General features: G+C 37.5%; 1 protein-coding gene across 3 annotated transcripts; it reads right to left on the bottom strand.

Moving 5' to 3' along the window:
* Window positions 1-45,399: 45,399 nt before the first annotated feature.
* Window positions 45,400-134,512, bottom strand: MDFIC (MyoD family inhibitor domain containing). Of its 3 annotated transcripts, none has more exons than XM_044763951.2 (5): window positions 134,491-134,512; window positions 133,269-133,455; window positions 114,217-114,339; window positions 80,693-80,968; window positions 45,400-47,962 (listed from the first exon to the last, which is right to left on the bottom strand). In XM_044763951.2, exons 2-5 carry the CDS (start codon window positions 133,360-133,362, stop codon window positions 47,715-47,717), a joined length of 741 nt encoding a protein of 246 aa, XP_044619886.2. In that variant the 5' UTR covers window positions 133,363-133,455; window positions 134,491-134,512; the 3' UTR covers window positions 45,400-47,714. The 3 variants fall into 3 exon arrangements, with proteins under 3 accessions (XP_044619886.2, XP_044619935.1, XP_044619971.1); XM_044764000.2 differs by lacking the exon at window positions 134,491-134,512 and adding an exon at window positions 133,733-134,049; XM_044764036.2 differs by lacking the exon at window positions 134,491-134,512 and adding an exon at window positions 133,733-134,011 and having other exon boundaries at window positions 133,269-133,452.
* Window positions 134,513-144,179: the final 9,667 nt, after the last annotated feature.

The raw sequence follows: 144,179 nt of genomic DNA, 5'->3' as shown, positions 1-144,179 counted from the left end.
TACCCACAACATTCACCAAAATCATTCAAGACGCCAGGGGACTCTAAAGTTAATTTTGCCTATTTCATGTAATTACTATTATGTCGTATGCATCACAGTGCATAGCACAAGCAAGAACTGGAAAGAATTCTTAGACTTTTAGGGATATGAATAAAAAAATTTTTTTTCTGGGAGCCAGCCCAGTGGAGTAGTGGTTGAGTTCATGCGTTCCACTTCAGCAGCCTGGGGTTCACAGGTTCGGATCCCAGGTGGACCCAGCACTGCTCATCAAACCACATTGTGGCAGCATCTCGCAAAAAATAGAGGAAGGTTGGGACAGGTGTTAGCTCAGGGCCAATCTTCCTTACCCCTCCAAAAAAAAAATTCTGGGAAAGCCCAAAATTGTTCTTTACTTTTAAGTAAGAATACTTTCATTGCAAATCAAGAAATATCAAATGATATCACATATGTATATTTCTGTCTCTGTTCATCTACTTTTGTATTTCTGGTAATAGCACACCCTATGGCCATGTCCCATTTTACATACGTATTTAACAAACAAAATCACACATTGACTACCGGACAAATAAATACATGGGTTATGCTGGAAAATAGAATTACAGAATACTGAAATGGAATACAGAAATACAATAGAATACTGAACTGGGTTATTCAGTATTGAGGAAAAAAGATAACTTTAAAATTCCTAAGATTTTTCTCTAATACTGTACTGTCCATACCAATTTTGAAAAATTTGGACTAGACGTGAATAGACAGACTTTACCCCGGTGTACCTAATTTAGTGTCCCTAAAGTAGGGAAATCAACAAAGGCAGCGGAAAAGGGCATACCAAGCAAAACAATGAAGAACTGAACAATCTATACTAAGAAAAGGCTTGATGAGGTTTGAAACTTTGGAGGTAAAGAAAGAATTGTTCAATCAAAAACTGTGTGTGTGTGTGCACGTATATGTGTGTATAAATAATAAGAAGTGAAATGTCAGACTGGTCCCAGACTTCTGCTAAACCTAATCCAATGCCAGAAGACAGCAGAAGACCAGGGAACAAATGTTAACAACGTTCAAGGGGGAAAAAAGTGTAACTAAAGATTACACATACCACCAGGTTGTTAAACAACTTGGGCAACAGAAACGCATTTTATAAATAAAAAACAGCAACAACCAAAAAAGACTCAGAGAATATATAATTCATGAGCCCTTCCTGAAAAAAACAGGCAAGAAATTACTTGCTGTTAAAAAGCCAACCCACTAAAGATGCTTGATTGGAGATGCTGGGGTAAAAGAAGAATGGCACCTGTCAACGCCCAAAGACAGTAGAGCAATAACTACAAGGTGGTGAGGTAAAGAAAGCGCGTCCAAATGTATACTCAACCAAGTTATCACCCCACTATAAAGGAAACAGAAATTCTCATTCACTGAGGAAGTGCAGCAGACATGAACTTTCCAGAGAAAAGCAAAAACAAAGTCGAGCAAGCAAAATAAAAGCCACTTAATGAAATCCTATTCCAAGAGAAGACTTTTTTTTTTTTTTGAGGAAGATTAGCCCTGAGCTAACATCTGCTGCCAATCCTCCTCTTTTTGCCGAGGAAGACCAGCCCTGAACTAACATCTGTGCCCATCTTCCTCCACTTTATATGTGGGATGCCTACCACAGCATGGCTTACCAAGCAGTGCCATGTCCGCATCCGGGAGCCAAACCAGCAAACCCCGGGCCGCCAAAGCAGAATGTGTGCACTTAACCGCTGCACCACCAGGCTGTCCCCAGAGATGATTTTTTAAAAAGTTCAGAACTGAGAAATGATGAAACTAACCATGAGAAAAGAATTGACAGCAAGTTTTAAATCAACTTAAATATAAAACAGAGTTAAAATGTAGAAATCATGTTATTAACTTGGATGATGTATATATGTATATAACAATGTGGCTTACAAAATTTGGGAGAAATTGATGCTCTAGAAAATAGCTCTTTCGCTAACCTGAGAATTACTTTAGTTTATGTAGCGGGAAGTTTCACTTCCCACTGTTATTCAAGATAGGTAGCTCCCAGTTCTTTAGCAATTTAGATGAGGAGAAGAAAATGTGGGAGCATGTTTGAATGCTTATTTTTCATCCTTCAGCAGAACACATTCTATAAGAGAAAAAAATTGAAACATAGTTTAAAATTGTATATCATACTCAATGTTTTTCATCATATTTGCCTTAATCTCAGACAGATCATTTGAGAAATATATCACTGGTGATGATAAAGTTTTATCCAGAGTTCAGAAATTCCATCAGTTCCACTTCAGCTTTTAAATTCTGTTAAATGCAATAAAAATTGAAATTGATATTTCTATTTTAAAAATAGCATAGTATTGTTATAAAATTATCTACCTATCCATCCTTCTACATATAAATATACAACACATTGAATAGCATTCAATTTTATTAACAATGATTACTTCAGATGGTTAGATTTTGATTGTTAAATTTTACTTTATTCTTCTCTATTTGAATAAGTAATTTATAAGTAAAATATGTCATATTTTATTAATACTTTGATTTTTTTTTTTCTCGTGAGGAAGATTGGCCCTGAGCTAACATCTGTTGCCCATCTTCCTCTTTTTGCTTGAGGAAGATTGGCCCTGAGCTAACATCTGTGCCACTCTTCCTCTATTTTGTATGTGGGATGCCTCCACAGCATGACTTGATGAGTGATGTGTAGGTCTGCACCTGGGATCTGAACCCACAAACCCTAGGCTGCCAAAGTGGTGTGTGTGAACTTAACCACTATGCCACCAGGCCAGCCCCCAAACTTTGACTTTTTAGAGAAGTTTTAGGTTGGCAGAGAAATTGAGGGGAAAGTATAAAGATTTCCTATATACCCTCTGTCCCCACACATGCATAGCCATCATTGATATCTCTCACCAGAGTGGTACATTTGTTACAACCGATGAGCCTATGTCAACACATCATAATCACCCCAAGTCCATAGTTTGCATTATAACTCATTCTTTGTGTGGTACATTCTACACTAAGAAGACCCCAGAGACCCCAGAGTCTCCAAGTGCTGTCATCTGAAGTTCAAAGACAATTCCCATTCCTAGAAGAATTGACTCTTCCATTCCAGATTCTTAGGTGTCCAGGCAGTCTGATATCCTTCATTAATTAGGTCACTTTAATGCTTGACTTATTAGAAAGGAGAGAAATGAGGGAACAGGGTTTCTCCACTGGCCTATAGACCCAAACTACATATTCAGCCTTGCTCCTTTGCCCAGCATCTCTCTCTCTGGGTGATGGAAGAATCAAGTGTACCCTGCCTTCTCTCTTGATGATGTGGACCTTGAATCTTTTGTATTTGAGGCTAAAAGTAATGAGAAATCATTGAAATCTTAAAGCCATGGAATAACATGATCTGGTTTGATTTAAGAAGATTATTCTGATGGCTGTGTAGATAATGGATTGGAAAGGAACAGGAATGAATGCAGGAAGGTCAGTTAGGAAGCTACTGCCACTGTCTAAAAGACATGGTGTGGCTTGGACAAGGACGACGGAGGCAGAAACTGGAAGAAACAGAACTATTTGAAATATATTTTGTAAGACATCTAAATAAATGATATGTCAGAGGTGGAAAGATGAGAAGAGTCAAAAATAACTTCTGTGTGTTTTGTTTTTGCTTGGAGACACTGGATGGTGGTTTGGGAGCCTAGTTCCCTTCCAGAGAGCTCTTAGTGGTACATATGCAGGTCTGGGAGGGGAATACTGACATAGAGTGGTCACAGTAATTTACTCTACTTCACCATTCAGCAGTAGTAATTAACCCCTAAAAACATATGTGGAAAGCTTTCTTTGTAGTATTAGCATCAAGAAAATTGATTGATTTTATTAATGAGAATTTGAATATGGATGGTGGGAGTTTTCAAACCTGGTCCCTCAGATCAGGATCACACAGTGCCACTAGGTCACTAGGATTCACCTTTTCAAGAAGGACTGTGAGAGGACTGCCAAGGAAGGGGCTCAGGTGACGGTTTCTATGTATTTCCATATTCCTTTGTCTTCACTTATTTAATTCTAGCTTTTCTAGTTTAATTTCCACAACACTAAACCTAAATTTTGAATGATCTTTTGGTATTTAAGTTCTTAGCTATTTAGCCTACACTTTTCTCTTCTTCCTAGGCAATCTGAAGTGACTCCGCTATGGAGTAAGATTGGCTCTGAATGGGAGAGACAGTTGGTTCTCAACTTTTTGAATGTTTGCTTCATTTAAAGCAAATATTTGTATATATATATTTATATATGTATTTATATATTTATATTTACGTATTTACATATGTAAACTTTTCACATCTTTCCTAAATATAATTTAGCATGACAATTATTTGAATTTAAGATCATACTGTTAAAAATATAGAGTTACTAGTAAGCAAAATAATTTTACAACTTTCAAATATGACGTAATACTGGCAAAACATATTGAAGTACTTAAAGAGGAAAAGAGGGAAATAACATGATTAATGGAAGTCTATCGATATTTTTTTCCCCAACCGTCTCTCTACATTGCACCAAATTTGGTATTATTAAAAGTGACATTTCACCTATCGTGGCTTAAGTTGCTTCAGGGAAAAGAAAAAATACAGCAATTTTACTCCTTAGGAGTAGAAGATGAATGTTACGTTTTTACAGCAACCAAAGTTGCAAACATTTAAGAGAAGGATGGTTCTTCAAAAGTTGCTATAACTTGGTAATCATGCATGAACAATGCCATTTGTTTGAAATGCACTCACTGTTACATGATTATAATTGTCCCCAGAAGGTTCCAAAGGACTTCTAGAAAAATTACTTCCTAAAAGCCTTTTAAAAAATTAACAGGTCAAGTGGCCAGCCCAGTGGTGTTCTGGTTAAGTTTGTGCGTTCTGCTTTGGTGGCCTGGGGTTCACCGGTTTGTATCCTGGCCGCAAACCTACACGCCACTCATCAAGCCATGCTGTGGTGGTGTCCCATATACAAAGTAGAGGAAGATTGGCATGGATGTTACCTGGGGGCCATCTTCCTCAAGCAAAAAGAAGATTGGCAACTGATGTTAACTCAGGTCCAATTCCTCACAAAAAAAAAAATTAACAGGTCAAATATTTATTCCTTTATTAAGAAAATTATTTTCAGCATTCCACTGGGTCTAGTATATTTAAATTTATTTTCCAGTAATTTACGCATATCTAGAAATTTTTATATTGACAAAAACTGTGTATCACTTATTGCTTGGCTTGAGTCTATAAATTATTTATCAGCTATACTTACACCTATTAAGTGGGTTCGAGTGGAGAGGGATATCAATATTTTAGGTGATTCTTACTGCTTCTCTACTGACTACTTAAACACAAATATATAATTTTCTTTTTATTCTTTTTGAGGAAGATTAGACCTGAGCTAACTGCTGCCAATCCTCCTCTTTTCACTGAGCAAGACTGGCCCTGAGCTAACATCCATGGCCACCTTCCTCTACTTTCTATGTGGGATGCCTACCACAGCATGGCTTGCTGAACGGTGCCATGTCCGCACCTGGGATCCGAACCAGCGAACCCCTGGCTGCCAAAGCGGAACGTGTGCACTTAACCGCTGTGCCACTGGGCCAGCCTCTAGTACAATTTTCATGTATAAAATTTAATGATTGTGTAACACATTGTATATACATATATAGTGTGTGTGTTAATATTTGTCAGTAAGTGGTTCTATTTCTAAAAGGAATATTCAAGTCTTATAATCCTTATTTTTATATTATTATTTCTTTAATATATGTGAGGATTTACTAACCACAAAATAGAGACAATATCATTACATTAGTTCAAAGCTCAATAGAAATATTTACACTTATCCCTGATTTTAGTAGCAAAACGCAACTGAGGCATCTCAAAGACTAACATAGTAGTTCGCAGCTATGCATGTGGATCCTTTCTAAGCACAAATTTCAGGTCCACAGCCCTGTCTATTCTGATTTAATAAGCTTGAGGTGGTTCTCTGCTGTCTATATTTTTAAAGTGTCACAGGTGACTCTAAGTAACATCATAAGTCTTTGAGGTCCTTTGGACTAATGTGTAAGAAAGGAAGCATCTTTTTAAGTATTGTGAGCATTGCCAAGAATTCTGCAATGCAAACAGGGAAGAATATTCTAAATATTGTACTAAACCTTTATTATTTATGAACTCTAGCAATTCTTCAAAATAAACCTGAAAAGAATTTTCTTGGACAATATTCTCCATTCAGCAGAATTGGTCATTAACTTTTGTCTGGAAGAATACTCTGGATCAGAAGGGCAAACCAGAGGGGATGTGGTATGGGGCCTACAGCATTGCTATTTTGGCTTGCATAATATGTTGTAACTTGTTTGTAATTGAGTTAATTTTTTTTTTTTTTTTTTGGTGAGGAAGATTGGCCCTGAGCTGACATTGGTGGCCATCTCCCTCTATTTTGTATATGGGATGACACTGCAGCATGGCCTGATAAGTGGAACATAGGATCTGAACCTGCAAACTCCAGGCCACCATAGCAGAGCACATGAACTTAACCACTATGCCACCAGGCCAGCCCCTTGAGTCAAATACTTTTAAATTATAAGAGGTCAGCTTTAGTCATTCAGTTTCCAGTTTCTCGTGGAGAATTAGAAGTTCTGGCAGCATGGGGCCTGCTTTCCCCCTGAAACTGGACTGTGCTTTCCCTTCAGGTGTAGCTGGGCTCTCCAGGTTGCCACAGCCCCCACCTCTCACCCATCGTGTGTGTGGGAGCTTACTTGCATACACCCTTCTTTACCAGAGCCGGCTTCATGGGCTTCTGGCCTGTGCAGTTGTACTGGGATCTGCAGATTAGGTTTTTGAACTTGCCCTTGCTCAGATCCATGACCTTCCCATCTCCTGTAGGTGTGAGGTTTGCACTCCAGTGCCAGCCATTGTCTTTTTCAACGAGTGGATGCCTCTATCACTTTCAAGATTCAGCTTGCCCCTTTTCTGGGCTCCCAAAGCACCCTGTTTATTTCTGAAAGATAATACAACACTGTATTGAAAATATTTGTGTATTTCTCCCACTAAAACCAAAGATGGGGGGATTTGCACATGTGCACTATGTGTAGGCAGAGAAAAGGCTGATAACAATAGTGTGTAAGCCCCACAAGGGCAGACACAGTGTCATTCATTCAGTCAGGCATGCAGGCACAATGATTTATTGAGTTCCCACTCTGGACCATAATCATATTTTGATGAATATCACCACGATAAAGGCAAAGTGTTTCCCCTCAGGGAGCTTGCATGTTAGTGCCCAGAACATAATAGATATTAATAATTATTCAATTAAACTCTTGAAATCAAAAGTACCATTTCTGAGGGATTCTACTGCTTAACTGTTCTGTCTTGTTTTCCCTCCTGCAATGAGGATAAAGCGATCAATTTGCTTCAGGCTCAGAATAGGAAACTATATCAGCTAATAATTTCCTAACTAAAGATTAAAATTCAAAGCAAAATATTTGCCAGCAGATGGTATGTGAAACTGTCATAACCAAAGAACTAGTAGCTTAGGAATGAGGATGGGGACAGAGTGGAGAAGGAAAAAAGATGAATGAGTACGTAGGGAGGGTGGGGGGATGATACAGCAGGGAAGATTTGTGCAGAGAAATAAGGAACGAGAATGCACCTTTTCTATGTGAATTCCGCGGAGAAATAAGGAACGAGAACGTACCTTATCTATATGAATTCCCTTAATACTCTTCAACAATAAAAACAACAGCAACAAAAAAGAAAATGAGAGGAAAGCTTAATAGTCAAAGGCAGGCCAAAAGGTGAGTCAAAGAATGTTGAACGTCTTCTAAGCCTCGCCAAGAAATACTTGTTGAGTTCTTATTTAGGATCACTATGAAAAGGCAATAGCTCCATTTACTCAGAGAAATCTGGTAATGTAGAGCTTTTATTTTTTTGTATTGCAAAGAAATGGGAGGGAAAAAAGAGGAATGGGGCAAAAATGGGATAAGCAGAAGTTCACCTGAAGCAGTAAATGTCTAAATAGAGCCAATTTTCATTTTTAGAGCTATTCATCAATGTGACATCCACTAACACACCTTGAGGGATAAATTAATGCTTTGCGGTGGTCCTAATACTCAACAACGATGGTGGTTTCAGAGATCTCCCTCGCTGGATTCTGAAAGTCTAGGTGCATACAACTTGGAGTACTTCATTGTTAGATGAAATATTTTTATATATCTATCAGTTCACTTTACAAAGAGATGCTCCAGTTATATGTATCTGTTACTTTTGAACTCTGGAAAATAAAAAAAGAAGTTGAAAGTTCAAAATTTAAGTTTTAACATGTACTTTTTTAAAAAAGATAATGCATACTTAATAGAAAAAGTAAAGCAAACAGAAGGAAACATGGAAAATTAAATGTCGATTAATTCTATTACCCTTTCATTATGCATTTTGGTGTATGTTTTCCAGACTTCAATGACACAAGTTTTAGAAATGTTTTCCCTTGCCAATAGATACTCTTCTATATCAACAACTTAAGATGCACAGTGTTGCATTTTGTTTTTTTTAAGATTGGCACCTAAACTAACAACTTTTGCCTATCTTTTTTTTTTTTTCACTTTTTCTCCTCAAATCCCCTCAGTACATAATTGTATGTTTTAGTTGTGGGTCCCTCTGGTTGTGGCATGTGGGACGCCACCTCAGCGTGGCCTGACGAGCAGTGCCATGTCCATGCCCGGGATGCGAACCAGCGAAACCCTGGGCCGCAGAACGGAGCACACGAACTTAACCACTGGGCTACGGGCTGGCCCGCATGTTGCATTTTTTGAATGTAAAATGATTTGTTTAACCAGTCCTCTGCTCTTGAGCATTAGGCTACTATAAACTTATTTTTAATGTAACTAATTCTGTGATATCCATCCTGCTCTCTGTAATCTTTAATTGCAACTCCAAATGTTTGGGAGGGAGGCTAATTTCAAAGGACTATATGCTTCCTCTGGACTTGATCCAGTTTTCTCAATTGTCCTTTAGAAAAGTTGCACCAATCTATACTCCACACTAAACGAAAGGGCTTATGTCTACATACTCAAACCAGCACTGAAGAGTGTCATTCTTTTTATTTGGCACTAGACATATAAATTTTTTTGTATAAAATAATAACAATAATAACGTTCATGATTTAAATTTGTACTGTTTTAGTTATTATCGATTTCACTTCATTAATGTATTCCTTTTTGAATTTCCTATTTATACTTTTTTATCTATTTTCTATCCACACTTTTTTATTTTGTAAGACCTCTTTTAATATTAATATTAGCCCTTTGTTCTGGGGACCTTTTCCAAGTTTATGAAATTCTTTATGCTACTTTTGAATAACAGAAGTCAGTGTTTGTTTTTTTAGCATGATCTGATATAATAATAGCATTTATTGAATTTTTTTTTTTTTTGAGGAAGATTAGCCCTGAGCTAACATCTGCTGCCAATCCTCCTCTTTTTGCTGAGGATGCCTGGCCCTGAGCTAACATCTGAGCCCATCTTCCTCTACTTTATATGTGGGACGCCTGCCACAGCATGGCTTGCTGAACGGTGCCATGTCCGCACCTGGGATTCGAACCGGCGAACCCCGGGCGGCAGAAGCAGAATATGCAAACTTAACCGCTGCGCCACCGGCCGGCCCCTATTGAATGATTTTTACAAGCCAGAGCCTTTAGGGGGGAACTAGAAGCAAAGTGAGGCCTGCCATTGAGATCTAGGACCACAGACAGAGAACTGTCCACCCGCATCGGGGGCCATGAGGCAACACTGCTGCTGCTCTGCCGGAAAAGCCCTCCAAGTGGAGATGAGGACGGGGGTACGGGGATGGAGGGGAATGTCTTGGCTGCTACCTTCCTCCCACCTCCCAATCTCCTGCCTTCCCAGGGCTCACCCAGGCAGGAGCTAGTGACACAGGAACTTGAGAAACAAGAGCAGACCAGGGGAAGGGCAAGGAGAAGACATGCCGGCAAAAGACAAGTGGCCAGCACAGTACATCCCATCACATGCTAAAGACTGCTGCGTGATTGGATCCCGCCCCCGACCTCAGTGGTATTCTTGCATGGCTACAATAATCTTTAGTTAATCTAGTATTAGTTTTTAATATCTACATATTTTATTCTCTTTTTTTGTTTTTCCAATGTATTCTTGGCTATTTTCGCCTGTTTATTCTTCATGTGAAATCTAGAATCACTTTTTCCAAGGTCCTTAAAAAAAAATCAGATGTGTTTAGAGGTTAAGTTTTAGAGAATAGGCAGTGGTTAAGTTTTAGAAAATAGGTGGTAGTTTAAGGAGTGGAGGAAATTATAAATACGTTGCTGAACCTTTTTAATAACAAGTAAGTTTCCCTGTATGAGCAGATTTTAAAGATGTTAGTCCTTCTGGCCAAATTTATAAATTTAATGTAATTCCAACAAAAATAATTTTCTAGATTATTTGACAAAATGATTCTGAAGTTTGTATGGGGAAAAAGACAGTAGGAAAATACTTTGAAAGAAAAACTAAAATAAAAATGTACTTAAATTTCCATATATTAAAACATACTATAAAGCTACAACAATGAAAATGGTGTCAAAAGACCCTAATTTCTTAGCTTCTTCTTAGTGTTTTTTGTTGCTGTGGTGATACATGGTCTCTTTTTTCCCCATTTTATTTTCTAATAGATGTACCTTGTACCTATCATCATCGTAACTCTTGACTATGCTTCTTTTCATAATTATTGGTGTATTTAGTTTATTAACTCCTTCTTGAATTTACCTTGGCAAATAATGTTTTTCTAGGAAAATAATTTTACTGAGATTTTCAAACTTACCTGTGTGTTGTTCACTTTTTTTAATTTAAAATGCCTCTTCCAAGCTGTGGTTTTATTTCCCATTTCATTCCTGACTTAATGCATATGCCTAATTTAGTGTAGAATGCTTTTTGTTTCAAGTGACAGAGAACCCAACTCAAATTCGCTTAAGCAAAAGTGGCAATTCATTGCTTTGCATTGCTAAAAATTCAGTTAGATCTCACTTCAGGCATGACTGAATACAGGGACTCAAAATATGTTACCCAAAAAATCAGTTTTTGCTTTTTCATATCCTCTGCCTCTGTTTTGACTAGTCACAAAAAGGTTCTTTCTTTATGTCACAATATGGCAGCCAGTATCTCCCAAGAAGAGATATTTCCAGCTTCAGATAAAGCAAGAGCTTTTGCTCCAGCGAATATCCTGAGTGGTTCTCTTGAGACTAGCGTCCGCCATGAGGCCGTATAGTATCCAGTTACTAGAGGCAATGCTGTCTGGCTTAGGGCTAAGTTGCCTGCTCTTTTTCGAGGGTTGGGTAGCAGCTCTCGAACTGATGTGGGGGTGGGGGGCAGGTAGCTCATTAAGAGAAAATCAGGACTAATGCCAGGAGGAGATGTGAAGGAGGTAAATTACAAGCAGCCAACATAGCATAGTCCCTCTGTGTGTTTTTCTTTATTTCTGATAAAACTGGATTGACAGTTTGTCTATATTATTAGTTTTTTCAAAGAATAAGTGCTTGGATTTACTTGAAAAACTTACATTTTTCAAAAACATGGATTTCTACCTTTACCCTAATAATCTCTTTTATCTGCTTTCTTTAGTTTTAATTTGTTGGTGTCTTACTAACTTCTTGACTTGAATGACATAAGTTTCTTACTTGTTTACAGCGGGTTTTTTTTCTTTTTGAGGAAGATTAGCCCCGAGCTAACATCTGCTACCAATCTTCCTCCTTTTGCTGAGGAAGATTGGCCCTGAGCTAACATCTGTGCCCATCTTCCTCTATTTTATATGTGGGACGCCTGCCACGGCACGGCTTGATAAGCAGTGCCGTGTCCACACCAGAGATCCAAACCAGCGAACCCCAGGCCACCAAAGAGGAGTATGTGAACTTAACTGCCATGCCATCAGGCTGCCCCTATGTATTAATTTTAAGTTAAGGGAAAACCAATTGGGCAAAAACATGACAATTGGTTTAGTGTACCTTTAAAGAATGGATTCAGTTCTACATAAATCCGAGCATCTTATTTACTTTAACTCAGCTTCTTGCTGAACAATTTCTAATTATCATGTGACACAACAATACCAATGGAGTGAGATTTCATCATATTCAAGTAGAAGGATATCAGTTTCCCATGAAAGATACATAAGAAAGTGGCATCCTAAGGGAGTCATTTTGGAACCACTTTTAAGGTGATATTTGCAATCATGAATTGAGGGTCCTTTTGGCACAGCATGAGATAGGTTACAAAGTGAGACTAATTAGTGTAATAAACATATATAAAGTTTATTCCTTGAAATAAAGACAGACCACAGTTAGTCTAATGCAAATTATTTATGTAGACATACATTAAGCTCTTTAATGCCCAATTTATAAACTAGCATTCTATACCACTATATCTCCCCCTGTCTCTGTGATGGCACTGGTTTAACTTACATGTGCTAACCGCTCCCTTGCTACTCCTAAGAAAATAATAAATTGCTTAACATTAAGAGTAGCCACTCTTGGCTAGGATGAGACACAATGGAGTGAAGCAGTTCATATTTCTCTTACTTAGGCATTTAATTTAAGTAACAACAATGATGCCCTTTGTATCCAAGACAACATATTTTTTCATGGAAATCACAGCACAAAAGGCCTTATCGACATATGCTTTCTAAATAATCCTGACATATTTTTCACTGAATATTTTTGAGCATTTTCTTTAAATTACACTGCCAGACACCACCAGATCCTGTTGTATTTCTGTACCCCACAAACCGATATAAACGCATTTCAATCTCCTGAATAAAATGAAAGGAGTCTTACAGCAGTGTTTGTTAGATTATAGTCAAGAAGTAAGCCACTTGGGGCACAGCTGGCATTGCCTGTGAGTAAACAAGGAAGAGTCAAGATGAAAAACCTTTTCCTTCCCAACGCAGTCTGACTAGAGCACAACCAAGGTTAATTTACAAAACAGCGTGAGAGTTGACCCTGAGGATGCTCCAACGCATTAATCTGGTGTGTAAGTGGCAGACTGTGGAAGACCTCGCTCCGCTCCTCTTATAAAGCACTCTGCATAAACCAAACACGGGGGGAAATTTATAAATTATATTCAAATGCGACTTTCTGTGGAGCATATTGTTATGAACACAGCTGGTAGAGCCAGATTTCCTGGATTCAAATCCTGGGTCTGCCCGAAGTGGCTCTGTGACCTGGGGTGGTTGTTTCATCTCTCTATGCCTCAGTTTCCACGTTTGTAAGACTAAAATAACAATAGAACCTACTTCATAAGTTTATTAAGAAGATTGAACGAGTTAGTATATCTAAAGTCCTTGGAACAGGGTCTGCTTTAGAGTAAGTGCTACTGTTTTGCCTTTTATTTCTTTTTTTTAGTGAGGCTGCACACACGTGTCTTCCACCTTTGTCTAATGTTTTGGGACCCTGTACAGTTATAATATATAATGCCTGGATCTTTTAAGCATTGAAGCCTATGAACTTGGAAGGACATTCACATGCTGAATCAAAAAAACAGACAGATGTTAGGGTTTCTGTGACTTGGGCCACTCCCCAGCCTGTGGAGGAAAGTGACAGAGAGGAGAGCATCAGGGATTTGGTGGCTGAGGCCCCCAGTGGTTCAGATCTGCTCGGCCTTCTCTAGCCAGGAAAGCTGACCCCAAAAACACAGTAGTCGAAAGCACTGAGAATGCAGTAAGTCCTGAGGCACTTCTTGTTCCAAGTCAGAAGGCTCCAGTCGCTCTGCGGGACTCTCAGAACAATTACTATGAAACGCGGTCCTCTCCTGATTTCTCAGACCTCAGATCTCAGAACTCTGCTCCCTGATCCTCTCAGTACCTGTCCCTAACCCTGCTCTCTGGCTTCAGGGTAGCAGAACCAATCAGCCTAAGCCTGCTGTTTTCTTGCCCATAAAGTTTGACAATGTTTAGACCGGGCAACCCTCATAAGGCATGCAGCATAATCACAGACATGGAATTCTTCAGGCGAAATCCTGAGAGCAGGGAGGCTGTTAGTCTTCCGAAAACATACAGACAGAATGCATCAGAGAATGCACCTGCTCTCTCTAGACACTATTTCTCTGCCAAAAGCGATTGGCTATAAAGAGCCTTTTAAAAATCATAGTTCAGGCTTAGCTTTCAGATTAGAGAGAGGCAAAGCAGAGGCCGAAGGGTTAAGATCTTAGCACAGTGCCCAACAAGTGACAAGTCTTCTATAAATGCTAGTTGTATTACTTGCTAGTTTGTCATCATTAAATGTTAGTTTATTGTCATCATTATTATTACTATGTCTGAAGAGATACAGTAGCCATTTATAAGGACAGAAAAACCTAACCAGAGAGAATTTTTCAAAAGCATCAGAGAAATCAAATCTCTTTAAGACTAGTATCAAAAAAAAAAGTTGGTACTTAAAGTGAATGGGACAACTACAGCAAGGTTGGACCACTTTGGATAAAAAGTAAAAATGTTCACTGCCCAGGCATTTCCTTAGACTCTCAGATGCGTCTCCACTTTCAGCCTCAATAATCGGCTTGCTCCTTGACTTGTGGGATTCATCCAGATGGCAGTCAACTCATGGTTCCAGACTCACTTGGCTTGGAATCTTGGCTCACACTTCCTGTCTTATTCCATTTGGACTTGTTAACAAGGATCCAGATTGTGTACTTCATGAATAGCTTTAAAGCACAAGACATCCTACCACTAGGAATTGTCCCCATCATTGCTTGTCTCAGCCCTAAGTGGGGTCCTTAGAATTCCCACCTTAAGAGATCAGACAAAGACGGCCCCAGGAAAAAAAGTGGCATCTTGGTACTGCTAGTGCCAGCAACCAACCAAGGATTACCAATATCTGGACAACTTATAAGGTTGAAAAATCTATATTTTCTCAACCAGAGACTGTGCTTTAGGAACAAAGGACTCGGTTTTCATTAATCCTCAGTAAAGAAGAATTAGATACTTGAATTAGAACCCCATTGTACAGTACCTACAATTGTTTATTTTGAGTTCAATCATCCTAAACCAATCTTTTTGTTTCTTTCAAAGGGTCCAAAAGAGTGAAGTCCATCAAACATGGATGCATAAGGTAGAGGAAAAGAGTGACACAGAATCCGTTACATGATGCTGCTGAGCAAGAATTTTCAGTTGATGAGAATTACATATTAAATATGAAGCCCTTCAGGAATCTGTTTCTTTCTATCAGTGCGGTCTACCTTGTTGATTTTTTAACAAAATTGAGACCAGGATCATCTAAAAAGTAAAAATCATGACTTCTGACTATTCTCTTTACTGTAGTACTCATCCCCACCCCAATTTTTTTTTCTCATAATATCAATTATTTTCTTCATAGTTTTTAGGGTAGTTTGCAATTATTTTGTTTATTTGTTCTTAGTCATTGTTTCTTATACTTTGTAAAGTTGATTAGAGCAGAGAATTTGTTTTTCTTGTTCAGTGCTAAATTTTAGCTGCAAATACAGAGCCAAACACATAGGCGCTATGTTAATATTACTTAAATAAATTAACATGGCCCAATTTCTTCATGTTGCATTTACAGATGAGGAAATGAGATTTAGTGGAATTATGTGATATGTTGGAGGTCTTTTGTTCAATGGAAAAATCCAGAAGTGAGTCTGAGTCTGCTCACTCTTAGAAGGTGTTATTTTTCCTTTTACAAGTTTCCTCTTTTAATATGCTAAAAAAAAAAATGGATTTTCAGCCTGAAGTGCAGGTTCGAATCACCTGGGGAGCTTTATAAAATCCCAATGCCTGGACCACGCTCCTCATCAATTACTCAGAATCAGTATGTTTGAAGGTCTCTAGGAGATTTCGAAGCACCCTAAGGTTGAGAACTTGTGTGTGTGTGTGTGCGCGCGTGTGTACGCTCATGACCATTCTGTGTATGAGCACATGTGTGCACATGCAAGAATGCAAGCGCAAGCCCATAGTTTAAATTTCATTCAGGAGCCAATAAAGAAGCAAAGCCACATTTCGAGAAGGCTGATCTGGCAGCTGTATAGAATAGTTTGGGATAGTAGTCAGAAGACAGCAGAGTGACCTATTATTAATGCAGTTCTCTAGACAAGAGTAAAGAAAGACGTGAACTCAGGTGGTAACAGTGGGAATGTAACAGAGGCAATAGGGAATGTATATGAGACACGTTGCGGAAATAGCTCTACAGGATTTGGCAACTGATGAAACGTGAGTGCTACAGGGGAGAAAAACTTCAAAGAGCCTTGACAATTGTGCCTAGCCTGATTCCAGAAGTAATTTGTTACCCACATGTGGTAAATTAATACTTTGAGTGACAGTGTACCAATTTGCAAATTACTTCTTTCAGGGCATTAATGACTGAAGAACATAATCACCATGGCATTATTTTTATTGGCATTAGCATTAATAAATATTTCATGAGCAACCAAAAATTACAGTGCCTATACTTTAAAGAATAGGTATTACTCCAAAATATGAAATACAAACCTCAGGCTATCACCAGTGCCAAAAATTCTGTAAATATTTATAAATAAAATAATAATTCATTTGAGTAGAAGATTAATTGAGATGAGTTGCAATTATGCTTAATGTTAAGTAGTTTTGTTTATGTCGTTATAAATTGGAGGGCTTGAAGAAGTGAGCAGCGTGAATTCCCGCAATAATTTAACTGTAACATTGGGAGAATTTCATAACCTCTCTAGATCTCAGTTGCCTTATCTGTAAACTGAAGAAAATATTACTTTATCCACCTGACAGCAACAGTCTGAACCAGACTTTTTTCCCCTTACTATAGGTCTTCAAGTTTAAAAAAATATGGAAGACTATAGAGTATGGAAAGAGCACTGGAGGAGGAGTCCAATGTTTTGTGATCTAGTATTTTTATTTAAGATGATGCAAGAATTAGACAATCTCTAATTTTCTTTTGAGCTATAAAGTTCAAAATTCGATATCGTGGAATTTGATACGTTCAGGAGGATGAGTGTAGCACGATATCAAGGAAAACTAGCATACGGGATTTCTAGAAAGATGAGAAGACAGTGGCCTGGATCTGAGAAGAAAAGAGGAGTCACAGAATTGTTCTTGAGCCTTTCTTCACCCACTGATTGTGTGAAAGTGCCTGAGACAGATGATGACAATACTAGGCTTGCTATAATATTTAGTAAAAAATTTTTGATAGAAGTTATTTTGCTGCCATTTTCAAATTTAGGAAGACAGCCTTTTGTTTTACAGGAAAACTTAAGAGAATTTGCTAGAGAAGTCTTCTGCCCTATACAAATGCCAGGGATGCAATAAAGAAGGCACTTTATTTTGTGGCATTTTTGCAGATTCTTTTTCACCATGCCTATTTAGCCACGTAAGTAAAATAAATTAATGATTTAGTAGGATCAAGTTGATGAAGTGCAGCAATAAAGGCTGCCAGGTATAGGAATAATTCAGTCTTTTATTTTAAGCCACTCGAAAGCTATAACACCAGAGGGAAATAGTCACACCATCAGTAAGCCCACAGAAAATGCTTTCACACCATTGGGAAAGGCTCTGCCAGATTTCTCAAGAAATTATGAAGTGAACCAGAGAAAATAAGCCAAGCCATCAAATATCAACAAGACAGGTGTGAAGGGCTGATAAGCACCATTTCCCCGACACGTGACATTTAGACAAGAGGGCCAGAGGATTATATAAAATGCAAATATAAAATGATAAAATCTAGCATCCAGGACCACTGCTCTAATCAAGTTACTCTGAAGAAACAAAAAGTTAAAAATAGAATTCTTGAGATCATGATGATGAGTTCTGGTAAAAATTGCCAAAGTTACTTAACAGGAAAAGTAGAAAGAAGTGAAGTTACTCAGTTTGGAGGAAAGAAATAATTTAACAAATATTTACTGAACACCTACTATGTGTCAGACTTTGGGCTTGGGCATTTCAGCTACCTGGGGCTTACATTCTGGAAAAAGAAAAACAGACAGTTTAAAAATGTAGTAAGTTAGATGGTATGTTAGATGGGATATGAAATGGATAAAAAGAAGAAATAGATAAAGGTCTGAAGTTTTGGTTTTACTTAAAGGGGATGTAGACAGAATAGTCATTGTAAGAGTCACCGAGAAAGTAAAATACAAGCAAAGACTTAAAATCTGAGAGCATTAGCCAAGTGATAAGGAGGAAGATGCCTTCCAGGAGGAAGGAACAGCTAGAGCCAAAATCCTGAGATGTGAGCATGCGTGGCATATTGAGGAACAGCAAGGAACCTAGTGTGGCTATAGAAGCAAAAATAAGTGGGGAAGTTGTAGGCAACCAACAAGGTGAGAGAGCCAGTGGGTGTGAGTAGACCATGGAGTCAAGTGCAGCCTGGGGGACATCTTGGAAAGAACTTTGGCCTTTATTCAGGGTTTTAGGCAGAGAAGTGGCATTATTGGCACAGAGGAGTTAGAACTTCTGTGTTGAGAATAGACTGGGCATGTGGCAAGGTAGCCTATTAAGAGGCTATGGCAGTACAGAAAAAAGAACAGTATAGTGTTCATGAAGGTGAGCTCTGAGCTGATTACCTATAAAGGGAAAGAAAGAACTGTGTGGTATGTTACTACCTGCTTCCCCAGGTTGATTCATTAATTGTCTAAGTACAAAGAAAACATGGGTTTTGGAAGGGAGGAAAAGAATTCCCCAACCCTTGAGATTTTGCGCATTTCTCTTTAAATATCTCCCTCAGAAAGTCCATCCATTTTCTTAGTTTAAGTACATTTTTCTCCTCTGAATCCAAAGCCATACTGCTGGTTTCTTCCTCTGGCCTGAGCTCTAATCGCTTGCCTCCAGCCCTTCTGGTTCCCACTTGGTCATGTGCCCATTTCCCCAAATCAGTGTTTCCAAAAATTTATTTTGTCACAACCCAATTTAATTGTCTTAATCACAAGTCCATAAGTCTGTCTGTCGTTCTGAGTTGAAACCAGAAGCCTCTCTGATTCACAGCTCTTTATCCTATAGGTTTAGGAAGTCTTTGAAAGATGTTCAAGATTCCTTCAAAATAAGTGTGTTCAAGATTCCTTCAAAATACCTCTTGTATAAATTGTTGCTTCTCTGTCCTACATCCATCACCTAAAACAAGTACACCTCATCCCTGAATTACTGTAATAGTTTCCCAAGAGTTACCGCATCCATCCTGTTTGACCCTACCTAAGATTCTCATAAGCACTACTTTAATTGATATGCAGAACACTTCACAGGTCTGCAACGTATAGAAGGATCATTATATGTACAGATATTGCTAGAAAGAGCAAAAGAAAAAGTCAATAGTTCTGTATGAAAATTATTATTATGGTATATCAAAAATACAGTGACTGGAAAGACACACCAGGAAAAGTTAAGGTTTTTAAAATGAGATTTCATGTTGCCATAATCAAGTTGCAAAAGTTGTTTTCAGTGATATTAGTTGTCAATAGGGTGTTGGTAGGAGGACAAATGGGTACAACCTTTCTGTAAAACACCCTGAAAATATCTATTAAGAGCTTTTAAAAACTACCACTGGCAATATAATTAAAGTTCTATTCATTTTCTTAAAAAAGGGGAATTTAAAAAAAGGTTTATAAATATATTTTCAAAGAATTAGTTACAAAAACAAAGACGTCTTTCTTATATATCCCACCTTCTCTATCTTTATTGATCCTATTTCATAGAGGCCTTTGTCAAGACTCCTAAAATGTTCTTATAACTGGACTCTAGTCTTTTTCCCTTCTAATGCTTTCTCTGTGCTTGCCACTAAAATGAGCTTTCTAAAACATTGTTCTCGACGGTACTCTCTGCAATGATGGGAGGGTCTTATATCTGGACCATCCAATACAGTAGCAACTAGACACATGTGACTATGGGGCAGGTAAAATGTGACTGGTGCAACAGGAAATGAATTTTTAATCATATTTAATTTTTAATTGTTATGAGGTAGACATATCACCCATTTTATAGAGGAAGAAATTTAGGCTTAATTTAAGTAATTTACCCATTATTGTGTAACCGATAATTACTGTGATGGCAAGAAGCATATGCAGGAGCAATGGATGAGATATGTATAAGGCAGCATGGATGGATACAAAAAACTTGATCTGAGTGGAAAAAAAGGATAATCCAATGTGGAATATCATTTACTAAAATTGAAAGCTATATGCAAAAAAACACTCGATGAGACACATTTAACAGAATATATGAACACACAAACACTACATTATGTATCTGTATATACATTGGTATTTATACATATATATTGAGAAGGTTGGGGCACGTGGAAGTGGGGAATGTAGCTGAAAGAAACTGAATGAATGAATGAACAAATCTAAAGAAGGCTCTTGTTTAAGCCAATTATAATATACCAGGACGCAGAGATAGGGATAGAAATAAAAACAGAGAAGAAAAAGAGAGAGAGGAACACAGAGAGAGAATAAAATGTGTTAGTTACGGCAAAAGTTTCCCTTTATATGGAGAAGCGCTGGAATTGGAATATGTTGATAAGAGCAATTGTGAATTGCCCTTTGAAGTTTTGAAATATAAATCTATCACACTTTGTACATTATTGAATGAAAACATTAGGTGCCAAAAGTTGAGATTTTAGCAACATCCCTATTATTACTCACAAATGCACTTATGATTTGCTAGGGAACTGAGAGACCATTAATTTTGTCAGTTTATGGCTTGCTCACTGTTTATTTCCCAGTTGTCTTAGTTGTCCACTACATGTTTACTTTTAAGCATTGCTTCTCTTACAGTGAACGTTTCTGAAAAGAAGAGTTGTTTAATTTGCTTGATGTATTCCTTCAACAAAATTATATCTACATCTATATCTATCTCCTACCATGTGCCAGAAACTATGCTAAGTTCTGTAATAAATGTAAAATACTCCTGATGATTATGAAGTACTCCCAAAGCCTGATTTTTTTTTACCATCAAAGCTTATCATGATCAGTATTAAATTTTGTCCTAATGTCTAGAACAATCAAATATATGCTAGCACACGCAGATTGTTTTAATTATATAATCCCAGCCAATCATTCCAGGAAATAATATCAAAGAAAGATTAAACTGCAGCCCTGAATAGCAGAAAATGATTCTAGAAAGATCCTATGTGCAAGAAATTTGATCCCTATTAAATTATTCTTCAAGATGTTTGTCAACATTTTACCTTTGTGTTCATCTGTGTATATCTTTCTCGGCAAAATGGCTAGCATAAGGAAAATATTTAAAAAGCGATATCTAGTCCAAAAGAACTCTACATTCTTTTTCTTTGTTGTTGTTGTTGACTGACTAAATATGGTTCTAATACTGAGTGGAATTTCCAAACATGACCCTGGGGCAAGACAGAAAGCCAAAGTCAACATATTTCCCAAGGTATTAAAACTATCAGAAGAAAGTTCTAGTATTTCCTTAAACACACACAATGCAAAATGAATCAAGATATGATGTCATGCTTTATTGAAGTATTTATTTTCATTACAATTTGCACAGTTCTTCAAGGTCAAAATGACATTGGTCTTGCTAGAAAATATGGGATTTGAGTTGCATAAATCATTCTCTACTGTTTAGAAAACAAACCATGAATTTTCATGAATTTGGGACACAACTCTAGGAACTAGATGGTATCAAAATTCAAAGATAAGTGACAGTATTTCTTTTTGAAAGCCTTCATTGGAAAAAAGTTTAACTTTTGTGGTTATGTTGGAAAAAAAATGCAAAGACCCGTACAGCCTATCCTTTCTTCTTTTAGAAGTTGTAGAGGCCTTTTTTTCAGCGGTGTGATTCCCTGACATCCCCCTACTCTGCCATTCTACTAAATTTCCTCTCACATCTTCTGTACAGCCCCCTCCCACATACACAGGACAGAAGTGGAACAAGTGGAGAAGAAAATGATGAGAGTAATGCCGAGGGAAGACAGCAGTGTGTTTAACATCACAAGATCAGAGAGATCCCAGAAGCAGAACCTAGAAAAATCCTTTCACAGCATGCAATATAGAACAAAAATCCCCAGAAAACTCAAATACTACTATTATCATGTTTCAAAACAAGAAAGCTAAGAAAGGTGACAAAAGGACCCAAGAAAGGATAACACATACTTTCAGCCACCTATGTGTCAGGTGGAAAGTTTTCATCAGAACCCTTTAATTCTTCCCTTTGATGTATAAGCCCAATCAAGACAATATTATGGCCTTGAACCAAAATGAATTCTCTCCGATAGACTCTCACTCTGGGGGATAAACAAGGCTGTTACAGACATAAACTAGCTCCCTAGGTGGCCTTCTCTCACTCCAAGAAAGCTTTTGATTAAAATAAAAATGTATGTAGGAGCAAAGTTGAATAAAGGCATACAAAAAGTTTTATTCCATTTGGGAGAAATAAACATGAAAATGAGACCTCTTCAATACCTCTACAAGGGTAGACAGATGAATCAAACCAGACAGTAAGATAAAAACAGAAAGAACAACTTCCCTTCAACTGCCTCAAGATTTTTACTTTTAGGAGAAGAAACCATCAAGGGTTGAACTACCTCTATAATAATTCTTTTCTACAGTGTTGTCTAATTTGCTCAACAACAAGTATAAACATCTGCTCAATAGGCTTCGCTTAAAAAACTAAAAAGCAAACTAAAGTTAAAGGAAGCTTGTGACTTCTGACCTTATGGCTATCTATCTTGAGGCCAACTTAATAGAAGGAGAGATGAAGACTGATAGAAACAAGTGAAAGAAACCAAAAAGCAAGTGAGAAATGGAAGAACAATGGGGGGAAAAAGGGAGGAAGTTAAGACTGGATTTCAGCATTAAGGGAAAAGTTCTAATGGAGAGGAATTTCTTCTGGCTCATAAGCATGGAAAGCTACAATAAAAGTGGAATCTCTTCTGCCTAGCACAAATGGAAATATGGAAGCTCTAGTTATTGGGTAACACAAGAAAAAGCAATTATAATTATTGTAAATTTAATCACCTAAGAGAGTATTCTGTTGGATGTCGAACATAACAAAACTTTCTAAAGACAACACTCACAAGGTGGTTTCATAGGCACAACCACTAGAAGCACAACTCTTTCTCAGTCTTTGGAGCAGGTAAGAGAAATTTAGAATTGAGATTATTACTAGTGAACTCTCCGATTTATTTTCTCAAAGAGTTCGAGTATCTAAAGATGTCAGAGAATAGTGCCACGTCGTTAACTTCAAGTTCTCCACAAGCATATTTCTTTAAACACTCACAAACTCTTCAGGGATGAGAGAGGGTGAATCTGGTTAAGTTTGGCTGAATTTGGGTAGTTATTGTTTTCCTAGGAGAAAGAAAAGAAATGAAAACTGTACATGAACAAACATTTTTAAGCTACTACACAGAAGTTCCACCGGCAGATTTGATGCTTTGTAGAGCAAAAATCTTGTGATCTGACTTCACTGCAGAGAAGACATACAATAGGATGTTTGATTTTTTTCATTTTTAACTTATATTTCAAAATTTTCATTGCTAAAAATTATGACAATGTTGAAATGCTAAAATATAAATGAGGAAATTTTAAAATTAATTCATCTTTATCATCTTGTATTAAAATAAAAGTGAATATCAAGAAAACACAACAAACTGAACTCAAATTCTTCTACATTTGAAATTATTGGGCCAATTCCTCAAATCATGTCTAATCAGTTAGTATGAATTCTTAACTTGTCTTAATAATAGGGGACTGGTAAGACAAGAACAATTTACATCAATATTCATTATCCAAACCTGTTGAAACCAATGTGTTTCATTTTTCTTTTATCAAATATACTTATTTTTAAATCAGAACTGGTAATGATTAAAGACATTTATAAATTCACTAACAATTGGACTCTGTGTTTTTAAAAGTTATATATAACATATTTCATTGTTAAGAAAGTACAGAATATTTGAAGGAAGCATCAAAAACATGTATAATTATTGTGTTCATAAGTAAAGTATGTCTTAATGCATTTAAGCAATCTGAATGGTTTTAGTCATATAATCTTAAAGATTCAGAATGAATGATTTGGGTTTTACATAGTAAAGAATATCAACATAAATGAATCAGCAGTTTTAACACAATTTTTAAAACATCTGCCCTTTAAACATTGTTAACATTTTTTTCTGGCATAATAAGTAGAGATTTGGGGAAATACAGATTACAAAAAGAACAAAATCATTAAAAATATCCTAACCGCCCCAATTAGAAACAACAACTGTTAGTACCAGTATATTTTCCTGAGAGGGAGAGAGAAAATGAGAGTGAGTGAGAGAGAGAGAATAGCATTTTATAAAATTGAGGATTGGCTGTAAAATTTTTAAAAAGTATTATTCTATGGAAGATATTAAAACTTTCGCAGTTAGGCATTTAGTCTCGTAGTTATGTTTTTGTGTTTTTTAAGTCACTGTCATTTAATTTTTTGTGAATTCACATCAGTTACTCTTTTTCTTACTGATTTCTTCCGTTCCTTTTAAACCTAAAGCCACTAAAGATTTATATAAAAGATCTGACCTAATGAGCACCGTGCTTTGGAGCAACAATTCTGAAACATTTAGTTTCAGGATCACTTTTCTCTCTTAAAAAATACTGAGAACTCCAAAGAGCTTTTATTTATGTTGGTTATCTCTGTCAATAGTTCCTATATTAGAAATTAAAACCATGAAATTTCTAAAATCTATATTCATTCAAAAATAACAATAATAAACTCATCATATTCACACAAATAGCATGCTCTTGTGAAAAAGTACAATGTTTTCCAAGACAAAAATATTCAGGGAGAAAAGTTTCATCCCTTTATAGTTTTGCAAATCTCTTTCATGTCTGGTTTCATAGAGGAGAACTAGAGTCTAATATCCGTGTCTATGTTCAATTTGTTGCAATATGGTGCTTTGGATGAAATACAGGAAGAAAATCTAGCCTCACGTGGCTATGTTGATGGAAAAAGAAAGAATATTATAATAGCCTTTTCAAGTAATTATAGATATTCTTTTTTGATGACACAAAAAAATACAAGTAGTAGTTTCTTAAAGGTTAGTTGCAATGAGAAATCTGAAACATATAAATAAACTTTTTGTACTGTTACATTAAAATCCATTGGCCTACCTTGCACTTCGAATGGTCTTTTACTCATATATGGTTTTTTAACATCATTCATTGGTATTTGAAAAACTTGGTTCCCTGAGCTATACAGGTCTTCCCAATGTTGACACATTTCGTTATAAAATATTTTTAAAACCACATTCATTGCTATCTTGGCTGATTTCATAAAAAAAAAAGATTTTGAATATTGGATACAAGTTTTCAAAAACTCTAATTTTTACTTTAAATCTCACTCTTATTGGCAACAAATATTGACAGTTGTATTCCTTGAAGTGACGCATGTACTTCATCCATTTTCAAGATAATGTCTGCCAGATACTCCAGTCTGGATAACCCTTGTTTGTCTATTAGTAATTCCTTCATGTAACAAACCGTGTACTGTGGAAGAACGTGGCCTGTTCAGCTCACAACTCAATCATACACAAGTGTTTTTCCTCAAGACAATCATTTTATGGCAGCATGCAGACGTGTTCTTCCAATTTTGTCAAACAGCATATTTAAAAGTCTTGTGCTTAATTGTTTAGATTAAACACTATTATTACTGCTTCATCCAAGATATTCTCGAGTGGCAACCTCACCTACTTTTCATTTATATGGGGGTTCATTCCAGACAAGCGCACTGCAGGCGGTGTCACCTCCTTGTTTACAGCATCAGCCTCCCAACTGTCTCCTTGCATCTACTCTGTTCTCAAAATGTAATCAGAATGATCCTTTTAAAATGTAAGTCATTCTTCCAAAGCATAGAGTATGGAAAAGGAGAAATAGTAAGTTTAAGTGGGGAAATGTGGCACATACTACCATAACCAGTGATCAAGGTTAATACCATCAATGAGGTCATGTGGACATCATATACCCTCTGATGTGACATGTCAGGATGGGCACTTGACCTCTGTGGTATTCTTTCCAAAAACCCATAACTTCAGTTGAAGTCGTGAACAAAACATCAGACAAACCCAGAATGGGGGACATCGTACAGGCTAACCTGGCTATTACTCCCCAAGACCATCAAGGTCATGAAAAATAAGGAAGGATGGAGAAACCGTCATAGACCAGGAGAGACTGGGGAGCCATGCCAACTCAAAGCAACGTGGTACGTTGGACTGGATCATAGACCAGACCAAGGATATTAATGGAGAAACTCATGAAATCCAAGTAAGTCTGGAATGTGGTTAACAGTAATAAACCAGTGCTAGTTATTCACTTTTGGACAAAGATTCCATGTAAGATGTTAACAATAGGGGAACCTGGGTGAGAAGTAAATGGGAATTCTCATTACTATCTCTGCAAACTTTTCAGGAAATCTAAAATTATTCCAAAATAAGAAGTTTGTTGGGGGGAAAAAACTTATGGCAGATCATTTTATTCATCTGATTAAAATTCTCCATTTACTACCCATCTCACTCAGAGTTAAAGCCAAAGTGCTTAACAGTCACTACATAATCTAACCACCCATGAACTTTCTAATGTCTTTTTCTGAATAGTTTTTCCCTAGCTTGCTTTGCTTCAGCCATGCAGGACTCTATGCTGTTTTTCTAATACATTAATCATGTGTCTGCCTCAGGGCCTTTGCACTGGCTTTTCCCTCTGCCAGGAACAGAATTCTCCCAAATAGCAGCAAGATTTATTCTCTGACTTCCTTCAGGTTTCTGCACAAATTTCACCCTAGTAAAGAGGTCATCTTTGACCATTCCATGTAAAATAATAACCACTTGTCCCACTCTGGTGCTCCTGATTTCATTTACTCTGCTTTATTTTTCTCCACATGCTATAACAGCACCAGCTGATATATATTTGTCAATGTGTTTCTTATATCTTCACCTGGAATGTCATCGTTTTGAAAGTAGGGACTTTGTTTTGTTCACTGCTGTTCCTTAGTGTTTAGAACAGAACCCAGTACATAATCAGGTCTCAATAAATATTTTTGAATAATAAGTCAACAATGAAATGTTGATTGCCCTACTTCAAAACAAAAAATGTGATAATATATGTTTTTGTTTTGCCATATAGCTGCCAACAATTCTTTCTTGGGAAAATCTGTAACTTATTCTGACATTATGTCTTTGATTAATTTTATGTGTTAAAAGTCTTTTGGTGATATTAACCAGCAGAGTTTTTTCAAATGTCTTTTTTTAGCAAAACGAAATAGTCAAAAATCTTACGTTTGTTTTCAAAACTGTTTCTGGAAATTTTACTGGTCTAAGAAATCCAAAATAATTTTTAGACTTCTATAGACTACAAGGTTCTAGAGATTCAGGAAAAAATATACTAAATATCAGTATGGGACTACATTTCCATGGACATCATCATTAGTTTAAATATTGCTAGCGTGAAATAGCAAAAAGAATTTTATATCTTATAATTCTCTCAAGAATGGTAAAAAAAAACTGTCAATAAATCTTATCTTCTCAAGGGCATTATTTTTATCTATCTGTAGAACAGAAAAACAGGCTGAGAATAGATTCTAGGTCTTATTTCTAAAATTAAGATTCAGTTAAAGGATGTACTTTTGATGTTTAGCTCATTTTTTCCTCATATGAATATGTAGGTCTGCTGTTTTTAAATATATATTCTTTATTTTAATTCACATTGTCACTAGATAAGTGACAATCTAAGTAGAAAGTATACAATATTAGGGAAAAAAATGTCCTTCAAGTTCTGATTGCATTCTCCTTCACTAATTGTGCCTAACAATTTATTCAAACTTTGAAACCTTTTTTGAAAAAATTATGTTTTATACCATTTATAAATAACAATAGAAAATTAAAGGCTATGATACTGTATTTTGAATTACCGTATTTCTTAAAAGACAAATTATATTCTTTATATGTTTTTCAGAATTTTAAATGATAAAGAGCTTTCACTGGATTCTGGGGTGTATTCAAATATTACTTATTTTTTCACTTTTATTTGAGATCCACAGATGCTTATGATTGACGTGAAAAAAAATAATGCTCAATTTTTGATATTGATAGAACTGAAACACTTAAAAACTAAGCATACTGACTCCCTTTCCCTCCTGCCCCCACTGTCCCCATCTCCCAGAAGGTTGGGTCTAGATTCTGGGTAATTGTGACTTGGTAGACCTGACAGTAATATTTTATACATGTCAAGTATGTAAGTGTTTAAAGTCATCAAATTATTAGGACACAGAAGAAAGTTCTGAGGTTGGAAATACAATTAAGAGAAGTTCTCCTCATAGAAGTGAAGAACTCCGTTGGTTTAAACCTAGCTCAAAACTAATCCTAGACTTTAGGTTTTAATGTATAACCTTGTGAAAGACTTACATCATATGCATTTCCACAGTTCTGTGTAAATTAGTTTTTTTTTTAAAGATTGGCACCTGAGCTAACAACTGTTGCCAATCTTCTTTCTTTCTTTTTTTTTTTTTCTTTCTGCTTTTTCTCCCCCAATCCCCCCAGTACATAGTCATACATTTTAGTTGTGGGTCCTTCTAGTTGTGGCATGTGGGACGCCGCCTCAATGTGGCCTGATGAGCGGTGCCACGTCCACGCCCAGCGAAACCCTGGGCCGCTGCAGCAGAGCGCGCGAACTTAACCACTCGGCCATGGGGCCTGCCTCTAGCTTTTTTTTTAAATTGCAAGTTTGTACCATTTGACCACCTTCATCTATTTCGCCCACCCCCACTCCCTGCCTCTGGCAACCACCAATCTGTTCTCTGTATCTACGTGTTCAGGGTTTTGTTTTTGTTTCAGATTCCACATATAAATGATATCCTACAGTATTTATCTTTTTCTGTCTGACTTCTTTCACTTAGCATAATGCTCTCAAGGTCTATCTAGTTTGTTGCAAATGGCAGGATTTCTTTATTATGGCTGAATAACATTCCCCTGTGTGTGTATATATATATGTATATATATATATATATATATATCCCACATTTTCTTTATCTGTTCATCTGTCAACAGACACTTTGGTTGTTTCCATGTCTTGGCTATGGTGAGTAGTGCTACAGTGAACATGGGAGTGAAGATAATCATTTCAAATTAGAATTTGCGTTTCCTTTGGATAAATACTCAGAAGTGGAACTGTTGGATCATATGGTAGTTCTAATTTTAATTTTCTAAGGAACCTCCACACTGTTTTCCATAGTGGCTGCACCAATTTACATTCCCACTAACACTTCACAAGGGTTCCCTTTTCTTCAAATCCTTGCCAACTCTTATAGCTTATCTTTTTGTTGAGAGCCATTTTAACAGATGTGAGGTGATATCTCATTGTGGTTTTGATTTGCGTTCCCCTGATGATTTGTGATGTTGAGCAATTTTCATGTACCTGTTGGCCATTTGTATGAACTCACTGGGAAAAGGTCTATTCAGATCCTCTGCCATTTTTTAATTGAATTATTTATTTTTTGCTATTGAGTTGTATAAATTAGCTTTTATTATGTTATGTTAACTTCCTGTCAAGGTAGCATGTTCAGTTCATCTTTTGAGGTCCTCCTTTGCTCCACATCACTATGTGTTTGGAGCAAAGACCTGATTGGACCTAAGACCTGATTCTGACAACGTGGGCCTAGGGGAGCCAGATGGAACAACTGAAAAATTCCTACACAGTAGAGAGGGAGGCCTGGGATTCAGAGAGAGAGAGAAAAAAGATGCATTCAAGAGGAAGATGCAGAATAAGCATTTAAAACACATCAGAAAAAATAGCATTAAGAAAGACAACCAACAAAATCAAAATTTAGAAAATGAATTCAACACCAAATAAAATAAAAATAATTGAACAACTTGACAATGACTTTAAAAGTTTGGTTCATTCAATAAATGACCCTGGGGAAATAATTAATTATTTGAAAAGGACTTTGTTCTACCTTAACTGTTAGTGATCGTTAATGGGAGAATGGTTAAATAATGTCAATACCTTGAAATTGTATGAACTCATTTGTTGGGAGACAATCTTCCATGGCTCCTCTCACCTTTCTGGATGTCTTACAAGAACTTCTAATGAAAATCTTGGAAAATAGAGATAATATCTCTTTCTGGAGCACAGGCTATGTTTGTTTACTCTCTAGTATAACAAACATAATATCTTCCTCCAGGGGGAAAGTAAAGCAGTTTTGCTTAGTGCCAATTAAAAAAGATTTGGGTTCTCTAAGCTTGGGTCACCCAACTTTCTGCATATGCAGGCATTGCCTCTCCTTCTTTGTGTTACTCTATGGAAATTAGAGCTCAGGGAATTGGTATAATGCTGACACTGTGAATATTGCTATTGCTGTTAGTAAAACAGTTCTAACCCAGGAGTCTCATGTCTTTTGACAGCATTCATGACATTGTAGCAGTCTAGTGCTTTTAACTTGCAAAGAGAGTGAAATCTCAGACCCTTCACAGTTGTTGACCTTGTTAAAAGGTTGAAGTCAGTTCCTATGAAATGATGTGGAAAGATCTTGAGACATACTGCTAAGAAAAAAAAAAACAAAACCAAGTCTCAAAACTATGTATGTCTGTGTGAATCTATGCATATGATTATATATGCACCCATATGTATATATGAATAAACACATACAATATACATAGGAAAAACTCATTTTTGAACCCAACATATAAGAATAAGTATGTAAATGTTTAAGGAAAGTTCTCTAAAGATGTAGAACACATAATAAAAAATGATTATTTATCTCATGGAAGAGAAGTGTGTTTGGGCATTTGGGTTGTAGGTGGGTGGGACAATGAATAGGGCACTGTAGAGGAAAGAGTTAAAAGACTTGGCTCCTGATCATTCAATCTCCTTAGGGGTGGGGAGCACCCCAGGGTGAAAGAAAATAAGGACAAGTGAATTGATCTAATCTCCTTGTCAACTGGACTTCCATGTAAATAGACTAATAATATTTGCTAGGAGAAAGAGACCTTAATCAACGAATTCTCTAAACAGGATGTCCCTGACCAAAGGATTACTATAGGAAATAAATCTAGGACCTATGGATTTATAAAGCATGACTCCTTGGAGAATGACTCATAAATTATAGAACTCTCCTGAGTATAAAATGGAGATGTTTCGTAACTTAAGTGCTCCTGACTGTGTCAAGCAACTCTGTAAAACCTTATGTGAAGGCCTCATATATTATTCTGGGCCAGAGATAGCATGTCCAAAGTAGGAGGAAGGACCTGGAGAGCTGTGTGGAAGTCCCAGACCTCTTTGTTTCCTCTGTGCCTCTTGACTGAGGGTACACTTAAAATTATTTGCAAAGCTTGATGCTGGGTGAGGCATCTGATTTGTATGAATCTGCTTTGACAATCCAATACTTTCTTCCTCAACCTACTACTCCCCTGACCTTCTCGTTCCAACCATTGTGCTTTCATTTTTCTTGACGAAACCATCAAAAATTCAATGAACTCTTTTAAATATCCTTGTATATGTTTGCCTAATGAAAACTATCATTTGCTTCTTTTTGTAATTTCTTCTTGGATTCTACTACAAGTTTCTTCCTGGCATTTTCTACTTTTCTGGTAACTCATCATTTAATGAGCATTTTTTTTTTGTAGGTACTTTGCATGCATTTCCTATTTAATATTCACAACACCCCTGTGATCTAAGTGTTATTATCTCTACTTTATTTTATAGAGGAGTATCATGAGGCTCAAAGAATGCAATAGTCTGCTGAAATTCAAATAGAGCCTCAATCAAACTCTAAGAATTTGGAATTATGATTCCAAAGATTGGACACTTAACACCTCTTTCCCCATCTTCTCCTCTCTGACCCTTAAATGTTGTTTTCCAAAATTTCTTTTCTTACTCTCGCGTTCTTGCTCCAAATTTGAGTTTCTTAAACGTTTCTGGATCAAGAAGGACTTTGGGAGTTTGATGAAAGCTTTGAGCTTATTTCTCAAAGAAGTACACTTAGAAATAAATACAAGTATATTTCATACTTTCAATGGGTTTACTCTGAAATCTGGCCATGTCAAGAGGTAGCCTGTCTACATGTTTACTCTAGTGATCTCATCAAGTTGAGTAGCTTCAACTAGCACCTATTTGTGGTTACCTTGTATAGCAAACACGTCTGGTGCCCTGACTCACATCCTCTAAGTTCCACCCCTCTTTTCAGCTGCAAATGGGGTGGATAGTTCCATGTGGCCTTCTACCTATTTCATGCTGACAAAATCTGGCATCAAGCTTTCTGCACCAGGGTTTCCAGCTCAGACCCTGTGGGAGCTCGGTTGGCCAGAGCAAGTACAGCTTGGAAGGGTGGGGTGTTAGCACCCTTGGGGCAATGTCAGCCAATGGAGTAAGAGTTTATAGATTAATGTCTCTTCCTCTTGTCCTTCAGGTGTTCGTTTCTGGGAAGCATTCTGTGCCCTTCTCAGCTGGTGCTGGCAGAATTGAGCCCCACTGCCCACAGTGACAACCTTAATGACACTTTTAAATTGGCTTTTCCTCCTCGCCTGTCTCCCTCTCCCTGATCCCTCAATCCTGCTCTCTGGATCACCTCCCAAATAAACTAAATACAAGCTCTTGCTTCAAACTGTGCTTTCAGGGCAACCCTATCCAAAGTAAAACAACTCTCAAATTTACTTTTCTAGTCCTGACCTCTTTTTTGAGATCCCATCCTGCATGTCAAGCTGCCTGAGTATTTTAAATTCCATGTGTATGAGGCCCTCATTCTTAGCACATTCTCACGTCTTTTATCTTGGTTAGTGACATTATCATAAGGCAGTTCCTCAAGACAAAATCTTTGGTGTCATCCTGACTCTCCTTTTCTTAATTCTCATATCCTAAGTCTGCTTGTTCAACCATCAGTCTATCCCCTGGATGTCTCATTCCTCATTCTCTTAAGCCTCCCTGCCAACGCCTTGGTAGTCTTAGGTCCTAGAGAACCATTGGCCTCTCTATAACAACAGCTTCATATCTGCCTCACTTTCTCTCTACTCTCTCCCTCATTTCCGATTTCTCCACTCTATTTGCCTAAAAGACCTCTCTAAAACACAACCCTGAAATGTCCTTTTCTGCTTTCAATTACTGCACATGGAATAAAATCTGAATTACTTGGTATGGTGTAAAAAACCAATTCAGCCACAGCTCATATTCTCAGTCTCATTTTCCACCTTGTCCCTCCTGTACAAGTCACTTTTCAACTACGTTGAACATTCTCTGGTCTTGGGACACACACAGCTTCTTATATTCGTAGATGCTATTCCTTCTGCTGGAACTGTCCTCCTGCCTCTCCCTAGTCTGCCTGGAAAACCTGAAATCATCTTTCAAGAACTGGCTTAAGTGATTTTTCCATCATAATTCTTGTTCCTCCCAAGCCGCAGTCTTTTGCGATCCCATACAATTTTCACATTGCTCTAAGTCTTCTCATGATGCATTTTCATAATTTGTGCATGTCGTTATTTCCATCAGTCTACCTAGTGCTCCAGAGATGCAGGAGCCAACTCTGATTTACCCTGTCTTCCCAGTGCCTAGAAGAAAGTGGCTACTTAAAATTGTGTGCCAAACTTAACTAAATGGTACTAAATGTCAAGAGCAAATTAGATATTGAAGAAAAGCACAGGGAAAAAGAGGATGGTGGACTTAGGAGAGGATATTTATAAACAGGCAATCTGGGAGAAGAAGTGAAGAGTGAGGAATGAAAACAGAGCTCAAATATAAAAGGAAATCCGGAAGTCATAAAAAGAGGAATGTCTGCAGATAGAATGCAAAGAGAAGAGAGATACAGATGTTACTGACAGATGTTTAGGTTCAGAGATATTGCTGTAGTTAAAAAAAAATCTTATAGGTTATTAGTACTAAATTTCTTAAGTATGCTGCTATTTATACAAACTGCTATATTCTCAGGATTAATTTAGTTTGATGTTTCAAATTATTCTTTAAATATTATTGTGCACATAAAGGCAACATGTACACAATAGTGTTAAGTGATTTCGATGATAATTTCTATTTTGAAAATTTTTTACAATTGGAATTTCCCTATTAAGAATCTTGATGCTCCAGGCTTGTATCTCAGAAAGAATGTTGAGCATCAGTTTCTGAGCATCTCATATTTTACCTGATCTAAAAGCCAGAGATGGAGCCCCATGAGCAGTGGTATCAGGCTGCCAAGAAGTCTCTGAAACTTTCGCAAATAAAAAACTCGACATGCTTCATCGTACAAGTAACTTCAGAGGAAATAGATTTGATTTATGGTATTAATTCTCCTTGCTAGACTAGAGCAGGCAAGTAGAAAAGATTTGAAAGGGTTTTTTTGTTTTAATATAGAAGATATGTTGGAGAGATACCAGACCTGTTGTGATGTCCGAACTTTCTGAATTCATATGAAAAAGGATTCCCTGTAGTTCTAATAAAAAGAATTTTTCCCTATGAGTGCAATGTTCTTTTTCGCTGTCCTGCAGTGAGATGAGAGTCTATTGTGCCACAACGTGATGTGCTATGACTCCTCTTTTTGATACGCTGCCAATGGTCTCTGTTAATATTTTCTTAGTACAGTATAAGTGTATTTATCTGTTCTCTCCCTATGCATGTCTTCTGTTTATCTGGGCTGTTTTGCCATGGGTTTCTCCTCTTAGAAGGAGACAACTAGGATTCTCATGCCTAGATTTGAGTCAGTTTTTGCTAGAGAAGTGTCAGTAAACCTTCTTCAAATCAGTTATTCTGAATAATCTTCCAGGATATATAGGTGGTTATATCAAATAAAGCTGGGTATGTGTGTATATATCTGTATATCAATACACCATAAAAAGTTCATTGTTTTCTGGGATCTTCATATATTTAGATTTTATCTTTTTATACTTAGCTTACCTGAATATAATAGAAACTTGTATTTCTAGCTGAGTTGGAAGAAACCAGAAGATACAAAAGGGAAATCGGAAAATGATATCAACACAGTTTCTAGACTATGTGAATACCATTGATATGTTGCAAATATAAACTTAGAAAGAGTTTGTACGATTTTTATTATTCTCCCTTGATGAAGTTCAACATAGGTTATTAATATTTCTTCTGTCAGATTTTTTTATATATATACCAGTTTCTCCCATTACCTTGTAAGAGTTCCTCGACCATAAACCATCCCTGCGAATTGATTCCACACTCCCTCAAATATGACTTTTCATAAGCCAAGTCCTTTAAAAATACAACATTTCATATATTTCTCAGACTGCATGTCAAATCAGTATCATGCAAACATAATACTTTTACTACTTTCCTAGAGCACGGTGTTGAGAGGAAAAAATTTAATATATCTGTGCTACATCTACATAATGCAATGGTGCAAGATTGAAACTGCTTTTATCTGCCACCTTTCTCAAATGAAAGCGGCAGCTAAATTTTATGGTCGTTAAACTGTGAACCTTGCACACAATCTTGCGTGTGTGGATGTGGCCCTTTGGTGTTATTAAGGCAGTCGTCTTTATTCCGCATCTTAGACTTTAAAAGTTGCTATGGATATGAGAAGCCTATCATGTGGTCATGTCTACACCGTAAAATCTTTCCAAAGAGTGCAGCAAATTCTCGATAGAATTCATAGGCCTTTCAAGAAATCGGAGTAAAATTTTGCCTGGCATTTCCAAAGCAGGCTGTAGAGGAGGCTATGCTCTACCTTGGCTCCCAAAGACACTGGACGTGAGCTTGTCAATAGACCTTGAGAGGTTTTGGAACGATCTGCCAATTATTTGCATCTCCTACTGTCTACCTTGTAATAATCTTGTACTTCACACACGAGGAAAGTTAAATTCCACTATTTGAACCAACAATGGCTACAATTAGGTATTTTGAGGCAAATATGGCTTCTATTAGTTGAGTTTAGTTAAGTCTTTCAGAAAAGTTTACCATGAAGCAGGAAAAAGGGCTGCAGATAAACAATTTCCCATGCGAATCTGGTGAAATGGCTTAGAAAGAGATTATGTTTTAAATTTCCTTATGCTTGTATGTAAATTGAGTGTGCTGGAATCCTTGCTGTGATGCTGATAAACTTCTTGTGTCACTCACAGTCAACAATATCTTTTCGTTAGCTGTCCTGATTAAATGAGTGACATTGCCTATTGGCAAATCCCCCACAGAGTAACCTGAGCTCACATGTGCCTAGCCACAATACCAGTAATGACATGATTCTGAGGGGATTTGAAACCCTACCTCAACAAATTTATTTCTGTTTTTCAGCATATATTCAAAGCAATACTTTGGCATTGTAATGCGATTCTTGACAGGGCTAAGGTAAATTCATCATGCTAAACTGAAATGTTTCTGGCAGATGTCTACTCCGTAACAATCAAATTGTGTGTACTGTAATATATGACAACCACAGTGCTACTTCTAGTTGTAAAACTTACAAGCGTAATACTCTATTAATGCAAACTCAGAATGTAATTATGCAATGTATTATCCCACCATGTTTTTTCATTTAGAAAAGCTTTCTGAAGACCATCTGCCAACTTCCAAATAATGGGAATTTTTTAGTGACTATAGAAAGAACATAACTTTTTCACCACAAAGATATGCAGGCATTTTGATATTTTTCAAAATCATGTACTTGTTGAAATTTAAGAAAGCACAAAAGTAGCATGTTTTCTCTTATTAAATATTAACTTTGCTCCCCATGGAAATAGTCATTTGTCCCAGGCGGATGCTCTTCTTTAAGGAAGAAATGGTTAAAATGCCAACACTACGCATTGGAATAGTTGAAAAATAGATCTATTTGGGAGCTAGCCTCTGCCTAACTATCTGTACTGCCTATATACCTCAGTACAATTGATCATATTTGAGGTCAAAGAACCTAAAAAAATGTTTTGTTTAAAAGAAAATGTAATCCAAATGAATGGAAACCTGTTGACTTCATAATACGTGAAAAGCCTCAGTACGTGACTCCTTTTATTTGATGACATGCTCACTGAAAACACACTCAAGGAATCAGAAGATACAAACTTTTAAGAACCTGGCAAATTTAAGTTTACATATCATGGTTTGGATTCCTATTGGCTTGTTCCCCACACTTTCAACAATTAATATTTCCATGAACAGATAAGCAAAGCCTTCAGCTCATATTTCATGATTCGGTTGTCAGAGGCAAAGTGAACTTCTGCCTGAGGAGCTGCACTGTGACTCCTTCAGGGTACCAGGCTCTACCACTAGGGTTGAAGAGAACCCAAGTGGCTTCCTTTTGCCCCAGGGGCTCCTCTCCTCCCTTATTATTCTCACTAAGCCCTTATATTTTAAAGACCTCCTTAAAATTTCAATAGTATTTCCATGTGAATTTAAATATTTACATTTTAACGTAATTATTTTTTAAGAAAACAGAATTTAATTCCATAATCCTTTTGCAATTTTTTGTGAAGAATAAAATAGTTCAAGCAGGTTTGAGGCATTTTATTAGAACTAAGGAAACATAATATGTGATGCACAGAACTTAAGACAAATTAGGCAACCTCTTGGGGCCAGTAAACACCCTTCCAGACTAACACAAAACTTGGAGCATGCCCAATTGAAAATTTGAATCAGGTTGCGCAGAAAGACAAAGGCTGGCAAGAATATAACTTTGGAAGATTTATCCACCAATTTTAGAGCTGCTGGAGGCCAACCAGAGAGATTTGGGTTATATACAACTGAAGACTTATGATGGAACTGGACTTGCTCATTAAGACAGTTAAAGAACGATTCATTTAACCAATCCGTTAGTAACCAGTAACCGGTTAGTGATCTGTCAATTTAGGTAGAAATGATCAAACCATTGTGTGTATAACCCAGTGGAAATTTCTCCTCTCTCTCAGTTATTACGCTCATAATTGACAACTGCTGTGTTCCTTAGTACTACATATCCAATTCTGCATATTGTTATTCATGCTAGATATACATATGCATATATACTCATTCATTCATGTATTAATCCAACAAATATATAAATGAGCACCTCTTATATGCCATGCGCCCTGGAGAGTGGAGATCCTTTATCCGTGTCTCTCTGCTGCTGTCTTCCTCTCACTTCTTCCCCCACCCCCTGGCTTACATACATTAGCATCCTAGGGGACTGGAAGATTTCACTCCGGCATTTGTCTTAATAGTTCACCCACCTGGACACCATGTTTACCCCATTCCCATGATGGGATCCCTAAATGGAATTCTGATGAAGTTTCCTAATATTAGTGAAACTGCTTACAAGTACTTCCAGATTCATTATCTCACTTAATGAAAAGATGACAGTTGTGACCTGAAACATGAATGTACTTTAAAACTTCTATGAACTTGACTTTTATTTAACATTCATACAGTTGGTTTTGCATGCGAACACTGGGCACATTTAACATGTCCATTCACCTGGAACAGTCTTTCAATTCTCCTCTAGAAACGTGTTTAATTCAATTTCCCCTCCTCTATCTGTTGCTACAGCCAATGCCTTCGTTAAGGCCCTCAGCATCTTTTGTGTAAATGAATACATAATCTTTTAACTGACTACTCAAGTTTATTCTTAAGGCCCTCTAGTCCATCATTCACACTGCTGCACTAATAAAGTCATATCAAAATATAAATTTGATCTCACCATTTCCTTGATTAAATCCTCAGAAGGCTTCACATTGCCTCCAGGGCAGAGTTCAAAAGCCTTCAGCAAGGCATTCAAAATGTTGCCTTGTTGGACTCAGTTCTGCTTCTTCCCATCACCTGCTACCCTCTATCCTTTCCAACATTACTACACCTTCAGAATGCACAAATAAATATGTATTCTTTCTCCAAATCCCAGTTTGAATGTTACCTCTTCTGGGGAACCTTCCCGACTCTCCCAGGGAGCTTTAGACACTCTCACCTCTCTACTCACATAGCAATTATACCTGTCTCTATTTTAACTCTTTAATTCTGTCCAATTAATGTGCATTCTCACTCTTTCTCTAAACTGAGAACTCTCAATGGACACCTTTCTGTCACTACTTCCAGCACAGTGCCTGGCACAAACAGTAAATGCTCCTTGACTAACTGGGTGAATATTTGAGGCATCAATTAAAATGTTGTCAGTTTACTAACTTAGGATTGAACTGGATGTCTAAAGCTTCATGGATCTACTTTAGCTTGGAACTATCTGGCTCTGAAGGCATATAGATGTCATATTTAAATCGTTTTATTATTATTGGTTACATTCATATGGAGTCTGCAGATACACCATTTCTAGAGGGATTAATTTCCAGGCTAACATTTCTATTGTTGGTCTGCTTATGTTGATAATGATGTTGAGTCATTTCAGGTTGTGGAGAACAAAGGAAAAGTTCATTGTCTCTAGGGATCCTAAAGCTTTGTAAACTCAATTGTAAACTTTGGATCACTCACAGTAGTGATAACCTCTTTCCTCCCCTCTCACACCCCTAGCTTTGTTATAGTGTCAAATGTTAGCATGGGAATGTGTGATCATTGAACCCCACATTAAGTAAATTCATAGAGTGCCTAGTGTAATTCTTGTGACATTAGATTTGATTAGCTGTCTCTGTTAAAGAGACAAACATCTAAGAGACCACTAGAATTTACATTATTTTGATAAATCTTAGGGACACACGATAACAAGACTGGTTTCAGACAACATGTGCATTTGCACACACACGAATTCACTCTTCCTCACTATCTCATTAGTCAGAGTCCTGGCAGGAAACAGATGGCTCACTGAAAGGGCTTAACTGAAGAACATTTAATAAAAGGGACTGTTTACAGAGAAACGATCAGTTGTAAGGTAACCAAAAAGGGAGTTTGAAGTGCCAGGAACTAGGAACAGTGGGAAATTACTTCCCCATGCCTGAAGCAGCAAGAGGAGGGAGCCATAGCTATGGGAGAGGGATCCCTGCATATGTAAGGAACACCTCATATGGAGGAACAGAGTTGTTAAAAATCACTGCCTGGCAGCAAGGGGGCCAGTGAGTCGGATAGGAATTAATACTTTGACCTCTCTTTTCTCCCACCTTTTGACTTCCCAGCAGTGCTTGCCGTCAGTCAAAGCCAACTGGAAATCAGAAAACAAGGGAGGCTGGCACAGAGTAGGCAGAGACAGAGAACAGATCTGGAGGGACAAATGGAGAATGACTAGCAAACAACCTTATGAAAAACATCTAACTCCTGACTCCTCATCCATCTAGGAAAAAAAGCCCCATTATTGATAAACAGGCACAGGACAGTGAGATATTGTGGGCTGATTGACTTTTGAGCCAATGCGTGGAATGAGGGATAAGTAGCACAGTAGCTATGATTTTCAGCCTCCCTTGGAGCCCACACCAGGATACCAACTCAAGGTCGGAAAGACGCAAGACAAGAAACAAGGCAGGCAAGAATTCAGATCCCCATGTCCTCACTCCACCTTCAAGCAGAGCAGCTGTGACTGAATCTACTTATTATATTGACTTATATGTAAGATTTCTTAAGAAATATACCATTCTAATGGAAAGATCCATGAACATAAATCAGGCTTCCTAGGTCTATTAGGAAGTGTGTTATTTTAGGAAGTCAATGTAAGCAATCTGTCCCAGTTTTTTCATCTGTAAAATGGAAGTAAAAATGTACATCCTAGATGAATCATAGCATTTTGAAGATCAAATGAGAAAATGGATATGCTTTCCTTTTGAAAAGTTACACAAGCTCTACAAATGTCAGGCCTTATCACTTTTGGATACTATCTTATAAAGCTGGTCCCTGAGTATATGCTTGCCAATCATCACATCCTTTCTTTTTGGCTATCTTTCCTCTACACATGGAGCACTTCACTCAACTCCAACTTAAACATCACACACAAAGAAGAGATAAGCAGTAAGAAAGTCCAAATGTATTGGCAATACCACTGCATGTTAAAAAGAAAGAACTAGATTCACATTCAACTTCGTTTTCGTGGTGCATAACTCCCCTTTCCATAGGTCCTATTAACTTCAAAGGGAGCTCCGTGCATGTAAATGATTATATTTATTGGATGCGCCAACTCCTTCTTATCCTCCGGGCACAATTAGAAATATCATAGAAAAATGAATGTCAGAGACTTGGATCCATATTTGATATTCTATGGGAAATTTCCCATAGTTACAGATGTTAAAAATCCTGCCTGATGGTCCAGTTATGAATTTGTAGTATTTCTTCTATCATCCTTGGAATTATTTTTTCTCTTAATTTTAGAATATTCTTTTTTGCATTAAAAGAAAAATACTCTCTTCAGGTCCAGATAACCTAGTGATAAAATCTTGGCTTGTTGTACAACTTGGTAGGGTAATAAAAATTTAGACTTCATAGCTCTCTGTTTCAAGAAACAGTTAGTGCTTCCCAGAGATTATATCATTAATACTTACAGCAATCCTGTTCCTACTTCAAGTTCACTCTGGGAACTGCTGGTAGAGTCAATGTCTAGGAACTAAATTCTTGGATGCCCAGTTTAATATTATAGCCACTAAACCACACTGTAATTTCAGTGTGCATTCTTCAGGCCATTATCAATATTCTTGTTACAGTTGCTATAAACTCAGGTTTTTTCCAGTTATTCACCATAATCAATGAAAACAGATGGTAGGTGTATGGAGAGCTGCACTTTTCACACTGATTTATTGTTTGTTCTCTTTAAATTCAGTTGTCTCATGGTTCTTGGACCAAGTGTTTCTGGAACTAATTCTGACAAACAACTTAATGTCCTCACCCCGTCTTATCAGTGACTATAAGGACCTTGCATGTGTTAGACATGGCTCCTCAGCAATATCATATATATTATACGTCCAAGAGGGCAGGTTAACTCTTTAACTGTACATGTTTTTAAAGTCACAAAAAAGGAGAAAAATGGAAGAAGCCCCTCAAATTAAATATTTAGAACTATGATGAAAGAGAAAATGTATACTATTAAATGATGAAAATCTTTAGAGGAAATGTATTCACATGTGATGGGTGGTTTGAAAGATACAAAGATTATTTAAATAATATTTTGATAAGCAATATGACTTACAAAAGATTTCTTCTAACTATAACTAGTCTTATAGACAAACAAATAAAACCATATTCACAAAGTCATTTGGATCCACTTCAAATTATCTGTAAGAAATAAGTAAGCAAAGACAGTCTAATTTTAGTAAATATTTACAGCACAAAACAATGCAAAGTATATATAACAATCAAATTTCTAGTGAAAATGTGTGTAAGTGGGTTTATTTTGAAAGGAAAAGTCCTACTCCCAGTGTCATAACCAATTAAATTCTCCAGGTAATGACCTCATTTGCATAGTGAGCGGAACCCACAAGTGGGAATTTTAATGGGCACACCACCTGAGTACGGTAATTGAGAGTGACACAACTTGAACTAGTTTTGTGCTTACCCCACTGAAAATTCTACTCATATTATTTTTAATGTCAAGCTACAAGTCAAATTTCAAGATGATGGATTTGTTCTTTTTTAAGCACCGAGTTTGAATAAAAGAAATGCTTTAATTCTGTTATGCATTGCATATCTTTGCTTTAACTAATCTGTAGTTCTGATTCTCATCATTGCTTCATTTTCTTCAGTGATTGGAATTTAATTTTATTCATTAATTTGTGAATAATTAGATAAAAAAAATAATGTCCTCAGCAGCCAAATTGCTTTTGGATTGCTATTTAATGTACTTTTACCAGAATATGTAATAGTTAAGCTGGCATAATAGTTTACTAAAAGGTAATTGTGTAAATATGCCCAATTATTCTTTCTGATGATCTAACAAAATCTAATATAAAATATATTCATGGGTATTTCCCTCCTCCTTCTCCTCAATACCAATAAAACGCAGTTCCTGCAGAGCTGATCAGAGATGCCTTGTCATCTGAAGGTGTTACTTTTAAAAGATATCCTCCTTATCTCCCAGGCACTATTCATGTCCTTGAAAGAATTGTGCATTCTGATTGAGGGGTCATATGACGTCCACGTTAAATTATATAATAAAGGTGCTTTAAGACTCTAAGAGTCAGACGCACATGACGAACCGTGCTTTCTACGTTTTGAGATGACATTTTAAAACTTCTTTTGTTTCACCCTAAGATTGCTTGAGATCCTAACTATTTGTAGGTGTTTGACACCACTCCGCCACGTCTGTAATTGGCATAGCATCCAGCAGACAGGCTCTGTACATCTTTACACTGCAACCTACCAAGTTAAGAAATGTATTGGTTCAATATAAAACAGCAGGCTGTTTTTAGACATAGTTACTAGTGCACAAGCTTTAATATGGCTTGGCTTCATCCTATAATGAGATCTTTTGGTTCCCTGCTCAACAGGCTTTTATTCCTTTGCAAAAGGCTATGAACTATGTCAAGTGGATCAGCTGCTTTTGTACACCCTCTTTCTTGGCTTTGGAACGTAATTCCTTTGCTTCTACCGCTTTATGCATCAGACGGAATTTAAGAACCTTTTCAATTTTTCAAGCTAAACTTAGAATTTGTTTGAATTTGCTTTTTACTATTTTCCTAATAATTACATTCGCAACTGAACCTCACACAAAGGCTTGTCTGGAAGGGAACACTTAATTGCAGGGCTCTGCTTTGTCTTTAACACATCTAGCTATACCCCATGTTGGTAATGTGTCAAAGGATGGTTCTCTGAAGTGATTTCTTCACAGTCACCTCACAACTAAATTCAAGATTCTCGGTTAGCGAGCACGAAGGTGAGGGATCGAGGACATAAATAACGAACAAACAAACAATGGGACTCGAACTAGTAGCCCCAGTTCAGATGGAAGGCAGGAAACTACTCATGTTGACGTTTGGCAGCTTAGGAGCTGTAGTTTGTAGCCTCACTGGAAAATGTCACCCTATTGTCCCAGTTTGGTGAAGAATGGGGTGGAGCAGATTTCTGCTTGCCTAGAGATCTTACTTCCAGGTAGGGCCTGGCTGTGGTTTTGCTTATAATCTTTTGCTTATAATCCTTTTCACCTCCAGATTGCCTATTGACTTCATTAAAATTTGGTCATTTATATTGATAGGATATTTTCATTCACAGTCCTTTACAGCAGAGGGAGCAGCCATTGTTCTCTGGGAATTTTGCAATGTGAAAATATATGGTGGCTATAGTCACCACTGAGAGTTTTTGCAAAAATCATGTGGGGGATACATTAGGGCTGAATCATAATGTTTCTACAACCCCTTCCACTTTAACTAAAATCTCTAAAAGTAATCTTAAATAAGCAAGTAAATATTAGTAGCCTCACTGCTGGAACTAACAGTTTTCTCATGGGAGGTGCCAAACTTCTTCCCTAGGTTGAATTACCTGAGGCTTGTAGGACTCCCTTGATGGGCCTAGAGAAAACCAATCGCTGTAAATTGATTGGTTATAAGGGGACATGGAGATGAGGGGTTAAAGGGACTCCCTTGTGGTATAAATTCTTGATTAAAAAATATAAATTAGCCCGTTTAAGACAAACATGGTATGCTTTACTACATGAGTGTAAAGGAAAAACAAAAATGGATATTGTAGCATTTCATGAAATTTTATCTTGCCCGTCAGATTAGATGTACTAAACCTACAGGCCTACAAATCACAAGGAATTGGGAAGGGCAGAAAGGTCTTGAATAATTTGAAAAATCATCTTATTAATAAACTTATTCATTAGGTGGTTGGGTCAATCTAAGCATTTAAACTGGAATTCAAGAATGCAAGCCACAGAGACTCTGGACTTGAGTCTTATTTATGTTAGGCAGTGACTTTGACGTTTATAACATTAGAATCTATGGCACTGGTAGACTAGGTATGGATGAAGAATGGAAAGTTATTACATAAGGTTGCCTTGGTTACTCCTTGAACTGTTCAGAGAAGCACTGACTACGTCAGGTGAGGAAAATGGATATAGTCGATAGACTGTAAGAGTACAAAAGTAAAATTATTATATTCCTAAATAAAAACCCTTCTCTTAAATCAAGTGATTTTTTTGTTATTGTTAAATACCAATTGTAAAACATCTCCTACTACTTAAAAACTGTGCCACTAAGAAGCTTAGACGAAAATACTTCTGATTTATTTTTGGGTGAACTTCATTAAATCTAATATCATAGGTCTTTAGTGTTTAATCTCAACATATATACTAAAAAAATTACCTTAGTTTTCACAAGTTGAGAGATAATTGCGAAGTAAATAAATAGAAACAACTTACTAAAAAAGAAGTACAAAGCTTGCATTTTGACCTATTGTGAATTTTTTAAAGAACACTATGTTTTGAAATCATATATCACCTATGATTTGCAGTATAAACTGATGTGAATCTTACATAGTTCACCTCTAGCCATGAGTGGTTTAAATAAAGCAACTAGGAAATCTTCAGAAGGGGATGTAACAAGACAAAGAAAAGCCTTAGTTTTAAATTATAGTTGAATTTGTTCAAATGACAACTAATATATCAATTAGATAGAAAATATGCTAAAGCACAACAGAGAAGTCATTTTTTTATTTCAAAATAATGTATTCAGGATAATACAGGTCCAGTTTAAAAATATTTAAGATTAAGTTTCCACATTTAAAAAGAGACCAAATCTCTAACTGTAAACTATAGCAGTCGTGATGGCCATATAATTGAACAAAACATTTTACCTATAGAAATCCTAAAATACACTAAACTATTTTCACATTTACCTACTTTTGTTTTTTTCGTTTACTTTTTAAATCATACAAGGTACTTTATGGAATGACTGTGGCGTAGACAATACAGAAAAAGTACTATGACTATAAATATGAAAACCAAATTCTGCTATCGAATAATGTTCTCTGTTACAGAGCAACATTATTTTGAAAGTGCTAATATTTTCATCGCAAATAGTAGCAGAATATATTTAAATATTAGACCAGCCATTTGGTTGAAAAATTTTTCAGGATAAAACATGACATATTTTAATGATTCCAGGTCATTAGAAGGCTTTATATGTCAATACACAGATGACACTCTTACATCCTAATATATACGCATAAGTTAACTTAGGGTATATGTAAATATTCAGATTCTGGTTACTATGAAATACTACAAAGATGTTCTTATATTTGATGTAACAAATGAAAGACACTCTTTAGACAAGGAAGAGAAAGACAGTTGTTTACTAGAATTCTATTTAACCCCGACAATTTAAAGGTGTGTGTGTATGTGTGTGTGTGTGTGTGTATAAATAGCACTAAACGGGGAGTCAAGAATTTGCTAACTTCTTTTTAAAGCCCTTTAACTAATGACATAAGTAGAAACCAGGTTTCATCTTAAAGGAAAAATCATAGGTGACATTCCCATGCTTTAAGTTTAAAACCTCTTGAAAGGCTGGGTTTGCTAAAAGCTTTCTAAAAATATGCATTTGTTTTTACTATCAATTTGATATTCAACCGAAGAACTGAAAATAACTTTTAATCCAAAAGTATACTTTCAAAATTTCTACAAGGAGTTACATTAAATCAGACCAAAGTACAATTCTGGGGAGATCAAACTTAGTAGGAGAGGACATAGAAAATTTATTCCTCCTTTCATCTGTGCCACACAGTGTCGAGGTGTCAACAACTATGTACACAGTCTTCTAATTGACTTGTTTCTTTACACTTAAGGATCTTTATAACCTCCCATATTGACTTAATTTAACGTAAAATTGCAATAGTAAAATTTGGTCACAGCAGTGGATGTCAAGATGCCCACTACTTTGGAGAGAATAATTTGCATCTAAGATTAACTGTGCTTATAAAATATAACATTGGTTAAGAAACAAACCAAAACAAACAACATCTTCTCCCCCCCCCCCCGCCCCCCGAAAAAGACTTAAAGCTCTCAAAAAAACCAGAGAAAGCATATGAATAAATCAAAATCAGAATACTGGGATTTTAACATAAAAATCTTCTAATTTAAATGCAATTTGTCAAAAGTATTCCACATTCTTTACAAAATATAGCTATTTTAATGAGGCATTATGTTTTTATCAAAGACTTTATTAGCATTTAAATTATGTGTAAGAAAATGCATACTTTTATAGTTAAAAAAAGCTGTATTCCTGCAACTAAAGAAAATACATACTTAAGGCGTTTTTCTTTTAATTGCTTAAGGGCACACACAGTTCAGGCGGTCCACCTAAAACTTGGTCCTTAATCTAATTCACTCAAGCAGCAATGAATCACTCATCCTAAGAGGACTCTTCAAATACACATTCTCCTTGAAGCCTTCTGAATATTCCAGTAGACATTAGCTATTCTTTTCTGTGCATTCCTATAGCCTTTTGAGTTTCTCGTTCTTGAACAAGTGGAGACAGTGGAGAAGGGAGCATGGAGACCAACACTGGTGCCCAACTGCTGTGTGAGTTTGTTTCTCAAAGTTTACTTCAGAGTGAAGAATGCTTACTTTGAACCATTAATAGATAAACATCAAACATAAATTGTCTGGTTTAAATACCCACTGAGAAATAATATATTTTGAGCAAGGGGCTCTTGAGAATGGTTAAAAGAAACAGAAATACATATGAAAGGGAGGAGACATTTAGCATTGTTTTTTTTGGTCAAAATGTCCCTCAGTCATTGTAACCTATTAAGAAGTTTAAAAGTAGTTAAAATTTCACATATTAAACCATGTAGATTTGGTTAGAGGAAAAAAAGCTTTCAGGGATTACTTAAAAGAATGAGTTGACAGTGCAAATACTAGGTTACTTCAGGAGAATCTTACCATGTGCTTTTCTTCCCCCTTAAAAGAAAAAGTTTTAAACACTCTCCAGTTTTAACACAAAAGATAAATATTTATGAAGGAAAACAAATTCCACAGCATTCCATACAGATTTCCAAACAGTCTGATGATTCACAACAGGCATCCATGATGCCACAGTCCATGTCACAAGGGCAGTTACAGTCATCCCCCATTTCATCTCCGCAGCAACAGCAGCAGGCTTCTGAGGTGCAGATGCCACAGGAAGCTTGTCCCAGGACAATATTGCAGAGGGTCAGGAATTCACAGAACAAGCAGGCCAGGATGCAGTGGACACAGCAGTCTTCATTTTCAGTTGGGAAGAGACCGCAGAGTGAGAAGAAGGAGGAACAGAAAATATATAAATCATCAATAGACTAATAAGAATTGATCAAAATAATTAAGTAACCCAGAACCCAATGACATGTAGTCCTAAAAGTCTTTTGTGCGCTGGAAGCTTAAAAAGAAACTTAAGTCAAATTCTAGATGAGTGATCTTCAGAAGTAGATACTGCATTTGGAAAAAAAAAAAAGATTGTAGTTGTGTATTCATGTGTGTGTGCATGTGGGTTAGATTATTACTCTCATACACTGTGTAATGGTCCCTGGTCCTAGGTTCCACTTTTCTATGCCTCTTATCCATCTTCCCTATATCCTATTTTTCTCTATTACATAGGCTAAAATAATTCCATGACATTAAAGTCCTTCAAAAACAGAAATTTGCTTCAACTGTTCCACCAACCTGTTCTAAAATTGGGGAAAAAAAATTAAATCTGATATATTCAGTATATTATTGAATAACTGATTCAATAGTTAAATCGGAATCAACATGTTTACTTTCCAATAAAATTGACTCAGTTTCATGGTCTCAGATTTTTTTTTGATTTCGCAGAATTAAAGAAAAGCAATGAGACTCTCTGGCTGGATCGAACCATTGTTTCTGGAATAGTTCTTCTGCCTATTTTTAACAGGAGATTTGTACCTTAGCAAATATGAATAATGACACAGTAATGTTGCTTTCCCACTGCCTGTGTGGCAAAGTACTTTACTTTTCTATTATTTTCTGACACATCTTTAATGATGCTTCTCTAAAAAACAATGTTCACCAAACTTCATGAACTGACATAAAACCATGAGAGATCAGACAGATTACAATCTAATAAATTTAGTAAGCCATATTCTAACCTTCTTTCCTTTAGAATTTTGGGGCAAGTGAGAGGAACAATTGAAGAAAGTTTCTATTTCTGGAGGACTTTAACACGTGTAATAAAATATTTAAGACCAATGTTATACCTGTCCAATTTCAGAAATATTTGTGGGTTTTCACCAGGATTATTTCTGGGTTGTTTTTTGTTTGTTTGTTTGTTTGTTTTGTATTTTGTACAATGCAGGTTTTAATGCGGGGTTCTACTTCCAATAACAGCAACAATATAGAACGATCCCCACCACCATCCCACTGTCACATGCCCTTTGTGTTTCTGTATTTCGCTTTAAAACTGAGTGCCTTTGATGGAGTTTCAGCAGACTGTGTGACTATCCCATCATAAACTCCCCAACTCCTTGAACATCCTCCTGTTTTTTGGTAGTCTCTAAATTTGTAGACAGTCTCTAACTTGGTAAAAGGGGAAAATGTGGAAATACAAGGTTGTACTCTACATGCCAGATGGCAAAAAGGAGGGAGGGTCAGAAAAGAACTCAAAAGGGAAACGCCAGAGTTGCTTGTAGAATTATAGACTAAAAGAACACACCAATCGTTCCCTCCATTCTTCTCAGCGCCAAGCCCACTCTCACATACAATGGTCTTTGGAGCAAATGGAAAAACATCATGGAGTTATAAGAGTCTGCAGGTTTCTCTCCATCTTCCCCTAACGTTTTTAGTAGTATCTAACCATATTAGGAGAACACTGAAATCAACTACATGAATCCAAGTCTATAGCCATCGAAAGTTCTGGGTTTCTAGAGAGTGTCTGTCTCTCTTCTACACTCTTTCTATAAATGTTTAGCCTACTATCTCTCTTATATGTCTCTGTTCAGTTGAGCTTTTCTAGCATTATATTATCATCAGGATTTGTAAAATATTTCAAATGATATAAAGAATTAGCTTTATTATTATTAAGAAAATAGTGATTTATTGGCAGAAAGCCAGTTCTATTCAATATGCCTCCAAACACAAAGTCATATTAACTGATTCTAACACTTCTGACTCTAACTTCTGCTGTGGAATGCTTACATTTCAAGACCGAGAGGGGGAATCTACAAAAATTCACTTGACACTGAAGAAACTTTAACTGGATATTCTTAAAAGCCTAAGAATAGTTACTGAAAATTAGGTTCTTTATGTACTAATCATAAGATACATCATACATAGAACTATATGTAATGGATCTATCAATTTTAAAGGGGAAAGGATGCTTGTCCCACCCAGCCTTAGAAATAGAGGGTTATAATATCTTTGAAGTCTCCTATGGTTCCTTCCTAAGTACATCTTCCTCTCCCAAGATATAATTACTGTCTTGAATGTTGAGTGGATCTTTCCCTTGCTTGTACCTTTTACAACAGTGAATGTGTAAACATTCCTACATAATCTCTCAAAAAGGAAACAAAACCACATGAATTCCTGTGAGCAGCATTTTTTGCTCAACAGTATGTGTTTCGGATTTACCATTGGTGATTCATGTAGCTATGGTTCAATTATTTTCCAGGTGTATAGTATTCCATTGATTGGATAGATATATAATTTATTTATCTATCCTATTTATGAATATTTTGGTCATTTCCAGCATTTCTGATATTCCAAACATTACTGTCTGAAACAGTTTTGTGCAGGTCTTCTACAGCACACATGTTAAATAACTAGCAGTAGAATTGTTGAGCCATAGGACATGCATGTTTAATCTTATTAGGTAATACCAAATTTGTTTCCAAAGTGACTGCTTCAAAATTTATTCCACTGAGTATGAGAATGCTCATTGCTCCACTCCTCACCAAGCTTTGAAACTGTCATGCTTTCATGTATGCTAAGTAGTTGAGTGTGAAATGGCATCTCATGGTGTTTTCACTTTGCATTTACTTGTTTACTAATAAGTTTAGACATCTTTTAAAGTTTGCTGGCCATTCACGTTTCCTCTTCTTTGAAACAGATGTTCAGGGTGTTCAGGCTTTTCCCTCACTTTTCTATTGAGTTACCTCTTTTACTCTTATTGATTTGTAGAAGTTCTTCATATATTCAAGATACCAGTCCTTCATTAAATACGATTGTCTTCTTTCAGTATGTGGCTTTTCTTAGTTAAAGTGATGAGAGAGAGATGAGTTCATTTTTAGACCTCAAGAGTTTGGAGTGATGAAGACACCTCCAAATCAAGTCTTGTAGTTAGCTGGAGATAGGGGAGTACGTGGCTGAGCAAGTGCAGAGGCAGACAGACAAGTGTGGCAAATCAGTCAGTGAAACGAAGAAGAGGAGGCATTAACAAGATTTGGTAGCAGAATGAAATAAAAAGTCTTGCATTCAAAACAAGGGAGTCTGGCCATGCGCACATATAGAAAAGAAGAAGAAACTAGCAAGTAATCAGGAGGGGGAGACTGAACGTGATTGATGTGAAATCAACAGCCTTCAGGACGAAGAGGGACACGAGTGGCATTCTAAACTAAACAACTCATTTCTGCTCATAGGATATATTCATTTGAGAATGAAAATCTCTTCCAGATCTTAGACAATAGCGACAGTTGTCCTACAGAAATTAGAAGCCCTGGGCCAGCACAGTGGCGTGGTGATTAAGTTTGCACACTCCACTTCGGTGACCTGGGGTTCACTGGTTCAGATCCCAGGCACAGACCTACGCACTGCTTATCAAGCCACACTGTGGCAGGCATCCCACATAAAAAGTAAAGGAAGATGAGCACAGATGTTAGCTCAGAGCCAATCTTCCTCAGCAAAAAGAGAAGGATAAGTGGCGGATGTTAGCTCAGGATGTTAGCTAATCTTCCCCCCACCAAAAAAAAAAAAAAGAAAGAAACTAGAAGCCCTAAGCCAGGAATAGAATCTCTCCAAACTCCTGCTTTTAGCCAACAAGATCAACAAATTAATTTGTCGTATTTTCAGTAAACAAAGAAAAAGAAAAAAAAAAAGATTCTTAGCTCTACATAGATCAAACACTCCTTTTCTATCCTGTCTTCTATAATATAACTGATTTCTATAATAGGTGTGAATGGTTGTTTTACATAGAATGGGAAGCCTAGTGTTAACACAGGAAAAATATTTATTTGCTGTTTTCAGAATTAAGAAATGTATTATCTTAGGAGAGGAGATGTTTGTATCATTCTTCTATTTTTTAAAAAACTATTTATTTGAAAAACTAATGTTGCACTAACTTCTGTTTTATGCTTTTTACAAATATTAATTCATTTAATTCTGATTATATTCCTAAGAAGTACCAGTATTATCCTCATTTTACCAATACAGAGACAGACAGAGAAAATTTAGGAAATTTGCCCAAAGTCATGGAGGCAGTAAGTAGTTGGCCTGGGGTCAGAACCCATGTGCACCCCTCCACAGTCCATGCTCTAATCCACATGCTATGCTGCCACTGCAGGAGTGGGCCACTTCTAACACTTGGTTCATCTGCCTTGGGGGAAGATCATTTATAAATCCACAGCTTTCTGCTGATTTGTCCTGCTGATCTGTTTTTAGCCTTGATTCACTTTCTTTTTCCTTTCAAAAGATGATTCTGAATTTCAGTTTTAATGAAGAGTTGATAGTAAATGTTAACCTTCAACAAGTAAGAGCAAAGTTTATGAGTTGGGGAACTGATAAACTACCAGTCACACTGTTGAAATAGACATAAGAGGGTAGGCAACCAAGAGAGTGACGATGTCTCAATCAAAGAAACAAATCTGTAAATTTACAGCATAAAAGGTAAAGTCCATAGTCACATGAAGAAGAGCAATGTAGAGATGACATGGGAACTCCAGTGGTAAAATGTACGGTAATGACAGAGGTCTCAAAAGAATAAGCTCTTTATGTAAATATTAAAACTTACAAAAAACAGACATCCTCTTAAAACATAGGTCCTACATAATTTACTACAAAAGCACTTTTGGCTACTGTGAAAAAAAAATTTATTAACAGGCACCTGAAGAAGCCATAAACCAAAATGCATTTTAGAGATTAAAGTGATATTAAACAAGATGTATTTACAGAGACATCTATCAGAAACACATTCATTTTCTATACTTTGTAAGTAGAGAAATACTCAGATATGACAACAACAAAAAAGAAACAAAAAAATGGATTTCTAAATTCTATCAAATCAACTTAATAATCTGATTTTTTTTTGGTAAGGAAGATTCACTCTGAGCTAACATCTGTTGCCAATCTTCCTCTTTTTTTTTTCCTTGAGGAAAATCAGCTCTAAGCTAACATCTGTGCCAATCTTCCTCTATTTTGCATGTGGGTCACCGCCACAACATGGCTTGACAAGTGGTGTAGGTCTGCACCCAAGATCTGAACCTGGGAACCCAGGCTACCAAAGCAGAGTGCTTTGGACTTAACCACTACACCATGAGGCCAGCCCCCAATAATCTGATTTTTATTTCTTGCCATAAACATTTTTCTTTAAGTTGTGTTCGAGAAAGAGTAGTTTCTTTGTGAGTTGCGGTAATGCAAAGGTTAAACTAAGAAGAAATAGCTGTTATAGTTTCTACCACTGCCACTCCCACCACTCCTAGGGGAATCAAGAATCATAAAAGGCAGGAATGTGTTGGTTTTATTTGAAGCAAAGAGAGGATTATAAGAATTATCAAACTAAGAGGACTTACAAGAGAAAGAAACTTTAAAAAGGAGGAGTCCTCTGCATCCATGTAGTTCACTGCCAGAAATAATTCTTTTTCCCCCTGTTCTTGAGGTTTTCAGTTTTTACGGTTTTATTCAGTCATATTTGCAGTTATTGCCAAAAGCGTTTAACCTTTGAGAAGCCAACTAGGTTCTGGGAAGGATGCCTGTCCCAAACTGGGCCAAGCAAGAATTGCACAATTCGGTATACTACTGAGAGCAGAACTCAGCACTAGACTGACAGCTACTGCAAATTTCGGAAAACAAAGGAACACACCAGCAGCCAAGTAGCTAAAAAGGCATAAAAAGAAATTTTTAGCACAATGTTTGATTTAAAAAAAAAAAGTTATGAATTACTGCAGACACAAACCCAAACAAAATCTCCGAGTCCTATAAAGGTCATCAGTGTTGAACCCCTGCAGCTGGCAGACCTGGCAAGTGTCTAGCTTCCCAATACCATGAAGGTAACAAGTGACACCTACTTCAACTGCATCTTAGATGACTGGGCAAAATATATCTGTGACTGATCAAAGGGGCTTCATTCTGTTTAAGATGAGACAAGGTTCACTTTTATAAGAACGCATTAGTTTAATAATGAAACTATCCCATATTGACGTGCCCAATCAGATGGCCAAAAACACGAGGAAAATATGAGGAAAGCAGTTTGTTAGTAAAAGAGCCATCAGAAAACTATTTGCAGAGTAAACTCAGCTCTCTTCTAAATAAGTCTCATTTTTCTTTAGCTTCCTCTTTTAAAATGTGGTATGACAGGTGCTCTGAATTTCTTGGAACAAAGACACCAAACAGCGGAGTACAGAGAAGGGCAAAGAGCGGTGAATTCTGAGAATAACCCACAACCCATTTTTGAACGAATGCGGATTTATCTGTGTTTTATCTTGACTAATCTCTAATAACATTTCCCATGACTTAAAATGCTTGAAAATACTTTCTTAATCAGGTCCCCATCACATAAACTGTATACTGTGAAACAGAGGTTCATTATTTTGAACAGGCCAACAGCATGCCAAAAAGCAACTGCAGATTAGCAGGTGAGCAGTCAGTTATGTGTAATTAGTAATTTAGGAAATTGCATTGAGATCAAACGTGACTCTATAACTTTGCAACCAAACCTACAGAGAACCCACAGGTGTCCCCAGGTGTTTAGCTGCTAAGGCATACATCTGCCCGGCAGGGGTGCAATGAACCCCTCACGCAGAGCAAGCCTCATTGGGTGGAGGCATTCCTCTTCCCAGATATTGCTTTCCTGTGACTGTTGTTTCTCAATACAAAATCAAAAGGCAGGCTAGAAGAAGTGGGTTTTGGTAATCCTGAATTGCAGCCAGAATGGCTAAGTTACTGTCTGGCCTCTGTGAAAAAGCCAGCTGTGAGGGACGAGACACAGACATCTCCAGGGAGCTGTGCTCCTCAAGTGTTTGTGGGGGCAGGAAATATCTACTAATACAGCACGGTAGCTCAGCTCCAAGTAGTTCCATGTCTCCAAGCCAGAGGACGCACAGCATTCTGGCCTACAGCCCTAGAATGACCTGCTGCCTGCATAAATTGGCCTGAAGTGCGCCTCCTACACAGAACTCTCTGGCACACTGCTGTCCCCGCGAGGCCATGCCTCTTAGCCAGAACATAGTCAACATTTTCCTAGTGGGGAAGAAAGCGAGTTAGGTCAGGAGGTAAGAGAAAGTGAAGAGCTGCATTTTCCACTGCAGCACAGAGACCACACTTACAGAAACTGAACAATAATCTTCACTATTATCGTTCCTCTCAACCAACCCCAAAGAACCCTGGAAAAAAACAGCACCGTTCTCTGACACCCCACGAAGGGACTCCTCAGTAATTTTCCCACCACGTGTCCAAATTCTGGAATCCATCCTCCTTCTATGGGAGGTACATTCAGTAAGCAGATAGCATAGATTTTTGCTTCTCTTATTCATTTATCCTGCTGCCTCATCTGTGGTTGATTCATTAAATATTCCAAACTCTCAGAGAGATTTGATCCAGTAATTGTTGGTCATGACTTAACTGGAGCACTGATCCAAGCAGTTCTTTCTAAAGAGTTGCATTTTACAGAGTCTAGGAAGATAACATATGTACCAGGACAGCTTTTGTTTCCCAGGAGCTTTACACAGGAACCTTAAGAGGAGTAAAAGCTCAGTTAGTAGAGGTGTTTATTTAAAACACTTTACATGTAAAGTTAGTATGTGGGCAGACAGGAGGTGAAAGAAAAGCTAAAAAGTACTGATGGTGTAAATATTTACATTAGTTTATGGAATCTCTACAACATATTAAGATCACAAATTTGGTCGCTGGTAATAACAGTAGTGTCTTCACAGGCTTATGGTGAAGATTAATAAAGACAATGCATACAAAGTGCTCAATAAAGGATTTATCAGCTAAGTACTTACTAAATATTATTATTGTGATAGCAACAAAGTTGATAAGCAATATTCATTCTAGAGAGGCTCACCTCTCTACCTACGGATCTTCAATTTACTCTGATCACCACAACAAAATAGGGCCATTCTATTTTAACCTAAGGAAATTTATAAAAGCCTCTGTTCATAGTTTAAATACTTGAAAAAAAGAGAACCAAGGAGGCAATTCTGAGAGACAGAGACTGCAAAAGAATGGCACATAAATCTGTCTGGAAAGAATTAGTAAATCTTGTGTTTGGCTACAGCAGAAGATTTAGAAATAATATTTTTCCATATTTAAATTATTATCCATCTATTTTCTCAGGAAGCTAGAAAGCAAAAACAGTAAGACTATACTTAATTTACATGTATTTAATGCTGACTTTATTCAGTTGACCAGTTGAAATATCTCTAATCCAAAAAGTTTAATTAACAAAGTTGAACACAACTTTTGGATAACAAAATCTACTTTACATCTTAGAAGCATTTTCCTAGAAAGAATCAATGACTAACAACCTGCTAAAGTTGGTCACAATACCATCTACGGCTAGGACAAAATATAAGACAGTAAATCCTCTAGTTTTAATGAAAACATTAAATATATAAACATATTTATTTATATATGTTTATATATGTTATATATAATATAAACATATTTATATATGTTTAACATTTTTAACAACTGTATTTATTTCACAATTCATAATTCAGCTTCACCTCTTCTTATCTGGGCTTGTTTAAATATTGTACAGGGTATATTATGAAAAGAAATCAGTTTTTTTAAAAGACATATAGTACCCAGGTATTGGGGTGATCCTGCCGAGTGTGAGGATGATGATGGTAAAATGACACCCTTGACATAGCAGATGTTTTTTATTTATTGATATTTATTGAGGTGTAATTGACATTTAACATTATATTAGTTTCAGGTGTACAACATAATGATTTGATATTTGTACATACTTGAAAGGATCACCACAATATGTCTAGTTAATATCTGTCGCTATATCTAGTTAGAAAATCTTTTTCTTATGATGAGAACTTTCAAGATCTGTTCCCTTAGAAATTTTCAAATATGTAATACAGTATTATTAACTATGGTCATCATGCTGTACATTACATCCCCATGCCTTATTTATTTTATACCTGGAAATCTGTACTTTTTGACCAATCTTGCCTCCCCCACCCCCTGCTTCTGACCACCAGCAATCTATGAGCTCATAGTTTTGTCTTTTGTTTTAGATGCTACATGTAAGTGAGATCATACAGAATTTGTCTGTCTTTGTCTGACTTATTTCACTTAGCACAATGCCCTCAAGGTACATCCGTGTTGTTACAAATGGCAAATTTCTTCCTTTTTATGGCTAAATAATATTCAATTGTATGTATGTATGTATGTATACATGTATGTGTGTGTATATATACACATATATATTTCACACCTTCTTTATCCATTCATCCATTGATGGACACTTAGGTTATTTCCATATCTTGGCTATTTAAATCATGCTGCAATGAACGTGAGGATGCATATCTTTCCAAGTTAATGTTTTTGTTTCCTTCAGATAAATACCAAGAAGTGGAATTGCTGGATCTTATGGCAGTTCTATTTTTAATTTTTTGAAGAACCTCTAAACTGTTTTCCATAGTGGCTATACCAATTTACATTTCCACCAACACTGCACAAGGGTTCTCTTTTCTCCACCTCGTCAACACTTGTTATTTCTTGTCTTTTTGATAACAGTCATTCTACTAGGTGTGAGGTGATATCTCACTGTGGTTTTGATTCACATTTCTCTGATGACTAGTGATTTTGAGAACCTTTTCATGGACCTGTTGGTAATCCATGTCTTCTTTGGAAAAATATCTACTCAGATTCTCTGCCCAATTTTTAACTGGATTATTTGGTTTTTTGCTACCGAGTTGTATGAGTTCTTTATATATTTTGGATTTTAATACCCTATCAGACACATGATTTACAAATATTTTCTCCCATTCAGTAGGTCATCTTTTGATTTTTATCTATGGTTTCCTTTGCTATGCAGAAGCTTTTTAGTTTGATGTAGGTCTACTTGTTTATTTTTGCTTTTGTTGCCTTTGAATTTGGTGTCAAATCAAAAAAGTCATCACCAAGACAGATGACAAAGAGCTTACCCCCTATACTTTCTTGTAGGCGGTTTATGGTTTTAGGTCTTACACCCAATTCCTTAATCCACTTTGAGTTAATTTTTGTGTATGGTGTAAGATACAGATCTGGTTTCATTCTTTTGCATGTAGCTGTCCAGTTTTCCTAATACCATTTATTGAAGAGACTCTCTTTTCTCAGTTGTATATTCTTGGTTCCTTTGAAGTAAATTAATTGGCCATATATAGGTGGGTTTATTTCTGGGCACAGAATTCTGTCCATTGATCAATGTGTTTTTCTGCCAGTACCATACGGTTTTGATTACTACAGCTTTGTAATGTAGTTTGAAATCAGAGTGTGTGATGCCTCCAGCTTTGTTCTTCCTTCTCACAATTACTTTGGCTATTCAGAGTCTTTTGTGGTTCCATACAAATTTTAGGATTGTATGCTCTATTTCTGTGAAAAATGCCAGTGGAATTTTCAAAGGGAGTGCATTGAATCTGTAGATTGCTTTGGGTACTGTGGAAATTTTAACAAGACTTTTCTAATCCATGAGCACAGAACATCTTCCCATTCATTTGTACCATTTTAAATTTCTTTCATCAATGACATAGTTTTCAGTGTACAGGTCTCTCACCTCCTTGGTTCAATTTATTCCTAGATCTTTTCGATGCAACTGTAAATGGGATTGTTTTCTTAATTTCTCTTTCTGATAGTTTGTTATCAGTGCATAGAAATGCAACAGATTTTTTAATATTGATTTTGGATCCTGCAACTTTACTGACTTTGTTAATTAGATCTAACAGGTTTTTGGAGGAGACTTTAGAATTTCCTATACATAATATCATGTCATCTGCAAATAGTGACAGTTTTATTTCTTCTTTTCAAATTGGATGCTTTATATTTCCTTTTCTTGCCTAACTGCTCTGACTAGGACTTCCAATACTATGTTGAATAAAAGTGGCAAGAGCAGGCATCCTTGTTTTGTTCTTGATCTTAGAGGAAAAGCTTTCAACTTTTTACCATTGAGTATGATGTTAGCTGTGGATTTGTCATATACGGCCTTTATTTTGTTGAGGTATATTCCCTCTCCACACATGTTCCTGGGAGTTTTTTCATAAATGGATGTTGAATTTTGTCAAATGCTTTTTCTGCATCTATCTATTGAGATGATCATATGATTTTTATCCTTCACTTTCTTGATGTGATGTATCACATTAATTAATTTGTGGTGGTTGAATCATCCTTGCATCCCTAGAATAAATCCCACTTGATCATGGAGTACGATCCTTTAAATGTATTGTCGAATTCGATTTGCTAATATTTTGTTAAGAATTTTTGAATCTATGTTCATCAGGGATATTGGCCTGCAAATTTCTTTTCTTGTGGCACTCTTGCTGGTTTTTGATATCACAGTAACACTGACCTCATAAAATGAGTTAGGAAGTGTTCCCTCCTCCTTGATATTTTGGAAAAGTTTGAGAAGCACTGGTGTTAACTCTTTATTAAAATTTGGTAGAATTCATCAGCAAAGCCATCTAGTCTTGCCTTTTGTTTGTTGGGAGGTTTTTGGTTACTGATTCAATCTCCTTACCACTCATTTGTCTCTTCAAATTTTCCATTTCTTCCTGATTCAATCTTGGTAGGTTGTATGTTTCCAGGACTTTATCCATTTCTTCTAGGCTTTCAAACTTGTTGGCGTATAATTGTCCATAGTACTCTCTTATGATCCTTTTGTATTTCTGTGATATCAGCTGTAGTGTCTCCTCTTTCATTTCTGATTTTGAGTCCTCTTCTCTTTTTTGGGTGAGTCTAGCTAAAGGTTTGTCAATTTTATTTATCTTTTCAAAGAACCAGCTCTTAGTTTCATTGATCTTTCTATTGTCTTTTAATCTCTATTTCATTCATTTCTGCTTAATCTTTGTTATTTCTTTCCTTCTATTATCTTCGGGCTACATTTATTCTCTTTCTAGTTCCTTGAGGTATAAAGTTAGGTTGTTTATTTGAGGGTTTTTCTTTCTTGATGTAGGCATTTATTGCCATGAACTTCCTTCAGAGAACTACTTTTGGTGTATCCCATGTTTTATCATGTTGTATTTCCATTTTCATTTGTCTCAAGGTGATTTTTGATTTCTTCTTTGCCCCATAGGCCGTTGAGTAGCATGTTGTTTAATCTTCAGATATTTGTGAATTTTCCAGTTTTCTTCTTGTAATTGATTTCTAGTTTCATACCATTGTGGTTGGAAAAGATGCTTGATAAGATTTCAATTTTCTTAAATTTATTAAGACTTGTTTTGTAGACTAACATATGATCTATCATGGAGAATGTTCTGCGTACACTTGAGAAGAATGTGTCTTTTGCTGCTTTAGGATGGAATGTTCTGTGTATATCCGTTAAGTCCATCTGTCTAACATGTTGCTTCAGGTTCATATCTCCTTCTTGATTTTCTATCTGGATGATCTAGCCATTGATAAAAGTGGGGTATTAAAGTCTCCTGCTATTATTGTATTGTTATTTATTTCTCCCTTTAGGTCTGTTAATATTTTACTTTATATATTTAGGTGCCTCTATGTTGAGTAAATAAATAATTACAAATGTTACACCCTCTTGTTGGATTGACCCCTCTATCATTATGTATTCACTTTCTTTGTCTCTTCTCACAGTCTTTGTTCTAAACTCTATTTTGTCTGATATAAGTATAGGTACTCCAACTTTCTTTTGTTTTCTATTTGCATGGGATATCTTTTTCCATCCCTTCAGTCTGGGTGTCTCTTTACATCTGAACTCTGTTGTAGGCAGCACATAGATGGGTCTTATTTTTTTAATCCATTCAAGTACTTTATGTCTTTTAATTGGAGAATTTAGTCCATTTACATTTAAAGTAATTATTAATAGGTATGTACTTATTGCTGCTTTGTTAACTGTTTTCTGGCTATTTTCTAGTTCCTCTGTTCCTTTCTTCTTCTCTTGTTCTCTTCCTTTGTGACTTGATGATTTTCAGTAATGGTATGCTTAGATTCCTCTCTCTTTAGCTTTTGTGTATTGACTATAGGTTTTTCTTTGTGGTTAGCCTGAGGCTTACTAACAACTCATTCATCATAGTCTATTTTAAGTTGATAACAACCTGAGTGGGAACTTTTTATGTTTTTGATGTCATGTCACATCTTTTTATCTTGTGTATCCCTTAACTACTTATTGTAGTTATGGTTATTTTTACTACTTTTATCTTTTAACCTCCATAACAGCTTTATAAGTGATTAATCCACCATGTTCACATTAGATCATTATGAATTTTACTGTATATTTACCTTTACCAGTGAGATTCATACTTTTCTATGTTTTCCTGTTACTAATTAGCATGCTTTTGTTTCAGCTTAAAGAAGTCCTTTAATTTTTTTGTAAGGCTGGCTTAGTGGTAATAAACTCCTTTAGCTTTTGCTTGTCTAGAAAACTCTTTCTCTCTCCTGCAAATCTGAATGACAGCTTTGCCAGATAGAGTATTCTTGATTGGACGTGTTTTTCTTTCAGCACTTTGAATATATCATGCCACTCCCTTCTAGCCTGCAAAGTTTCTGCTGAAAAATCTGCTGATAATCTTACAGCAGTTCCCTTGTACATAACAAATTGTTTTTCTCTTGCTGCTTTTAAGATTCTCTCATCTTTATAATTAAAATGTCAAAAGTAATGTGTCTTGGTCTGGGTATCTTTCGGGTCATCTTCTTTGGAATTCTCTGGGCTTCCTGCATCTAGATATCCATTTCTTTCCCCAGGTTAGGGAAGTTTTCAACCATTATTTCTTCAAATATGTTTTCTGTCCCTTTCTCTCTCTTCTTCTTCTGCAACTCTTAATTGTGACTGTTGGTCCACTTGACGTCCCATAAGTTCCTCAAGCTATATTCACTTTTTTTTTCATTCTTTTTTCTTTCTGCTGCTCTGATTGGGTGAGTTCCACTACCTTGTCTTTAAGCTCACTGATCCTTTCTTTTACTTCATGTAGTCTGCTGGTAAATCCCTGTATGGTCATGCATTGCTTAACAACAGGGATATGTTCTGAGAAATGTGTTTTTAGATGAATTCATCATTGTGCAAACATCATAGAGTGCACTTACACAAACCTAGATGGTATAGCTTACTAAACACCTAGGCTATATGGTACTAATCTCATGGGACCACCGTTGCATATGTGATCCATCATTGACTAAAATATCATTATGTGGCACATGACTGTAGTGTATTTTAAATTTCAGTTTTATTTTCTTCAGCTCTGTGACTTCAATTTGGTGCTTTCTTATATTTCTATCACTTTGTTGAAGTTCTCACTGTGTTCATCCATTCTTCTCCCAAGTTCAGTTTTTGACCATCTTTATGACCATGATTTTGAACTCTTTATCAGGTAAATCATTCATCTCTGTTTAATTAAACATTTTATCTTAGGTTTTACTTTCCTCTTTCTTTCGGAACTATTCCTGTTTCTTCATTTTCCTTGACTCTCTGTGTTGGTTTCTATGTATTAGATAAAATATCCATCTCTCCCAGTCTTGAAGGAGTGGCCTAGTGTAGGAAATGAACCTTCTTGTTCAACCCTGCCCTTACTCTTGGTTGTCTCTCAAACCACTGATTGTTCAAGCAGCCTAATTCATTTTTAGTGGCTCCCAATAGTTGAGGGTGTGCCAAGACCTGTCACCGTCCCAAAGGAGAGGATCTCAGACAGCACGTAGATTCAGACTGATTAAAATTTGCCTCTTTCACATAAAGTCTGGGTGCCTCTTAACTGGCTACCTTTGCGTTGGCCCTTGTAGTGGGTGAGTCCAAGAGAATGACTCCTTTAGGAGTCATTTCTTGGTTTGCTATAACCTGTGGGTCCTGTGGATACAAGCTCCATTGGTTTTCAAAACTAGATGTTTTGGGAGCTCATCTCTCAGATTCAGGTCCAAAATACTGTGGTGCCAGATGTGGGTTTCAAACCCTTTGCTCCTCAGGGAGAAGCCCCAGGTTTTGAGTTCCCTTCTGATTGTGGATCATTAGGCCAGGGGTGGAGTTTATAGCAAGACTGTGTCTCAGCCTCTCCTACCCACTTTGACATGGGTTTCTTCCCAATTGCCTGATATGCAGGATTTGCTCAGCTAGTTTTTACGTTTTTTTCAGAAGAAATTGTTCCATATGTAGCTGAAGATTCAGTGTGTCCATGGGAGGAAGTGAGTTCAGGATCCTCCAACATCGCCTTCTTGCACCAAAACTCCCCACATCAGATGCTTTTAGCCACTGATATTTGCCTATTATAGAACCCCACAGGGTTGGCCAGGATACCTGAGACATGAGGTCCTCATGACAGTGTGGGAGTAAACAAACACACTAAGAGGGAGTTGACAGTATTCACAGGGCTGGGATCAGACACAACTCTCCAGGCACTTGAGTGTTCTTTAGCAAGAGTCCAAAGGGCACCTCTGCACTTCACAGGGCTGAGAGGCTCCAGCAGTGACTGTTCCTGGAGGCCTCTGTAGAGGCAGGGGCAGCATCCCCAGCAGGAGGTACAGGCCTCACACAGGCAGGATAAGCTTTGCCTTGAGAAAGCCCGGAAAGCAGTCTCTAGCCATGACAGAAGAGCCAGGCCCCAACCAAAGAGGCACAGCAGTCCGACAGACACTCCAGGCAGGATGAAGAAGTACAAGCCCAGTGAAACATTACAGCAAAAGGAGACACCAAAGCACATTCCAAAACCGCACACAGGAGGTAAATCCTGTTATTTATGGAATTAATTTGTGAATCAGCGACCGCATTGTTACTCTTTCCACATCCCTCCCTCTCCACCCATGTTATCTATTAATACCATTGATTTTTTTTAAGCCTTAGATGAAAAGGACAGCATGACATTGAAATTATAAGGTAGAAGTACCTCCACTGTAATTTAGTGTACAAACAATTCCAGAGCCAAGAAAATCTAGGAACATATTGTTTGCAAGTATTCCAAAACTGACAAAAGCAGAAAAACCTGGTTTTCTCATCCAATAAACATTTTGTAGTCTCACTCTATTACTTTAAATTGTGGGAAAGAAGATAAAAATAAAAGCCCTCTTTCTTAGCTGCCTCCCAAGCCGCTGCCCTTCCTCAGGCCACCCCCCAACTGAGGTTTTCCTGAGTCACAGCTCATTCCCTACTATGGCAACTCAGGCAGGCAATAGCCAGAACTACCCAAAGAAATGCCTTCAATGTCTGTGTCGTTGGTGCTGGTTGCTATTTATGTTTGGTTTCAGTGGGGCTTCTAGCAAGAGGGAAATAAGATTCCTGGGGGCAAAAAAACCAAAATAATTTATCATCACCCTGCCATCTTCATGAATGGCACAGAATCCAAGTATTATCCTATTTATTAGGATGTGGAAAACTAAAAGCTAATTAGCTAAGTGACCTTGAACAAATCATTTCACTCAGGGTCCATATGCATATATAATGACGGAGAAAATGATCTCCAAATCCTTTTCAAGCACTAAGTTTCTATGATGATATAATCTACTGTTATCTACAAACAGCAGATTTTGAAGTCTAGCTCATGGTCTTTTCTTGGTCTTCAACAGAGTCAGTACTTGGTTTAACACAATATTCTAAGCACAATGGAAAGTTAGTTAACGCTGAATACAAGTTGACTCCAAGGGGGCTAAGCCTCAGGAGCAGATGTGTCACATGGTATGTGTTAGGTGAAGAGAAAGCAAAGGTGGTTTCAGGCAGTAGAGAGGCTATACAAAGGGACAGGGGTAATAATACAATAGTTTTAGAGATGCGAGTGGCTCAATATTGTTGGGGCAGGGAAAACCATGTGGAAAGCCCTTAATTGTTCATTTCCGATATGAAGAGGCAGGGACAGCATCAGTGATAATAATATGCTATCAGTGGGATCAGGCAGGATGACACTGAGGAACTTAAAGAAGGTAGGATTAGCAGGAGTTGATAAGACACTCGATGAGGCAGTGACAGGAAGAGAAGAGTCAAGTGTGACTCCCTGGTTTCTTTCTGGAGCCATTTACCAAGGAAGAAATACAGGAAGAGAAATAGTGTGGTTTAAAATATTTTGAATATAAGACATGGTAAGTCTGAGGGAACCCAAATGGAGATGTCCAAGAGATGGCTAAAGACACTGGTCTGGAGCTTAAGGGAGATTTAGATCCCGGCTACGGCGTTAGAGGTAGCTGAAACTCTTCGAGTGACTAAAATTATCAAGTTGCCCAGGGAGAACGTACTGAGCAAAAAGAGAAGAGATGGAGGGGGACAACAGCATCTAAGGAAACGACTGAGGAAGAGGGGTCAGCAGAGGAAGCTGAGGACTTAACAAGGGAGTAGAAACCTCCAGGAAAGGGAGGCACCATGGAAGCAAGAGAGAAAAATATTTCAAGGAGATTGTGTCAAACACTCTATTTAGCCAGAGAAATTTCAGTGATGTGATAGGGATGGAAATGAGTAGCAGTGAGATGAGAAGTGTTTGAAGGATGAAGAAGTAGAGAGGGCAAACGCAGATATCCTTTCAAGAAATCTGCGAAGGGCAAGAGAAACCGGAGGAAAAACCACAACATGATGCAAAATTGAGGAAGAGATATGCACAAACACACACACACAACAGAAACACTGTCAGATAGGAAAGACTTGCATATGTTTACTGTTCTCTGGAAGAAGTCAAAACAGAATATGGAAAGCGCTACGCAGTGGAGTGAGTGGATGCTAGGATCTGTAGTAACAGGACGCTGCTGCAACAGGAAGGGAGACATCTTTTCCTTTGAAAGGGGAGGTGAAAACAGGTTCAGAATTAGGTAAGTTTGTAGGAGGGGCCTGACGGGGAGAGACCCTGAGGAAATGCTGGGTGGCATCTTCTCCCTACAGAGAACGAGGGAAAGTTTCAGAGAGCTTCGTTTCAAAAGAGTAGCAACAAGATGAGATAGCCACTGGAAAATGGGAGAGGGCAGGTCTGCTTGTCTGCGCAGTTCACTGCTGTATCCCGGTACCCAAGAATGCCTGCCACAAGGCAAGCTCGATAATGATTTGTTGAATGAATTAGAGACACACAGAAGACTTCCTGAGGGATTCTGAGAATACACTTGAGAATCGTGACCTCAAATGGGTAGTGATAGCAATTTTTATGGACATCAAGGTTTCCTGAGTAGTGCTCAGCCCCTTGGTGTAGACAGAAGTTGAAAGGACAGACAATCTAGATTTTTGATTCTCAAAGGTAGGTATGCCAGAATTGAAGGAGATTCATCAAAAGATCCAAATCTGGATAAGGAAGAAAATGCATGGGAGGCCAGATATAGATACATAAATTTATATCTATATTGTCAGATATCATGATCAATTGGTGTTCAAGAGGCAATATGTTCACACTGTATATTTTTTAAAAGTAACAGAAAAATAATCAAAGGCATTAAATTAAAAAATAAGATGGGACTGATCTACAGAAACTGGTACACAGGCCTGGGCACATGGCAGACCCTTAATAAATATTCGTTGACTTATGAAATTCATTTTGTACAGCCTGAGGCAAAGATTACTTTTGGTTTTAAATTTTTCTGTCACTCCATAGTACACATTTTCTAGGAGATACCTACCATAGATGTTGAAAAGTTTTTTCTAAAATAACTACTCTTCTATCATTCCAAGATACAATTTCTGCATTCCTCCCTGAGTATAATTATTATTAGGAAAAAAATAAACTTCAACTTCTAGTGTCAACTTTAAATTATGCTATGTTATGGCAATATTATTCCCCATGAGGTCCAGTTCCTCCAGTTTGATTTCCCAAGAGAAGTCAGAGTAGAAAGTTAAGCAGATTTAATATGTCTTTGGAAAACTAGTATATTAATCCATTTTGCTCTTTTCTTTCAATTATCTTTACACTTCCCCCAAACTCCTGGATTTCTCAATCTTCTAAGAGACAACTGCTATTTATTTGTATGAATATTTTTCCCCTTCAAAATAGGGAATATGATTAATCTCCCTGAGCAAACTGTTTTTATAATTATTGAGTTTTATTCTTCTAATTGCCTCCCACATCTACTTGGGAGGATGTCTCCCATCATCTATTTTCCCTTCGGTTAAGTGTACAAGAAATAGGGAAGCCAGCACAGATTATCAGGGCCCTGTGCTGGGACCAGGGCCTGAGGCCACACTATGTTGCATATCAATTAAAATCCCTTTCAAAGCTTTGCCTGAGAGCCCTGAAACAAATTTTTCACCAGGTTGTTGACGCTGATTGTTTCCTCCCATACTTATTTACAGAGAGTTAAATTAAGATTACCCAAATTGTGGCATGTAAAACCACGAAGTTAATTTTCTCCGGGCCTCTGTGTCCTGTTACTGCTGAAGATGCCTTGGTAAAAGTATGTCATTAAAATGCAAACCTGAAAACAACAGTCACTTAGAAATTTACTATTTAATATAGTTCTTCTAAGGTAGAAATTTGGATGCGTCCTTTATTCTTATTTCAATTTAATATGTGCTTAAAAAAGCTATTTAAAAAAACTTGTGTTCTCTGCATTATGAAAACTGCACACAGAAATGTAAGTTTAAAAACAAGTATGTTACTAAAGAAATTCTTGTTACTACAGAGAATGCCAAGGATGCAAAGAGGGCTGGAGCAGGGATTCTTGTTTTTTTGTGTGGCGTGGACATAATATTTTTAAATGTGTAAAATAAAGTACAAATGATTTCGAAGTAAATCAATTATGTTGAAACAGTCATAATATTAAAAGTTGAGGTAGAATAAATACGTGCTTCTTCAACACATTAATAATAAGATGTAGTGGTGATCAGATAACTACTATAATTTTAAAGTTGTGATTTTAAAGTTTATAATCTTAAAGTTTAATTTCACTTAAAGTTTAAAAGGTAGTGAAACTAAATTGATTTTTTTTTTGTCGAAGTCATGGGCCCCTCCCAAAGCTGAAAGCTCTGGAGCTAGAGACTCATAAGTGAATCTTTCAAATAGGTTTCTGTGTATTCAATTTAACATTCTATATAAAAAAATTTTCACCTTGCAAGAGTTTTTCAGAAACATGGCAACTTTATAGCATGAGCTCCCCTCTATCCTATTTTATATTGTACTAGTTGAGAGTTATACAAATTAATTATAAAAGGCTCTCAAAACTATAATAGTTTAACACTGCATGTAAGAATTAAAATTTGCAAAAAAAGTTCTAAGAAAGCTAGTATTTCTACATTACTTCAACTAGGTTTAGGAGTCAGGCAGGGTCATTTGAGAATATAATTTTTAAAAAACCAAATAGGAAGAAACTATGTATTCTGAAAGAAAAGAAATCAAGTCAAATACCATGAGAATCTAATTTAATCAAGAAAAAAAAATCATTGTTAAAAAAAGTCTTAGGTCTTAGAGAATTTGGGAGCTATTTCTTTTAAGCTATGTACTCATACTCATAAATATACAAGCTAAGAAAAAACCACCTGAAAAGAGTACTAAACCATTATTATTGAAAATGTCATGAATCACTGCCATTTTCGTTCCTCTAAATTTCAATAAATTGTTACATAAAATCATGCAAAATTTCTAACTGAAGTGAGTCTTGAAATGAGGAGGGAGAGAAAGTAAGAAAAAAGAGAGAAATGAGAGGAGAGAGGAAAGAGATGAGGGAGAGAGGGGGAGAGAGAGGGAGACAGACAGATGGACAGAGATCCAGATGGGGTACTTTGGAGTAATAACCAAAATGAGACAACCAAAACTCTGGGCTTGGCAGGCCAAATCTTCAAAGATGGAAGCTTCTCTGACTACTGCAAAAACAGACATAGTCCCAGACATGAAGGGCATCCTTTTGTCCCAGTTCTTTCAGAATCTTCTTTTTTAAAAACTCCATATTCAAAGTTAATTCCTACCCTCCAATATTAAAATTCTCTATTCTCAAACATCTTAGTGTCAGTTTAGCCAGCAAAACAACAGATCTTTTGCGTATATAGTGATAGTCATAGAAGCACACAAAGGAAGGAATTGAAATAATGTAGTGATAAAACTGGGGAAAAACAGGACATTTATGAAGTTACCAAAAAAACAATAAAAAATACAAAATATAGCATTATCAAAATGGTTTTGACAAAGACTAACGAACATGAATATAATCCAGTTAGTCTTAAAATTTTGAATTTTCTCTTTCCTCCAGATTGTCAGTGGGCAGAGCACATGGCATTTGGACTTGAATTAATGTATGGATTACACATCAATATTTTCTTCAGTTTATCAACTGATTTAAATATTTTTATTCTTCTCTCTAACAAAATGGAACTAATTTTTTAAAAGGTAAAACCCTTTAGCTAAAATGGTAACATTTAGGCAAAAGTGAAATATAAAATCTAAAGAAAATGTTTTTATTTATTGTGAGCATGTGAGAAAGTTTTACTGTAAATGGTCTCTCAAATATTTGAAGAAAAAATTATATTTAATGAACAATACTGATACTGTTTTCCTTGTGTATACACTCCATAAACTGCAAGAGACTCATGAGTCATCAGCCAGTTTTTGTTAGAAGATTCAAAACATCCTGCATCTCTTCCCAAAAACTTCCTCCTTTGAGAATTGGAGTATTATGTAGTGTCTAGTGCTATTATTGTAACTCTGAAATAATTTTTTGAAATCCTTCTAAAATGAGTGGAAACTTTTAGCATATTTAACATCATTTCAAATGATAAAATATTTTCTTAAAAGAAAGGTTTCCAAAACTACCAATCTACTATATAAATCTACTATGCCAAATCTTACGAGTCATTTGAAGATCTTCAGTTAAATGTATAGAAAGTGCCCCATATGTGTAAGGCACTGTACTAAAGCAGGCACTATAAAAGATAATCTCAAAGTGTGGATGCTTTCTTCTTATGATGTAAAATCTGAGAGGGATGAGAAGATACAGACACAGATATCAATAACTATAACATAGGGCACTTTGTAATGGATCTCCTCCTCTCTTGCCTACTCAAGGACATCCTTCTCTTGCATCATCAATGTCTCCCCTCCACTAGCTCATTACCAATGACACTCAACCAATATATCCCATTTCTAAAAACATTCTCCTTTAGCTCTTTTATTATTCTCCTTTAGGAAAACTCCTTGAACAGAGCAGCCAAAACCTGCAATCTTCAGTTTTTCTCTTTTTGTTCTGTCTAGAACCCACTTCACTCAGACTTTTTTCCCCATCAGAATTCTGAATGTATGAAGGTCACCAATGACCTTTACAGGACAATGCCAATGGTCTCCTCTTTTTCATCTTATGGGACTACTCAGTTGCATTTGACACATGATCACTCCCTCCATCTTGAAAAACCTTTTTCATTTGGTTTCCAAGCTGCCCCTCTTTATTGGTTCTTTCTTCATCTCTGGTCATTCATCGTCATTTTTTTCAGGGTTCCTTTTCATTTTCTGACCTCTACATATTGGAGTGGTCCAAGGCTCAATTCTTGGAACATTTAAATTTACCTGCTTCCTGGGCAGTAGTTCTTAACCCTATATGCATAGAATCATGTGGGGAGCTTCTAAAGGATGCTGATGGCTTAGACCCACTCCATTCCAAATGAATTAGAATCTCTAGGGGCAAAGCCCAGAGTGGTAATTTACTTTCTACTCCCTTTGCTCAGATGCTCTTACTCCAAATACCCTGGTGCCAGTGTTGAGAACTCAAGTCCTAGGTGATCCCATCCACTGAACATTCTGTACCTTGATGACTCACAAACTGTTATCATCTCAGGCTTCAGACCTTTCCTCTGAACTCCAGACTCCTCTATCCAAGCACCTATCTCACATTACCACTTGGATAGATAATGGGCATGTCGAATCCAACATATCTAAAAGCGAACTCTTGATCGTCCCCCAAGAACCAAATGCTGTTCTTCCCACAGTCTTCCCATCTCCATTAATGGCAACTTCATACTTTCAACTGTTCAGGCCAAAAACTTTACAGTCATCCTTAATCCCTACCTTTCTCTCACACTGAAATCTCATCCTTCAGTAAATCTTACTCTGCCTTCAAAATACATCCATATGCAATATGTCACCACTGCCACCCTGATCCAACCCAGTCATCTCCCATCTGAATTACTCCAAGAGTTGAACAGTAGGCCTCCCTTCTTTGGCCCTGTGTACCTATAGTCTACCCTCAGCACAAAAGGCAGGTGATCCTTAAAAACGGTAAGTCAGATCATGTCAGTCATCTGCTCAAAACCTATCACTGGCTTCCCAGCTCACTCAGATCAAAATAAAAGCCCTTACAAAGGCTCTTCAGACTCCCTATCGTCTGCTACCTGCTTCACTGTTCAGTTCTTAGAGACATTTGATTTTAGAATAAAACATCTGAAGGTATCCAATATCTTTGGTTACTTCCAGGAATAACACAAGAGGTAACAGGATTTTGTTATCATCTTTCTGAAACACTTGAGGAAAATAATCATAAGTTTTATTAAATCTCAAAGAAGACTATGAACCAAAAATGATCAGAATCATTGTGTAAGAGACTATCACAATCAAAATTCCAATTTATTATAGGTTAAGTTTTAACCTTTTCAAGCCTTTGCTTGTGATAGTAACTCAGTGAAGAGTAAGCCACATTAAATTTACTCTAAATACATTTTAAAATTAACCTATTGTCTTCTAATATTCTGGATTATGCAGTGGATTATTATTATTATTATGGATTATGAGTATTATTCCTTACTCAAATTTCCTATACTTTTCTTCTAACTCTTTAAAACTGCTTGTTTACTTGATTTGTTTTATTTTCTTGCTTACCCTATACTATGTGTAAAAGCTATGATTAAATTCAATTAGGGGCCTTATTAATCTAAAGTATAAGAAGCTATCAACCATCATCAACTTGCAGTCCAAAACACAAAAGTCAGATATTTGGAACTCAGAATCAGAAACACCCAGCCTATTAATGCCTTCCATTCAAATGCAATTAATGCTCCTGGAATGAGGCAGGACTGGGGACTTGAGATAGGTTTTTAAATCATTTTAAAGGTTACATTTCCTCATAACAAGTCATTCCACAGAAGTTACTCCGAAGGCTTCTAAGATTAATCAACCATACAACCCATATAGAGTGGAGCCATCTAGGTTAACAATTCAGTAAATGTTTCTCTGGTTACTCAGTTCTCTTGCTTTGATAATGAATATGCACTCACATAATTCACTGTATTGAACTCCCTATCTAAATTCTAAAGAAACTATATGAAGGTATCATTATTACCTCCTTAGGTGTTTAATCTTTCCCTCCCTCCTGGATCCTTTCCATTCAAATGTAAACACACTCAAATCTTTCCCATCTTAAAACAAAACAACACAAAACAAATGAAACAATCTCCCTGGACCCACACTTCCACAGGGATTTTGGTCTTTCTAGAACTATTGTCATTAATGTTTTTCCTCACATTCCACAACCCACATCATTCTGGCTTCTCCACGGAAAGGGTTCTTAATTAAGTCACCAAATGACATCCACATTGTCAAATCCAACAGAACTATGTCAGCACTCATCCTACTGAAGCCGTCAACAATAGCTGGTGCAACCCTGGTGCAGTCCCTGTCCTCTTTGTAAAACATTCTTTCCCTGGCCTCTAGGACACCACCCTCTCCAGTTTGTTTCTTCTTTCACCTTTCTGTTTCCTCTCAGCCAAATAACCTTCCTCTTCTCTTTGTCCTCTGACCACTCCTGTACGCTATCTTATCAGTGCCATGGCCTCACTCTGACTTACTCTATCTGACATCACCTCTGGAGAAAAGTCTGAACTTTTCATGGCATTGTCTCTCAAGTGCACAAGCTAAACCCACACTCCCATCCCACCAAAATGGCTGGTTTCCAATGATCCCTGAGTCACTCAATTCTCAGCCATTTGAGCTTTTCTTCTAAATCGCTACTTAAAACTCATCCAGATTCATGGTTTCAAATATCCCCTCTAAGAGAACAAATATAAATTATTATGCTTGGTTCTAACTTATTCTCTCAAGCTCCAGTTGCGTATTTCCAAATGCTCTTGGATTGTGTATCATCATTTGAAATTGATCAGATCTAAAACTCAACTCATGATCAGCCTCAAACTACACTCAGCTATTCCTCATGATTTCCTAGTTGCTATGCATTTTCCCAACTAATTGAACTAGAAAATTAATGACAGTCTTGCTTAGGATCCATGTCTCACTGCTGTTCCAGTTCTATTCAGCTTTAGCCCTGGGCCAAGACCCCGCACTCAATCCTGAAACCATAAAGAAAACCTTCAGATTCTCCACTGCCCAACCTGGGCACAACTCTTGGGATGGAAAACAAATTTTCATCCTAGAGGGGCCTGGCTGCTGTAACTCCCTTTTGCTGTTTGAGCTAATAAAAAAAACCGCCTAAACTTTTTATCATTATATAAAGAAAAAATTAAAACCTTGGTGTATTAATAGGTCATGAGATTTATTCAATTCTTTCCATTTAGCCTATGATTCTGAGGCTGGATTTCTAAATGGTCTCTTCACTCCACCACCTCACACCCCAAAGCTTTCTGGCCAATCTATCTGTATCTCCATTGTTTTATTTCCTCCCCACCCAACTCCTGAGTGAGAATTTAAATTCTTAGAGCAATGGCCTAAGACAGCTTGTCTACAAAACAAAAAAACCAAAGGTGGAGTCCATACATAGCTGATAGCATCTATCACTTCTTTAACATGGCCTGCCAAGCTGTCGGCTGTTATAAAAGAAGCGCTCTGAGATTTGAGGCATATTTTGAGGTGTCTCTATGGTTCAAATGTTAAATTATACATATTTCAGAACCTTGTAAAATCTTTTCTTTGCTCCTCATCAAATGGATGGGTATGAGAATAATTTACTATAGATCATAAATTATATAGATAACCTATTTTCCTAAACTCTGTAGGAAGTGTATTTAAATATTTACTTTTGGCTCTAAAGTAATACTTACCACTTATAAATACTTCAGATAGATAATCGTTTTAATTTTTTAAGAACAGCTAATTAAATATTTCAAGTAAATAAAAAGCAATGATTTATATGTGCAGAATGATTTATACTTTGACACAGTCAGTTTGATCTTGCCTGCTCTCCTCTGCACACACATCCACACACACTCCTCTTTGTATTACTGCTGTTCCATTTAGTTTTTTGGCTGAGCAGTAAAATTTATTAAAATCCTGTTTTCCAATGGACTGGCAAATATGGCATTGGAAAGCAGAATTCTAAACCTCTCTCCCACACAATTATTCTGACATGGAATGAAAAGCACTCTGCCTGAGAAAACAGAACAAAACAAAACAAAACATTATCCAAGCAAATTAAGCATTTTGAGGAATGCAGTGACATATCTTGCCAAAGTCACAGAAAATTTGTTTCTGGAAGCTCAGATTACAGCACTGTGGTCATATCATAAAATATTATTATTACCCTTCTATTAAAATACTAATACTTCTACGATTGCAGGCAAAACTGAGGAGTTTCTCATGGGGAAAAAGTGAATAAGGTTGTACAATACTACTAAAACTAAGAATGAACTATTCAATTTCAATTTTACCTTTCTAATTTTTTTTCTGGTTTTAGGATTTCGGAATGTGTAGTTGACTGAAAACCATACGGAATAATGAGAAAACTCGATGGGGTTGGGAGGCAGGAGTTCCGAGTTCCAATTCTGCCTCAGCTAAGTTTCTTTTTGCCTTTCTCTCAGCTCAAATATTTGCACTCCCTTCTATCTCTCCACATTCTCTCCCTTGAGGATTTCAACCATTCCTGAGGTTTCAACCACAACGTTCACAAACGTGAAAGAATAAGCATCTACATTCTACAGTTCATATTCCTTACTTGCTTCAACATTCACTGAACACTTCACATGGGCTGGCACTGGGCTGTGTGCTGGAAATTAAAAGATGAATAAGACAGTCTTTGCCTTCAATGAGATTACATTTTGGTGCAGGAAGACAGACAAAATGACACAGAAACTTCAGTATCATTTTGTATGCGGAGGCTACTGTGGGGACCCAAAAGAGGGGCAATTAGCCCAAAATTGGGGCATCAGGAGATGATGCCTCAGTTAAGTTCTAAAAAAAAAAAATGTGCAGAGGTCAAAGAGGCGAAGAAAGTTATAGGAACATTCCAGGCTGAGGGGAGAGCAGAAGCAAAGGCATTCAGCTGTGTCACTTAACCACGTATTCAGGGACCTCTAAGCATTGCAGTGACGCAGTTTCAAGTGCAGAGTTAGGTGGGGGTTTGCAGATGATGAGGTGAGAAGGGAAGCGGTGAGGTCAAGAAAAGATATTTTTGCCGTTTTACAAGTGATTCTTGAGGAAGGAGGGGGCGGGACATATCCAAATCACCTAGTGGGCTTTTCAAAGTGTCCTGTTCAATTGCACTACATGCCCTTTAAGGCTGTGTGCCCCACCCAGACTGTCTCCCACGGGGTCATGGCTGTACTTCTCCTACCAATGGTATGATGCCCCGCCTCTATGGTATGTTGTGAAAAACTGCTACACTGAGAAGGCAAGGGGAAGTACACTGAAAAGGGGAGGAAGAGGAGTCTAAAAAGGGTCAGGAATGTTGACTTCCTGGAGCAGGCAGTGTGTGGATGGAGACCTGAAAGATAAGGTGAGGTTACAAAGTTGAGAGTGGAGGGAGGCATTCAAGGGGCCTTATGAATTAATCTGTTCTGTTCAGAGAACCATCAACGGTTGTTGTGCTCCTTAATAATGATGATGATAATAGTAGCTGACACTTAGCAAATGCTTCATCTGGGCAGGCTGTGCTCTAACTCAACTAAATGCAGTATCAACTCAACTGTTCTTCACAACAATCCTATGAAGTAGGTACTAATAATATCTCCATTTTATAGATAAGACACTGAGGCACAAAGAGGTTAAGTAACCTACGCCAAAGACACATCAACGATCGGTGGTAAAGCCCATTATTTGCACCCAAGCAAACTAGTTTCAGAGTCTGTGTTCTAACCACTAGGGTATACTGCCTCTGTGTGATTAAAAATGAATGATCTGGGGCTGGCCCAGTGGCATAGTGGTTAAGTTCACGCACTCCACTTCAGTGGCCCGGGGTTCACTGGTTCAGAGCCCAGGCGCAGACACAGCACCGCTTATCAAGCCATGCTGTGGCTGGCATCCCACATATAAAATAGAGGAAGATGACCACAGATGTTAGGTCAGGGCCAATCTTCCTCAGCAAAAAGAGGAGGATTGGCAGTGGATGTTAGCTCAGGGCTAACCTTCCTCAAAAAAAAAAAAAATAATGAGACTGATCCTAGGTACTCTACATACACAATGCTCCTGACTCTCTTGATCAGCATTTATGTTCAATGAGCTGCTGGCACTGGATATGCATTTCTCTATAAATACAAAATCTATAATATCAATATGAAGTACAAATTAACCATCAAATATTCCTAAAAAGTATAGAATGTCTTCTAAAAATATCTTTGTTGAAACAATTTTTACAAAAATATAAAGTAGCAACTGGCACACCTAAAATATGTTAGAATTTACCATTCCTATGATAAGTGTCTCAGAGTCTAATGAAAACCCTTGGCAATTTGAATATTATATGATACTAAATTATACTATAATTATTTCAAAGGTCAAGAATCTTAAACATTTAGTCTTAAAACTCTCCACCAGGGTAATGCAATCAGAAAATTAAAGTATGTATGAAAATATTTAATTATACAAAACAAGTAGAAATCTACTAATTTAATGCCTTTAAATAAAATGTACAATATTTTCCCACATGGGTATTTTTTTTCCTCTGATATATAAAAGGAACTTTTTAAAAGGACATTTTTTAAATGAATATGAGCACACATTTTATTTTCCAGTGCCAGCTTCAAGGAAGATAGGGTAAAGTAGTTTGGAATAAAACGTTTCATCACTTATTAACTCATGGGAAACTCTATGAAGCTATTGTACTAGGCAATGCTGTAAATTAAAAAAGGAAAAAAAATTAACTCAGACCCAGCCCAGACTCTACAGTAATTTATAGTCTAGTAGGGAAGGAAAACGAACACAGGGCATAGGCGTGAAAATTGTTTTTAAAATTTTAGTATCAAGGGCTGCAAGAAGGCAAATACATACTAATAAAAAGATCCCTGCCTGACCTACAGCTGTAACACCATCAACATCCAATGTGATGCTGGAATGGCCGGTAAATTATCTTTTTCTCAGAGGACTTTGATAAGGCAAAATATTATAGTGGTTAGGAGCATAGACTGTGGAGCCAGAATGTCTGGATTTGAATCTCAGTTCTATCATGTACCAACTGACTTTGGTGGGTTCATGCAACCTCTCTGTGCCTCAGTTTCCTCATTTATTATTAGATAAGTACATACAGTTCATAGAATTACAGAGCTGTTGGGAGGATTACATGAGTTCATGTGAGTAAAGCATGTGGAGACAGGACCTGGTACATAGAATGAATTCACGTAACTAACTACACGAATGAAAATAGCTTAAAAAGAGAATCGGAGGGAGTACGTGTATTTGTACTCAGGCCTTACATACCCCACAGTTAAAAACATATTAAAAGATGTCACCAAACCACTGACTCAATTATGTGGATGGGTCAATCCTTACCTCTGTACAAGCAATGGGCCCACATCTTAGCAGTATTTTCCAAACTTGGACAGCAAAGAAGCTCTTAGTGCTCTTAAGGAAACACGACGAAACAGTTAAATATTTAATTCCATCATGTGAACCAGAAAACTGCCCCTCTAGTTGTCATATTATTTATGCAGAATACGAAAATCATAACCATAAGCACCATCTATCCAGAAAAGACAAACATTGTCCCACTGGGTCTGGTTAGCTGTTTTTGAAGTGAAAGTTTCAGTGAATATTATTTTACTACTCATTTGCTCATTTTGCTGCAAGAAGAATAAGGATAGATAATGAAGACTTAAGAAAAATGTGAAACAAAAAGAAAAACATATAACTGAGAAAAGTCTAGCTATTAAATGCCCCCATTGTTATTGGTTTTTAAAAATAATTTCTATCCATTTTTATTAGTGTCACAAACCAAGCCTGTTCAAGACCTACTGCTCTGAAATATAGGTCTTCTGAAGTCCAGCCGCTAATCCTGTTCATCCAAACCATTTCTGCTTTTGCCCCATTCTACTCAGCAGGTTTCAGATTTCTCCTCAACCAAGGATCCCATGTTCCGTAGGACAAGAGACCTGTCCTGAGAGTGAAGCAGCTTTGCTGTAAAAAAATCATCACAGAATCTTGGAACAGAACCTAACTGTGAAAATTTCTAATCCAAACCATTTTATAGAAAAAGCAGCCCCAGAGAAACCCAAGTCCCCCAGCTAGCTAGTGGCAGAGCCGAGAAGCTTCCCCTTTTAATTTGCCATCGACCAGTTCTCTGTTTGTTTGTTTCTTTAACTACAGCACATTGACAGAGAATAAATCTAACTTCAAAATTCAAAGTCAGCAGAAATAACAAAATTTTAGGGCACAACCTTAAATAGCAGCAAAAAGCATGAAGACATCTAACCTTGAGACTACCTGAACTAGGACAATGGAACTTTCATCCAGATTCAACTAATCGCAGTAAAATGAACCTACGATTAGCTAAATTCTACAGCCTAACAGCAAAGTCATGGAGAGGACATTGGACAATATATTTAGTCATCTTCATTTGTGTTTCATACTCCTCATGCTCCCAACCCAAACTGGAACCGATTTTCTGATAAGATCAGGTTTACAGGGGACTTCCCTTATCCAGACCTTTGTGGTGGGCCATAAGTGTGAGTGTGTATGCGAGAGGGGGAGATGAAGAAGAAAGGGAAAAGGGAGGAGGAGGGGTAGAGAAAGAGGGAGAATAGAACGATATTTCATTTATACACTATTGATTTTCCTTTTTCTTCATATGTTACTCATGAAGCTGTACTCTTGCATTAGAAATAAATTTAGACATAATATTAAAAATAGGCAAATAATAAAAATTTTACAAAAATTCCATAAGCTATTTCAAGTTGGATTGATATACAAATGTTACCATTCTTTAAAATAAGTAAATATCAAACAGAAAATAAGAGGTTAGGGGCATAATAAGTAAATTCAAATGTATAAAACAAGTAGATTTCAATTGCACTCAATTATTTCACCCAATCACCTAGAAGTGAAGATCCTCTAAAGAAAATTGCATTGCCTTCCCAACTCCTTGGAGAGCCAGTTTAGTTAACAGCCTACCTATGCTTCAGAGATGACCATGCAGCTTACATGTCAAACTCATTTTAAAGTGTCAATCATGTCCCTTTCAATCTAATTAGTTTGGAAAGTAGTGTCACTGACCTGGAACTATGTAGACCATTTATTATCATATCATTTGATCAACCTAACACTCTAGCTCAGTTGAGTTGGAGACACCTGTAGCCAAAATGTAATATCCTTGCTCCCACTCATTACTGGTAACTCTCAATACAATTTCCTATTTACAACTCAATTTATCACTATGAATAAGCATGGCCAACTTCACAGAGGCGCCCACAGAATTTCCCTTATTTAAGATTTCATGGCAATTAAAATAGAAAAGTAAAGGGAATAGGAGAAAAAATATATATCGGATAGACTATTTGAGGTTTTTGATGCACTAGAACTGCTAAAGGGGGAAGGAGGAAAAGCAGAGGAATGTAGGAATGCTGGAAGAATTCTGAGGCCTTAAATATAGGGGCAGACTATTCGTTTTTTAACATAACACAGCAAACCATTTTTATAAAAGGAGTCTGTAGGTTATAAACCACTGTCATCACATGGGTTTGTAATAGAGAAAAACTTCCTCAGGTTCATAGTATTAAACCTGACTTTAACATAGTCAAGGGCAGGATGAGCCCGAATTGAAGAGGTAATAACCCATTCCTGAGAGGAGGTAAAGGCCAGACTACAGTGAGCTTGCAGCGGGCCGGGGTGGGAGAGGGGCAAGGTGGTGGCAGCAGTGGTGTCTGGAAGATGCCGATCAGTTAATCAACAACCATCTGACCCACTCCCTGGCAAGAGCATGAGAATTACCAAATCTTTCTCTGGTTTTAGTTTTGCATATTTAAGAACTAATTTGCAAGACGAAAGTACAAGCAGGTAATCTTATCACTGAATCACAGAATAACATATTGAATCAGGGACAGAAAAAACACTCAAATTCATAAGCCACTACAATGTTGTATTCATATTTTTAAATGTGGTATTAAAAAAAGTATAGGCCAGCCATGATGGCCTAGTGGTGAAAGTTCAGCATGTTCCACTTCAGTAGCCCCAGTGTGGTTCCCGGGCACAGAAGCACACTACTCGTCTGTCAGTAGCCATGCTGTGGCAGCAGCTCATATAAAAAAGAAAAAAAGAGGAAGACTCGCAATAGATGTTAGCTCAGGGTGAATCTTCCCCAGCAAAAAACAAAAGGAGTATAGCAGCTATATTTAAAATAATGACTATTCACTCTAGAAGACAATAATCTAAGAGCAGAATGTCTGCTGCCAATGCTTCTTTTCCTAGCCGGTCCTTTTCTTTGGGGAAGTTAAGTTGCATTTTACTAAAATTACTGTTTGTCTGAAGGATAAGCAAGATTCTTCATTTATTTTTGCTTGATCAAATAATTATTTGTGAATCTGATTATACATCTCGTCAAGTAAAACATATGTATATCTCGAACTTACCTTCAGGTGAAGAGCCTGTCTTTTGGGAAAAGACAGCATTTACTTTACTCTTTTTACTGATATCGCTGTTTACAGACAAGCTGGACTGAATTTTTCTATGCATTTTTTGAGAAACAGGCGCTGAAAGTCTTCGATTATCTGCAGACCCGTGTTTGGCCCCGTGGTGAATTCCATTTCCATTGCTCAGACTTGTGTGGCCGTTCTTTATCTTGCCTATTTCCTCCTCACCCAGTTCCTGTGCTGAAGTTTGAAGCTGAGGCAAGCGCTGAGGTTGGGCTAAGCATAAAAACAGGAAAAGTTTATCTGGTTAAAAAGATTAATATTTGAAAATAATCAAAATTCATTCAGTAACAGACTTTACCCAAGATCCTAAAAATGAAGAGGAAAAAAAGGGAAAATATTAATAAACATGGACATAACAATAAACATAATATACAACATAACAAACCGTCAATAACAAACAAACATAGAGAAAGCATAATTACTACAAGGGAAAGTGGGAGTGGGGTTATCAAGGGTGACTTTACACGACATATAAAAAGACCAGAAAAAAGTATTTTGTTTTAAAAAAAATTTAAGTTGGAAATCTGAGAAAGTAATTCAACAGTCACTCAACAGCAAATATTGTTTTCTGTGTATCAGGTCCTCTTTTGGACTCTAAAGACACAGCAGTATTATCTCAACATCCCTGATAATGATAGACTACTCAATTATCTTTTGAGATACAAGAAGAACAATGAATTCAGGTATCAAAGCCAGACAATAGAAATACAGTTGTTTTTCTTTTTAATTCTATCTTAAATCTTGGAGAAGAAAATCTTTTCAATATTTATACTTTAATTTGATTTTAAAGTAAACCATTCATGGAAAGAGGAATAGAAGAGAATTTCCTTAATCTAATAAAACACATCTACCAAAATGTAGTGTCAACACTTTAGAAGTGTTCCCATTTAGGTCAGGACCAAGAAAAGAAGGCCCACCTTTACCCCTCTTATGCAACATTATGCTGGAGGTCCTGGTGAAAGCAATAAACACAAAAAGGAAATAACAACTCTGAGTCCTGAGAAGGAAGAAACAAAATTTTTGAGATGTGAACATAATTTGAATGTTCTAGGGGAAATCTAAGAGACTATAAATTCTGAAAAACTAAGCATTTAGCAACATTGATACAGAATCTACCATATTAAAATCAACAAAGTTATATATGCTAACAGTAGCCAATTAGCAAATATACAAGAAAAACTCTCTCTTCACAATAAGAAAAAAAGAAAAACAAGCCAACGGACAAAAACCCTATAAGTATCTAGGAATTAAGCTAGGAAAAAATGGGCAGATTTTACAGCAAAAATTACAAAATGTTACTGAAGGACACAAAAGAAAACCCTAATAAATGGAAAGAAAATATGTTAATTTTTCCCCAATTTCTTTAATATAATTCCCATGAAATTTCCAACAGGCTTGTTTATGGAACTTGATAAGCTGATCCAAAAATTTTTAAAGAAGAGTAATCAAGAATCACTAAGTAAATTTCAAGGACTTGATTTACTAGACGTATAAAGTCTTATTAAAAAACTGCAGTAACTAAGGCAGTATGTTGTTGGTCCAGGTAGAGACATATAAACCAACGGAACAACAGAGAGTGTTCCAAATACGCATGTGCATACACAGCTAAGTGCATGTATATCTCACACAAATAAACTCCAGATGTATTAAATGTCTATATATAAAAAGCAAAACTTTTTAGTTTAAAGAAAAATACACAAGACTGTTTTAAGAGCACAACACTAAGGAAGGCCAAACTAATTTGATTTTTTGGACAACGAATTGAAACACAAGCAGAGTGACTAGTCACCATCTATGCTGCCCAGCATTTCTGATCACCCTCACAGATTCTGGGAAGTTTCTCTAGCCCATCCCTAGACTCCTCTGCGGCCAGGGGGCAAGTATGTGACCTAAGTTCTACCAAGCAGAAGTGACCAACACACGACCGCAGCCACACCAGGGTGGCGGAGCCTCTCAGCATAGACAGTGGAGAGGCATCTGTTGGTCTTGGCAGTGGGGTGCAGTGTCTGTTGTCCGCTTCCTAGCAGACCAGCGGCCAACGGTGCAGCAGTGGGACTTTCATTAGAGAAGCCCATTTCAACGAACGGGCATGATTCTTGGCCGTGTAACTCTTGGGAGAGTCTATGTGCTGCTCATAAATTTATTTCTATTTAAACTAGCCAAAATAGATTCTAATTTTTGCAGCTAAAGACTCTGATCTCCTCCAAAAAGTTATGTTTATACTGGTTAAGTAACAAGATTATCATTAAAATCACCATTTACCTTGATTGTGCAGCTCCTAAGCAAAACTATCAATCATAGCATTTCAGCAAAAACAGCAGCAACAACAAAAATCATTCATTGTCAAAATTTTACTATTTTATAATTTCCTGGTATTTCAAAATGTAAAGCTGTTATAACCAGTCTTTTCCATTTATGAACATGAACACTTATGAAATGTAAATTAAATCTAAGGACTAAGAACTCTTCAACTTAGAAAAAGTATTGCCTGCAAAGCAGTAACAGTTATCCCTGGCACTGATGACGTGTAAAAGGGGCTGATTACTTGTGATCTAGCTATGACTTGGTATATATTTTTGACAAAGATGACAGTTTATATTAAAGTCTTTAGCACACATTGTTTACTTCTGTTCTTGTTCATATATCCTACGTCTCTTGAAGAAAAACATCTTAATATATCAAAATATTCTACTCATGAATGCACACATTTCAAGAAAAAAAGACAGATTCATTTTTTTACTTAACAAACAAAAGCATTCTTTCACACCAAGTCTATTAACATTCACACCTGATTTATGAAACTAATGTACGAACTCCTCCTATAGTTTTTCAGTTCTTTAGTAATAAACAAAGGAGAATAATTGTCTAAAAATTAAATATTTGGGAATACCACAAAGTAATGATTGTAAAATGTATCAAAATATTTTTTCTTCTAACTTTTGATGAAAAGAAAAAAGAACAAAAGGTTACTTCTCTATGTAGCAGCTATATGTGCCCTTCTCATTACTAAAATCGACAATCAGGCATCTGCAAAGGAGATCTATTTCTTATGAGTGCAATCATTTGATCTAGAGATTAATTTGCTGCTCCTGAAACTTCTTCTATCAACTAGAATGACATCCTAATGACTGCTATTGAATATAAAGCTAGTTATGCATATGTATTTAAAGGGATGCCAAAGAAGACATTTAACCTAATTTTGTGTTCTTTTCAGAGCACTTTCCAGTAATCTCACCAAATAAATGGAATGTTTTAGGCCACTTTTTCTCTGAAAAGAATAATTCAAGCAATCTGAGAGCTTGGTTAAGCCAAAATGTGACTGACCAATGCTGGAGTGACTTCTTATCAATCAAAATGTGCTGTCATATTCCATAATCCAAAAGAAATTTAAAATTACTATGTAATAGCTAAACATTCTCAATAAATAAAAATAAAGGTGGTAAAAGACAACTGTGTCTTGCCACCAGATTTTAAAACTGACAGATCTGACCTTTTTCTACCATCAAAATTGACTATTTGCAAATTACTGGGTATGGCTGGAGTGATATTCAAACATATCCTTAATGATTTATCTACATTTCAATCTGCACAATAATATCTATTTCTGTTGGCAGATAAATGATAGTACATTCATTTTTGTTTCACTGTCACCTACTTATTTTTATTATAGTTTGTATTATAGTCAGTAACCAAGTATTAGTTCTTCAGTCCAGTTTTATTAACATTAAAAGTATTTCTTAGTTTTATGATTTTATCAGATGCATGCAGTATATAAGTCAAATCAAACTTGATAAACTCTAAATATATTAGTTATCTCAATAGACATTTATTTTAACTTTATCAATAATTTTTCATGGGTGTGACTTGAATCTTTCATTGTAAAATTGCAACTAAAAACAAGCTGCAACCATGACTTTTCTCAAATAAAGAACAAAAAGTCTAACCGATTAAACCATAACTACTTGGCTTTAAACAAATTTATTTTTATTTTCCTTATTGTGTAAAAGTTGTATACGGCTTTAAAAAAAAAAAAACACGCTACTATGAGAACGACACAATGCTTCCTAAAACACAAGTGATGTCTAGGGACCCTCGCTCTCTCTTTAATGATCCACTGCTCTCATTCAGCTGTCTTTCTTTTTTCAAATCTTTACATATGTGACAGCTCTCAAAAGTAGACCATAGACCATCTGGCATTTTCAGAGGTGTAACTTGTGCAAATTCAGCTCTATTGGGAGCACACTGCTATCTTCTGCCTGCGTTATAAAGGGACAATAGAATGTAGAACTTATGAGTTGTTTTGAATTATTCATTTTTTTGCCTGTATATTCAAGAAATTTTACAAACTCTGCATTTTGTACTACATAATCACATGCGTTAAAGGTACAAAGAAACTTTTTGACACCTCTTTTCTACAGAAAGCTGGCATTTTGTTTGATATGTGAACATTCAGCATCTGTTATATCATTCTAAACAGGATGGGTGCTTTTACAAAGGACCCCATTTTAAACTTACTCTATATGAGCAAAAAAATGTATTCTTGATATTCAGTAACGAATGCAATACACATCAAAATTTCAAATACCAGTTACATGAACGTTCAGCATCTTCAATCCTGGATAGCATTGGTCACCGCTTACCATATGTGTAAAGAATTTTTTTTAAATCATTGCTCACACAAAGCAGCATGATTGTAATTTTAATATCCATGATGAATAGTTACAAATGTCTTAAGAAATACTGTGCTTTCTAGGTTCAAATGTTTTCAATCAGGAAGGAAACCGATAGAATTAGATCTAGTGATTTTCAATAAGAATAATAAATATGGGAGTAATGAGTCAATAGAATGAACTTCTTTTGATAAATTTTTTTTAAAAAGCTGGGTGATATCGTAGCTAGTAATAACTACACTTCAAACTGCAGCTGCTGGAGTGGCAACATAAAGCAACATTTTGCTATAGCATATAATCTATTAGCATGTGCAAATCATCTTCAGTCCCTGGTCTCTTTACACAAGTCAGATTTAATAAAATTACAAAAGAATTCTCATGCCATTTAGTCAGTTTGTATGGTTGTATGGTTGCTGTACACAGACAAAAAATCAAATTTAAATGCTTAGGATTTAAAATTGTCAGTAACAAAATGATCGAAATAGGATACGGAAGGGGTAAAATGACTTGATGTGAATAAAACAAAATTCCTCTTTCCAGGGGTAGTTACAAAGCTTTTACTGGGCGCCCTGTGGTATGTTACTCCATGGTTACTATGAGACAAAAACACACACAAACAAAATAGATTTTATTTACATATACATATATATATAACAAAATAGTGTCTTATTATATACACATAAAACGCATCTATATACAATAACAGCTTTAAAAGTTACTTCAATCTGTACTAATATGATAAAACTATATTGCTTTATTGTTATAATGTAAATTTAGGCTAAAATCAACTAAAATAAATGTGCTAATGGCCAACTCTGTTCATCAGTTTGATGCAAACCTTTCTGAGTGTGCAGACCCTGGACAGACCATGAATCCTAACACTTACACAGTCTGGAAGCTCCTAGCATTTTCTACTTGTTTCCTTACTTCTCCTCCAAGCGTCTTCTGAAATTTTCTATTTACCTCTTGAGCTTCTGACTTCTTTCATCATATATTGTATTTTCCATCTTCATTTTATTTAATGTACATATTAACATAGTGAAATATATTTTGGAATTTTCTGGAACATTGGTCAATCTGAGAATCCTAATCAAATTCTGTGACTACATGACCAGAAACTCACAGGATGGAGGAGACTGTCTGATGATGATATCATACCTAATAGCATTTTTAACAGCAATTAAGTTTTAATTATTGTACACAAATCACCATGAGGCAGGGGTGGGAGGTACTTCTTCCCAAAACAAAAGGTTACAACTTTAGAAGTTGTTTGGAGAACCAATCATTTTTTGCATTTCATAAAGAACATTTAGAAAGTATTTAAACATATTTAAGTAGAGCCTGGAAGAGGGAGACTGCTGGCTTTTTCCCAAATCCATTCTCTCCATTATCTGTGTGCTTGGCTAACCCATTTCCCAGCTTTCCTTGCAGTTTGGTTCAGCCATGTATCCATGTTTGCTATGAAGAAATGAGAGCAGAAACTGTTTCTGCCACTTCTAGGCCTAGGCTTTAAGACTTGGTTGTGTCCTCTCTACACATTCTTTCTTGCATTGGCAGCCACTCAGCTTTGACCACAGCTAAGGGAATATCTTAAGGGATGCTAGAGAAACCAAACAGAAGGAATCTGCATGGTAGCAGGGAGGAGAGCCTCTCATTGATCTGGAATGCTCATCTCATACTGTTACATAGAAATAAACTTTTTTAATTTAGCCATGGGATTAATGCTGGGACTCGTTATAAAACATTAATAGCTTCGATCAAGGCATATTAACAACTATGTATGGTATATATACATATAATACACAGTAAACCGCCCCAACCCAAATGACCCAAAAGATACCACATTTCACTAGAAAAAAAGAAACAATATATTTGCAGCAGTAGAAAGACCACTGCCAAATCCACAGCCCGTGGTGGATCTTAGAAAGCAGCAGCCCAGCTTTACAATGTAGGAGCTGATTATTACTGAGGGATAATATTGCATCATGCAGTTTTGTAGGAAAAGTATCCCAGCCTGACTGTGCCATTTGAAGACAGTTACATAACTCCATCACATTTCGATCCTGACTGTGGCTAGGAGGAAATCAGGGTGATCAACCATCCCGGTTTGCTCAGGACTGAGGGCTGTGCTTGGACACAGAACTTTTAGTTTTAAAACCATGACAGTCCCAGACAAAGTGGGATGAGTTGGTCACCTTCTATTAGCAGCTACTTGTGCATAACTGCTTTGCTTTCCTCAAACAAGATACTGGAAACCGCAGACGGTGGGAAGCTCATAGGCTTGGAACAAGACTGACTAGGGTTTGAATTCCAGAGTCAGTATTTCCCGGTTCTATGAGCTTGAGAAAGTTGCATCATCTCCCTGGGCATTTGGACCTTCACTGGCAAAATGAGAGAAAATGACAGATCCTCAGGGGTATAGGGAGGTTTAACGTCCCAGTTCCATACCATTGTTCTTCCCTTTTCTTACTCTCCCCTACCTAATTTTCCTCCATTTCTTTCTGATTTACTATTTGGCCTTGATTTTTCATTCTGTGTTAGTGGGGTTTTTCTATAAGTCAATCCAAAACCTTTTTGTAAGTAAACAGGTTTTAAATAAACATGCAAATATTAGTTTTTGTTTTTCAGAAAAATTATGACTTGCTAGAAAAATAAATTCAAAACTAAGGATTATTGAGGAAAGCAACTGGCATTTTCTTTTAAGATTTGCATGTATTACTGAGTGCCCTCAGACAGTAAACCAGCGAATGACAAAAATCTTTATTCTAGCCCCTCCAAGTGTAGCTTTTCTCTAATGCTTGCTTTTATCCTCAAAGGAATGACAAATTTGGCCTTTCTTTACGCCAGTATTATACATCATAGTTTCTAGTTAACTTATCGGCATAATATGAGCTCACCACTCATTCATTTGAGAACAGAATGTTTTCAGTTTAAGTGAGCAGGTTTCATTATGGATTGCTGTCTACAAGCTTTATTTCTATATTAAAAGATTGTATTGTCCTCCATATCATCCCATAGCGAAGATGGGATCTTTTTTTGCTGTGGTTTCCCTTTGTTCTCTGACTCAGTAGGCATTTCCCTCATTTGATTTAACTGATAAAGTGACCTCTGCTTATAATTATTTATAACTGTATAACAAGTACATCTAAATGAATGTATATGTACTTAAATTTTACAGAAAATAAATAGCCTAGACAATCTTTTTTGTATGATAGAAAACATATTAATTCAATAAAAAGCAGGAAGGTACAATCTTCTGAAAACCTATTTTACATACGGAAATTTTTAGAATATGGTAACTTTACAGGGAATAACGGCTTCATGTTCTTTTGAAGAATCACTCCTGAGTTTTCTACTGGGCAATAACAGGCATATTCAGGACAAATACATCTGAGTTTTTTTAAAGATATAAAAGGCATTTCTCTTATTTTTTGAAGAATCAATTAGTGGGCAGGCAAATGTTTAAAAAGTCGTACTGTTATGGCATTACGTTTCAACAAATAGAAACTCTCCTCAGAATTCTCAAAACGATAGCAAGGCAGGAAGTCCCAGGGAGCTACTACTCATACGTCAATCTTCATACCATCAGTTAAACATTGCCTTGACCCTGCTGGTGTTTCATCATAAGATTTACAGAAAAAGATGAAAAATAATCATGTTTTTGTTTTATAAGTAATCATTTAAGGACCTGATTGTCTATCACAACAGGATAGGACATATTCAAGTATTATTTTTTTAAATAACACATCAGAAATACTTTACTTAACCAAGTTCGGCATCTACAGACGTTAAGCAACATATACCACAGTAAAATTAGGGTGGGTAACAGCTAAGAAAAGCATACACCGAAAACATCTGAAACTTCAGAATTCACCCAGAAACTTCACACACTCATTACAACTTTCAAGGACCACAAAGCAAATCAGAAGACCTCCCATTGAGAAGCAGCCTGTACTCTTAGGTTTCAACTTAATATACACGTTGACACACTTGGATAGATGCAGAACTGCCGTCTGATATAGGTCCCTGACCAGCCCCACCTTTCAGTCCCTTTAGCCCGCCTCCAGGTGGGGAGGGCTCTCTGGTAAGACAAAGATATGAGTCAAAAAACTTGAAACCAAGAACTCTGATCTAATATGAAAACCTGCATCAGGAGTAGGCTGTTGAAATGTGAAACTAGCCAAGCAAATGCAAGAATGGGGAAATGAGGATCACTCCATCCTAGGCTAGAAAATACAGTCAATATGAAACCGTAACGAAGTAGTTAGTTAAAATAAGCAGTCATCGGTTGATGAGAAGCAGACCGTGTGCACACTAAGGCTGCAGCTTTAGGATACTCTGCAGAAAACGACTCATATACTGGTATATTAGATTTCTTATGGCTTTCAGTAGCTGCTACAATAAAACAACAAACTCCATTCTGACTGGCCAAGGTAAAAGCAAACTGGAAAAAACAGGCAGCGTTATTAAAGAAAAGTGTTTTAACCTGCAAGCAACACAGCCATGGCAACAACATGCAGATAAATTTGCTATTGTGTAAGTCTGAAAAGGTGTTCCTCTCTGTACAGACAAATCTCAAAAACCTTCCTTGCTTGAGTGCAAGTCCTGGTGAGCACAGCAAGGGCTCAATTTCAACCCCCTCGGGCTTTTGTGCGATTCACAACCAGAAGCAACAGCCCTGGTAGTCAACGTTGTGGGACCACTAAATTTCAGATAGTCGTAGATGTTGGCTGAATTTCAGCAGCCAGATTATTTGTTACTGTCTAAATTTAGTGTGCTGATTAGGTAAATGTGGAATGCTACTAAACGGAATAGCAGATAGTAGGGAGGAGCAAGGACTGTGGAAGCCCGAAACTCCAGGCTCTCTCAAGTGCCTCTCCCACTCAGTACCCATCAGTAGTTCATTTAACTCATTCATAAGGGAGACAGCCAGGGGAAGGAGCAGCCCCAGGTCAGGCTTCACCACCCACAGAAGTAGAGCTAGGACAGGAAGCCATTAAATGGGAGACTGAAGGAGACAGGGAGCCAGACCTCAAAAACGTAAGAGGCAAGGCAAGGGTCGAGTCAAAGATTATTATTTGACACAACTTTTGGTGCCAGTTACCAGAAAATGAAGTCCTCCATCACTACCTCCAAAAGATGTTGATAAGCAACTAAAAAAGATGTTGAAGAAAGTATGTTACTTGAAAAGTCCCTAGCCTAGCAAATAAAGGTTTGTGACTATTTCACCCTAAGGCAATCTCTGAATCTAAATCCTTGTTATCAACTGCAAAGGCTCCAGCAAGAGAACCCTCCCAACCCCCAAAGCTCTTCTCAGAGATGGCCTTGAAGGACACTCAACAAGGGAAAACTTCTCAGCAGATGATCCTAGGGTAAGCACATCCACTGGCCACAGAACCCAGGCCAAGGTCAGGGAGGAAACTCAATAAAGAGATGCTTATGATAGTCCCTGGCCACATCATCTTCTGTACTAACCCTAACCAGGGAGACATGGAAAATCCCTAGACCAGTACCGCACTTGAGAGTCTCATTGCAGGTACCCTACACTTCCTTCGCCATTATAGAATCAGATATGTTTTAAGCCATAAGTTGCAAGATCATCAGGAGCTATATCCAAATTTGATCAAGATCAGATTTCTGAATCATTTCAGAGGGGGAACAAACATCTTCCCAAGGTCTGTGGAACAACGACCACATGACAATGGCTCTAGATGCATCATCTGGATGTGATTTTGATTTGTCATTAAGGAGAGGCGCAGTACATATATGTTTGTTCAAAGGATAATTGGGTCTCACTAGGTAGGGAGATTTGAAATTATACGTATGGGGAAAAAAGTATGTGTGTGTACACACATAGATAAATGTATGCTAGTCAGCCAAAGACTGAACCATAGCAGATACCTACTCTTGGTGCCTCCAATATCACTCCCTTTCTTCTGGTGTCAGTATAGATATTAATAAGAGGAGAACCTCAACTTACTAATGAGAACCCTTCAAAAAATAAAGTACTTTTAGTTACATACATTTTGTACACAAAGCTTAATGACATTGGGCACTTGACTTGCCTTCGATTATATAGCAAATGCCTTAAGGACAAGATTCCATCGTTGTCTTAGAGTTCCATCAACCTTATCAGGCACATACCTGCTGACAAAGAGCCTTGTACAATGTTCAGCACCCAGTGGACACCCAGTGAAAATTAACTGATGGTGATGAATTATACTAGCTTTTAAGCTGTCACTTGATCCCAGTACATAACAACCTTCCTGAATAAATCAAGCAACAGTTTGGTATTCAATACCACTATAAACTTCATCCTTCACCTTCATGAGTCTAGGGAATTGCTGTAAAAGCATAATATGAGGATGGTGGAGTTATAGCAAGGATTCAAGAAATTCTCTCTGTTATAACAAGGGAATTAAAGATTCAGTTATAGATATCATACCAAGTGTAGGGAAATGTATCAAAAATACTAGTTAAGTGACCTTTTTGAAAATAGCATAAGAAAAGTCAGTACCAAATTATCTATCTAAAAGTTTTTTTCCTCCTCCCTGTAATAAACATAAATTCAACTTAATGTACAAAACTGGTATCTCCTTGAGGTTAGAGCAGCGGAAATGCAAATGAAGTTAGAAGATTTGGAATTAGATAAAGGAAACTATGAATTGCTAACTGAACATTTAAAAAGTAAATTTATTTCCACTAGCTTATACAAGGTAAATCAGAAGAAAAGTAAATTTTGTTACTATGAATTCCCCAGAGCTTTAATATAGCTCATTACCTTCAAAGTTCATTTGTAAGTATTTATTATTAGGATAGCTTTTCATTATTCAATAAATTCCTAAGATATGGCCCAAGACCAAGAAACCTTTGTGCTTTAGTTCTAATAAGAGTTCCCATTATAGACAATGCTCTCTGACATAATTTGAAAATTCAAGACTTCAAGCAAAGCTCTCAGAAATGACTCTAAGACTGGGATGGTGTGAACGATCATGTCCGACTCCTATCGGAGATCCTGGAGCGTTTCCTCCATGAGAGCTAATGAACAAGCTGCTTCTGCCACATAACTAACAATAAAACTCAGAAAAATGGTGCGATAAAGTTTTCCAAACCTGTAGAGGTAAAGTCAGATACACGAATTTTAAGTTCCTTTTCATACATAAACAATAGATTTTAGCTTAAATATAATAAAAAGATTTCAAAATGTAAAAGAATAAGCAAAAAATAACCCTATTTTCTCATTATTCTCATCTTGTCTTCTCCTAAGATGAAATCTCTCCCTCTGCCCCGGGGCCGCTTCAAACTTTTGGAAGCTGATTTGGGGAATGTGAATTTTAGATTCTTGTCTTCATCAATGTATCAAGACGATTTTAACCTCTGTGGGAATAAAATGTTACCCAAACATAAGCACCAGGAAATGGCTAGACAGAGAAAACAAACTCATTAACCACATTTAAAGATTAACAAGAGTGAGACCATTTATACCAACATTTCTTCCTCTAAATTTTGTCATTAAAACCCACTAAATCCATCAAGGTACCTTTGGCTGCAAACTAACTTAAACAAGTTATTATAAAATATTTGTTGAGTATATACCAGTATAGTGCCAGCCACTGTTCTAGGCATAAGGAATATTACAGTGAACAAAATTTACAAACACCTTGCTCCCACAGATGTTTACAGATATTTATTATCATGCATAACAAGAAATCCAAAGATAGGGCAGCTGTAGTATTAATAATATCACAGGTTCTATATTTTCACTGCCATCCTCAGCATGTCAACCTTCCCATCTGACTGTTCCCCTCATAGTTATAAGACCTTCCAATACTGCTCTAGACAGTACATCCACAGATGATGACACTGCTTGAAAAGTGAGGGTGCTCTTTCTGTCTCTTTAAGAATATTAAAAAGCCCTCTCCCAGAAACCGTCCAGGAGACATCCTGCACATCTCATTGATCAGCACTGGGTCACATGCTGACCCCAAAGCTCCCTTCTCTCTGCCCCCAGAGCAAAATTTGTTTAAAGGTCTGCCCTCTCCATTAACCTATATGCTTCTCTATGGCAAGAAACACGTCATTCATTCACGCATACAGTCACTCTACGAGCATTCACTAAGTGCTGCACTCAAGTGCCCAGCACCTCTGACAACCTGCTCCAGCACCTAGAACAGTGGTTGCTTAGAAATATGAATGAGGACACAATAATTTTCACTCTACAGTCCCCAATTTCAATCATTTAAATAAAACCTTGAAAAGTACATATTGCTTACCTAGAAAAGGAGAAAAGGAAAATCAGCACAACTGCCTCCTCCTGAACCTCCTGAGCAAATCTGGTTCCATCCCTTGGCCCAGATGATCTCTGGAGCCTGTGGCAAGTATCTTCATCCTCCAAACCCCCACAACTATCCCCCAAACACCATGTTATTTATAAGGCCACTTCCTGTTTGTAATTCAAATGAATTGGAAAAAATGAGAATGTCAAGTTTATCACCACCATAGGCCTCATATTAAATTCATCAACATTTACAAAAATGTTGCTGTTTTCCAATAGTAGACAAAACCCATAAATAATAACTGAAGCTAGTAAAACAAAAAATGAGTTTATAACAGATCTTAGCACTTGAAGACAGAGTGGGAAGAAGAGCCCATTGTGAATAAAATTATGTTTTCATTATGTGCTATGCATTCTTTTAGAAATATTTATTGAACATCTACTACGTATCAGACACACTGCTAAGACTAGTTAAATAGAAATGAATAAAAAGACATTAAGTATGTAAATAAATGAGCAGAACATACAATTTGAAATTATGGGAAATGCTTAAAGGAAAAGTACTACTATCAGACAGAATAACAAGGGAAACTGTTTGAGTTTGGATAGCTATGATGGCATTTCAACAGAGACCTGAAGGGGAAGGGGCCTCACAAAGAGAAGGAGTAACAGGGGTCCAGGCCAGGCTAACAACACAGGCCGGGCCCTGAAGCAGAACAAATGTGCTGAACTAATGGAGGGCAGCGTAGCTAGAAAATACTCACACAGTCCTTTGGACCATAAAGGTATTGCCTAATTCAAATTATAAGTATTAACATATATATTTAAAAAAACACAGAATCTGCTTCCATAAACAATTCCTGGCAATATTCTTCCAGATATTGTGCTTCATGACTATATAAGCCATTACTATAATAAGTTATTCACTTATAAGACCACCCTGTGTAACGGAGCAGAAGCTGGCTTAAATACTTGCTATGAATCCAAGACACTCCCAGTAAAAGTGTTCTTAGGAAGTTACATAAAGCGGCCATCAACTGTATATAAATATAAAATACAACCACAATTGGAATATTAGGAAACATTTATAGAAATTTTATCCTTTAATTACTTCTAAGGATAAACATATATCCATTTCTCTGAAATGTAAAAATCTATTTATACTGAAATTGGGTGAAAATTGTTCTGAGGCTAGAGAACAGCATGAATTATTTGATATTCTTTCATGGTAAAATGAATGGTTGTGAGAGAATCTTTATACCATTCTTAGGAATCTGCTCAGATTTTAGAAATGAGACTATCACTCTGATTTGTATTTATCTTCATATTTTCTTGCAATTTCCTAAATCAGATTCCTTCCCTCAACTAAAACACAATTCTCTAGCAGTAGCTCTCAACCTTTTTCCAACTCCACAGGGTTTATTTAAGCAACACACACCTTTTAGTAATATTTTGTGTTGTTTCAAAAAACATATTCCTTGGGTTCAGTCTGGTGGCACAGCGGTTAAGTTTGCACATTTTGCTTTGGCGGCCGAGGGTTTGCTGGTTCAGATCCCAGGAGTGGACCTATGCACGCCTTAGCTGGCCATGCTGTGGCAGGCATCCCACACATAAAATAGAGGAAGATGGGCATGCATGTTAGCTCAGGGCCAATCTTCCTCAGCAAAAAGAGGAGGATTGGCGTCAGATGTTAGTGCAGGGGTAATCCTCCTCCCCCACCCAAAAAATACTCCTTCTGGGGTTCTTATTTCTCTTGCCTTGTGCACTCCACTGGAGAATCATAATTCTCATACTGGAACCACAGCTGGGTAGAATGCTCACCAAGAGCAATTTGTATCATGAAGGCAGACTCTTCGGGGAGAATAAAACGGGCAATTCAACAGTGAATTGAATAAGTTTATGTACCCGGGGTCTTAAAAACTCCTATTCATTTCTAGTAGTTATTTCCTATTAATATAGCCTTTCAAATCCCACATTGTGGGTTACAAATTGCAAGTGTTAACGATATATTCTTGTCGATAAAGACCATTTCCAAAAATGATAGCCCTGCTTCTGCCACTAACTACCTGGGTATCCTTGGACAAACTGTTTACCTCTTTCTGCTTCAGTTTGCAAACTGAAAAAACACACAGAGGTTGAACACACTGATCTCTAAGGCATCCTCCCTAGCTCTAATATTACAAGAGGATAGGTCCTTGATTCATTGTCAACATGTAGAAAAACAGTGTATATATGACATAATATCTAGAAAACAATCTGGAAAGAATCAATGTAAGGACCCACTTCGTTTGGGCTTTCTAATTTAGAATCTAAGCCATCTAGATAATATCTATTAACATAATTATTAAAATTTCCTTCTTTTTCTAAAGAAAGAAGTATGAGAAGGTGGAAGGTGTGACACCTTAAATAGAACATTCACTGGGAGCAAGATTAACCTGAAGGAGCGACAGTAGTGACTGAGCATTTTTGTGTCCACCTACAGCCAACAATGATTAATTTAACAAGGTTCACAGACCCTCTGCTCTTAGCCAGGTGTCAGATGCTCACGGCTGCTACTAGTGACAATGGCAAGCAACAGGAGACAAGATTAAATCTCTTCCACTTTTTTTTCAAAATTGGAAAACTAGTGAACAAAAGGCAATAGGAAAATAAATATTTTCTCTATCTGGTTTGTGATATTTGGCTCATGCCCATCAGTGCTTAAGGGGAAAGGAGGTAGGAACTGCATCTGTGTCTCGTCACAGTCAATTTTCACCGAGCACCCTGTAGTCGGCATGCCACTAGCTCCTGTGCTTCGCTATGCCTGGTGCCCAGAGTCTGACGCTTCTCTGGTTTCCATTCTCCAGAGCATCATTCTCCTGAGTCTTGAGGGTCGGAGCGGGAGAAACAGGGCTGCTCAATTTCAAGGGATGGAGGAGACCGAATGGTCTCAGTCTTCCGTCCTCAGACTTTCAACCTGCACTCTTCTTCTCCAGTCCTGGGGTCATGCCAGCTTCCAAAAGCCCTGGTGCCTCCAAATCTTGAGCCTTTTGGGGCAGTACCATAATGTGTCCTGTTCACTCAGGTTCTGGCTTGTCAGTGCTGCAAAGTCAGTTATCATTTCTCCACCTACTTTCCATCTTTCAGAAAATTCTTAACATCTCTGATTCAATGTTGTTTCCGTGTCTGTTCTCTCTCTCCTTAAATTTATGTCTTTTAAAAATTATTACTAATTTACTATCACTTAAGTAGAATTTCCAAAAAGAATGGAATATAAAAGTTCAATTTGCCATGCAAAAAAAAAGGTCTGATTTTTTTTACAAACAAACAAAAACTTGAGAAAATGTGGCAAAATGTTAACACTTGTTAAATCTGAGTGGTTGGTACATTAGTGTTTGTAATATTCTTTTGTATATTTTTCTATCTGAAATATTTCATTATATTTAAAATTAACTTTAAAATAAAGAAGAGTCTAGTTAGTACAGTGGCTCATTTCCTCACATTTTTGTAGGAAACTCTGTTGATGTGTTCTGAGGGTTTTTTTTAGGATCATATAAAAGGCCATGACATGTGTACTTGACTCCTCCCTGTAACTCCCGGATAACCAGGGAGGGAATCCAGAGGTTCACACTCCACTTTTCTCTCTCAGTTCTCTGCACAGTGTCTCCTGATCAGCTTGAATATACGATTAAGGAAGAGGTTCCAGTCTTTCCAAAGCCTAAGTCAAATTGGTCTTGTACTTCTTCCTTTAACCCAGGTCCCAGTTATTCTCAGCATTATGTATAACTAATATCCATCTAATATCCAATAATTAACAAGATTATTTCCATTTAGATTTTCATGTTTGACCCTTCACCAACCTCGTGAGGGAGTGAGGGAAGGGATTACTTCCATCTGTATGCTAAAGTTGCAGAAGTTGACGCTGAAAGACAAAAGTTTCTTGCCCAGTGCCCCACAGCTAATGAGCTGTAGGCAGATTAGAATCCAAATCATAGGACTTCACACCTTACCTTCTCTGCATACACGTAGCCTTTCTCTAAGCGCCGGTGTTACATGCTGACCCATTCCTATGTCTGACCAGGAGCCTCGCTCCTGTCAAAAATGGAGCTGGCAGACAAGTCAGTCAAGCTTTTGGCCATTATTCCATTTTCATTTTTCTTCCAAGTGCTTTATTTTTTTAATCTATTTAGAATATGAGAGTCAAGCTAATTGGCTTGCCACATATGTACCTTTCCTTGCTTTAAAAAAGCACCATGCTATGTGTGTACCTGTCGTCAGTGACATCTCCAGTTCTTCCAAAGTCTTCATACATAATCATTAAGAGTATGCAAGATTTCAGCAGTCAGTTCACAAGGCATACTAGGGCGGATTGGCTCCGGCCCGACTGACTGGGAACTCTCTAAGTTGAAGCAGCCCTTACGAAGACTTATAAAAATTAAGTTATCTGAATGAAGAAACTTCTTTATGACATTTTCCAAGGGACTGAGTTTTAATATTGTATGCCACAAAAACATCATGCGGAGACCTTGAGGGTGGACACACACATACTAATGAGCCTCTCTTACAAATAGACCATCCACAAATATTTTCACATTTGTATTAATATACAAAGAAGTGAAAACAACACTGTACCTGCAATTAAAAAGGAAAAGAAGAAAAGCATCCCAAAATGATTTAACGTCATCCTTGCCCCCCAAGAAAAGCTATTCCAGGACTATAAACTACTCATTTTTTTCAATTCCTTGTAATTTAGTGTTTCATACACTAAAATGGACACTAAAATCTGTCATTATTACTGACCAGGCTGTAATCGCACCTACTCAGCCTGCCAGAGCTGCAGATTCTGACTCTGCGAGCCTAGCTATCCAATTTTGTTGTTTGGGTCCAAGAAGTAGTGGTTAGTCTTTTGTTTGTTTGTTTTTAGTAGGAAAAAAAAATTTAAATGCAGAAAATGAGCACTCCCACACATTTGTGCTTTTTACACATTAAATATGTACTCTGAACTGTACCATTAAATATTTTTACTTTAACATTGTCAATGTCATCAGGAAAACAAACTAAATTGAAGACTTCTTCCCAGTGAGTGTTATAATAAACCCCTTATTTTACGTAGGTTTAATGGGAACAAGGAACTGATCACGAACCCAACGTTTCTCAAAATAAGCAAACATGAGAAAGATGATGAGCAAGGAGCGATGAATCCTTGGCAAAGGAGTGGGCCTCATTTCTCAGGACGAAAACTTGAACATATTTAAGATAACCGTGATAACCTGCACCAATTTCAGCATAGAAACTTCAAAGAGTTGTGCAAAAGATGAGAAAATGTAATATTTTGTTTGTGTGTCTCAAAAACTCAGGAGTAGTTGGGGACCTGTGCTTGCCTAGGGTCTTACACTGCATATACTGTGTATATTGTGGCCTAATTAGCTTCCATGATAAAACTGAAAGCTTTGAAAGAACTCTGTAAAGCTGAGAATGATTACAGACATTCTACTGTGCAAGGAACAGTTTAGTTTGGAATATTTATTCCTGGTAGCAGAACCGTTCCTTCCATAGAGGCAGTTTCTTCACTTTTACTTAATAAAATCAATTTATTCCAAACTCTGTTCCTCCCTTCCTCCCTCAGAATATATTTATTTCACAATTCTAAGTCTTCTTACTCTGCGAGCGCCGATTTTTCTGGAGTAAGTCCATTATTCAGTGTTTCGTAAAAGAGTAACTCTTAATAACTAAATGACCAAGCCCTTTTAAATGGTTGGATATTGTGACACTGATTATTCTTATACAAGAAAATGATCACTATTGGTTTATTGGCTACAAACAATGGTGCCAGAAGTTGTATACAACTAATGTTTTCCAAGCAGGCCTATAAATATTTGCTATTATTCTTCTTTTTAGCAGCTAGTCCTAAATGAGCAAACTACTGTTACACAATAAGAATGGTTTAAAACTGCCCCTAATAAATCTTCTCAGTCTTATGCTATACTTCCATACCATTCAAAGAAATAGCTGATATTGCACAAAGTTTTGAAATACACTGTTCTCCAAAGTATATGCTTCATCAGCAATTTATTTTAACATTCACATCTCCCACTCAAAGGGAATTGAAACTAATTATGTACTGTCCCAAATGCCTAGATACCACTGATACCATATGAATTCATATATTATTCAAAAAGCTGATCTTTTTTTTTTTCACTTATTAATATGACTCTTAGGTAAACTGTATCTCTATTATAAGAGACTTTGCTTTACTCCAAGAACAAACTCTAGCTATAATAGTTAGGGAGATATTCTTTCTAATATATCTACAAACACTTGATTGGAAGGCTGCTTATTCCAGAAATTTTTAACTGAAAAAGACAGCTTACTTCAATTTGGGACAGAATGTCAAAAGAAGATGAAAGAAGCAAGCATTTGTAATTCTTCAGAAAAACAGGCGAAAGGGTTTTCATCCTAAAATTTGACTCATATATAACATAAATTTTGATTTTTGATTTAATAAGTCAAGATTCCTAAGATAATTGAATAATTTCGTATAGCTACATCGTCTTATATTTTAAAACTTTTTATTGTGCAATCCAACTTCATTGTGCCATTTAACGAGGCTACGAGAACAAATTATAATAGTTCTTTTCCAATATTATAAAATTTAGATTAAAGCGCTGCCCAGTGAAACTAAAAGTAAGAAACATTTTGAATAATGTAAACATCTCTCGAGAAAACAACTTCTCAAAAAGGCTAAGGGATAAAACAAGAAGCCAGCACGCAGGCTCTCCCAAACAGGGAGTTGCATCTGTCTGTTCCTATAGTTCAACAATCACAACTAAAGAAACTACTTTTCAAAAAAAAGGGTCTTTAAATATTCGAATAAAAAACTAGTTTTCAGCTTATTTGTTCTAGTGAAATATATTCAATTGAAAACTGTATTGGTTCCAAGTCTGAGCTGTACCTCAGAATTAACTAGGGAGCTTTTAATAATTAAGCTTGCCTAGACCCCGCCCCCAAATGATTCTGAGTTCATTGATCTAGGGTGGGGCTGGACATCTGTATGTTTTTAAGCTAATGTGAAGAGTTGAGAACCCCATTGCTTTGCACAAAGGGATACGACTATACAATGATATTCCTTCCCCCGTATCTTCAGCTTCAGTTATTAAGATTTCTTCTTGCTGAAGAAAGAAAATGTATATCTTCACACCACAAAAAGAACAGCAGATGCCAAGATTCTCTGCCTATCTCTTGGAATGAGACCAAGTTCTCATGGAGGCAATGAGTGATAGTTCTGAAAACTAAAGAAGCCTTTTTTCTATGATGTCAAGTATCTATTAAGACCAGGAATTGTCTCGAATTTATCACAACAAAGATGAAATTCTAAAGGTGTATAGTTTATTGCAATTTTCCCACCTCTTTTAGGCCCAACACAAAGGCAATATGCAGTCATATCATTAATAGTGGTAGAACAGCAATAATTTTCAACTAGGGTAATGGTTTAGAATTTTGGGCTTGGAATAAGGATATAATTTGGGAAACTGCCACCTCCTCTGTGATTTTAATGCAATCTCTAGGGGACCATAAACACCACCAAGTCTCTACTCTTCCCTCTAGTCCACTCCTCATTTGAGAATAACTGCTAGATAGCCCATCATGAGATCAGTTGTGTAGCCCTAGGCAAGCCACTTGACTTTTCTGAGTTCAGTCTCATCTATAGATAAGAATACTTATCCCACCTGCCTGATAAAGTTGCAGATAGGCCAAGTTAGATCAATATGAAAAATTTCATTAACTGTAAAAAGCTCTAAGTAATAACATTGTTAATATTACTAATAAAAAGCATCCTTTGATATGCATGAACTGTAGACTGAGAAAATTAGCTCCTTAGGAGAAGCAAAGATAGTCAATCCACATTTTAAGACAAATTACTACAGCTTAACCAATTCAAAGCTGTCAGTCTCCTACAGAGAAGCTAAATGTAGTCAAAAGGTACAGATTTTCATTTATTCAACAATTAACATATAAGTATTGGGAACAAACTCTGCACATGGCCCTGGGCTATATGCTGTGAGAGGTACAAAGCTGCATGAGATGTCAATCCTGCCTTTAAGGAGCCTTCAGTTCGGTGATGGGGAAGAGGGCCATCAACACACACAATACAATTTTGAAATTAATAAGTCCTTTAGGAGAGAGGAATATACACACTGAGTCCAGATGAGGGGGAAATCACAGAAGGCTTTGCTTGTACAGCTGGAGATGTGGGGAGACAGGTAACATGAGTGAAGCTTGGGAGAAGGAAAATACTGGACATGTAGAGGGAAGATAAGGAATATATTTTGGTTATGGCAAAAGTTCACGAAAAAAAGTTGTGGAAAAAGAGCCAAATGTATTTTATTCCACAGTCAATCATCCAAAATAGTTACTGAAAGTTTACTGAGGTCCTGGAATGATGCTAATTGCTAGGGATGCAACTTAAAGCCAGCAGACATTAGACATGCGATAGCAAAAATAAATTACAAATTGTGACAATGGCTAGAAAGGAAAGGGTGCTGTGAGAAACAGAGAAACCCATTTTAGATTGAGAGCTCTGGGAACACTTCTCAGGAAGTCACAATCAAGCCTGGAGGAAGGCCTGGTATGCAAACGCCCAGAAACAGAAAGGAACTCAGGGCATCTGAGAGACTGAAGGGAAGCTGAGTAGCTACAGAGGCAGAAAGAAGGGGGAGAGTGGCAGAAGAGGGAGGGGATTTCAAGCAGGATACATGTCCTTTCAAATGCTACAGAAAGAATGAGTGCTGAGAAGAGGCCACTGGACTAATTGGGAAAAGTGACATATCAGTATCAAAAGATCACACGCTTCCAGAACATAGATCAGGAAGAGCTCAGGTATCGGCCATGTAGACCACAATTAGGTCTGAATACCAGGAGCTGGTGCTTAAATATAACCTAAAATGTGTCAGTAATGAAGGAACTAGAATATAATCTGAGTCCTGATAAAACAATGTGTCATAAAATCAAAAGGCAAGAATGAACCAAAAGTGGAAATCAACCAGAAGTTAAAGTACAGCTGAGTTGCAGAGACGTCTCAGTTAAGATTAGATAGCACCCACTGATATTAAAGCTAATCCTGCTGCTGCATAACATTTTTCGTCTATGATCCACAGCCCTTGGAACCTGAAGTAAGAAGACTGATGGTGAGGTCTGTTACCTTAGTTTCAGCATAAGCTCGGGAGATATGGCGTAAGGTTGCAGAATTTAGGAAGCTAGCGAAAGACAATTTGCAGGTCCCAGATGGCCATGAAAAAAAAGCAGGTGAAGTTAAGAAGATACGGTGGAGAAAAGAAACATAGTTAGCAGATTAGGCATAATTACTATTAAAGAGAAAGAAGAAATGAGAAAGCAAATTCCTGATTTCGAAATCTCAGAATGCAGCAGATTTCGGTGATAACAAGGTCCAAGGTGGGTCCATATTTGTAAGGTGGCTAAAGCGAAACAGGTGTAAGGTCTTTAGAGTCAAAGAAGGCAAGAATCGACGTGATTTCAAAGAAACTAAAAGAAGCTCTACATCAGTCAAACACTGGGAAGCCTTGACTTAGAGGACAGGCAAATTAAATAATAGTTAAGGATCAACTAGTTACGCTAGAAGGTGGAGCAGAAAGCATAAATAAACAGCCACAGCAATGTAACACTCAACACCAGTTCACGCAATGACACTGACCGGAGTCCTGCCACTTGATTTTCAGTGACACCAGGAAATTAGCATACCACCAACATCCCCTCAGATCAACTCACCAGGTACCAGATTGGCAACTAGGCTCAAATTTAATGTTGAAATAACAAGAAGATCTTGTAGCCTCAAATTGTTCACGCTGCCTTGAATTAATCTAAATAAAATTGGACTTCATAGCAAAAGTCAGTATTATTCAATTCTTTATAAAAAAGACTTTTATTATATATATAATATATACATTATATATTTTTCATTGGAGTATAGTCTTTGAAATTTAATGAATTAAAAAGAAATCGTTTTATTTAAAAATTAAAAGGCAAGTTATATATATTTAAATGGAAAATATTGAAATGCTTTTGTTCTGTTTCTTTCAAAATGTAAAGTCAGGCCAAAAATCGACCACCTGAATTTGGCTAAAATGAAAAATACTGAAAACCTAAATATGCGAGAATAGAGATTTAGTTTTACATTTCTAGTAATAAATATTCATATTCAGGCTTATCTGATAAGACTTTTAAAAAGTGGACATGGGAAAAGAGCAATAAGAAGAACCTAACTCAAATGAATGGTAGGCAAATGACAACATTACACACGATCACACCATTCGTTGGGTGCGTTGTCAAATTATCACTCACCTGCATGATTACGACAGCACCTTTGTAATGCTGAAGGACTATGGAAAGATAACCTGCAGAGACAGGCCCCTATATAGATGATACATTAACATCTTTTTCATAAAGAAAAGGAATGATGGGCAGCATCCAAAGATGAGACATACGGTCTTATGATCACATGGCCATGAATCAATTATTTGTGACAACTTGAGACTCTGGGAATCTTGTTTTTTCTTAAATTTCCCAATGCAAGTTCTCAAGTACCATGGAAAATGTATTTAATTAAATAATGTTCCAAAGCAGAACTAATTTCTCCACCCACTCACTTCTCTGGTTCACTTAATGCAATTTCACCCTCTAATACCAGCATCTGAAGGTTTTAAAAGAGATTTCCCGGATTCTTGTCATCTGCTGCAGAACTCAGGGACTTGGGAAGAATCCAGCTCCCAGTGAAGAAGTGTGGAGCACGGATTTACCACGAAGTCCTGAAGGACTCCTTGAAAGAAACACAGGACAAATCACATCATTGACTCTCAGCTGCGCTAAAGCGAATGGAGAGTGGAGCTCCTGAAACGAATGGAGAGAGAATTCCACCAAGACTCCTCAATCTGATACACTCTCACACCCTCTGTACTGAGCCTTGATAAAGCTGCAAGCAGGTCTCACCCCGTCCGTGGCTGGATAAAAGCTGGGAACCACAGCCTTCAACAGTTTGCCACATGGCAGTTGTTCCATATTGCTATACAAGCTACTCTTGCTTGTGACTAACATATCAACTGATTTGCCAAGCCCAGAAAAAACTCCTTCTTTCTTGAATTTCAGAAATTTACCGGGGCCAGCCCCGTGGCCGAGTGGTTAAGTTTGCGCGCTCCGCTTTGGCAGCCCAGGGTTTCGCTGGTTCGAATCCTGGGCACGGACACGGCACCACTCATCAAGCCATGCTGAGGTGGCATCCTGCATGCCACCACTAGAAGGACCCACAACTAAAAATACACAACTATGTACCGGGGGACTTTGGGGAGAAAAAGGAAAAAGAAAAAAAAGAAACTTACTGAAAAAAACATATAAAATGGGTGCAAGGTATTCTTTTTTGCTTATCTGAACTGAATCCCCACTTCTTCAATGCCTCCAGCCAGGCCCAGCTTCATGGGCATGCAACCCACGCAGCAGCACAGAGCCCCATGCTCAGAAGGGCCCTGCGTTTGGTTTAATGCTCTGCTGTTGCTGTCTTGAAATTCATAATTTTTTAACAAGGGGCCCTGCATTCTCATTTTGCACTGCTCTCCACCTCTCAAATTACGTAGCTGGTCCTATCTTCTGCAGAACCCGAAGGGAGACGAATCTCGGGGCCTACCTGCGACCGGAAGCATTTCCTACAGGTGAGTGGGCTCTAATGCGGCTTTGGGAAGTTAGAGCCTCACCTGGATACTTTTTCTATACTGGAGAATTTTCTTTTTAAAGTATTGTTGTTTTTCATATCATAAAATAACTCATCCCACTGAGGGGGAAGAAAACGATATAAAAGAAAATATAGGGGATATTAAGTAGAAGTCTTCTTCACCAACATGTTCCCACTTAATTTCACATAACTCTCTACAAGCAACTATTGTGAAGAAATATCTTCCATTAAGAAAAAATAAATACAGGGCTGGCCCCGTGGCCGAGTGTTTAAGCTCGCGCACTCCGCTTCAGTGGCCCAGGGTTTCTCCAGTTTGGATCCTGGGCACGGACATGGCACTGCTCATAAGGTGCCACCGTCCACATACCACAACTAGAAGGACACACAACTAAGATACACAGCTATGTACTTGGGGGATTTGGGGAGAAAAAGCAGAAATACAAAAGAAGATTGGCAACGGATGTTAGCTCAGGTGCCAATCTTTAAAAAAAAAAAAAAGAAAAGAAAAAATAAATACACACACACATATCAATATATGTCTTTTTTAAAAATCCTAATTTTGGGGGCCAGCACCAAGGTATAGTGGTTAAGTTCAGCACACTGTGCTTCAGTGACCTGGGGTCGTGGGTTCAGATCCTGGGTGCAAACTTACACCACTCATCAGTCATGCTGTGGCGGCTACCCACATATAAAGTGGAGGAAGACTGCACAGAGGTTAGCTCAGGGCTAAACTTCCTCAGAGAAAAAAAAAAGTCCCAATTTTGTATGCCACTGAGACTACATAAAGAAGATCCTTTAGAATCTTACAATAAAGGAAACCAGCAGCTTTAAAGAAGGTGTATTATTTTTCATTCATTTCAGGGTCCTCAGCTTAGAGAATATCAAACTACTATCCCATTCATCTACAGCAGGTGACTAATCTTAAGGCAAAGCAGCAAAGAACCAGAGATAACCAACTGGTTGACTTCTCCTAAACCATTAAAGTTCAATGAGGAATTCACGAGTTTGAGACTCCAAAAAAAAAACAGATAACGCCCCAGCTTTGCCTCTTAATTGGCCAAGTTGATTTGAGGAAACATCTGCATTTCTGTTTGCCCACCTGCTAAACACGGCTATTTTTACGAAGCCTTTAAAGCTCTTCCAAACCCAGCACTCCGGCTTTATTTTAGTCACCCATCCTCATGACCACACCATGGGCCTTGCTCTCACCTGGGATTGTTCCACCTCAGAAATCTTAAATTCATATTTTCCATTCTCATAATCCATCTTTTCTTTCCACTTGTTCCATTTACTTATTGTATCTATACCTGTTTTGCTTTGTATCTTAAAAAATAGAAACTTTTAGGAATTGTTAGCCTCTCTGGTTGTTTGCTTCTTTGCAACACCCTTCGTGTCTTTACTTCCTTCCCTATCCATCTGACATTCATAGCCCATCACTTCAAACTCTCCTTTAATCCTTTGCCCCGCTGGCTTTGCGTCACAACTATCATTTGTCCAAACTAAAAACCTTGGCCTCCTTCCCAGCAACTGCCAGTCCCCTACCCCATATATCTTACTAGTTGTACCCCATAAAAAATTGAATCCATCCACTTCTTGCAATCCTACCTGCCATTACACCAGTCCAAGACACCTTTCTTTCTCAGCTGGACTAACACAACAGTCTTTGAGTTAGTCTCTTAATGCCTTCAGTCTTTCTCATTCTTATTTATTTCCTAACTATTGCAAGAGTAATCATTGCAATCATGCTAAAATACAGCCAAACTAAAATACAAATTTGATTAGGTTACTACTCCGTTCAATACTTTCCATTTTCTCTTAACCCTTTGTTAACAAATTCTTTCCCTCTCATCTCTCTCCACTCCTCAAACTTTTTTTTTTTTTTGAGGAAGATTAGCCCTGAGCTAACTACTGCCAATCCTCCTCTTTTTGCTGAGGAAGACTGGCCCTGAGCTAACATACATGCCCATCTTCCTCTACTTTGTAAGTGAGACACCTACCACAGCATGACATGCCAAGCAGTGCCATGTCCGCACCCGGGATCCGAACCAGCAAACCCTGGGCTGCGGAGAAGCGGAACGTGCGAACTTAACTGCTGCACCACCAGGCCGGCCCCCGCATCTAACATTTTACATCCCCGCTTATCCAAAACTTCTCCACCTCTCCTCAAGCCGGTCATGTTTTCTCTTACCCCTATACCTGTAGGTGCTGTTCTTTAGGCTTGGAACACTTTGGCTCCACCCCTTCCCATGCTCTGTTTGAGTTGGCCAACTCCTTTCCTCTGGAAAGCCCTCTCTAACCCCTCCTCCATATGAGGATTTGTGCTTCTCAAATGTGAACATATAGCAGCCTGCACTTCCCAATCATAGCACTCATAACACACAATATCATTTCTAGATGAACTGTCTGTCCCTTCCACCAGACTGTAAATTCTCGATGCAGAGACCATACCTGTATTGTTCATCACCGCATCCCCAACATAACACAGTGCCAGCATACTGCAAGCACTCCATCTTAATGTAATTGATTTTTTATTCAGTTTTTATTTATATTTTGATTCCTAATCCTGAAAGTTCAATATAACAACATGTTCTACAAAAAATAATTTGTGTAAATTCACGGAATGTTCAGATCTAAAAAGTCTGAGGTTTGAGAACTAAAATTATCTCGACCACAGCATTTCTGGTCTTGCTCATTAAATGTTATTTATTTATGTGGTGGTTAGCATTTTCAGGGGGATCTCTAAGCTGGTTCCAAGGCCTCGGCTCCTCTGTGAAGCTTGAAGAACTCCCAAATGGGAAAGAATAGGCTTATCAGTGAACAGCAGTCAAACTTAGGACTTAACTGCTTTAATATCATTAGAGTCATCTACAAATATGTGGAACTTGACATGAATGAACCATGTGTGGCTTGGGAGTAAGAAGGAGGTTAGAAAGAGTAAAAGAAAAAATGTACTGATTTAGAACCTTCATCATAGGATGGGATCGGAAACAATAGAAACGACATGGGTAGAGCATCTCTCCCCTCCCTTCATTAATTCACTACACTTAAGTCATCAAGTATTTTTCAAGCATAAACCATGTGGCAGCCAATGTGCTGACTTCTTGTGGGCATAAATATCAAGGGTCTCAGAAAGACCTAGTCTATGTACCCAGCATGTCTGGACATGCAACCCAGCAGAACCATGGAGAAAAACAAAAACAACAAAAAACCTTAAAACTGTGTATTCGGGCGCAAGGATGATAATAATGAAAACCGATAAATTCATTGAGTGTTTAACTCACTTAGCTCTGTGCTAATTAAGCATACAATATACATTTTCTTGTATAATCCTCAAAATAACACAACAGGGCATAGAGTATTAGTATGCCTATTTTAAAAACGAGAAATGTGATCTCAGAAAATTTAGGCAACTTCCTCAAAACCAATAGTAATGATGTATCCAGGGTCTGAACCCTGGCAGTTGGCTTCCATTGGCCTCCAGGACCCTGAATTTAAAGTGATCAAAACAAAAGATGGGCAATGGTTCTCTCTAGCTACTTGGGCAGAACCCAGATGAGCACAGAATAACGTACCCTGAGAAAGCAGTGCGTCAGGGAATTTGAGCTTCGTTCTAGAACACAGCCTAATAGCTGTCATTCACCAATGAGATAAATACAGGTAGCCATAAAAAATGGCTTATAATTATCCACTCAACCCTGAAACCTAACCATAAGTTGCATTTTTGATAATTGATGGTTAAAGATTCCTCTCTATAGCAATAATCAAAACATCTGAACTGCCACCACATAATCATTTGGTCATCATGTGGAAAAACAGAATTTTTCTGAGAGACAGATGGAAGACAAGACACTAAGCAAGATAAAAGTCACACTCACTAACTCCCAATATGGACTCCCAAAAATGAAGGAGCATGAACTATTAGGCAAAGAATCCTAGATTACCTAAGAAAGTAACATGAAAGCTGTATATCCCAGTCTTGCTGGGTAGTACTTATCTGGGGCACTTCTTTATGGCCTTTTATATAAAGTGAATTCTAAAAAAAACAATTAGTAGTTAAGTGTAACATGCATTCAAACATGAGAACCACTGAAGAAATTTAAATCCAAACTTCTCAGTGCTCTTTCCTTACCATCAAAGTAAGAAATGTTCTAAGTATATAAATAGTACACCTAAGTATCTGCCTTTCTTTCAGTATTGTACACAGAGGAGGCATTCCCTAACGTGATGAAATGGTATTCATTAAGGGGTGATCAGCGGTGAGTTGGCAAAGGCTAGGAAAAGAAATAATAGAGTTTCTAATAACAGAGCCTGTTAATGTTGAGAGGAAACTCAGAGGAGGCCAAGAGGAAGGTTTCAGGCAGTAGGGTAAGGGAAAAAGGACGATGCATCAGCTCCATAAAGAAGAGGCAAGCGTAAATTAGAGAAAGATGGCTTGCATTCTACTACCAAGTAAGGGCTTACTATTATGAGAGCTAAAAACTCTTCAAAGTGAATAAATGGGTTAAACAGAATGGGGATTACCATTTAAGTAGAGCATTCTAACTTTGCTTCAGATCATGGGAATTCTACAAAATCACAAAGGAGAAAATTAGCTGAACAAAACAGTTTAATTTAAAGGGAAATTTATTTCAGAAGAGAAGCTAAGAAAAATTTCTGGAGTTAAGTAATGACATTTAGAATTAGGAGACGTTTATGTAAAAGCAACATCCAAGGATAAAGTTAAGTAATAAGAATTTTCAGAAAAACCTAGAAAAATCTGAGCTAGAGACCTGAGGCACTTTAGAAAAAGAACAAAGAAACGTAAGCTCTCTCTCTATAGGAAATAATTAGGATAGTAGAATTTGACCTAAATTAAAGGAAAATATTACCCAACACCTAGGAGTATAAGCACAGGAATGCACACACACAAACACACACACATAGACTCACTCCTTCCTACCTTATAAATCCCCCCAAAGACTGAGATCAAAATGTTACTTCTGTTCCTCTTCTAGTCTAATTAAAACATGAAATGTTGCCTCTTTCCTGTTATCAGTTTATGCACATTATGGGTTAAATAGAAAAGTTAATATTAATTGAGTGTGTCACTTCACTGCAACATTTATTTAACTAAGTCAGAGAAATAGCGATTATTAAAACAAGGCACAGCTCCAAATTATACACTGTACCATATATGCTAATCTGAGGGGAAAAGACAGTCTTAAACAGTGTTCCCATAAAAAGATGCTCTTATAAACTCTAAAATTTAAGCCCCATTCCAGAAATTAAATTATACACCAAAATATTTTCTCAGAATATAAAAGCCTTTTAAACTGTAAAAAGGATAAAAATTCATTAAATGAAAAAATAAAATTTTCCAATTATAAAATTTCCTCACAAACCTCTATTATGTTTTAATTCTTCGCTGATTTAATTTGGATTTTTTTTTTATCTTGAGTGGTTGGAATCATCTTTTTAATTTAAATTTCCTAAGAAAGAGCATCACAATGCACATTCCCTGACCAGATTGTGTGTGGCCTATTTATTCAAAATGTTTGATTCCATATGGATTTCTTCTCTCTTATTTATAACTTCCAGAAAAGATTCTCTCTAATAAGTTAGCAACTCAAGGGCAACCAATTTGAAATCTAGACCCTGGGAGCACAGTATCTTAGGTCTGCCACCTGCAATGTTTTCTACAAGGACCAGCGAAGGCACACAAAGCCCAAACTTCCGTGTGCAACATAAACCAAGTGTGAGCCACAAGTGGGTGGTCCACTGAGGTCAGGGTTAAAGTTCACAGAATAATTTGGAAATTATTCTCAGCTTGGATCTCATTTATGAGCCTGAGAATACACCCTTTAATTAGAATACAATTTCCAAAGCAGCCACTCCCTTGACTTTCCAGAGCTCAGTTATTCTCAGAAAAGAAAAGTAAAAACAGCCTCATCACACTGACAGCTAACAGGCCCCTATAAATTATGCCTTAAATGTCCGACAAAGGCAGCAGCAGGCATCCGGGACAATGGAGACGTTAGCTGCCAGAGCTCACGAACCACTCTCAAGAACAGACAGAGAAAAAGAAGTCATATTAAATAGAGCAACTCTCCTTCACTTCTTGCTTATGCAGCTAAGCTGTCCCATGGAAGCTTGGAAAAAAGAGTGGGTTGTGCGTTTGAAAATGTTCCCACACCCCAGCCAGCCTCATTTTTCTGATGATCCCTCCATCCAGCCAACTTCACACTACAGTGGGAACACTAAAATCAGTTCCATGAGAGCCAGCTGTCCACCTCTTCCACGGTGCTCAGGGAGCCACACAGGACTTCTGGAAAGGGAGCCAGCCCAGCCCTGACTCACTGCAGATGCTCCCCTCCTCCCCCATGCAGCTCTGAGCCAGAGCCTTCTTTCCAGGGCCTATTGTTATTACGAAAGATTTACTGGGCCCCAAAAATGTGCTGGATGCTGAAGTAAGAGGAAAACATGCATCTCCTTAACTGTGGGGTTAAGAGAGACAGACATTAAATTATGCGGAGATGGTCAATGACGCTATGTCGAGCAAGCAGCTTTGCAGAGTTTAGACTCTGGGAGTTGGAAAAGCAGCAGCTATCACAATATCAAACTTTCAAATGCTATCCAGACATGAGTCGGGTTTAAGATGACATAAGATGTTCCATTTCGGCAAATCCAGAGATCAAATTTTCTGTAGACCCAACAAAGTCGTCTTGTCTAGAAAAGTGACCAGGAAAATAACAAAAATATAGTTTTTGAAATTTGTAATCATAATTCAGAGTCTAATGTCACCCACAAACATTTGGAAATTCTAGCCAGCTTATTTTCAGGCAGGAGCGGCATTACCGTCTTTTGCCATTATCTTTTGTATATCCCTTCATCTGTCAGTTTTCCAAGCAGCCCTCTTAGAGGGGGCCATAAATCTCTCTCTCTCTGCATTCTTTTAGTGCACATTAGTAGGAAACTAGACAGTTGTTCCCCAATGCTCCAGTGTCCCATGGTACAGGCTACATCATTATCTCAATAAAGAAACTATTTCATGAAATTTACAGTATTTGTATCACTGTCTACTTAAACATTATAGACAACAGAGTAGTTAATTTTAAATCCATTCCCTTTAATAGTATGAATTCTGTGACTAAAATGAGCTTCACCAAATAGCACAAAAAAATTTTTAACACATTAACATGACTCTCCATAGCCTTCCACAACAGTACTTGTATTTTGGGTTTTACTCTATGAGTTCTTAATCACATTCTCCTAGTGTGGACTTTGAGAAGAAAGATTAGGGAAATAAATCAATTAAATGAAATACACACACTTAAAATTCAGTGACTATGAAAAAAAAAATAAGACAACAATCATGTTCCCCAAAAGGTAGAGGTAAAATTGTCTCTAAGACCTCTTCTAGCTCTCACTAACTCTCTGATTGTCAGAAAATCACAAATCAAATATGCCATTATCTCACAAAACCCTAAGTTTCACAACAGCAGAGTCGATATTTAGATAGAAGACAACCAACGTTTACTTGAAATAATGTTTATTTGATTCTTTGGGAAAAGCTATATAAATTTTGCTCCTCAGTAATTTCTGGGTCTCATTTCCTTCCTATTCCCTTCTTGATGACAAAAGTATAAAAAACCAAATGGTTCTAAAATTAAACTAAAACACACTCACTCTTAGAGCTTTTGTTTGATAACTTGAAATTTCCTTCAGTGGTGTGTTTATTGTTATTTGGTTTTTTTTCTACTAAGCTGGTTTCATCTTCCTTTTTTTTTTCTGCAAAGCTGGTTTCTTCTTCCTTTTTTTTCTGCTTTATTCTGTGTGGTTTTCAGTTAGGGACAGATACTGGGCATTCTAGAGAGGAAAGGAAATGTTCCAAGATTCAAAGTGTAACATGTTAACACAAGAAAGGGTCTATATTATGAAGTTGTCTAAATGAAAGAACTGAATTAAAAAAATAAAATAAAACACCACTTGATAACCAGAAAGGAATTCTTCTCCTCTATCCACTCTGGACAACTGAAAATGAGACATTTCGTGGTTACCACGAATGAGAATTTCAAAAGATTTATTCCTGTGCTCTTCCAGGTGTGGCATGGCAGTGATCTTTATACTTACACGTTAACTACAGAGAATAATTCATTATATGCCAAATTCATCTTGATCCCACCTCGGGGGACTCAGGGTTCAGAAAGTAAGCTCCAGGTCTAGAGGAGAACCTGACACGGAATAGACATTCTGAATAGCACCCAAAAGATTCTGGTATTTCTAGGCACTCCCAGAGCAAAATAAAGTAAAAATATACCAAACGCTTTTGTATATATTCTACAGAGCAATTTCAGGAAGAGGAAGAGAATTAAAAAAACCAAGCAGTGATAAAAATGTTAATTGTAAAAAACGTTTGGAATCACATGGCTAGAAGAACAGGAATCACATTGGCATTACCAAAGTATGACTCACCGTCCTTTAGTGCTGTCTTTGTCTTTTTACATCTACCTTCCAGGTATACTCAGAGTTGTCTCACTTCCACTTAGTTGCTCCTCAAGAAGGAATTAAGTTTTGTCTAAATCTCTCTGAAAATCAAGTCTAAAATGTACAGCTCATTTCTCCCTTTCCAAAGAAAGGATGAAAGCTGACAGCATTATTTATATTCTAGTTTTAGCCCTATATTTTCAAATACTCATAAAAACACTGTTGATTTATAGATTTCCAGCATAATTATACGGGACAATTAACTAAGAACATATTAACTAGGAGCATATTATCATAGTCATATCCCCAAATCATTCCAACTTTCTCTAAAAATACTTACTTCTGATGAGTTCGTCATCTGAACAATTTCCCCAAATGGACTGGTCTTGCATTTCTCCATGTGTGAGGTGGCTATTGGTAGCTTGAGTTATATCTCTTTCAGTATTTTCTTTGTCATATTTTTCTGAATAAGAAAAATTATACATTTATTATCATTAAATGTTATATATTTTTCTCTATTTTTTTCATTTTATAGATTTTCTTCTAAATGCTTCTTCGTCTACCATAATTTAAGAAAATGGGAACGGTACCCCTATTGACTGTTGCCTATGCTATTGATTCGATAACAGATATTTATTGAGCACCTATGTGCCCAGTATCAAAGAAACAGATGTTTACAGTAAAAATAACCTGTTAAGATTATTGTAAACAAATCATCATAACACAGCAAGTGATCTGCCATGATAGAAAAATGTGGAGAGGTTACATCAAGGATGAAAGTGAGTCCATACATATAGAGAGTGGGCTGACACAAAAAAGCATCAAAGGAGAAGAAATCCCAATGAGTGGTGGACATGAGAGTCAGGCTGTAATTGAATGAGGAATGATTCAGAAGTGAGAAGGTATAGAAAGCAAGTATAGGGTTCGCTCAGTAGAAACTTAGGAAAGAGTCAAGGATTGTTTTAGGCATTCTCAAAGAGGGAGGGAGTTTAGGATGAGATTTATACGTGGGTTTATGGGTTCTGAGGGGGAAGGACAGTAAGTAAGGAAAAGTAACATCTTACTGGGAACATAACTCAAGCAAAAAGCAAATTCTAACACAAGATAAAATGCATGCTGTGAGAGGTCCAGAGCACTAAAGAGGTTCAAAGGAAGAAAAAGAAACTCATCAGGATTCAGAGCTCAAGAAAGGCACTATAGGAAAAGGTGTATGTTGGATGGTCTTTAAAAGATTAGCAGGAGATCTAAAAGTAGAGATGGAAGGAAGCCCATTTGAGGTAGAAGAACAGCATAGGCAAACTCCAAAGGCAGACACTCCAAAGGTTTCAACTCTCTGGACTACGAAGTATTGTACGGGGGGCATTAGGAGATGAAACTGTAAAGGTTTGATTAGGATGGATATTTGAATGCCAAGGTGAGAAGTCTGGACCTAATTTAAAAGCAAGATAAATAAGTCAAGGTAGCCATTGAAGCTTTATGAATTGCCTAATTAGAGCCACGCATTAGGAAGATTAATAAATTTGTGGACAACAGTGGGTCTCAATCCTGACTGCACTTTAACTCACTTGGGAGGCTTTTTCAAAAACAAATTCCAATGGGGCCTGCCAGGTGGCGCAGTGGTTAAGTTTGCACATTCTGCTTCGGTGGCCCGGGGTTCGCCAGTTTGGATCCCACGTGCAGACCTATGCACTGCTTGTCAAGCCATGCTGTGGCAGGCGTCCCACATATAAAGTAGAAGAAGATGGGCACGGATGTTAGCTTACGGCCAGTCTTCCTCAGCAAAAAGAGGATTGGTGGCAGATGTTAGCTCAGGGCTAATCTTCCTCAAAAAAAAATAAATAAATAAAACTAAATAAAAAACATATTCCTGGGTCCCACCACCAAAGATTCTATTTCAATTTGGGAGAGCGGCACTTCGGTGATTCTACTGCACTTCAATCCTGAGAACCAGTGGAGTATGGATCCATCTAAGAGGGAGGACAGAGTAAGAGAAACTAAAAGGGAGGCTTAGTGTGGTCCAGGCGGAAATTGATGACAGTTTAATCAACTGGATACAAGATGAGAAAGGGGGAAAATGGGAGAAAATAACTAGAGGTTTGCACAGATAATCAGGGAAGATGGGATTGAAGATGACTGATTTCTCTTCATTTGCATTTGACTAAGAAAACTTGGAGACAGGGAGAATAATTTATTAATCTAAAAAAATATCTATTTGTACATAGTAGATATTTAGGCATTGTGCTAGGCAGTGGAGATACAATGAATTATGAGATGCAGCCCAGGCTTTCATGGAGTTTACAGACTGGTGGATTAGTCTAGTCTTGGACATTTAAATTTGCAAGTCACAGAGTTATAGCCAGAAACAGTCATCTTCCTAAATTTGACTGCTGACGCCAAAGGAATGAGTATATTAAAAGAAGAGTGCCAAGAGCGTTCTGTACAATTAGAAAGGAGTCAGACAAGGAAGAGAAGCTGGATGATGTCAAGCCATGGAAGCAAGGAAAGGAAAGAGATTCAAACAGAAGTTGTTAGTCAACTGTGTTAACATTTCCAGTGGAAGGGAAAAGTTTCTGCACATGCAAAAATTTCTCATGTACCATCAGGATTTCACAACAACTGAAAAGTTCTGCCATAAAACGCATTTCAACACATGAAAATTGATGGACACCACTTAGGGCTAAGTCCAGAGGCTAAGATCTCTGAAAAAAATAGTCTTCAACACTAAGTATTTTTAATATCAAAACCATATTCAGATAGCAGTAAAATATAAACTACAAGCAGGCTAAACCAACATCTTCTAGATTTATGTAACACTTATTCAGCATTATCATAGAGAAAATGTAATCTTCCTGAGATGTGTTAGTTTCAATTAAAAATCTTTACTTTTTTAAACAACTCCAGAAATCTTTCCACTGCTACAGTCAACTCAAGGCCTTTCTGAGATCATCGACAGAAGAGATTTTTATACAAACTCACCGGTACACATGAACTCTGTCAGCAGCAGTCCTACATACTTGCTGCTACTGTTATGTAGCTGACTGCCGCCAGGTGTCATGCTAGTAGGCTTGATTCAATTAGTAACTTTAATTGAAGCTGAATGAAATTAATTATATAATTTTGAGCTGTTCAAGTTTAATTCCATTAAAATTAATTCATGAAACCAGGGCATTATGAAGCATTGCTGACTAAAAGAAAATAGGTATGAATAAAGCCTCTAGACACACTTGACTCACATTTGAATCATGTCCAATATTCGAGTGCTAAACACAGACCCTCTCAACTCTCCATTGAATAAATGAAAATGTCACGTGGTCCATATGCACACGAATTTAGAAGTGACCCACTAGTAAGAGGAAAATAAAGTTCTTTCTGCTCTAAATATTTATTAAGGGACAGTTTATTTTTTTTCTTTAAGTTTCCTTATCTATGGAATTCTAGAATTAGATGATTCCCCAGCATCCTTCTGAAGTTACAGAAGAATAGAAAAACATCATTCTCTGTCTAAATATATTCAAGAAATAATAAATACTATGTAATTACTATTAAGCCACAATCATCAGACTAGCCAAATTTGCCTCTTTTGAAAACTAAATGTCTTGGCTCACAAGCTAGTCTCTGGCTTTTGCTACGATACATAGCACCCAGCCCAAAGTGAGGCTCAGAAAAGGTTCCAAGTATAAAAGTTAAATCGACTTTTGCCAATTCTCCACTTCTAAAAACAAAACTTCTGTGACCACTTGACTGTTCTATGACTTTCTAATGCATGTACATTATTTTATTAACATCTCTTTAATATTTAAGGGAATACCTAAATGGCAGCCTCATAAATGTTGCCCAGTTACATCTAACACTGAAGAAAGGCACTGAGAGTGTGTGAGATTTAATCAATAGACAATTGTAAGATGGGCACCATAATGTCCAGCCACAGAACCAACCTCACTACAACTTTCAATAGATGGGGTCAGCCACTACTCATTAAAATGACAAAATAGCAGATTTCTGTTATCAATGTAGGTTTGCTGTGTCACTTCTGAATTACAGAAGCAGAGACCACAGTCCTGGTTTAATCAATTCCTTTCTAGGTTTATGAAGGTTTGCAGTTGCAATTCAACTATTACATGGGCCTGAAAGACATATCCTATACGCAATCAAGTAATTTCAATGATGTATCAAATCAGTTTATATACATTTCTCCAAGATTTCTATATGTACATCCAACAAGCACTCCTCCCCAACTTAGCAATTTTCTCTTAAAAGGGGCCCTTCATCATCTCAATGATGCTGTTCTTCTAAGCCAATGGTTCTCTACTGCAGAGCTCTTTAAATGTAAAGATGCACCGGTCCCAACCTTAGAGGGCTCAATTCAGGTAGTATGTGTGGGACGGTATTTGTCATCAGCATATACAGCTAGGTTTGAGGGGCAGTGTTCTAAGTAAGCTCTTCTGTACTACACAATTTAGAAAAAATCTAGAAGAGTCTATCAAATATTGAGATACAGACCTTGCTTCTCATCACCTTGTCACAGTATTCCAATAATCAGAAAATATAATTTTATCTAACTGCTAATTAATATAGAGGTATTTAGTTCTGTCTCCATGTCAGAACAACTATGAGAACACAAAACCTGAATTATATATAATACTAAGTGGTTCTACTAATAGATGAATATATAAGAAATATTAGAGATTAAAATAAAAATTGAAGACACTTTAAAAATAGCACTAGACCAAAGTCATATACCACTAGCATCTGCTTTCAAAAGGCTAGCTCCCAAGTATTCCAGTGTGCCTACCCGGAGCATAGAAGTGCAGAAGAATCTTTGGACGAGTAAGAAAAAAGCTCAGTCTCTGACAACAAGTCCTCCAGCTGGAGAGACCAAACATACACACGAAACAATGAACTACAAAGCAGAAGGCAATGACAACTGCCTTGGGTCATAATTCTGCCTCAAAGACTGACCAGCTGTGTGACTGGGGCTGGGCCTCATTCTCTAGATCAGGAAATAAGAGCCTTGAGCTGGATGGTTGCAGAGACTTTTCTGGCTCTAAAATTCTGTAAATCTGACTCTGTACAAGGGCTAAACAATAAAGCCAAAACTTCATATACACACTGAGGGGTGTTTAGAGTGGAGTAGAGGAAATCATAGAAAAGCTTTTGTAAGGCATCAGATTTGAGTTCATTCTCAAAGAAAGTGATGAGCATGAATTAAGCAAAAGAATCAAAGGGAAAAAATAAGAGTTCTAAGTGATCAATCTAAATACATTATATTCTCTTCAGAAATGACCATCTACCTTACAGGATCAATACTCTTTATTTTTCAAATATTTTTCTAAAGAAGGGAATGAACGGTGAGAAGCAAATTCTCTCCAATCTCAATTATTCCTGCTGAAGGAGAATGAGAAAGATTCAGGTCAACAGAATTTCCATTTAATTTAAAATTCTATAATATTTTACTTAGTTATCCAAATTTAAAATTTAAAATTTTATCCAAATTTAAACCTTTGAGAGTTTTACTTGTTTCAGAGAGATGGGGAATAAAATAATTGAATGGTGATCAACAAGAGAAAAATCTAAGAGTATTAAAAACAAGTAAATTGGGTAATAATATATGTAAAGTATTATATATTCCATTTAACAGCCACTCAGCTGGGATGTGGTTGTTAAATAAGTAAAAATAAAAAATTAAATACTTCCTTTTGTTGAAATAATTAATGAATTTTTGAAATTACAGTATTAGCAATTTTCAAAGGACTTCAATATATGATATTTACTTCATCTTCAGAACTATCAACAATTTAGTAAGGAAGAAAATGTTAGCTCAATTTTACTGATGGGAATACAGAGTGAGTCTGAGACACAGATATTCAGTTGGAAATAGGATGTTCAAATTCAAAGTTGGAAAGGATCTTGCAGCTAACTTCATATTCCACCCTGTGTAGAAAACCCCACTGCAATACTCAGACCTTCCCCAAAATTCCAAGGAATGGTACATCTCATAAAGAAATTCTATGCTTGATTCATTAGTAAGTTATTCAGTCTGATTCATTAGTAAGTTATTCTTTATTTTGAACATAAATCTTCCGTCAGGTAATCTGTAACCAGTCCTAGGTCTTGCCATTGTAGGTAGAAATAGTAAGCTTAAATTTTTCTATAAGACAAGAGTTCAAACTATTAAAGAGGATATTCCTTCCATCAGTTGTAGTCAAGCAAATATATTCTCTCAATAGCTAAATGCTTTAGCAAATAATAACAGAAGAATCTAATGATGTTGCATGAGGATGAAATGAGTTTGTCAAAGTTACCAATGAACTTCTAAACGTATAAAGTTCTCTACATGCCACTGTTTTCCAAGAAATAGGGACAATATTGTCATCTAAAAGTACAGATATCTGACTCCTTCCTGATGAATAAAAAGACTCTCAATAGGTTCTCGGGGACAGAAATACTATCCCTACATTGCGCTTTGCACTAGAGAAATGACTAAGAGAACAGGATCTGAAATCAGAGTGCCTGGGTCCATTAAAAATGTGAATCCTGGGCAAGTTAATTAATCTTTGTCAGATTCTTCATCTTTAAAATGAGAATAGCAACAGTACCTACCTCATAAAGGAGATGTGGAAATAAATGGAATCATGCCTAGAACTAGGTTCCATGCCTAAAAACCTGCTATAAACTTATCATAGGGAGGCTGTTACGGGCAGTGTCTATTCAGTAATCCCTATGTGAAAGACCATGCAAGAAAGCTGTTTCTAGACTGAGTATAAGGAAAGCTATTGCTTTTTCTGTGAAGATGTACGTTATTTTTTTCTTATGGACAATGAAAATCATATTAAAGAAAATGTTTTCTTTTTGACTCAAATTTACAGACAAAACTGAAAAGTGGGTTTGACCCTACAGTCTTTATCTGCACATTTTGATTTCCCCCCCAGGTCTGGAACGCCTAGACTACCTATATTTTCCATTATTCTGTTTTAATCATTTTTAAAAATATACTCTTATAAGCTACCTCAAATATTCTGCTGCACTAGGCAGAAGAATGTGTAAATGCCCAAACTAACCACCAGATACATTTTCTACTCATCCATATTTTATTTGCTTACTTCATGAAAGACTAATATAAATAATGGTACTTAGCAGATTATCTTATAAAATCTCATAAAACTTAATCAGTGTAAAATATACCTATTTCTTACAGAAAGGAGTATAAGTAGATTTCTTTGTGCTCAGTTTTGGGACTTTTGCTTGTTAGATCTCATCTACTTCAATTAAATATTTGATGATGGTTTTTCTGGCAGATCATTTATAATCTACATAGCATGTATGTTCTTACCACTATGCAATCTATATTCATACCTCCTTTATCTGTAAACAAAACAGATTTAAGCAATTTCATTCTTACTCTTCCACTTTAAATACCAGCATTATTTCAGATGATCTAAGTATATGCTGGTTTATGAAATCTCAAGTAATCTGAGACTAAAATCTCCGGGAAAAGCAAAAACTTTCGGTCTGTATTTCCCAGAGGCTCAGAACAATGTGGAAATCTACAAATGCTTCCCAAATGTAACCTTTAAAAATCCCAAGATAAGGCAGCTTTCAGGAAGACCGGAGGCTCTGGAATTTTACTCCTTCACTGATCCAAAAAAAAAAAATTTCTCAAGCCTAATGACCTTTAAGAAACATTGCAAAACTTACCTGCCTTGCCTAACATTCTAAAACGGATTAACATCTCATTGTTCAAAAAAGCATATTAAGATAATCAAAGCATTTTTAACAGATGAATGAACATATGCATAAAATTTCATAATTTTATAAATACAAGAAAGTTATTATATAATCACACATATACTATAAATGTTTGCTGAATAAATTAAATGCTTAAATCAATTTAAACAACCAATTGTTACTACCAATATTTGGAAAAATAATAAGACTTCTGAGCAAAATCTAAAATGCATTCCTTCAAAGGGCTTCTTGTGTATTTAGAAGCTTATGGTGTGTTTAGATTCAAAGGAATGAAAAAAAAATGACTGACAACTAGTGTACAAGTCGGGAGTGAGTAGAGAAGAGTGAGTTATACACACAGCAACTTGGAAAATAATTGAAATGCAATTGAATATGGATATGCAAATGAATAGGCACAAAATGCAGCAATAGTTCAAATAATATCTCAAATCAGGGCTCTAAATAAGTGAGGAGAAAGTAGAAATTAGGCACATTTCACTTCACTTCAAAACATGTAGTAGATGACAGCAAGCTGATATGGGTATCAGGACACATTATCTCAGTCATCTCAATCTCCTGTACTTTTCCATCTAAAGTTCTTTATCCTAAAAATATATTTTCAGGATGACTGACCCTAAGACATAGCAAACTCCTGCCTCCTCAAATTCTACAGGTTCAAGTGTATTCTTTCTACCAACAAGCCGAACATTCCTTGGCTCATAGAGGTCCCTTAGGCCAACCTGATAACATGAATTCAGATGAAAACATTCACCACCCAACATCTCAAGAATACGCCAAGGAGAGCAGGCATGAATACCTTCAGGGACAGGGAAACAGCCTCAGAAGACAGTTTACTCCAGTTTGGGACTGCTTAATTATTCAAAGACTTCCATCACAACTCTCTGAAACCTACTTCCCTTTAGTTTTCACTAATTCATCATATTTCGCTCTTTGCAATCAACAAAGTCTGATCTTCCCTCCGTGTGACAGTCTCGTATTAGAAAATATCTCATGTTCTTCTGTCTTTATCATCTCTGTGCTAACGCCCTCACTTCATTCAGTGGTTTTTCAGAGCCTTCACATTCTATTCACTCGTAGTGCACAAGAGACTTCTTGCTCTTTTCTAGAAAGCTATCATGAAAGAGCTTGTCTGACTGATTGCTGAAATCCAGAGACGCCGTATCTATAGCAGTTCCCTTACTTAGCAGTTGATTAGCTCTATTACAAAAGGAATTGAGGACTCCACCATCTTCTCCTCTTTTAAAATGGCAATATACACCATTTGTAATCTTTTAGCATGATCACTGTTATAAGTGCCACAGTTTTAAAAACTTTCCTGTTATCTCTGTTATATCAAGTGACTTCATTAAGAACACTCTTTCCAAAGCTCTCTGGTTAAGGAATAAACCCATATTGGGCACTATTGCAAGAATGCAGGTCAATGGAAATGAAAAGTGAACCAAAGGGGATTCTTTAACCTATAAAGTCATTTCAAAGCTGTGATTTGAGTCTGACCTTGAAGTAAATAAGTGAGAGAGGATGGAGAAGAGCATTTCAAATAGTAGTGAGGCCACAAATAAGATAGTGATATGAGAATGAGAAGTATATTGAAATTGATTTCTTGGACTTCAGAATGATTAGAAGTTAGGGGATGTGTCCTCTCTGATAATTCTCCTGAAGGCTAAAACCAGGAGCCTCTCATCTAATTAACTAACCCAGCCTCTTGCCTTCTGGACCATCTCTTTGGGAGACTGCTTTCTTTGGATTCTCATTTAAGACCATCAAACCATTCTGGCTCTACAATCGTTGCAATCGCATTAAGTTTCACAGTTTGAGTCATCACCTGGAGAATAATGTGTAAATCCATTACCCTACCTTTGACCCCTGTCCTGACCTATAGATTTGAAGTTTCAACTCTAAATAGATCTTAGCAACTCAAACTCAACATTTCCTAAAATTCATCACCATTTTGCATCTATCTCCACCTGTTTTTCAACTGTGGTCCATATCTTGGTGAATGGTACTTACAGAAACATTTTTCAACTCTCTATTTTCCCGTTATTTCCTCTGCTTGAACATAATCAATTACCAGAAACTGTTAGTTACAACTTCCCAATTTCTCTCAAATCTACATTTTCTTTTCCACGCCCACTACCAGTGCCTCCAATCTTTTTCTTCTCTAACCAGACACACTTTCCTAACACAAAGACTAAGTTTCTCCTTAGCTCAAGTAAGAATTAAATTCACTTTGCATATTGATGAAAAACAGATATAGTTATTTTAACATTGTGCCTATTTTAATGTTGTAAACTCCTACACCTTTCCCACTCTCCCTAAGTTCATCTCGTAACTCAGTGAGAAATGAAGAGTAAAACCTCTCAGAAAAATCTTACTAAAGATCCTGTGTGTTTCTTGGGTGATGGAAGAAATAAGAGTAGAGTAGGTCTACATTCATAGAGATCCAAAGGATCAAGGGCTGATGTGCCATGAAAAATAGTAGGACTACACTTTGGAGTAGAAAAAGAGAGGAGAGGAACCTGGTTCCTTTGTACTCTGCCACCTGCTTTCAGAGGGCCTGTCACCTGCTCAACCACAAGTTGCCTTATTTTTAGTGCTCAACTCTGCATAATCCAAACCAAAAAGATCTACAAGCTGTGTATTCTTCAGCTGGGGTCACTAGCAGCCGAATCCAGACAAACTCATCTTCTTCTTGCCATCCTGAGATTCTCCCTCAACCTCTAAATTTGTATGCCCCAGAACTTACCACTCAGCTGGCAACGGGCCATGAACTAATCTGTCACATGGTTCTTGCTGTAATCTTGAATTCACATTTAAACAAGGGATTACAATTTAATTTGGCACACATTTATATCTCATCCTCTCTCTCACTCAGTTTACAAATTCCTTGTGGGCAAAACTACGTATTATACATTTTTAATCTTCACACGACTTTGTACATAGTAGGCACACAACACGTATTTGTTGGCAGGTTTCCTCTTCCAATGTGTCAATAACAAAATATATGTGCTAGTATGAAAATTAATTTCAGACTTTATTCCTGAAACTACAAAAAAATCACGAATAAAAGCACATGTATATGAATCATCTTCAGATCATGTGGGTGTGAATCTGAAAACAGAAGTAGACTGCAAGTAGAAACCACAAACGAAATTAATGTTAAAATAACTCCTTTCATAGTTCCTTCTTAGTGAACCCTAAATGCTTAGAATTACAATCTATAAAATATAGCTCGATTTCAAAAATTTATGGTTAAAAACTTTCCTCCTTCAGGATATGTACAGTAATGTAAAAAGAAGATATGAAAAGTTAAGTAACTTCAGTAAAGTGTTAATGGCAAGTGGGGGAAGATGGGGAAGAAAGAGAGAGATGAAGAAAGAGACAGGGAAAGAAAGAGAAGGAAACAGAGAGAGAAGGAAGCATCCAAAATACTGGTGCACAAACACACGACTGATTAACATAGAGGAAGGGCTGCAGCATCTTTAACCTGCTCCAATGAACCACCAAAGTTAAACTATCCAAACATCCAGAATCTAGCCAGTGCAGAATCAGTCTTTCCTTAAAAAAAAAAACTGAACAAAGACTTTTAGAAATAGAAACATAAAAATCACATCCCCTGCCTCTAACAGGAGAATAATTACATTATCTCGGAAAGACAATTTGGTTGGATTGTTTCCCTCTTTTGTTTGCTGTTGTTCTTCTAACTAATTTTCCATTTGCAAATGGAATAATTTCAGATTGTGTCAATTTATGTTTATTTTCCTAAAATCTTTTATTACAAAAATATAATGCTGGTAAAATAAATTGCACACTGTTATTAGACCTTTCCATGAAGTCACCTCAACAAGATCCAGGAAATAAAGTTCAAAGAAACAGGAAAGGCCCTTCCACACCCAAAAATTCCACAGCTTCTCCAGTAGCACAGTTAAGGTCACTCAAATATATATTCAGCCGTGTGCCACATAACGTTTCAGTCAAAGACAGTGGTCCCATAAGGTTAGCACCATATAGCCCAGGTGTGTGGTGGGCTACACCATCTAGGGTGGTGTAAGTACACTCTAAGACATTCACACAATTATGGAATCGCCTAATGATGCATTCCTCAGAACGCATCCCCATCATTAAGTGATGCACTACTGTATTAAAAATCCTTGTATGTGAACTGACCAAACAAAGCCAACAGGCATGATTCTTGCTGGCGAGAAATCTTAGCCTGCCAATTGCACTTCTGGTCTCTCTGGCTCCCCACACAGCCTGGAACACAAGATCAGTTAGTACAAACACACTCTTCCCACACATGGGTGATCCTCTTCCCTCATGCCCCCAACTGCTTCCACCCTGCCAACCTCCAACCCTATGCTAATTCCAAAAGTCCATTCGATCTGCTTCTGTTCCCAAGCTCCCATATGCTCCTTGCTGAGAAAGGCAATCAACCAGGCTGACCGTGTCCACTAAAACTTCATGCCATTCATTCTTTGTTAAGCCCTCAGTGTTACGTGCAGCCCTTTTGTTTGCCCCAGATTGACTCCCTCTTGAATTCTTCATTCTTCCAAATCTTTTCCACACTTCTCAAATTTCTTGACTCATTCTAACCTGCCTTGCTCCCAGCAGATGTTACCATCTACTTTGCTGAGAATATCTAGGCCTTCAATAATCTCTTTTTCACATCAAATTTTCTCTAGATTATTACTCATCCTTTTCTCCCATTCTCATCTCAAAGGGGAACATTCCTAACTTTCCTAAGACTGGTCTCTTCATCCCATTCCTTCCCAGAATTTCACTCTTTCAAACATCCAGTGTACCACTGCTCCACCCCATGCCCTTTCATCTTCCATCTCTCTCTACCCCCTCCCTGCTTTCTTTCATTGTGTGCGGTGAGCATGCTCAAAACCCACCCATCAAAAAGAAGCTCTCTACGTGTTTTGTTTCTCCCTTAACAAACCACGACTCTTCTCATCTTCCATGACCACTAAGCATCTAACACTTCTGTGACCAATGCTTATGGACTCTTTTTCTGTATTCTTTTCCTTCTCCTCCCTAATGTGTGGTCATTCCCCCAATCTGGTCCTCAGTCTTCTCTCTCTCTCTCATGCCCATCCATCATCTTCCTCAGTCTGTGAGCCTGACTCTCACCACTGACCTACTTACAAATTCTCTTTTTCAGTGGCTGACTGGCTATCATGGCTGGGAATAAGTTCCACAGAACCAGCAGGATCAAAAGAAGACTCAACAGCTCCTCCTGTGTTTCTACTTAGGCTAAAAAGCAAACCCATGGATGACCTTAAATTTCTACCTTTCCATCATCTCCCATATTAAATATTTTACCCAACCATATCAATTCAACAAAATCTGGACACTGTCCTTGGTTTTAAGAGATTCAAAGATGAATAAGTAAAAATCGATGCCTTCAATGGGCTCTTACAGCTAGGCAAAGCTCTATCTGACTTGTACTATTGTTCTTAAATCTATTTTCTCAATTCTACTCCCACCAGTGCTATCCAATCTTTAGTCAGGCTATTGTAATAGACTCCTGGATAATCACTTACCCCTCCCTCCAAAATCATCCTTTGAACTACCAGCAGATTTATTTTCCTAAAAATGCCAATCTGGCCCTGTTCTTCCTCTTCTCAAGAACTTTCAATAGCTTACCACTGGCTACAGAAAGGATATACAAACTCCTCAGCAGGAGAATCAGGGCCATCCTCAAAATAACTTTCTCTGCTCCCTCATACAGCCCATACAACCGTCTTAGTGAGGCACTCAACATTCTGTAATAATCTCCTTCAAGCCTTGCTTTCCACCACCCATCTCCACTGAGATGAGTTCTATCACCATGCTTCTTGGTCCAACTCCAATCAAAAGTTTTCCTTGAGGTTTTCCCAAATGCCCCGGCTGGAGATGCTTTCTCTCTCCCATGTTCTGCCATCACACTTTCTTTGTGCCTCTATTATAGCACCTGTCAGCCTACCTTGCATTATAGGTAAGTATAAATGTATGTGTTTCCCCCAACATCCTACAAGCCCCAGATTTCATTCATCAGTCTACTTCTCTCTGTACTTGTAAAATAACAAGGCTCAATATATATATGCATGATTGAACTTTTATAGAGCATCCAAGCAAGGGAGGAACAATGTGAAGAGAAACAAAAAGCTATAGCAGAGATGAAAATCAACAATAAAATTAAACCTCTATACCAGTGCCCTGAATTACAAACATAGACATATAAATGCTTTCCCTATTCCCATCCTCCATCCTGACCCCAAAACTCTTCCTTTTCATCACCATTTGCTGCCCTCACACTTGTTCTGGATAGTAATCAAGCCCTTCATGTACCAAATTGCTTATTCCAAATATGTATTAGGGCTACTTCAAGGTCGGCAGTGCTGCCCACCTAACTCAAGATTTTGTCCCATCATCCATTTCCTTAACATGCCCACTGCCAGCTCAGCTCCTACCACGCTAGCCCTTAGAAGGTCTTCACAGTTCCCAGCTCAAACAGTTCAACCTCTCCAAGTGCTGTCTTAAATTTATAGATGTATCTTTAACCACTACCTTCCTCCCTCATTCTTAGTTTTTCCCAGTTACATCCTTCTCTTACTCCTTTGATTTTTTTTCTTAGCAAAAGGAAATGAATGTGCCTAGTTGATAAGCCCTGCACTTCTATAGCTAAACTTATAAAATGAAGAATTGAGAATCTAAGTTCTAAGTTGCTTGACAATGCCCCCAAATCCTCTTCCAAGGCTAGACAAGTCTCCTTCTAGTTTCCTCATGAAGGCTGTCCTTTCTCAAACACCTGTATTCAAAAGTGTTTCAAACCAGTTTCGATTCAATTTAATTTTGTTCTTGGTTATTTATTTTTGGCTGCCAGAATTATAATAGCACGTTCTCTATGATTTATCCTTGTAAATATATGAAATTTAATAAAGTTTAATTCCAACAATCTTCTAAGACTTATTATAGAACTAAATATAATTTGTCACTCTGTTCCTATGAGAAAGGATAATCCAAGTTCCAAAAACCCAACTTACAAATGAACAAAACTCATGTGCAAATTTGGGGCTTTTTTCCTTATTATTCCACAATGCTGGGATCTCCAAAGAACAGTGTGGGGCAGTAGGACCAGAATATCTACTGAGGTGGTGGAAGAAAGTTACTTACTTTTATCTCATCCTTTGAAATTTTTATTTATGCATTTCTTGTCTAAGGTTCACAATGTATTTGTATTACAGTACATAAAATTTTGAAAAGAAATTTTTTGAGAATGAATATTCAGGTCTATTTTTATGAAATGAGGTATACGATAAAAATTTTGGAGAGCACCTTTAAGACAGTATGCATGGAGTGATATGATTTAAAGTTTGGCACTCGAAAAAGGGACTTTTTTAAAGCTTCCTACTAAAACAAAAGAAAATATTTTTAAAAATCTATCAATGTAACATGTCTTTCTACAGATAAAAGCCTCTAAAACAATGATTCTCAACTAGAGATAAAGAGCACCTGGAGCTTGTTAAAAATGCAGATTCTTGAGTCTTATACCCGGAGATTCTGATTCTTCCGGTCTGGAGAGGAGCCAAAATGCCAGTTGCCTGGAGAGATTAGGATAGGTCTCAACAGTACTGACATTCTGGGCCAGAGAATCCTTCGTTGTGAGGGGTTGTCCTGTCCTGGGCATTGTAAGATGTTTAGCATTACCCTGGTGGCTGGCCTCTACCCACTAGATGCCAGGAGCACCCAGCCCACTCCCTGTTATGACCACCAAACGTGTCTCCACATGTTGCCAAGTGTCTCCTGGAGGGCGCAATCATCCCCGATTGAGAACCAGAGATAGCAGCCGTCCAAAGATGACAAACTTTGAGAAATGGCATCCTTAATCAAAAGGATAAAACAATATGCTAAAAGTAAAAGAACATGGATATTACAAGCATACATTATATAAATTGAAATAAACAGGCTTCCCATATAGGAAATCTGATTAGTCACTATAAACTCCTGACAACTCAGCTAAGCTTCTAAGTCAAAGCTCTTCTTATGTAATTTCAACTTGGAGATTTTCTCCCTCGTTTCTATTTTAAATTATTTTTAATTAACTTCACTGGCATTTTGCATCCTGCTATGAAAAGTCCGCCTAATAGTCTCAGAGGACTCTCCCCAGAGAGAAGAGTGCATTAAATCACACATTATCACATTAAAGTATATTCTAGCACTTAACAGTCCAACAGTCTAAGTCTTGGCAAATACAATGGCGGCTGGGGGTGGGGTGGGGGGAGGAGAGGCAGGGACACAGGCTCAAGTGATTCACAGTATCCAAAGCCTATTATCTTCAATTATCCATCCGTAGGAAAAAGTTGTACTGATTCTCTGCTTCAATCACATTTATCACAATGACATGTATTTTACAATTTGTGCTTTCACCCTGATTTCTACTGACCGTGTATGAGACCTTGGGCAAGTCACTTCAATTCTTTGGATGTCCTTTCTAAAAACTAAGCCAGTTGGACTAAATTTTCTAAAGATCCTTTTAGTTACAAGTTGCAAATTTATAAATGAAGCATTTAGCTAAAAGGCTCTTTCAACTATATGGATTCTCGCAACTGCTGCACAAAAAAGCAAATACCTACATTTGCAGTGTTGACAACACAATGAATTTTAAGATGCTTAATCCAAAAAACTGAAAAATGACAATTAGATGAACCATGTATACAACCATTCTCTCTCAAAAGCAAACTAAGTTTGGCTCAAATTGTCCTTCACCTGTTAAGACACAAACAGGTACTTTGCATGAGAAGATAAATCAAATCAATCTTTCAGAAGTTAGTCATAAATCGGGGAACTGTTTTAAATTGCGTGTTTACTTTCTATTTTCAATAACAGAGATCACAAATCAGCTGCTTAGAGGCCATTTCCAGCCTGCAGGTGTGGTTGTTTTGTTTGGCCTGGACAAGAATTATATTTAATTAGTTGCCAACTTTTAAAAGGGGAGAGATGATACATAAAAATACATATTTCCAGTATCTCTTGAAATACTGGAAGATATTAGCCCAAATGGCAACAATGAGCTGGAACTGAGCAGGGCTGCCTTCCGGCCCGTGAGCTCTCCAGCAGCCCACCACCCCCACTGCTCTTCATCTTCTGATACCCATCCTGGTTCCCTCTTACAGCCTGGAGCACAAGAACTTATGTCCTTGCTCTGTAACAACTTTCAAAATACATAGAGAAGATTTTTAATGCTTTTAAAGGAATAGAATTTTGCTGGCAGAATCACAGCAAAAGGGTAGAAGTTTTAAAGAAACAGAGCTATGCACTCAATAAGGAAAACCTTTGTAACTGAATGCTGATAAGCAGAATGCGCTACACTGGAGGTTTCTAACCAATCACCTAAAAGAATGTAGAAAGGAATTCTAGAGTTGATGGGGAGTTCAGACTCGAGACCCCCTACAATGACTTTCAACTTGAACGTTCTATGCCTTTGGTTAGCAGTATAGATAGCTCATTACAACATAGTAATCTATGTATAGGGTACATCATACGTCTTCATGGACATGCATATATATACACACACACATACATATTTAACTTTGTTTGCAGAGGAAGACTTGACCTTCTCCTTCCTCTTCATAAAAAGGTATTTTCTGTTAACTTTCATAAAATATTCCATTTTTCTCACTGATTTTAATATATAAAATTTTTAAATTGTTTCAGTTAACTAGGCAGTCACATCTTACCAGAGAACTATTCTGAAAAGATGACAAAGAATCCAAGGACAGAAGGAAAAGGATAAAAGAACTCAAGGAAGAAGCTTAAGAGTAAAGCAAAGCTTCTTCACTAATGTCTTTACCAAGAAAACCAACCCAACCATGAGCAGCTACCTCTTGAAGCCTTTCCCCCACCCACTCACTCCAAAAGTTGTTTTCTTTCAATAAACCTTATGAAATCTGCCTGTTTGAGACATAGTATTTTAACAAGATTCAATGGATTTTCTTTTTTTTAAAAACCAACTTTATATTACACTTACAATTAAATTGATGCCTATTTAAAGGATGTTGTGAGTCAAAGTTAAACTAATAAAAATGCAATATGTAACTATGTTGCTAAGGCTAAGCCAATTTTCAGGTAAAACAGAACCCAAGAGTTTACACACTATTAACAGGTGTGTTGTATGCAGTCAACATTCCACTTCAGACCATTCTGGATGCCCGCTTCTTAAAGTCAGATCATGTGATACCCTACAGCACCCCATCTGCACAGGTGCATTAAGTAGCACTGTAAGTTCTTCTAGTTGACTTTAAAAATGCATATTATTAAAGTTGGAAATTGTAGACATCAACTATTTCCAAATCAATCGTTTTTCTAGTGCGTTTGATGTTGATTTTTGACATAAGCATTGTTTAACAATAGTGATTAGCTCAAGTGCGAACATAAAGAGCCCATCGATGAGCGATATGATTACTGAGGGCAGGCCTAACTACAGGAAAATGATTGTGTTGCCAATCCAGTGTGCAGAACAGGGGCAGCTTCTGGGAAAACATATGTTTTACATTCTAGCTCTGATTTTCTGATTTTCTCTGTTTAGAAAAAAATGACTCACTGTTTAGGAGCAAAACACAATGATAAACATAATTCAATTTAACAGCCCTGAATGCCAGAACATTTTAATTTAGCCATGGATGTTTTCTGCTTTTACCTATTGTGGGTTCAACATTGACTATTTCTTTTGCACTTCCTGCTGCCTTAAAAAAAAAAAAAAGAATCCCAAGATACTCACTACAGTATTGTTAAAGGGGAAAAAAGGCTATCAGATATGCTTAAAATCAAGAGTATAAAGTAGGTTTTTGAGCCCAGGGAAATTATTTCGTTTATATCAATGTGAGAACTCTAAATCAGAATGGCCCCTAGAGGAAAAGGCATCAGAAGAGGAAGGCCCTTGCTCTCTGTCACCAGTGAAAACCTGAAGTAGGTGACCTTCAAGAGGAGAAAGATACGATCTGTTGTTTATAGCTTGTTATGGAAGTTTCTCAGAAACAAGAGTATTTTCTTTACAGGCTGTATGTGTTTACACTTTGGAAGAATACAAAGGAGCTAATTCATTCTTGGAAAGTGTTTCTTTTAAAGCATGTTTATTTCAAAACAAAACAGTTATTGTAAACGAATGAATCAGCCATTCCAAAGCAACTGGTCATAGAAACCTGGATTATCAACCAAGTTAGCTGCAGAGTAGCCCACGACAAACAGAAAGATGAACCGAGAGCGCACGCTTGTTCAGAGAGCAGCGGCAGTCCTGGAGCTGGTGAAGACACAAGAACTAAAGAGACGTCGGGGACAAGGGCTTTAGATCCCGCACCTTGGAGTCTTAGGCCCCGAAATGCACAGACTTAAGAAAAGCAATCCTGTCATCCTGTTTCTCGGCAGCCAAAGGAAGGGGGAGTGGAGGGACCAGCGGATCCCGCCCTCTTATCCGGTTGTTGATCTAGGGCAGGAATCCTGGAGAACTTGCTCGAGTAAAGCTAACTATGCAGAAGTTCACTACTACAAGGTAGGAATCTGTTCTCACGACACCAGATTCCCCAACGCCACCCCAATCAGTAAATGTGTGAACAAATTCTACAATGCAACAATGACAAAGAAGCTTGCAACTTGCAAGCGCGCACTCACCCTGGCCCGGGCTGCCCCGCCGGCCGCCGCCCGCCTCGGCCGCGCGCTGCGGCCCCGCGGGCCCGGGAGCCAGGGCTTCGCCGGCGCCGGACATGGGCCGCTCCACCGCGCTGCCGCCTAGCTCGCCGCCCTGCGGGGCGGACGCAGGAAGGGCTGTGAGGTGTTGGGTGCAGGGAACTGACTGCTTCTGGCGGAAAAAAAAAAGTGTTTTCAGAGAAGAGCACACCACCCCTGCGGGACATTCCCTCCCCCTCCGCTTCCCTCCCCCAAACCCCACCCCGGGGAAGTTTTGATTTGAAACCAGAGAGGAAAACTGTTACCCAGCAAGTTGACAGCAGCACAGTCCCGGGGTCGGAGAGGGGCACTGAAGAGGGAGGAGGCGGGGAAGGGAGATTGGATTTGGGAGAAGCTCGGGGGTGGGGATAAGACCCCTCCTCTTCCCAGCCGGGGAGACCACCACCTACCTCGGCATCCCCCCAACTCGCTCAAAGCCCCTTCCTCCTCCTCTTCCGCCCCGGAAAGTTAGCGAGCCTCCGGCAGCAGTCGGATCGCGCCCCGGTGGCCTGACGGCGGCGGCCGCCCCTGGGCGTCCCTGCCCGCCTCCCTCGGCGACACCGCAGTGGCCGCAATTGCGGCAGCCGCTCCGCCGGCTGCGCGCTCTCCGCCCCCTCTTTCCAGCCGGCTCAGTCCGGCCAGCTCTCCTCCAAGGGGGACTTTTCCGCCTCTGCCTCTCTTGCCCCCTCCGCCACTCCTACACTCCTGAAACACTTCTCCCTCTGTTGCTTCTTTTCATCACATCCGGATCAGGAGGCCTCGAACTCTTGGCGGGCGGCCCGAGGCTGGGGGCGGCGACCCGGCTCCACCGCGAGCTCCCTCACGCCCCGAGCTGTCTGGGTCAGGAGGCCAAAGCCCGACGGGGCTGGCGCAGGCCGGAGGGGGGCCTCCCGGGGCTGGCACAGAGGAGAGAGGTGGCTGGCCCTTGGCTGGCCGACAGTGCCCCCGACCAGAGAGTCACTGCATCCCCTCTCCCAACTCCTCTTCCCGGTGCTGCCCCAGACCAACTGAAATTCTGGGAATGCCCAGAGAAAAGTAGAAACCTCTAGGGTGGACAACGCAAAAGAAAAAATTACAAAAATATCAAGCTTTCCTGGTGGGATAGAGAATGGGTGGTTTTGAAACCTTGACCCCTAGCTGAGGGTTTAATCTCTGAAATTAAAATTACCTTTATTCTGTTTTTCAGTTCTTCGTGTATTTTGGTCAGACAGGATCCTGGTTCTGGTAAAACCAGTTGCAGTTGCATCAAACCACTAGAGGCATCCAGGCAGGCAAGTCTGACACCCTTGAGGATGGCCTGGCCCAGGGCACCAAGCCCCGCCTAGCCCAGCCTATGGCAGGCTGAATGCCTGGAACTATGGCTTCTGTGGTGAGATGAACTTGTGGCCAGAAGTAGAAAGCTGATCACCTCTCCATTTATAAAGGAGACATTCTGATGGTAGCTTAATCTGATGAGCCAAGAATAACAAGTATAAGGTAATTTGCAGATATAAAGTACTTTAGTAATACATTCGGATCACTTTTGCTCTCTGTTTCATCATGAGCGGAACGCAGAATTCATTTGTAGAAAGCTAGAACAAACTCATTCTTTGAATCTTTAGGACAAGACAGGAATCACAGCAATGTTATAAAAATTGAAGACAATGTACGCTGGATACATCTTTCTGGGTGTATCATTGATAATATCCCAGGAATTTCATTTCTTCAAAAACCGATTAGAATTGATTCCAATTGACTGAGAAGATCCATTTCTTACTTTTAATAAGTCAGTGCCACGAAACTTGCTTTCAGTTAAACCTGAAAAACACAGCCTTTGAAGTTTCTGATGACCGTTATTCAGACCATACTCCCCAAAAGACAAATGACATTTTGCCCAGTGACCTATGACTAACAAATGCTTTTTTTTTAAATTTAGAGATTTCAGAAATTGTGTGTATGAAGGTGCCTTAACTCCTAAAACCTTGTCTATGGGCCTGGACCATTTGGAATCTGCCTGATGGAAGCAGATTGATTCTGATGGTAACTGAATTACTATTAGAGAATAAACAGTTAAGAAGCGTTGCTGTCTACTACAGCATAATCTGCAAAGGAGTGGCATAGAAAGTGGCTGTTCTGGAAGATTCTGTTTTATCTTTTTCTTATATGTTTCCTTGCCTCGTTTTATTTTTCCTTTTTTATCCCCTCACTGAGATGTTAAAGTCCATGAATATCAAGAAATTGCAACACTCTTCTAGAAAGTTACGGTCAGTGATAAATATCTGTTAATTTAATTTCACACAGTACTTAATGTTGTACACATGGGAGGTGATTCAGTAAACACTCCTTGAATTAAATTTAAACATCTTATTCTTTAATGGGGAAGAAATAAAGTTGAAATAAAAATATTAGGAACAAATGAAAGATTGTGTGGTAGAATCATCGAGATGCTCAGAAGCTATATCTTGTTCAGCTGTGTGACTTTGGGCAAGTTCATCAGCCTCTCTCTGAGCCTCGGTTGCCTCATAAAGTGAGAATAAGAGAAACTATTCATAGGGTCTCATGAGGATTAAATAAGATAATTCTATAGTATTTGGTAGAATGTCATCTATGAGGGAAGGTGCTCAAAAATATTAACTGTTATTATTATTATAGAGCAGAAGTATTTTGATGGGTAACGCTGAGCATGGCATAATGACTGTATCACAAGGGTCATGTCACAACACCATGTAAACTATGCCATGAACTTTATACAAATTATCTCAATCAATTCTTACATCAGCCCTATCAGTAACTTGCGAGGATTACACCCCTGGATTTAGAACTCAAGTCTGTCTGACTGCAAGTCTATCCTGCTTCTGTAAGTAAACTCAGGTCTTCCCTCTGGGAGGACCCAGAAGTCCACAGGATACCAGCCCATAAGACACCAATGCATAAGATACACCATTTTAAATAGGATGGGCTCTTAAGTGTTCCCCAAGCTGCCCATTTACCCCATGCCTTGCTGTATTTGTTCGGTCTGTCTGACTAATCCCTTAGGCTTGGCTCCTGATGAGCACTCCAGTGCACTCATCCTCTCATTCTTTTCTTCAACAAATATGTATGAAGGTGGAGGACACTGTCATGGGTGCTGAGGACGCAGTAGTGAAGATTATAAATGTGGCCATTGCCCTTATGGAGCTCACAGTCTAGAAGGAAATATGGACATACAACTACTTACAAGAGTCACTGAGTGGGATGGCAAGGGAAGTTGTGGAATGCTATGATACTACCTAGCAGGGAGATGTAATCTGGTCTAGGAATCAGGGAAAAGTTTCTGGAAAAAGTTGTCTCTGCTGAGACCAGAAGGAGAAAATAAAAGAGAAGAAAAAATTGCTCCAGCCAGAAGTAGCAGTGTGGGTGGAAGCCCAGAGGTTTGAGGGCAGCCTAGCATCTTTGAAGAACTGAAAGAAGTTCAATATATGAGGACAACCAAATGTAAGGGGAGAGTGATGAGGGATGAAGCTGGAGAAGAGCAGGGATCCTATCAACTTTGAACAAAGAGGATGTATTTTCCAAATTTCTATTTATAAAAGCTACTCTGGTATAACATGTAAAATGATTTAGAGGCCCTGACTGGAGCTAGGAGGTCCAATTAGGAGGTAAGGGATGCAGGAATGGAGCCAAGCAGACAGAGGTAAAGAATGAGGGAGCTAGAGGAATCAAGGGCGACATCCAGGTTTCTGCATCTAGGTGGATGGTGGTAATACCACCTACAGAGATGGAAACCTTCAGGAGAAGCAGGTGTGGGGAAAGCTGCTGAGTTAATCACCTAGATGATGTAGTGTCTGAGGGACCTGTGAGACAGCTAATTGGAACCATCCACTAGGCTGCTGGATAGGCGTCTGGAATACAAGCACATGGATGGTGCTTTACTGGCCAGGAGGTTATGAGTGCCCAGGGTGAGGGTGTAGTGTAAGAGCAGAAACGCTAGACGTGGCTATGCCCTGAAAGTCAATTCAAACATGTCTTTTCTGGCCCCTTTCCCTTTCTCCACATCCTTCCCAATGTCGTATACTGTTGTCTGCCTGTCTTTGAGAATTACCATTATTTAGTTACTACTACTGCTGGTGCCCCTTCCGCCGTCCCAGATGCCCCTCGGTATCACCTTATGGTGTCTATTAGGCCAGATTTTGCCATGTTTCATACTCCAGTAATCTGGATGGGTGGAAACCTTCCCTGGGGACCAGCCTTCCAATTGGAATTAAATGCCCTAGCCCTGGCTCAAAGTCCTCTGCCACTGAAATCCCAACGTGCGTTACAACCATTCTTGCCTAGTGATGTACGCACTAATGGTGATATAATAATGTGTGAACACATTGTGGAAGAGATCTGACATGAGCTAAGCAAATAAAATGAATGCATTAAAACAATTTATAAAGCATCCTTATGGACTAAATCTCCATTATTCATTCATTTAACATTCATCAAACATTTATTGTGCACCAACTACATGTTAGGCCACATGTTAGGTTCTGGAGATAAAAAAAAAAATTTGATTTGATATCTTAAAAAGCAGCTAAATTAGTTTTCACTTGGACAGAGGCTTATCTGCCTAGCTAAAGTCAAAGTCAATATTCTTACGTAGTATCTAAACCAGAGGTGTGTAAGTGGGGTGTGTTATTGTGCGTGCGTACCAGGGAGTGCACAAGACAATTCTCTGGAATGTGGGAAGAAAATATTAGAATGAGCATTGATATTTGTTTTTATGTTGTTTATAATTTCTATTTGAGTATTTTTAACATATATAACATATTAATACAAAAGTACATGTATATAATTTATAAGTAAACATACATTAAGGGTTCATGCTCAAAAATATTTTATTGTTTCCTTTGTATAAAAAAGAATTTAAATGCTTTAAATGATTTAAGGTATATTCATTCATTCATTCCCAGATTGTACCAAGGTTAGTTTTTCTGGAAAACATTTACGGAGAAGCCTGACTTTAGCAAGCCCAAAGCAAAGGACATAGAAACTAGGAAATAACCCTAAACATTTAAATACCTAAAATAACCTTCATGACCTTCACATAGTGCCAACACAATGGCCATCAACTTTCTCAAATCCTAATCATTTTTTGTGTGTGTGTGAACATATACTTCTAAACAAACTTTATTTTTTATTGTTTTAGCTCACAGAAAATTTAGGGCACAGGGGCTTTGAGGAAAAGAGATTAGCTCAGGGAGCTATTAGGTCAGAAAAAATGACAGCAAAAGAAATGGCAGCTGACAGACAGGGGAGATACAGGGAAATAAACACGTCATAACAACACCTCTGTGAATTCAGCTCAGTGAAACAGTGAACGTTCCTAATGAGGGCCTCAGTCATTAAGGAAAGGTTCAGTTGCATTAGTGCTGCATTCTGGTTTTTAGGGAGGCAGGTCAGTATTTTTACATGATAGGAAAAATTCTACCAAAAAACGTTCACATAAAAAAAAATGTTGCTACTTGAAAAAATAACTTTCTCAGAATTACATTTTTATAGCTGCAAGGAAAGTGAGCAATCGTGATTCTAGGCCAATTTGTTTTAACTGTATTTCACCACCTCCTAGTGTTCTGTTCCAAGAGGAGAGGTCAAGTGGACAGGTTTCTAGAATCCCATTCTGACTTCAAATAGAGCACTTTCTTCTTTTTCTCCATAATGTATTGGTCCTTCCCTTAAATTTTTAACTGAGAAAACTGGCTCTTCCACATTTAAACATTTGTAAACCTCCAATCTTGCTCAACTTCTTCATTTCACATACAAAGAAATATAAAGACGTAAAGTTCATTCGTTAGATTCAACAAACATACATTGAGTATTTAATAGATGTCAAACCATATGCTGGGCACTAGGATTTTAAAAATAGAAGAAATATTGGGAGCTCATAGTGTGTAAGGCTTGGGGTAGGGGAAGGGGGCAGAGTGAGAGAGGGACATTCACGTAAATAATAACTGTACTACAGGAGCACAAAGGAAGCAGCACCTAACTGCTCAAGTCGGGTGTAGGTGCGGAGAGTCAGGGGATGTTTCCGAAAAAGGATGATACCAAGCTAAGTATTGCTGATGAGTAAAAGTTTGCCTGTCACTGAGTTAGGGAATTCCAGATAGAAGATGTAACGCCTGCGAAGGCACAGAAGTGAGAAAGCCCCGGAGAAGTTAAATGACTTGGCAAACGTTGTTCACTGGGTTCATTACAGAGCTGGTACTAAGAGCCTAAGTTTCTTGACATCCAGGCTTCTTGCTCCAGTTATCTGGATAAGTCATGTAAATGAATCCATCATTTCTAACTGATGGAAAGCAAGGGCGTACCTGATCTGATATTTAGGAGTTCCAAAGATTTTCTGTGTAAATATGTCACCAAAGAACTGGGCACAAAATCTCCTGTTACTGAATTAGCTTGACTTGTCCTTGCCCTCCAAGCTCTCAGTTAGTGTCCCTTTCTGTTGGCTGCCTCCTATGGCCTGGGGCACTGGCCTTCAGGGTATTTCCTTGCTGTCACTGTACTTTCCTGCTTGCGTTTTGAAGGGCAGGAGGGCGATGTGAAGGCATGCAGTGGCATGTGTCGGATATGCACAACAGCAGGGAAGACAGAAATGAAAACGGGCGTATCACACGCAGTAGACAATAAGCAGACTTTCTCCTGGTACATCGAAAGTGAACCTAGATACATCAGGAGAATAAGAATTGTGGAAAAGCGATAAACATAAGAGGCTCCTGAGAATGATGACTGATCTGCTGAAACTGCAGTTGTAAACAATCTTAGCATGCCCATCATGACAAAAACATTTAGAACAGTGTAGAAGATGAGGACTCTTTTGTCACTGTAGCCCCTAAACTCATTTAAATTCTTAGGTAAAGAGGGTAACTTTCAACTCTGACATTTAAACCAATGCCTAAAACTCTCCAAATTTTCTATTAAGAAATAGACACTAAATAAAAAATGCAGATTGTAGCTAAACTATATGGTTCATTCAATCCCAAGACCAACTTTAGGAAAAAGGCAAAGCTTTCTTGAAATCCTCCCACTCCCATTATGCTCCTCTCTCTACTTTGCACAGCCCCTGGCCCCCAGGCACTTGGAGCCCTATACTATTCTCTTGCTACCCCAATTTCCCAACCTTAGACTTCTGTGCAAATATGTGCCCAAGTTATTAGGAACAAGTTTGGTTTAATATATTAAACACAAAGATATAAATAACTCATAGTCTTCCTAACTCTAGCAACAACAATCCTGTTTCTATGTTCATAGTCTCCAAAAAATGTATCCAGACCCATAACTGGACATAGACAGATGACTTATTGCCACATTATTTTGGTGGCAGGGAGTCAGAGTCATCCCGGGCAGCCATCCCTGGGAGAGCAGGAGGTTATTGGGGTGGATGCAGAGTATGGCGTGTTGTGTAGCTATTAGAAGGAGTAGATTATATATACATGGTGACAACAGTGTGGATCTTTAAAACATTGTATTTGGTGAAAAGAGTAAGAAGTAGAATGTAATTTTAATGCAGCACCAATTAATAATTTAAAATATGTGCACATAAAAGAACACAGTTTATGAGAACACATACAAGCAAAAGGACTTACATAAACATCTTATGGGGTAATCTATGAGGGGAAGGAAAAGAAAGTGGAGAATGGGAATCATAGAGAACATATAAATATATGCAGACAAGCAAATGTACAAGAAAGGGGACTCGCACAGATCAGTGATGATAATGTGCCATGTACCAAGGCGCTGATTAACTCAGTTATTTGCTCTAGAGGTCCAAAACAATAACAACTACTACTGCCAATAATAACAATAATAATGATAAAAATAAAAGACTTGCCTAAATTTGTATTTGGTAGATTATAAAGCAATGCAATAAAAAGACCAGAAGAAATGAAGTTGTTGTACGATATACATTGGGGGAGGGCTACTGTCCAGATATCCCTAAAATCACTACAGAAATGATGAAATGATTACCTACTTGATCTGTGTGAACGGTCAGCAACACCAGAACACCTTAGTCACCATACAGCCAGTCTATACGAAGGCATGTTTTCTTTACTCACTCTTACATAGACTGTTGTAGTCAGCTGAATGGTGGCCCCTAAAAAGATATGTTTCCATTCTAATCCCCAAGACCTGTGAATGTTACATTGTTTAGTTAAAGGGCCTTTGTAGACATAATTAAGTATTTTGAAATGAAGAGATAATTCTGGATTATACAGGTAGGCCTTCATTTCAATAGCAAGTGAAGTGGTTAATTTTATATGTCAATGTGACTGGGCCATGGGATGCCCATATAGCTGGTTAAACATTATTTCTGGGTGTGTCTGTGAGGGTGTTTCTGGAAGAGATAGCATTTGAAATGCAAGACTGAGTAAAGCAGATGACCCTCCCCAGTGTGGCTGGGCATCATCCAATCTGTTGAAGGCCTGAATAGAACAAAAAGGCAGAGGAAGGTTGAATTCGCTTTCTGCCTAGTTGCTTGAACCAGAACATTGATCTTCTGTGTTTGGCACTCCTGATTCTCAAGCTTTCAGATTAGAACTGGAATCTATGCCATTGGGTCTTAGGCCTTCAAACTACACCACAGGCTTTCTTGGGCCTCCAGCTTGCAGATAGCAGATCCTGGGAATTCTCAACCTCCATTCAATACTTTATAATAAATCTCTTTATATATATCCTATTGGTTCTGTTTATCTGGAGAATCCTAACTAATACAACAAGTGTCCTTATAACAGACACACAAAGAAGACAGATATAGAGGAAAAGTCCCTGTCAAGATGGATGCACACAGAGATGGGAGTTTACTGGCCACAAGTCAAGGAAGCTGGCAATTATTAGCAACCCAAAGAAGCATGGCACAGCTTCTCTCCCGGAGCGTCCAGAAGAAGTGCAGCCCTGTCAACATCCTGATTTTGGACTTCTGGCCTCTAAAGCTGTGAGAATAAATTTTTGTTTAAGCCACCAAATTTGGGATAATTTTTTACAGCAACCACAGGAAACTAATACAACTGTCTTTAGGAAAAGTGAAATTGAAGCTATTTAGGCACAGTGTGCTACTGTTAATTATTATTTGATTTTTGATATGCTGTCACTATCAAAGGGCAAAGCAGTTTACTCTGAATCCCTGAAGAGACCCAACCCTTTCAACAAAAGCCTTTCCAGGGTGACATATGTCCATCCTAATACCTCCACGGGTATAGCCCATCTCTGAGCACTAATTATAATAACTATCATATGCAAAGTCTTTTAGAATTTACACATTCTTTGCTATCCATCCTCAATTTTATCCTAGGGATAACTCTGTGTTATATGTACAAAATGTATTATAATTCCCACTCTATAAATAAGGAAATAAAGTTTGAGAGAGGTTAAATGAAGAACATATAAGTAGTAAGTTGAAAAGCTCAGGCTCTAACTAAAATGTACATCTAATTATTCATCAGATATTTACTGAGCACTAACTCTACACCAGGCCTCCAGTTAGGTCCTGGCAGTACAGAATTCTTTTGTTCAATTACAAGATGTCAGGTACTCTGAACACTAAACACTGGAATAAAATGGAAAGTCAAGCAGATGTGTCCTGGCCTTCATAAAATTTGAGAGTTAGACATTAATAAAATAATCACACATATAAATATGTAAGTACAAACAGTAGTTAGTGGAGAAAAATGATGGAGTGCTGGGAGAGTATGTGAGGGGGGCAGAGAATTAGAGATGAAGTCTCTGCTCTGAAAGAACTTGACAGTAGAATAGGTGAAAGGATCAAGTAAGCGAAGGTTAAAATATAATGTGATTCATACTATGAAGTAGGAATTGTGTCCTGTGACAGGACAAAAGAGGTGCCACCAAACTCAATCTGAAGAGGGAGAAACTTGAAGAATGAAATGGGTTTGGAGAAGACCCTGGATGAGAAGGACTTAACAATAGGAAGAGGAAGCGGAAGGAGAAAGGGAAGTGCAAGCGCAAAGACATGGGAGAAGGAGAAGTGGGCATTCAGAGAACCCTAAAGCTAATTATACCTGCTCTATTAGATTCCTTATGATAGGTATGCCTATATCAAAATAGGACCTCATTTATACTTTCCAGAAGCTTTTAATTCATCTCAGAATTCTATCAGAGGGATTTCTAGACGAGGTTTTTACTCTTTAACTATGACACTGTTCGTTCAATTCCCTCCAGGTGATCAGACAAAAACCCATTTGAAGTATACGCAAGATGCTATTGGCTAGCTGGTGCTGGAAAAAATCCATCTGATAGCAGCCAAAAAAAGGAGAGTATTCTTAGAAGGGTCACTTGTATTTACACCCTAAACTGCACCACCAATACCACCAATAGTAGAAAAATGTTGTCCCATAGTCTTGCTGTGGTACAACATTAGCTAGAATCCCTTGGTGTCATCTGTCTCTTTTTATCCCACAGTCTTTGCTTTTTAGAACATCAGAGCAGAGAATCTCTCCTGGCTTTCGCTGTAATCAAGAAGGTGGTATTTGGAAAGCTCACTAATGAGTCAAAGATAATTTTTTAAATAAAAGAGAGGGAACAGTGCTTATAAAGATATGATTATAAAATTATTTCAAAATAAAAGGAAATCTCTAAATCATATAAAACATAATCATTAATGCCAAAGATGATAAGAAACATAAGGCTAAAACAAACCATTACAAAATGAAATCTTGACATTCAAAATTGCTAGAATCACTTTGGACTATCCATTTGGTCTGCACTGAGACCCAGGGTGCGCTTTTCGTAGATACCAGCTGATGGACATTGTCTGTGATCATTCAACATTATAAACACTGAACCTCCTTCATACAAGGATGTGAATACCTTCACAATCAGAAGGAAGCAACTTCTTAGGACCAT

This window comes from Equus asinus, chromosome 1 (assembly GCF_041296235.1).
Source record: "Equus asinus isolate D_3611 breed Donkey chromosome 1, EquAss-T2T_v2, whole genome shotgun sequence".
Lineage (NCBI taxonomy): Eukaryota > Metazoa > Chordata > Mammalia > Perissodactyla > Equidae > Equus > Equus asinus.
The sequence above is the reverse complement of the archived record's forward strand: the minus strand, read 5'-3'. Positions and strand labels throughout refer to the sequence as shown.

What these genes read in the sequence shown, in the direction of transcription:
- MDFIC (XM_044763951.2), bottom strand. Translation starts at nt 133,362, where the DNA reads ATGTCCGGCGCCGGCGAAGCCCTGGCTCCCGGGCCCGCGGGGCCGCAG. An exon ending in AGATGACGAACTCATCAGAA is followed by an intron (nt 80,969 to 114,216) that starts GTAAGTATTTTT and finishes TTTTATGCTTAG; the next exon opens with CCCAACCTCAGCGCTTGCCT. An exon ending in GACAGGCTCTTCACCTGAAG is followed by an intron (nt 47,963 to 80,692) that starts GTAAGTTCGAGA and finishes CTGAAAATGAAG; the next exon opens with ACTGCTGTGTCCACTGCATC.